Below are 144,179 nucleotides of genomic sequence, written 5' to 3'. Positions count from 1 at the left end.
CTTTTACAGAACTGAATGCAGTACGTCGTTTCAAAATTCAGGGAGAATCACTTAATAATCATTTGGAAAATGCCATTCGCCAACTCTTCTGATGCTTTATTTTTAATGGGATGTCTTAACATATGCCCCACCATTTTCTCCCTTCTTCAAGTTACTGTTCTCGAGACATCCCTTTCCACTCTGATTCTGTCGAGAACCTCCTCATCTTTAGCAGCCCACCTAATTTTAAGCATATTTCTGTAACAGCCAACTCAAATGCTTGGATTCTCTTCTTTCCCCGTTCCACCACAACCAATGTCCCACTGTCGTACGACGCCTATGCCTATGTCTGATACTAGAAGGCTTTTTTTTTGCGAGGAATGCTAACTTTGCAAGAGGTCGTCTTCTTTGTATGTCCTTGCTTCTTCCATCATGCGTTGTTTCGTTTCCAAGATAGCAGAATTTCTTCGCTTCGTCTACTATGCAATCCTCAATTTTAATATTAAGTTTGTCGCTCATCTCATTTATGCTCCTCTTCAACACCTTCGTCTCTCTTTGGTTTACTCTCACGCCATATTCTGTGTTTAGTAGATTACTCACTCGATTCTTCAGATCTTGTAACTCTTTCTCTCTTTCACAGAGAACAGCAATGTCAGCATGCTCAATTTTAATCGTCACATTGAATCTTTCTTTGTTTTTTATTGAGTATACAGTTGAACATCACACACAGACGCTGTCTCGCTCAGAATCATTCTTTTCGCAGATGTCTCATGCATAATAACGTCCCCTGACTTTTCTTAAAATCTAAAACTTTTTTTTGCTTTTGGAAACTATACTTGGATCCACCCATCAAGTAACAACGAGGAATTGTGTTGTGCTTCCTCGAAGTATTACTGCCTGAATGACTAAATAACGGAAACCACTGAACATCCTCCTCGTCGATGGCAGGTGTACGTTGCTGTGATAATGTCTCGCCCATTTCCGGATTCCGGACGTTGTGTGTGACGTCCAAAGTAAGCAACAGACCAGAAACCTTTATTAGATGTTCAGATGAGTTCATGATTCTATTTTTGAAGACAATATGTCGACCATTGAACTACTCTGAAGAATGAAGAAGATTAGGGCTTTTCGGCCCTTCGGTAACGATGTCATTAGAGACGGAGTAGAAGCTTTCATCGGCAAGGATGGGATAGGAAGTCGGTCGTCTACTTTTTTAAAGAGGCCATCCAGCCGTAGCAGAAACCTTGGGAAAACATCTTCTAAAAGGTAGTCGAGTGCCTTATCTATTATGTTCTCCCTCTCGGCGAGACTAATCATTTTTGTCATCTGCTGCCAAAATGAGGATCAACGCTCCATAGACGAGAAGGTCTTGAGGGACATAGATTAAGATCGGATTGCAGAAGGATGGGGAAGGAAAGCGGCCGTGTCCTTTTCAAAAGTATCGTCCTGGCATTTACCTTAAGGAATTTATGGAAACCACAGAAACTTATATCTAGATGGCAAAACGAAGAATCTCTGTTCTTCCAAATGCAAATACTGTGTCTTTACCGCTGCGCTAGATTACCCCGTCACATAGGCCTACTGCCAGTGAAGATGGTCGTTGATGTAATCGCTGCCTGGACTCGAATCATAGAGTGAACACGCCAAACAATAAGATCACCGCTCGTAGTACATGACGAAGAAGATTCTGTCAATCGTCGAAATGATGTGCATAAAACTGCCATAGCCAGTTTGAGTGGATTCATGAAAATGTAACATCAGGCATTAACGCCAAGATAGTCTCATAAATCACTATAGTCCAAAATGATTTTGCAGTACGTTCCAAAACAGTTACAACACTCATCCTATAGGTGGTCTATGAACTTAATTACTCGCCAGTGAAGAAGAAAACTCAAGGGCAGGAAGTCATTACATCATTACCAGTCTATTGTTACGTATTCTTTGACCGAAATCTCGAGCTTGCAAAAGCAAAAAAAAAGCTTTAAAAATTGCTCATTAATCTCGTTATGCGCAATTTTATGTTGAAATAAAAGAACGGTCACTTGAAAAGTGCAGCATGTCATCGCTGAACTGTCCCGCTCACCCGTCAACGTCTTCAGCGCAGAGCGCTTGTCAATACCATTTTAAAGCGCTTTTGGTGAGCGCTGGTAGCACCTTACAGCACCAGACGGATGACGATTGCAGTCTGCGTGTTCACACTAAGAGCACTGCGGGGAACTAGTTTAGTACTAGAGCGCGTTCTCTAATTTTCGTCACTCACTCATCGATTGTGAGAAAAGTTGCTACTTGAAATTTTTCACGTGAACTTTGCTTTTTTGATCAGAGTTTTACGTCCATCATCTGCTCATTTCTCTCAACGATGAGGGGTACAACTGTCAGTGTGTTTATTTGAAATCAACCATCTTAGCTACCAGCAGGCCAGTTAGCACAATAGCTGTGTGCAGGGAGTCTTCATAAGCCACACGTTTCATCGGTCTTTACAACGCTCGACGCGCTGTAAAGACCGATGCCCCTGGAGAGTGGATGACTGGAAACGAGTGTTTCGTAGTGATGAATCACGATGTACGCTGCGGCATCCGATGGAACGGTTTGGATTTTGTGAATGCTTGGAGAACGTTACCTGGCGTCAAGAGCAGCGCCAACATTTAGGTACGGTGGAAGTGTTGCCACGGTATGAGGATGTTTTTCGCAGTCAGGATAAGATCCCCTTATTGCATTTAAGACAGCATTAGATGCGGAAGGATCGGAACCCATTTTGAAGCTTTGTGTACTACGAACAGTAGAGAAACAGTTTAGAGACGATGACTGTTTATATGGGCATGACACTGCACCTGCGAGTCAATATTTGTGAACAGTAACGTTCCCGAAATGGACAGGCCTGCCCAGAGTCCCACCCTGAACTGAATGGAATACCTTCAGGATGACATAGAACGTCGACTGCGCTACAAAAGCCAGCGTCCAACATCTCTAATTTCGACCCCAGCGGAGTTCAAGCCGTCGTAAAGCCAAAGGGTAGATACACCCCGTATTAATGAACGCTAAAGATGTCCAGATACTTTTCTGTGTGTGAATTCGTATGGGACCAAACTGCTGAGGTCATCGGTCCCTAGATTTACACACTACTTAAACTAACTTATGCTAAAAACAACACACACACACCCATGCCCGACGGAGGACTCAAACCTCTGGCGGGAGAGACCGCGCAATCAGTGACATGACGCCTCTAACCGCGAGGCCCAGATACTTCTGATCAGATAATGTAGATGGAGTTTTCGTATCAAAATTTATCAGATTTCTGCACCTAAAGAATTTATTTTCCCTCCCCAAACTGACACCCATTGAATTTGTGCTGATATCCTTGAAAGTTAGAAAACATGCAGCTCTGCTGTTTTGAACAACCAAGTGCTCCGGTATTACGGAGCGTCGCCTTCTGCGTAACTAGACGGCTGTGTTGACGCAGCTTCTTTCGGTGAATTTACCAAAGTAGCTGTACTTTCGTCTCTTATAAATGGGTCTAACATCGAAACTTCGTTCAGTTTCTTGTGGTTTTATGGTCAGGGTCAAGTCTTTCAACGCAACGCCGCTTCGGCGACTTGCGTGTCCCCAGTCCACCCCAGTTATCCAACCGAAAAAATGGGACGTACTGTTTAACGTGGAATCGGAACCACGTGTCGTTCCTGGTGACGCCCCACATCGCTGAGAAGTGAAGATTAAAAGTAGACCGAAAATTTCCGTGTTCCGTTCGCGATGTGATCCCTCAATCTGTCGATTTCCAGGAGCACGCTTACCACTAGACCACCACGCCCCACAAACTTCGCTTCAAACCGTTGACGGGAACGTGGGTAACTGCGCGAAAACAGCAAATTTTGACGACAGAACGGCAAAATAGTTGTTTTTACGACGTATTGCGAAGCTGGGGGTCTACGTTGTTTACAAAAGGCTGCGAAGTTTATCCTTTGTAGTAATGTGACAGTCATTACTAGGCAAATCATGTGTTGATTTTTTTTTTTTTTTTTTTTTTTTTTTTTTTTATCTTCAATTTAGCCCCGATAGAAGTTATCAAACCCATTGGCATTATGTGTGCGGCTAGACTGATAATGGTAGAAATAACCAGGCAAAAATTCGTGATCCAAATATTTATTTCTGAAAATAACAGCATTCGACCAACAACAGAAGTCGACTGCGATCTAGTTCCGATTAATGATCGATACAAAAGTGGCATGGTCAGTTGACACTACGCGGGACTTCTGAGTCAGAACGGAACTTCAACAATAATTATCCTCTCTTGTAACTTAAGTAGTGGTGCTTACACTCAAAGGTACAGAGAAACGTTAATGTGATCGAGCATTCGCGGGGTGAACATTTTAACGTTTATTTGGATAGTCGTGTTACCCTACTGTTCAGTCAGGCCTCTTTCTCAACTATGCTAATTTCGCTGTTCGTTTATTTGCGTCGCTGCCATGCCACTAACGCATTTGAAAGTCGTTTTGGTTACTTTTGTAGAAGATTATTGTTATTTCGTCAATATTCACGGAGCCGTGGCGAGGGGGTGGCGAGATAGGCTCCCGCTAAGGGAGCAGACACAGAGCGGGCGCAAAAACAGATGAACGAAGTCTAAGAATTAAGTCTAAGAGGTGTGTAAGTCCCCCCCCCCCCCCAAAAAAAAAAAAAAAAATCCTCTCCTGCCATCCACCTGCGAGTAGCCTTTCCATTGACTTACTACTGTAAACGCACGATGTTATCATCTTAACAGCGTTATTTCGTCCACGTAGCATCTTAAAGAAACGCCTGCTACCGAACAGAAACCTTGCTCAACACATTTTATGTGGGAACGCTGCATTCAGTTGGCGCAGCTGCCACCTGCACAGTTCGCTCACGTTCAGCGACGGAATTCTTGCTGCTACTTCGCTACGGTGTTATACGATCTCAAGGATCGACAAGCAGGTACTGAAGCAAATGTGCTGTTTGACCGAAGGCTTCCGATTGCTGCCGATACCTTCGACAGAGGGTTGGAACGAGACGTGACGGTGATGGAAGCAAACAAAAAAACTAGAGGGCCGCAAGGGATACCGTACATCACTTATTTGGCCATCCATCCAGTCAGTACTTTTGCTGATCTCATGTTTCAGTTGGTGCGATCTGCTGTGCAGGTAAAAGGGAATTCAAGAATAAGCCTTCTGTGACTCATTAATAAATTTACGCGAGTTTTTCGGTGTTGTGCCTATAGACAAGTTTATTCTGTTTATAGAAGTCGAACCGTGTGCACACAAACGAGTACTCTCCCATTGGTCATCCGCTGCATTCCTCAAGCATGTGGTGATTTAACGCTGCTAGAAGCATATCTTACTTATGTACTAAGCTTTTTGTTGTTATTCAGTTGCTTAACTTGACTTCAGTGATATAATCAATGAGTTTTCTTTGTTTAAAACAAGGAAGTAAAGGCAAAACGATAACAAAAACATAATTCCTTCAAAGGGATATTTTCTCCACTCTAAATAACAGGCTTTTCAAATTAATAGTTTACGCACTATTAATAATTCATGAGGAGCAAATAAAATCTGTGCTCTTGTGTTAGATCATACTAAAACAATGCAAAGCAGCTGCCATAAACAATGAGATATAAATATTGTTTTACTTTCAATTTGTTTAGACTTTGTACGATTTATAATTTATTTACTGCAATGATACATTTTATTTGTTGTGTGCAATAATAGTCATCATGACAGTTCATTTTCAATAATGTAAAATTTTTATTGAATCTGATTACAAAATTATAACGTTTTACAATCTGTGTAGATAAAATTGCATAAAGGAGAGGTGACGCAACGTTGAAAGTTCTGCCAGGGACACAGCATCCAACTTGTTATGGCCCTATCCTATTATTCTTCCTTCTCGTTTGCTAACAACGGTGTCTTACGAACTTATCCTCAGCAGTTTGATTCATATCGAGAAGATGTGTAGGGAACGACTACGACAACACAAGTAAGTAGGAAGACGCAACTCTCAACCATTTCGAGAAAATCGAGAGTTGAACATTTTACTTGTGCTTACATACTTCATTTGGTCGTTAGCAATGAAGGATTCTGCAGCGCCTTAACGGCTTACCTTCACGCATAGGAGATCCTTGCCTGCACTTCTTTTATTCGTTCCCACGTAATTATTATGACTTTGCAAACTATCATTATTGAATGAATAATTTATTATATTCAAATCCCTATCCTGAAATAAGGAGAAAAAAGCATAACAGGCTTGGTTTACATTCGTAAAGGGTACTCGGTCATGACACAATTACGACGTGTACCACGCATATCTGTTGTGAGTGGGAATGAAAAAAAATCTGTGAGTGAGATTTGATCCACAGACCTCACGATTGTGAAACTAATGAGTGCTTACTAGATCGGCGGCGGAACGCTTGATTTCTAGCGACCAAACGAAGTAACGTGTGCAGCGCAGCTAGCGCGGCTGATTGCTGACCGAAGGCGCCCGGATTCGATTCGTGACGAGGTGGGAGATTTTCTTCGCTTGGGGACTGGATGTTGCGTTGTCCTTGCGTTCGTATCGTCATACTTGACTTTCCACTATTGAGATGGCTGAATGGGCACGTCCCGAAAGGCAATAAATTAAAACGAAGAAATAAAACAAAACAAAACAGTATTTAAGCACATGTAAAGTGTTAACATTCTGTTTTCTCGAAAACTGTTGACAGTTGCTGCTTCTTATTTACATGTACTGAAGTCCAAGTCGTGCCCTAGACAACCTATCAATAGGAATCATATCGTTGAGGGGAAGTTCGTATGGCCTGCCTTTAAGCCAAAAATGTACACTACTGGCCATTGAAATTGCTACACTAAGAAGAAATGTAGACGATAAACGGGTATTCATTGGACAAATACATTATACTAGAACTGACATTTTCACGCAATGCATAGATCCTGAGAAATCAGTACCCAGAACAACACCCTCTGGCCGTAATAACGGTCTTGACACGCCTGGGCATTGAGTCAAAAAGAGCTTGGATGGCGTCTACAGGTACAGCTGCCCATGCAGCTTCAACATGATACCACAGTTCATCAAGAGGAGTGACTGGCGTATTGTGACGAGCCAGTTGCTCGGCCACCATTGACCAGATGTTTTCAATTTGTGAGAGATCCGGAGAATGTGCTGGCCAGGGCAGCAGTCGCAGATTTTCTGTATCCAGAAAGGCCCATACAGGACATGCAACATGCGGTCGTGCATTATCCTGCTGAAATGTAGGGTTTCGCAGGTATCGAATGAAGGGTAGAGCCATGGGTCGTAACACATCTGAAATGTAACGTCCACTGTTCAAATTGCCGCCAATGCGAACAAGAGGTGACTGAGATGTGTAACCAGTGGCATCCCATACCATCGCGCCGGGTAATACGCCAGTATGGGCATGACGAATACACGCTTCCAAAGTGCGTTCACCGCGATGTCGCCAAACACGGATGCGGCCATCATGATGCTGTAAACAGAACCTGGATTCATCCGAAAAAATGACGTTCTGGCATTTGTGCACCCAGGTTCGTCGTTGAGTACACCATAGCAGGCGCTCCTGTCTGTGATGCAGCATCAATGGTAACCGCAACCATGGTATCCGAGCTGATAGTCCACGCTGCTGCAAACGTCATCGAACTGTTCGTGCAGATGGTTGTTGTCTTGCAAACTTTCCCATCTGTTGATCAGGGATCGAGACGTGGCTGCACGATCCGTTACAGCCATGCGGATAAGATGCCTGTCATCTCTACTGCTAGTGATACGAGGCCGTTGGGACCCAGCACGGCGTTCCGTATTACCCTCCTGAACCCACCAATTCTATATTCTGCTGACAGTCATTGGAGCTCGAACAACGCGAGCAGCAATGTCATGATACGATAAACCGCAATCGCGATAGGCTACAATCCGACCTTTATCAAAGTCGGAAACGTGATGGTACGTATTTCTCCTCTTTACACGAGGCATCACAACAACGTTTCACCAGGCAACGCCGGTCAACTGCTGTTTTGTATGAGAAATCGGCTGGATACTTTCCTCATGTCAGCACGTTGTAGGTGTCGCCTCCGGCGCCAACCTTGTGTGAATGCTCTGAAAAGCTTATCATTTGCATATCACAGCATGTTCTTCCTGTCGGTTAAATTTCACGTCTGTAGCACGCCATCCTCGTGGTGTAGCAATTTTAATGGCCAGTAGTGTATAATGATATTGAAACATGAGGACTCAGAAATATGACTGAAAGCACCGTAACTGGTCTTGAAACAAAATGAATTTGCCGTTCGTTACAGCTTTGATGTGTGCGGGGATGCTAGGTATGCATGTGTCCACGTACCCACAGGTGGCAGCAGTGTTGGTGTTGGCGGCGCTGGCGTCGGCGAGCGCGTATCCGCGCTTCCTGGCCATCCCCCTGGACGGAGAGGCAGACATCGCGCTGCTGGAGGAGGCGGGAGCGGCGGCCAGAGCTGCCCGAGCCGCCCCCGCACTGCCGGAAGAGGCGGCGCGCGTCGAGCGCGGAGCGCACCACCACCTGGGAGGCGGCGGCGGAGACGGCGGCCACCACCACGGCGACTACGTCGACTTCGGCGCGCACACCGGCCACCACGGCGCCTTCGGCTGGTACGCCGACTTCCCCGTCATCACCCACGGCCACTAGTCCCCCTTAATGTACCCTGCTTGCTGTTACGTTTTTAGAATAAACTTTGTTACGTTTGTAGAAGCAACAGCATTCTTACTTAAGCTACGGCCTAAACGAAACCTATTCCCGTCCCTTAACATACTTCATAGATCTGGAAAAAGGAAAAAGAAATGCCACACGTATAAAATTATGCATACCCTTGATAATTTATGGATCTTCTCCTAAAGTATAGTGTGCTGACTTCCAAAACTGTGACGTACATCATAAGCCGGATGAGCAATTAAATTAGCAAGTATTCCAACAAATGTCAGACTGCTACTGTTCATTGTGAACAGTTCTGACTTGGACACACGACATACGAGGGGGGACCCAAAAATAATTTCTTTCTAGGAATCATATACTTTATTGTTTTCAAATACAACCTTAATCTCCTACGAAGTACTCTCCATTAGCATTAATACACTTGTCCAAGCGTTCATTCCAGTGTTCGAAGCATCTTTTAAATTCGTCCTCCTTGATACCTGCTAGCACTATCATGACATTGCGTTTTACGTCTTCCGCATCTGCAAAACGCTTCCCTCTCCGGTCTCTTTTCATCCTCGGGAATAGGCAGAAGTCTGAGGGTGCTAAGTCCGGCTAATAGGGAGCGTGGGTCAAGGTAGTCGTCTTTGTTAAGGCGAAAAACTGGCGAATGCTCAGAGCCGTGTGCGCGGGAGCGTTGTCGTGATGCAGGAACCACACGCCAGAATCCCACAAAGCCGAACGTGTTCGCGGCAAACTTCTGCGAAGCCGTTCCATAACCTCCAAATAGAATTGTTGGTTTACTGTCTCGTTTTCAGGGACAAATTCAGATTGTACGATCGCTTTGATGTAAAAAAAAAAAAAAAAAAAAAAAAAAAACAGATCAACATCGTGTTCACATTCAATTTCACTTGTCGAACTTTTTTTGGTCGAAGTGAGCCAGGTGACTTCCATTGTGATGACTGTTGTTTACTTTCTGGATCGTACCCATAGCACCATGACTCATCACCTGTAATGATTTTGTTGAAAAAATGTGGATCATCTTTGAACGCATCCTTCAATTTCGAGACAGGCTTGAACGCAACGATCCCTTTGATCTCCAGTAAGAAGCTTCGGCACGAATTTTGCTGCCACTCTTCGCATCCCCAAATTGATGATCAAGATGCGCTGAATTGAGCTCCAGGGCAACCCGGACAAGTTCTCGAATTGGTCTATTGTCCTGCATCGATATTCACTGATGAGATCACGGATTTTGTCGATGTTGTCTTCACTTCGAGCAGTTGAAGGTCGACTAGAACGGCGCTGATCTTCAACCACCATTTCTCCCTTTTTAAACTAAGAAAACCATTCGTACACTTGCGTTTTACTAAGAGCATGGTCTTTGTAGGCTGTCTGAATCACCGCAACAGTTTCTGCTGCGTTCTTGCAGAGCAAGAAACAAAACGTCACTGCAACACGTTGTATGTAAGAACTAGCCATTTCCTCGTGTCATGTCTGCACTGTGGGCACACTCAAAGAACTGGCAGAGGAACCACACTTCTCACTGTTGGGTGACTCCGCGTGGCAGAATGACTCAGCAGAGCTCCTACTACAACCTACTGGCGGCGCAACCTGCTACTACAAGTACACGATGTGCAGCATTACGATTCCGGTTACTTTTGGGTTCTCCCTGGTATGTCATATCCTCCTCCCACCTTTCATGTTAAGTTCGTGTCATTGTGACATAACAACTGTAATGATTGCTAAATCCAAAAACATAAAAACATGAGGAGAGCCAAACAAACAGATGGAGAAAGAATTGTTAAATCAAACATTGCAAATGCTTGAGAAAGAAAACAAAAATCTAATTCCTACTCAGTCCCCCCCCCCTCCCTCCCCCTTTTTTTTTTTTACAAATGTATAACCAATTTGAATGACTTATGCATCATCACATCTACAAATGGAGAACAAACAGTGAGGATACAATGAGATAATGAACACTATTTAACACATGAACATTTAACATTGTCGAACATATGCCACGTTAATTACTTAAAATGCCTAGCTACAAGTAACAATAACAGTGTGAAATGCAGTATCAAAGCAGTCAACTAAGGGTTGGGAGACTTTCACAACCTTACAGTGCACACAGAAGCCATGCACACTTTTGCAGTTACAAAATATAACAATGAAATGAGAGCATTTAAATGAGTTTTACATGTTTGTAGAGTTAGAAATTGTGACATCTGTAAAATCATATCTATGTCCTGGGAGATATTCTTTTCCATGTACAAAGAATGGAAAAAGTCAAAATTAGTGCTTGATGAATATGCAAGGAAGACTGGGGCAAGTGACAATGTTAGAGTTTACACATTTCACATTTTTAACAAATTCATTTGGCAGATTTTTTTTTTTAAAAATATAGCCTCTTATTGTATTATACTGTACTTAGTTCTATAAATTTTTATTTAAATACAATCACAATTAATTAAAAATATTAAAAGCTAATAAGAGTACTTTGAGCAGGGGGCAAGACAATGATATCAATGCAAGACGAATAAATTTTTATTCTTATAATGTGTAAAACAGCACATTAATTATTTAACATGTGTGTGTGTTTGTGTGTGTGTGTGTGTGTGTGTGTGTGTGTGTGTGTGTGTGTGTGTGTTTACTCAATAGTATTTAATCAGAGGATAATTGTTTTGGTTGATCCACATCGCATGCTTCAATAATGTTTTGGCTTAATGGAGGCAGCATTTGTTGATGGCCTTGGTTCTTCACTATATTCTGCATGAAGTTCATCAGGCAAATAATTTGGGAGTTTTTGTGGGATGGCCTTCAGGTGCTACAGACTCAGCAGGGGCAGTTTCTGAATGGTCTGTGATAAGAGCAAAGTCTGTGGTTTTCCCACAGAAAAGTCGTGCTCATTAAACAAAAGGGGATCATAAGCTTCAATCCTATTTTCTCTGAACCCTTGCCTTCATTACTGGGTGGAGCTGCTTTGAAATAAGCAGTGCCCAGTAGATGGCAAAGTCATCAGCTTGCCCCAGTCAGCTATAATAAAAGTTTTTGATATTTGAAGTAAGATTAACAAGAATAAGACATGATTAAATTGTGATTGGGACATACATACTCTCTGTTTAGTCATCTGTAGTAAATATAACCAAATAGGTTACCATTTAAGCTTATGTTAAATGTTTGGTGATTATAACTCATTATGAAAAGTATACAGCAGTTGTTTCACATCAGACTAATGTGGCGGTAGTGGCCTCAGCTTGCAAACTTTTAGTTCCTCTCTGAGTGAAGCATTAGTAGTAACTATACGATGCCACTAAGACTAAGTGATCAGTCATCTTACTCCTTGATCAACTTGCCCCGGGTTTCCCCTTCTATGTTACAGAAATATAAAGATACCAGGTTGGTATCTTTCCGAGTAAATACATGTACTGTCTTTTCACATCTGATGATTGTGCATAAAAACAAGTCATGTGTTAATAAACATACTTTGTGTTCAAGATAGAAATAAATTTTTGTGGTATTAACACTTCCCTCACCCCAGTGAGGATCCATACCATTTTAGATTTCATAACATTTTAGCAGTGATTTTACTATCAATCAGAGAGTAGCTGTAGAACTAGATGACAGTCTACATCTAGGAATGGTGAAAATGAAAGTTTTGTGAGATAAACTTTTGGACATAGGACTGAGTACTGGCCCGTCTGACCAGTTAGCCTCTTAGTTTTCAATAAATAATGCTCAAACAATAACTCCTTTGCTGGAATGACGACGACTTTATTCGTTCATAGATCAAGTTATACATAATGTCATTCAGATGCAGCATATGCCTAAACAAATTTGAGAGATGATGAATAACACTCTTGTTGACACGTTACTAAAGGCTACGCCCAATCACAGAACTCATCATAGAATATCAACATATAAATTGGTATAAACTAAGAGTACACAGCATGGAGTTTATAGACAAAATACAGTCCTTCTGACAGCTGTTGCAGAACTAATTTGACAGCATAAAACTAAATACTGATGCCCCAACACACGAATGAAATACCCACGCACTACACTGTACAGAACTGCTGCCCATGCTTGCTACAAGCTTGAGCATAATCAGATATTGAGTACAACAGATCATGATCTTGGTGGTATCACTAAAGAGGTGATAGAGCCTATAGTTGATCCAAACATGACAAAAGTTTATTGAAAGACACGGTTAGTTCCATTGTAACTTAAAACATAGAAAATAAAGTGATATTACAAATTTAAGACAGATTATATACAGCTTATAAAAAATTTGTTACAAATTACCTTTCACTGGAACATCTGTGTTAGTTACCCTATCATACACCCACAAAATTCTATACATTCTCATCACTGGAAATCAGATACAAAGGGACTACCTTCCACAGATTCTCAGGAAGTAATGAGGAGTGTGATGTGGATCTGTCAACATATTTGAAAAGTTTGTTATAAGCTGATTTCAGAAAAACGTTTGACTCTATTATATATTCTTCAGCTTGTTGTGTTCAACGTAAGTTCTCTGTTTGCACAATGTTTGCTTTTCACTTTACTGTACATCAGCTGAACAAGTAGATGAATGAATTCTGCACATTGACTTTACTTGATTCCAGTTGTAAATAGATTCACATATTATACAGGATAAGCTCAACTGACATTCAGTTGAATAAAATATCTTATGTAACACAGTTAACAACATGGCATATTGTTATAGTAAGTGTTTAATACAAAAGGATTTATGAAGATGTGGTCATATACTGTAAATTATTTTCAGTGTGGTTTTACTTTCAGTTAAATGAAATTTTTCTAAGCTCTACAAAAAGAATCGAAATGTGCTGTTGTTAGGAAATTATTGAATAGTGTGCAATTATAGACTTGTGTGGACACCATGAGAGATGATCCTTTCTGACCATCAACTGCATCTTCACTAAGAAGGTTTTTGGAAGGTAGATTTAGTTCACTCTGTGTCTGTCAAGCAAAGTGACATGTTCTGTATAAATACTGTATCAAATCTAAAGTGTGTTATGACCAGCATTGTGTAGCTATCGTCACCCTTATCTTAGAGTGTCATGAATGATGCATGACAACTGCATATGGATAATTTTTGGACTTATACATCAACAAAGCAGCCATTTTGCAACTGCTGTACATCACAGTTCTGATGGTAGAACAGTGATTTCAATATGTAAGTGTACAGAGTTTTACGGCTAACTCCACGACAATGCATATTCATCAAAAATAAACATGACCTTCATCAGTGCAGTGCTACAGGAATGGACGATGATACTGAATAATGGATTCCTACAGACAATTCACTAGGCAATTTCATTCTGGACTCTACTCTACACACAGGCCCTACAAATACTGAGCATCAGCTGATTGAATGGCCACATTAATGAATGTTCACCACTGTTTATGTTTCTGCCTCACAATGTTCATTCCCTTTCATCCCGTTTGTGCTGCACCATATGGCCCAGCCTGCCAACAATTTTCAGATGTGCTCACTGCACCTCCAACTGTGTCAAGTACTCATCCATTTTGAGTCTCCCTATTTTGTCTTGCTCATCGATATGACCATTCACCAATAACACCACCACACTTTGTAGGGGTCAACCAGATCCATCTGGTTTGCAATTGTCAAGAGCATGCTCATTACATATGATAGATCAAGTGACAGTGTGAAATTCATTGTGTTACTTAGCCACATCATTGACATCATTATTTCACTCACATCTGATAATAAATACCTTGCTATGACTCCACTATTCTCCAACGCCTCTCCCGGATGTTAGAGTAACAGTTGCAACAAGCTATGTATGATGAACAATGGGGGATGGGACACATTTGCAGCTTTGGCACTGGTTACATATATTACTGGATGTCAGTCTGATGACAGACCACATGCTCTGTACCCTGTTGGTTGCCGAAGTCCAGTCTCAACTTTAACTTGCAATGATTTTGTATGACATGAATCATCGGATTGTAAGTTAAAATTGGCGGACAGAATCTTTAGAATTTTACTGCATCAATACTGTATACATACTGTAGACAAAAATGCCTCCGAACATAGCTCACAACAACCTTGCTGTGTCCGATGCCTCGCTACAGCTGAGTCAGATCAAGTTCACCTGACTGCCACCAAACATGATGTCATCTCTGCTGCATAGGACAGTGGACTTCACACAACCAAAAGAAACATCTCCACAACTTGCTGCCACAACCTGCATGCTAACACACCACTACAGGGTCAGTTTTAATGGTTCAATACGTAGTTTGACAACAATGCACAGAGCTGCTGACAGCTATACTAGTATCCAAAAGTGGTGCGCAGTCCACAATAGATGCACGGGACTGCAAATGCCATTCGAGTTTCCTTACTTCACATTGCATCACTGAAACGTCTTCCAAATCGCTGTCACCAAATGGTAGCAGATTCTGCACCTTTAACCACATCAATCAACAATATTTCTCATCAACAAGGGTTCAGATTTGAGTACCTAGCCTTCTGCATTGAGTGCTGTTTACACCAAACAGCTCTGTGCAGTGAATGACTCTTCCATCATCATCCACGGGGCCAAATATCATAACCTATATCTCAGTCTTGGGGAACTCTTTACATGGAATCTCCTGAATTCAGATGTCAGTGATGAAGTGTTCAGCACCAACTTCCTTCATCATTTTACCGAACCTCACCCATGGTACTCATCGTGACAGCAGCTGCCCCATTACTACCATCATCAGTTGTGCCTCCCCAATGCCATGGCATGCTTCTGCCACCTCCCTACCAGACAACAATCAGTGTCATGGCCTGAGTGCCACACATCAGTAATACCTACAAGAATGTATCACATTACTCATAGAACAGTACCAACTTCAACTGCATTATCTCAACACGAGACTCGATTCATTAAATCTACCAAACAAAAACTACGCTATCCCTCATGCAATCCACCAGGTGTGAGAGGAACTCAGAACAAAGGGAAATTACCTAAATGGGTCTCAGATGTGACATTACCTTGCATCTGTTCCAGAGGACTCATTCATACCATCTCCAGTCGATCTCAGCAAAATAATAGCGTCCTCTGCAGCAGTATCCAAGTCCACACAGCCTCCATGCCTGCCCAAGATTGGTAAAGCACTTCCTGTGCTCCTGCTGCTCCCTGCAATTTCGACTGTTCCTTTGTGCAACCCTTGGGGTTATTTATGCAATGTGCTGTTTGCAGCAGAACATTTCACAAAATTACCATCACCCCAGGCCCTCCTGTCCACTGCAGGCCATGCAGATTATCACTGGAGAAGCTCCATGTCACCAAAGTTGCAGTCAATGAACTTTTACAGGCTAGGATCATGATACCTCCCAATAATTTGTAGGCTTCGCATGCAAGTCATGACATTGGCAGACCCATATCCACATGTTTAACTCACGATTGCTTATGGTATGAGTGGGCAGTGTATGAAATTTTTCATCGATTTAGAGCTGATGTGGTAGTCAGACCTCTTGTCATCTACACTGACCATTGACATTTGGCAGACTTGAAGAATATGTGCCCTCGATGATCTCGCCATCTTGATTATACAGCACAGTTCACAACCAATGTTAAACATCTGCAAGGTGCAGGAAACATTGTTGTGGGCTATCTGTCATGCATGTACACCCTCTGTGCACAGATTGATTGTGGCAAATTTGAAGAGGCAGAGGTAAAAGATCAACAATTCATGGATTTACTCCATAATACCATGACCACATTTCAGTTGGAATGATGCCAAGTTCTGAGCACAGATAAACACTTCTTATGCGATGTTTCACAAAATACCACTTGTTCATATGTACCTAAGTCACTGTGGGAGCTTATCTTCGAACAACTTTCACTTAACTTGTGCACACTGGCATCCAGTTGACAACATGATTCATCATGGATCACTTTGTGTGGCTTAAATAAAAAAAGCATTCAAGAGAATGGATATGTGTGTGTGTGTGTGTGTGTGTGTGTGTGTGTGTGTGTGTGTGTGTGTGTGTGTGGAGGGGGAGGGGGGGAGAGGGTTATCAACAAAGCAAAGTCAGATATCATGCACAGCAGCCACTTGCTCGGTTTGAGATACTGAAAGAGTGATACACCTCAACTTGGTGGGGACACTACCTGACTCTGAATGCTACAGATACATAATCTTGGTCATTGACTACATCACATGGTGAGTGGAGATCATACCCCTTAGAGACATCACAGCAGAATTGATGGCCAGGACTTTCATCAATACTTGGATCTCCTGTTTCAGTTGCCCAGCCTTCATAACACTAATCAATGTCGGCTGTTTGCATTAGCATTGTTCAATGAACTTTATAAACTCTGCAGAATTTGTCAGTACCGCACCACCACAAACCAACCATAAAATGATAGCCTCATCAAATGCAAGGACTGAACTTTGAAAACTGCCTTCCTGTGTCACAAGGGTGAGTGAACCATGGAACTCCTGTGGGTACTGTTGGGCATTCGCTCTGCACACTAGGACAATCTTGGTATCTTACTTGTAGAGGTTTTGTATGGTGTAGCACTCGCTCTACTGGCAGACTTCATGCTCCAGTCATCGTCGATATTGGCTATAGTCATGTCCACCCACACTGCACGTATCAGACAGCATGTAGCATACGGTACCTTTGGATGCCCCCTCCACAGCCACACAGCATCTGAAAACTTCATCCACAAGGTGCTGGCCCTGTGATTTTGTCAAGCTCTGCAATGATACCATTTGGCTTGCAGTCCAGGCATGGCATGGCATGGGGGCCACACACTTGACATCTTGTTTCATGGCAATCCTATTACAGTCAAGATCAATCGGCTCAGCCAGTATGGACCTTATGCGACAATACTTTGAACGGCAATCCACCATGTGCTTCAACCCGTGCAGTCACACCTGGACACAGCTGGATGCCATGGCTGCCAGTACCTTCACATATGATGCCTTGATGTCCAAGACTTTCTGTCAGATGATCTACACATCAATCTAGTTGATAACTTCCTGCTGGTTGTGGGGTGTCATGCCAAATGACAAATTAAGAATAGATTCATTACCCATCGATTCTCACCACTTACAACCTACCTAATGATGTGGACCCATCTGCCATCAAGTCACACTTACCACCCAAAGAGTTCCCTACTATAACATCTCATAGGAAACCATGTGAGATCACCTCTACTCAGATGAATCCTGATGCCTCCACTTCACCGAGGGCTCATATCAGGCTCAGTCTGACACTCGACATATATGGTAATTACCTTTACTGCCACTCCTGTCGCTCCTCACACTGCCTCCTGGACTACCACCTCTCTCACATGACATGGGGAAGGAATCCTCACGACTGATCACAGCACCTTCCCCTCAAGTGCTCTGCACTACCAGGAAGGGGGGGGGGGGGGGGGGAGGAGAGGGGCCTCTGTGGGGATGCCATGAGAGAGGAACATCTCTGACAATTGACTGTGTTCTCACTAAGGAGATCTCTGGAAGTTGGACTTAATTTGTTCTTTGGATGCTAAACAGCACGGAGTGCTTTTTATGTATGCCTAATTGAAACTAAAGTATATTATAATCATTATTAGTGGTCACCCTTATCTTATCTCGAGATGAGATTATATGGACTAGAGGCTTCAACCTAAGTTTAGCCTCACTGAACATCTTTGCAGTGAACTGCAATTTTGGTTGTCTCTAAAACCAATTTCCCTGTCATGTTGGTAACAACATTATACCATGATTCAGCACGAACAGAACCAAAGCATGCCATGTCATTAACCCATATAGTAGAGCTTCCTGTCATCAGGAACTGAGCACATGCACCTTTACTGTATGGCTTAGAGATGATTCCATCCGCTTAAGGAAAATATTCTAAAAATAAAATAATACCAGTTTGGATCTCCAGGCAAGGGCTTCTCTGGAGGATGTTAGCAGGAGAGACAAATCTTATGGAAATGAAATGCATGCATGAAAGGAACAGCTCTAAAATATTTACTTGACTGATTCCTGAGTACTCTTCATCTGTCTGCAGACACTTATCATGTTTGATTAATTAAAGCAGGAGAGAGAAGATTCAATAACCAGCACTGCATTTTTTTTTCTTTTTTTTTACGTGACCATTTAGTTGCCATGAGAACCTTATGTTATGGAGATGCTCAGCAAATTACAGAAGTAGACACTACAAGAGAGGTATTGTGCATTACCAAGAGGTTTGCTGTGGAAATTCTGAGAGCATATACTGCAACAATAGTTGTCCAAAATACTTCTTTCTCTCACACACATCTCACAAAAGGGTCAAAATGAAAAAAAAGTCTGAGAAATTAGAGTTCATACAGTGATTTACTGATAGTCACTCCTCAGATGTAACATTTGTGAGTGGAACAAGGAAGGGGGAAAAGATAATGGTACCAAAACCATCATACCATCCTGGAAGGCACCTTGCAGAGTGAAGGTGCAACAATGGCTTCTATCCAGCTGTGTATTGAGTACAACTGAGCTCGGATGATGAATCTGGGTACATTATTCCATGTTGCTTCAGCTCTGTGCTAGAAGTCAACAGTGGTACTGGCTGATGAGTGGTGGCTTGCCAGTCTCTTGGCAACCCATGAACAGACATTTCCAGTGCATAGGAAGCCCAGGATTACAGAAGTTCTCTTAAAACATGATTTTGGCATCATTAGCTTGCCAAGTTTTTGCTTCTGGATTTTAGTATAATATTCTACATGCTGTCCCCTGATCTGGCTATGTAGTTTATATTGTACCATCACTTTAGTGAAAATTAAGATAGCTTCAGGTCCAACAAATAGAGTTGTTGCCCTGCCCTGGACAGCCTACCAGGTTGTTCATTACTGCTAATTCCTGTATGACAAAGGAACCACAGCAACCTTACCCTTTGTTTCCTCTAGCCTCGCAGTGGATTCATGGCACCATGTGACTTTCTTTCATCTTGTTGTAGGGGCAGGTACAGATTTCAGAGTACTTTGGCTGCCTGAATCAATGTAGATCCTTGTTGCACCTATATGCAATATCCTCTGTGCACACAATGAGTGTGAATATGTCCACCTGGAATACCACAATCAGCTATCCTACAGAGATTGTGCTCTCTAGTGTAGGCTGTGCCCAATATACCCTATCTCCACCACCTTCATCTGTTTTTGATCTGCCAGTAAATGAGGCTACATCTTCTGAACAGTATTGTGCTACTTTCTTCCATTGCTCCCTTCTTGTCAGGCAGTAGTAGCCAACTGAGACACGCAGCAACAGTGAAGTAACCAATTTTGTGAATTTACGACTTCCTAACCAGGAGCGAATTTTATAATATCATCTGTGTGCTTTCATAGTTTAGTTTCTTGAGCTTCTGCGTGTAAATTTAATACCTAATAGCCACACTTCTTGTGTTTCCGTTTGTGTCGGAAAGTAAACCGATTTTGTGATGTCTTACAAGTACCAAATTAGGGGCGAATTATTTAGTTTCACCTGAGTGCTTCGGTAGTTAGGTTTTTGAATATTTACGTATTATTAGACACACTTCCTGCATTTGCATCAGGGTCTACAGTAGAGTTGCGCAGCACATGCTGATAGTCCGTTTGCTGATAGTCAGTTTATCGGCATAGTTTAGTTTTCCACGGTCTTTAGTATGGACAGGGACTACGATTGTTGTGTGCAGATGCCAGCCGAATTGGTGACACTTTGCTCTCTGCTTCAGGCTGTGATAGCTTCGTTTACACAGCTTGACACTGCAGTGGATGGGCACCACTGTTGTGGGCCAGTCGTGGAGATCCAACAGACGTCCAGCACGTCCAAGTCCTCCGATTGGTCCTCACTGGTGGCCAGCCAGTTACTGCTCGCAGTGAGGCTGACCCTTCACCCATGGTCGACTGGGAGGTCACCCCGGGGTGAAGCAGGCACCGAAAGACTTCCCAGGTGACCACATGAAAGGCCTCCCCGGACTGTCTGACACACAGGTTCCAGGTGCTGTATGTGGCTGACAATGTGAGCCAGATGCTGTCGCCTGTCCTGTTTCAGAGGAAACCACCCAGACTGCACGATCCAGGCAATCACAGAGGGTGGGATTATTGGTAGCTGGGAGCTCCAAAGTTAGGCGCATTATGTGGCCCCTTAGGGACTTAGCTGACAAGAAGGGAAAGAAAACCAATGTGCTCTCCATGTGCATACCAGGTGGAGTCATTCCAGATGTGGAAAGGGTCCTCCCGGATGCCATGAAGAGTGCAGGGTGCAGCTATCTTCAGGTGGTTGCTCACATTGGTACCAATGATGTGTGTCACTTTGGATCACAAGAGATTCTCTCTGATTTTGGGCAGCTAACGGAAGTGGTAATGGCTGCCAGTCTTGCTTGCAAGATGAAAGCAGAGCTGACCATTTGCAGCATAGTTGACAGGACCGATTCCACACCTCTAGTACAGAGCCGAGTGGAGGGTATGAATGAGGGACTCAGACGGTTCTGCGACTGTGTATGCTGCAGATTCCTTGACTTGCGCCAAAGGGTGGTTGGGTTTCGGATTCTGCTGAATAGGTCAGGTGTCCATTATACGCAGGAGGCGGCTACATGGGCTGCAAGGACTGTGTGGCGTGGACTGGGCGGTTTTTTTTTTAGGTTAGAAGGTCTCAGGAAAGGGCTTCAGTCACAAAGAGTGCAGTCTGAACACAGGAACAACGTAGATACAGGAACCATTGGTATAACAGTTGTAAATTGTCGTAGCTGTGTTGGGAAAGTATCAGAGCTCGAGGCGCTAATAGAAAGCACTGATGCTCAAATCGTTATAGACACTGAAAGCTGGCTAAAGCCGGATACAAGCTCAGTTGAAATTTTTGCGAAGAACCTAATGGTGTTCCGAAAGGATAGGCTAAGCACGGTTGGCAGTGGCGCGTTTGTTGCTGTTAGAAGTAGTTTAACTTGTCGGTCGCGAAATTGAAGTAGTTACTTCCTGTGAGGTAGTATGGTCAGAGGTCATTGTTGGCAACTGGAATAAAAAAATTGTATCCTTTTACCGACCTCCCAATTCAGATGATACAGTTTCTGAAAGGTTCAAAGAAAACTTGAGTTTCATTTCAAACATGTACCCAACTCATACGATTATAGTTGGTGGTGACTTTAATTTAGCCGCGATATGTTGGCTAAAACACATGTTTAATTCGGGAGGTACGCATAAAACATCTTCCGAAATTGTGCTAAACGCATTCTCTGAAAATTATTTCGAGCAGTTATATCATGGGCCCACGCGAATAGTAAACGGTTGTGAAAACAAACTTGACCTCTTAGCAACAAATAATCCTGAGTTAATAACGAGCATCAAAACCGATTCAGGGATCAGTGAACACAGGGCTGTCGTAGCAATTCCCAAATCCTCGAAAAATAAGCGAAAAATATACCTATTCAAAAAAGCAGATAAAAATTCACTTGACGCACCTTCGTGAGAGACAATCTCCACTCATTCCAAATTAATAATACAAGTGTAGACCAGATGTGGCTTGAATTAAAAGAAATAGTATTGGCACAATTGAGAGATTTATACCACATAAATTAACAAACGACGGAGCTGATCTTCCTTGGTACACAAAACGGGTTAGAACACTGTTGCAGAAACAACGAAACAGACGCAAAATCCCCAAGAGTCGCGATCTTTTACAGAAGCTCGAAATTTTGCGCGGACTTCAGTGCGAGATGCTTGTAACAGTTTCCACAACGAAACTGTCTCGAAACCTGGCATAAAATCCAAAGATATTCTGATCGTGTGTGAAGTAAGATAGCGACAAGAAACAATCAATGCCTTCTCTGCGCGACAGCAATGGAGATAGTATCGAAGACAAAGTTGCCAAAGCACAGTTACTAAACACAGCCTTCCGAAATGCCTGCACAAAAGAAGATGAAGTAAATATTCCGTAATTCGAATCGAGAACAGCTGCCAACATGAGTAACGTAGAAGTAAGTATTCTCGGAGTAGTGAAGCAACTTGAATCACTTAATAAAAGCAAATCTTCTGGTCCAGACTGTATACTAATTAGGAATGCTGATGCATTTAACTCCATACTTAACAATCATATACAACCATTCGCTCGACGAAAGATTCGTACCCAAAGACTGGAAAGTTCCACAGGTCACACCAATATTCCACTAAATTACAGGCCGATGTCGTTAACGTCGATATGCAACAGGATTTTGGAACATATATTGTGTTCAAACATTATGAATTAGGCATACCTCGAAGAAAACTGTCTATTGACACACAGTCAACATGAGTTTATTCACATGAAATGTTGAGTGCTATTGGCAGGGGATCTCACATCGATTCCGTATTTCTGGATTTCCGAAAGTCTTTTGACACTATACCACACACTTATCGACTAATAAAGTCATCAGAAGATCAGAACAAATTGTAAAACGATTTAGAAAAGATATCTGAATGGTGTGAAAATTGGCAGTTGTCCCTAAATAACGAAAAGTGTGAGGTCATCCACATGCGTGCCAAAAGGGGTGCATTAAACTTCAGCTACACTATAAATCAGTCTAATACAAAAGGCGTAAATTCAACTAAATACCTAGGTAATACAATTACGAACAACTTAAATTGGAAGGAACTCATAGAAAGTGTTGTGGGGAAGGGTAACCAAAGACTGCGTTTTATTGGCAGGACACTTAGAAAATGTAACAGATCTACTAAGGAGACTGCCTACACTACGCTTGTCCGTCCTGTTTTAGACTATTGCCGTGTGGTGTGGGATCGTTACTAGATAGGACTGATGGAGTACATTGAAAAAGTTCAAAGAAGGGCAGCACATTTTGTATTATCGCGAAATATGGGAGACAGTGTCACAGAAAGGATACAGGATTTGGGTTGGACATAATTAAAAGAAATGTGTTTTTTGTTGCGATGGAATCTTTTCACGAAATTCCAATCGCCAACTTTCTCCTCCAAATGCAAAAATATTTTGTTGACACCGACCTACTTAGGGAGAAACGATCGCCACAATAAAATAAGGGAATTCAGAGCTAATATGGAAAGATATAGGTGTTCGTTCTTTCCGCACACTATACTAGACTGGAATAATGAAGTATTGTAAAGGTGGTTCGATGAACCCTCTGTCAGGCACTTAAATGTGATTTGCAGAGTATCCATGTAGATGCTGAAGGGTTTATCGAAGCAGCTGGGAGACAGTGTATAGTCAGTCAGCATTTCCCCAACCATTCCTATATTTACCACATTATGTTAGTGTGGGATTCTGGATGTATGGCTTAGCAGTCTATTCTCTGCACTTTCCTATGCAAATTGGAGAGAGACTTATACCTTTAAGTAACCGTAAAATTACCAAAGTATTACAAGCACAAAAACTTTTAGCCACTTACTAAAATCACATCCTGCAGTGGAGATACTTAAAACAATCGTGCCAAAGGCGTTGTCAATAGTTAAAATATCACCTCCATTTGCACAGCATAATTATGAATAGGAGGTCGATTCGAACACGGCATATTATCAACGTGAGGGAAGGAGGGTGTGGAAGCCCTGGGGCACACAGTTTCACCGAGAGAGGGCACTAGTGTAATGCGTGAGAATCTCGTGTAACTTGAGACTAGGACACCTACTACACTAGCGAAAATGAACAAAACGTGTAGTAAATCGAAACCATCTGCCGTCGTGAATAATAATAAAAAAAACATAACAGCATCATTTAAACCACATATACACATCGAAAACCGCGAACAGCAAACATCAAAATTACGTAAAATCCCAACAAGTCAGGAAAGGAGCATCTCACCAGTATCAACAGACAAGAAAACTAACTTCCAGTCAGCCAGACTATATTACGTTAGAGCAAGGAGGGGTTTGAAACTATCCAAAAAAAATTTTGTTTCTAAGCTGCACCTGTTCGTTAAGAATAAAACCATCTTCTTGAGACAGATTCTTGAAAATCTCTAATTCCTCGAACAGGTCCAGTCTGTAACCTGACTCACTTCGTGTAGCAATTCGACGTCATCCTGTTTACGTGGTATTTGCTGTAAGAGCAATAGATGTTCAGCAAACGTGGAAGTCTACACATTTTCCCCATTTTTACCTAGCATGTATTCTTTATATCTTACTTTAATGGGTCTGCCTGTCTGTTCAATGTAATCGTTGGGGCAGTCGTTACAAGTAATTTTGTAAACTCCGGATTTAGTGCCAAGTTCTTCCTGTGCCTCAATAGTATGAATCACTCTTTGTTTCAAGCTATTATTTACGGAAAAGGCAACTCGGTAACCGTATTGCTTCTGTAGAAGTCTCATTTTCTTGTATGATACGTTCCCGAAAAATGGAACAGAAATAAAGTTATTACCCTCACTCTTTTTCGCCCTTTTGTCTCCTAAGTTTGAACATTTATCAACTGTTTTTTTCCTAACAATTTGATCAATTAACTTAGGGTCATATCCATTGTTGGTAGCTATAGATTTTACGAAATATATTTCTTTTTCTAAACAATCTTGTTCTAAGGTGTGTTCACAGCATGATGAACTGCAGAATGAAAGAGGGCAATTTTGTGAGCTTGTGGACGACAAGAATCTGCTGGGTAATATTATCAGAAAAAGTATTTTTACGGAAAATGTCAAAGCTAATTGTGTTGTAAGATAACTTAAACTTTAAAGCAAGAAAATTGAGTTCTCTCTCATCGTTTTGCATCTCTTTTGTGAAATTCATTTTCTCGTGAAACCTGTTAAAAACATGAAACATTAGTTACAGATCTTGGTCACTCCCTTGAAATATTATGAGTATGTCATCAACATAACAAGCATAGAAAGAAATCATATTACCCAACACAGGATTATTTTTGAAAAAAATTTCTTCATATACAAAGATGTCGGCTAAGATACCAACTAATGGGCAACCCATGGCTGAGCCGAATGGTGGATCCTACATTTTGATATTAAACTGAAAGTAATTAAAATCGAATTTCTCAGCATTAGGAAGGACTCCTGCTGAACTGACTAAACAGTCTGCATAGTAATCAAGTTGGTCCATCTCCTGCTTGTTGCAATAGAGACAAAGATTCCATCAGCATCGGGTGACTTGAATGGCTGAAATGTTCCCACTGCCAACTTGATTTTTCTTTGAAATCAGCACGTTCTTTGACAGATTTCCCAGTTCTGTCTTGGGTTACCTTTAAAGCAGGGGCTGGCTCTTGATCTGTTTCATCTGCCAGAATGGACTGAGTGAAGCAAGTCTTGAGGAGCACATTCAGCATCTCACGAGGTGTCCATGTAGACTCACACCATTGTCCTTCCCTAGTGTCAAGACTTCCTGGTCCTGCATCATTACTTTCTCAAACAGAGTCCTTGGAGAAACATCCTTAACTAATTTTAGAGCACCCTGATTATACTCGTATCTTCATGGTCTTTAAGATTTTCTCTGTTGTCTTGACCACCAGCTTTACTTCTGTCCACAGAGATATCGTAGGTACCATCTACTTCAGCCAATCTATTATTCCCGTTCCCCTCACAGACAAAGACTGCAGCACGTTTGTCCGGACTGACCTACCTGAATGTGGGGCGTGGATGTGGATCTTCCCCATTCTATTCAAAGAGAGTCATCTGAATTAGCTCGTCCTGCTGTGATGTGACGTTGACAATTGGATATCCTTGTTGGATTACCACCATCCTAAAAACTGATATGGCAGTATTATAGGTCTGTTTCCCTGTTTCCTGCCTTGGCTTTATCTGAACCCAGTTATTCTGAGAAGTGGGAGTAACAACTCCTGCTTCATTCTCTTACTCCCTGTTTGGAAGTGGGAGTGGTCTGTTTATCCCCTTCAATTTCATACAGCCTTTTCTTGGAGGTTGTAAGTTCAAGATCATTTAATTGCCTTTCTTCGTTCTTTGGAAGTCATTCTTTGCCTTACTTTTTTCTCAAATCTCTTAGAAGTTTCCTCCTCTGTGCCCTAGACAAGACTTTGATTGCAATCTAGTCCATCTTCTCAGTGAAATTTTGCTCATCTTGGACTGGTATGTCACATGACGCAGCTGTGGAAATAGTTTCCACTGATTCAACACATGATGTTTGGTTTGAAGTGGTTTCATCAGGTCCCTCAGTTTTTAAACTGATTTCTATATTCTCCAATTTTGTTCCACAATAATTGTGAATATATTAGGTCGACAGCAGCATAGTCCCACACAGATGTAGGGCTAATTGCTCAGAGAGGTCGCCCAGTATCTCTGAGGCTCTGTTCATGACACATCATCCCATGTGTCATGTGCCCCTGATCACAGTTTGCATCACACCTTGGGTTGCGCACCTAGGGTGTTGGGGAAAGGACAGTGAAAAAGAAGAGATGGGAAGAAATGGGATATTGTGGGACACAGTTTGTCAGGTTCATCCACTGAGATCTGTCCAGCTTAAGAGACCCTGCCAATAGATATGCCACCACTGGCATAGTCCCCTGTTTCACACAAACGACCAAATTTCTCCATGTGTGCAGTCAGTGCTAGGATAAGACAGTGTCCCCTGGAGAGGGTCCATTTGGATACTTGTCATGCTACAAACAAGCCTTTCTCGTGATTCAAAGTATGTGGTATGGTATGATTGTGTGTGGTCAAGTGAATAGCATATCTTGTTTTCTCTGACACTTGTCACTTGGTGCTAGTGAGGTCCAACAAGGCATTTAGTACGGCCTTCCTGTAGCCATCATTTTTGCAGTCATGACAGTCTGGAATCCTAGCCAATGTGAGCAGCAATAATGCAGAACAACAAACTGCACTCTTGATAGATGTTGAATCTGCCTCCAACTAATTGGGGCATTTGCTGGTATATGTTTCTCCTCCTCACACAAATCATAGCACCATGGTCTGGGAAACAACTAACATTCAAAAGAGTTTTCTGAATGATAAGCCCAGTGTTCTTTTTCCTTACATACAGAATGTCGATGTTGTTAGTCTTACATAATTGGCATGGTTGCACTGAAATGCTAATGCCTATCCAACAACGTAGCGTGTATTATACCACTCTGAAGTTTATTGCATGCTGCCTTCGTGGCATTAATACCAGTAGTATACATAATAAATCAGACTCATATCAACTCAAATACATATGACAACAGTACAAAGTATAGAAACAATTTTGTTATGGATCCTGCATCCCTATGGGGACAGGGTTTGGGTGGAGATGCGGGGGGGGGGGGGGGGGGGGGGGGATGAAAGGGAGAAACAGTGAATGCACAGCATTTAAATAGCAGTTCAGTATTATTTAATTATATTTGGCATGCTGAAGACATAATTTTTATTTGGTACAAGCTGTCAGTATATGTACAGACACAGAAAATTTCACAGATTTTTGCACTAAGGTTGCCACGTAATCATGACTTACATGGCTTCATAATTGAGAATAGGTCTTTCACACAAATATGTCAGCTGAAATACTGGGGCACTTTTGCAACCTCATTATCGAGACATGGAAACTCCTAGCAACATAGGCATCCTGGACAGTTTTAACATAAAAGGATTTGTCATTAAAATGGGAAATACCTTGCAGGCCAATCAGATACGTCTGCACATGCACTTGCACATGCACATGCACATGCACATGCACATGCTAAAGGTCTTGAAAACAGCTCAAAAATAAATGTAACATTGCCAATGTCTTCAAGATGTCTAGGGAACTATGCTTGTAATTTGTTCAAGCTCACAATGAATTCTTCAAACGACACGTTTTTTTCGACCCCATTTTATGATGCTATTTTCTTTTTAAATGCTTACCCATCACATCAGGAAGAATTTGTTTCTCGTCCTGCAATGTCTAACAGTGGACTGTGTGTAGTCAAGTCCACTTAAAATGTGAGGTCTGCAATCCATTCCTGATGTTCTAATTTCATTCCTACACTGTTTGTCCTTCATAAATTAAATAATAGTGAATTATAGATCAAAAAATCATTCCAGCCATGCCCCTTGAATTAACCAACACACTTTGTAGTAACATATATAAGTCTCCATACCCATCCTTCAGTTCCATTGAAAACTGTTGCAACTGACAGTGGAATAATGCATGAAACTTCAGAAATGCTGCTACTCATACCACCAATTTCTCTACATGCTGCTTGTCTACAAATTTAGCACTTATTGATGCACAGAACAATGAATCCCATCTGTTGATCATTGTAACTTTTTGCTCTTTCATTATCAATTAAATCTTTCAATTCTTTCAGTGTAGTATTGTAATATCATTTCATTGCAAATTTGGAGCAACCATAGCTTATATAATTTCATATATGCTGTCATTCCCATGTGAAAAATAGATCACTAGACTGCCTTTATTTGTGTAAACAGCCACTGGTGCTATAAATGTACTTCATATCACAAAAAAGAAAATAATTAAATAAATAAATAAGTAAGTAAGTAAATAAATAGGGAAGGAAACAGTGTTGACGACATAATTCCATTGAATTGAAGAGAGTTGTGCTAACAAAAAAAATCCCACACAACAATACTAAATTGCTGTTAGCACAATGTTAATGTTGTTTTAAAGTGGAACCACTGTTTTTCTTTTGGTTTGTGTTAACTACTGCTTTTTGGATGCCTTCCCCCCACTCCCCTCTTTCTTCTTTTTAAATCCCATGTGCATTATCATCACCAATATTAAGGTTCCTTTCATGCATCAAACAAAACACACTACAAGAGTGTAATGTACCACCATCACTCTGCTTGCCATATCCTCCAAACATTGATTGTAATGAATTTCACATGAGCATCTGCAACTGCTTGGAGTATGATTGAATAAAAATGTGATGAAACGGACATTTTAGACAAATATGTTTCTGTCAACAGCACTGAGTGCATTTCAGAACTTCCATACATTGTAGAATTCATTTGTAGTCTTTAGAAATTCCTGATCAGGAGGTAGTCTCTTGTGGAGTGATTGGAGCAGTCCTACAACACTCTGGTAGCTGACTGCACAACCTGACTGTAAATTCTAATTTGAATGTCAGAGCCATGTCTCGATAATTTCTCCAGTTGTTAGGAGTCTGTAAGAATGTACTATTAATTTTAAATAAAAATATTGAGTAGTGGCAATAATATAAGTTTGTCACCATAACCTTCAATATTAATTAATAAAAAAATAAAAAAAAGAAGACAGAGGAATGAGTGTCAGAGAACAACAGATTAGAGAGAGCATCATGTATTTACAAGAGTGGTGGCAGCTCTATTAAGCTCTAAGTGGCCATTTTTCAACAGTCTTAACTTTTTGACAGTCAGTTCACACAACAAGGGAATGAAGACAACTTGTGATCAAATAAACACAATTACATGGAACTTGTTGAGGCAATGCTAGTTTGTATACAATATTTTTTGGAAGATTTAATCTTTTTCAGCAAATCCTTTTTTCCCCTTTCATATAGTTATAAAGCTGCATGCAAGTCAGGCTGTAGTTAAATTGGTACTGTAAGATTGATTCCACAGTCGTTGGCATCAGTCGAATTCTTTCATCAGTCTACTGGGCTGACATCAGAGAAAATACTGTTTCCACAATGGCATTTTGTGTGGGAATAGAAAACAAATACAGTTTTAGTAGTTGGCATTTGCATCCAGGATTTTCAGCTTCCTTCAGAAAGTAAATCCACCTTCCTTCCACAGAGTGTTTAGATTTCCATTCTTCTGAGTCATGCTTTGTCTCTAAAAAGCTATTCAGATACAAATACTCCTGAGTACAATAGTCGCATGAAATCTTCACACCATTGTTAGGTAGATAATAGTCTTTTCAGTCATTTCCCAATCTGGAGTTTCAGATAGCATTATCCAAACAAATATTTAATACTTATTAAAAGAAATAGCCTATTTGTCTAAGTAATCAAATCCTATGGTATGGATTTCAATTCTCTCTTCCTCAGATTCCAAAATTAAATCAATTATTTCTTGGTTAGGGTGCTCATTCTTTAATTTATTCATATTCATTTTGATTGCATGCCAATAAAATTGGGAGTCTCCCTCTCATTCAGAGACCTTTGAGTGTCAATTAATACAGTTCTTATTTCAGTTACTGAGACTTAATTCTTATCCCCCATTTTTTATATATTTTTCCAAACACAGCCAAGTTTGACTGTAGAAACATGAAGTAACAATATTAGGAAAAGGATAGTTGCTACTCAGCATATAGCGGAAATGCTGAGTCACAGATGGCACAATAAAAAAAAAACTGTTGGTCTTTTTGCTGTCTGTAATATTGTTACATTCCATCCTGGTTTTTCCGTTATTTGAAACATGGAGTAAATTTCACTGATTGGACTACTGAAAAAATATGAAATTATTTAAGGTGGCCATTCTTCAACATCAAAAATTTGTTTTAATGGAATTCAAAACTTAAGAATTCTCTCAACTGCAAGCATTAATGACAACCATCTTGTTTTCGAGTGAGGTAGGAGAGTCTGATGATTTACATCAATGTATAAGCAGAACTCTTTCATATTCTCTGTCCTTACTGCATATATTGAAAAATAATTAAATATTTTCATGACGATCATTACTATGTTGACAGGTAAGACTCCAACAGTATAGCTGATATAGTATTGTGGTGAATATAGGCAGTGCATCTAATTCCTTCTATATTTTTTTCCTAGTTCTTTTTAATATGGTGAAACCCATTCAGCTGGCTGCGTCAAGGAAGTCCTCTGAAGTTGGTATTGGTACTGGTATTGTCTCCACAAAAGTGATTAATTTATCTAATGGAATTTGAATTTTTCTTAAAGTGTCTATACAAAACTTTGCAGTTGTCTCTGATGTTTGATTATTCAGTGAATCAAACTTCAACAGTCTCTGTTTCATTGTCGGTTTCAGTCAAGTATTGAACAAGTAAATGAAACATTTTTTTCAGCCTTACGGTTTGATGCAGCGTTGCCTATGTCATAAAATAAAACTCTTTGCAATTGTTTTATGCTCTCAGGCACGGAACATGGTGCCAGAATATTTTTAACAGTTGCTGTAGCTTTTATCCTGGCTGTAAACTGCTTTATAGTGACTTTGAAGTCAGGATACATTGTGGTATTCTGTTTTACACAACAGTTAAGACAACTGAAAGATTGACGATGCTTGACGACTTTATAAGCCATTGTTAGTTCTGCATCAGCAATGAGAAATTCTCCCTGGGTATCTTTTTTAATAATGAATTTAGAAATAGACTTTAATGTCAATGTTGTGGTCTTCAGTCCTGAGACTGGTTTGATGCAGCTCTCCATGCTAATCTATCCCATGCAAGCTCCTTCATCTCCCAGTACCTACTGCAACCTACATCCTTCTGAATCTGCTTATTGTATTCCTCTATTGGTCTCCCTCTATGATTTTTACCCTCCACGCTGCCCTCCAATGCTAAATTTGTGATCCCTTGATGCCTGAGAACATGTCCTACCAACTGATCCCTTCTTCTAGTCAAGTTGTGCCACAAACTTCTCTACTCCCCAATCCTGTTCAATACCTCATTAGTTATATGATCTACCCATCTAATCTTCAGCATTCTTCTGTAGCACCACATTCCAAAAGCTTCTATTCTCTTCTTGTCCAAACTATTTATTGTTCATGATTCACTTCCATACATGGCTACACTCCGTACAAATACTTTCAGAAACGACTTCCTGACCCTTAAATCTATACTCGATATTAACAAATTTCTCGTCTTCTGAAATTGCCATTGCCAGTCTACATTTTATATCCTCTCTACTTCGACCATCATCAGTTATTTTGCTCCCCAAATAGCAAAACTCCTTTACTACTTTAAGTGTCTCATTTCCTAATCTAATTCCCTCAGCATGACCCGACTTAATTCGACTACATTCCATTATCCTTGGTTTGCTTTTGTTGATGTTCATCTTATATCCTCCTTTCAAGACACAGTCCATTCCGTTCAACTGCTCTTCCAAGTCCTTTGCTGTCTCTGACAGAATTACAATGTCATCGGCAAACCTCAAAGTTTTTATTTCGTCTCCATGAATTTTAATACCTACTCCGAATTTTTCTTTTGTTTCCTTTACTGCTTGCTCAATATACAGATTGAATAACATCGGGGATAGGCTACAACCCTGTCTCACTCCCTTCCCAACCACTGCTTCACTGCTTCCCTTTCATGCTCCTCAACTCTTATAACTGCCATCTGGTTTCTGTACAAATTGTAAATAGCCTTTCGCTCTCTGTATTTTACCCCTGTCACCTTTAGAATTTGGAAGAGAGTATTCCAGTCAACATTATCAAAAGCTTTCTCTAAGTCTACAAATGCTAGAAATGTAGGTTTACCTTTCCTTAATCTGTTTTCTAAGACAAGTCGTAGGGTCAGTATTGCCTCACGTGTTCCAATATTTCTACGGAACCCAAACTGACCTTCGCCGAGGTCGGGTTCTACCAGTTTTTCCATTCGTCTCTAAAGAATTCGCGCTAGTATTTTGCAGCTGTGACTTATTAAACTGATAGTTCGGTAATTTTCACATCTGTCAACACCTGCTTTCTTTGGGATTGGAATTATTATATTCTTCTTGTAGTCTGAGGGTATTTCGCCTGTCTCATACAACTTGCTCACCAGATGGTAGAGTTTTGTCATGACTGGCTCTCCCAAGGCCGTCAGTAGTTCTAATGGGATGTTGTCTACTCCTGGGGCCTCGTTTCGACTCAGGTCTTTCAGTGCTCTGTCAAACTCTTCACGCAGTATCATATCTCCCATTTCATCTTCATCTACATCCTTTTCCATTTCCATAATATTGTCCTCAAGTACATCGCCCTCGTATAGACCCTCTATATACTCCTTCCACCTTTATGCTTTCCCCTATTTGCTTAGAACTGGGTTTCCATCTGAGGTCTTGATATTCATACAAGTAGCTCTTTTCTCCAAAGGTCTCTTTAATTTTCCTGTAGGCTGTATCTATCTTACCCCTAGTGAGATAAGCATCTACATCCTTACATTTGTCCTCTAACCATGCCTGCTTAGCCATTTTGCACTTCCTGTCAATCTCATTTTTGAGACGTCTGTATTCCTTATTGCCTGCTTCATTTACTGCATTTTTATATTTTCTCCTTTCATCAATTAAATTCAGTATTTCTTCTGTTACCCAATTTTGATTTCTACTAGCCCTCCTCTTTTTACCTACTTGATCCTCTGCTGCCTTCACTACTTCATCCCTCAGAGCTACCCATTCGTCTTCTACTGTATTTCTTTCCCCCATTCCTGTCAATTGTTCCCTTATGCTGTCCCTGAAACTCTGTACAGCCTCTGGTTTAGTCAGTTTATCCAGGTACCACCTCCTTAAATTCCCATCTTTTTGCAATTTCTTCAGTTTTAATCTACAGTTCATAGCCAGTGGATTGTGGTCAGAGTCCGTATCTGCCCCTGGAAATGTCCTACAATTTAAAACCTGGTTCCTAAATCTCTGTCTTACCATTATATAATCTATCTGATACCTTTTGTATCTCCAGGATTTTTCCATGTATACAACCTTCTTTTATGATTCTTGAACCAACTGTTAGCTATGATTAAGTTGTGCTCTGTGCAAAATTCTAACATACGGCTTCCTCGTTCATTTCTTAGCCCCAATCCACATTCACCTACTACGGTTCCTTCTCTCCCTTTTCCTACTGTCGAATTCCAGACACCCATGACTATTAAATTTTTGTTTCCCTTCACTACCTCAATAATTTCTTTTATCTCGTCATACATTTCTTCAATTTCTTCGTCATCTGCAGAGCTAGTTGGCATACAAACTTGTACTACTGTAGTTGGCATGGGCTTCGTGTCTATCTTGGCCACTATGATGCGTTCACTATGCTGTTTGTAGTAGCTCACCCGCACTCCTATTTTTTTATTCATTATTAAACCTACTCCCGCATTACCCCTATTTGATTTTGTATTTATAACCCTGTATTCACCCTACCAGAAGTCTTGTTCCTCCTGCCACCGAACTTCACTAATTCCCACTATATCTAACTTTAACCTATCCATTTCCCTTTTTAAATTTTCTAACCTTCCTACCCAATTAAAGGATCTGACATCCCACGCAGATCCATAGAATGCCAGTTTTCTTTCTCCTGGTAATGATGTCCTCTTGAGTAGTCCCCGCCCGGAGATCCGAATGGGGGACTATTTTACCTCCGGAATATTTTACCCAAGAGGACGCCATCATCATTTAACCATACAGTGAAGCTGCATGCCCTCGGGAAAAATTACTGCTGTAGTTTCCCCTTGCTTTCAGCCGTTCACAGTACCACAACAGCAAGGCCGTTTTGGTTAATGTTACAAGGCCAGATCAGTCAATCATCCAGACTGTTGCCCCTGCAACTACTGAAAAGGCTGCTGCCCCTCTTCAGGAACCACACGTTTGTCTGGCCTCTCAACAGATACCCCTCCCTTGTGGTTGCACCTACGGCACGGCTATCTATATCCCAGAGACACGCAAGCCTCCCCACCAATGGCAAGGTCCATGGTTCATGGGGGGGGGGGGGGGGGGGGGGGGGTTAATGTCAATGGTACCATGAAATGTGATGCCTCACATCTGCCTTACCTCCATGAGTTACTGAGATGAAACAGCCACAAATCTCATAAAATGCTTCCTGATCCATATGTCATTTCTTGAGAAAAGACCACTCTTTTGTATAATCATCAACTTGCCATCCATAGGCATTTTTGTAAGCTGTAATAAGTTTATTAGATGGTAAACAGTTGACAATACCACTTTAGTCATTGAAGTACACATCACTATATACTTCATGTCCTGTGTACCCACAGTAAACACTTCAAACATTACTAATTTGAATTCACTGTTTGTATTACATTTAGAAAGAATTGTCTTATCAGATCGCTATTCAAAGGGTAACTGCCCAATTCTTCAGTGTGGCACCACTTAAATAGTTCCACCCCCATACTACTGGAGAAGTCTAGTATTTTCTCAAATGAGGGCGCTGGACCAAGTCGGTACTTACATCGTAAGTACAGGATACACAACATGCAATGCCATCTGTGAGATGCAACATAAACGTATTGTCATAAATAAAAATAGTTGAGACTGGATTTACAGGCTGCACTAACAGATGGCATTACTTCGATACTGGAGCCAGGCTTGTAACAGTATTTTGCAAAATTGGGACAAAACTGGATCTTATTGGGATATTGGGAAAAGAGGGCCATAACAATGAGGGTCCCAATATATCAAAACAGATGGCAACCCTAGGAACACTACTATGGATGACGTGGGTGGGATTTTAGTTTGGATATATCTCATCTCAGAGCATGATGAAAGATAGCCAAAGTCCTGGTGAAGGATGCGGTTGAGCTTTTCAAGACCAAGGTGATACTGAGTGATTAGAAGAGCACTTCTGGTGGCTAGTTAACAAGATTACTGATGTCAGAGGAGGAGATGACATGGAAGATCTATTCATGGATGAACTGGATAGGACATTGTCTGTCAACAAACAAATTTCCTCCAGCAGCAGAAATAGCAACAGGAAGCATTTATTGCTATTCTTTGACTGAATTAGAGCTGTACCAGTCTGTAGGCAATCTCTTACTATGAGTATTAGTTTTGTTTGACTTCATAATTAGTAGCTCCAGTAGCTTAGAGTTGTGCATTACATCAAAATTGAAATTCTGTGCCTATTTGATTAAAAGTGTCTTAAACATATTGAATTCTTGTCAACGTTTATTTAACAGTGTAACTGTTTATTTGAAAGGAGGATCATGGATTATGATAATATCGAAGGGTAAATATTTTAAAATGGAGTGTGACCAGGAACCACATTTGAGGTTTCTAGTGAAGGTGAACCATCTGTGTCCACACAAATAAGGGGGATGGGCCCATTCACTGAAATTCTTAAGCACTTGAAACTGTTAGCTATCAGACAGTCACAGATGCTGAAGGCTCAAGCTGAGATGTCGAACATGGTATCAAATATAGAATTGAGACAGTTGCATCTGTCGACCACAGTATCAAATATTGAGTCAAACAAACCCAAATCATCCCTAAAAGTTGAGAATATGGTTACAGAACAAGACTTAGAAGCAGTGACTGCTCAGGTTTTGGATATAGCTAAAAGCAGGAAGGATTTTAGAATGAGCTTGCGTAACTGCGCCTTACTCACGAAAATTTTTCTAGCGAAATTTCAAATGTTACTCAAGAATTTCAAGACCTGAGGACCAGGCAGGATAATCAAATAAGTAATGTTATTGGTACAATTTCTTCAGGAGCCACATTGCTCAGTAGGTTGAAAATGTGTTGCAAGACTCAAAAGAGATCTGAAGGGTGACTGAAGGCTGATAAAGAATGCTTGCTGTGCTATCCCAGCTGATGAATTACTGCACACCTCAGGCACTGACTCTGACCACAATAATGCTCGAGCATATGAAACATTTACAAAACAAGATCCTGAGTTAGCACAGGGTGTTCTCTCTCCAACAAGCACACAACAGTTTCTGCCATTCTCATCAGATAAAAGAGCAATAATCCCCCATTGTTTTTATAAGAGGTTTCAGATGAGTACTGCCAAGAGTGTGGACCAGGCACCAAAAATTTAGTTATGTTGCAGGCTACTTCAAAGGCAATGCCTCTTTGTGTGCCACCGACATGACGGATACATGCAAAATGTACACAGTAATCAAGTGCGCATTTCTTGCAAATTATTGGTAATGAAGTGTATAGGAGAGATTAAAAAAGGTGGTGGTTAATCCTGAGCCATTCTCATACCAAAATGGTAACTTCAGGGAGTATTTTGAAAGTTATATGAACAGAGCACAATTTTGGGAAGAACCAATTATTCACAGAGATCTATTAAGGCTATTGAAAGCCAGATTAACATAGGAAGTCAGGGAGAAGCTTATACATATGAATGAAGAAAGTGGAGAAGACTTTATGTCCACACTTGATTTCATAGACTTAATCTAAGAAGATTTTAAGTCTAAAGATGCACAAAATAATGGAAATCACCAGGTCCAAGCACTTTGGATGAATGAGCATGTAAACAGAATCAGGTGCACAATTCACATGGAAATTGACAACAGCATCACTCATATAATAATAACTGTTACAAAGGGAATAGACCAAATGGTTATAAAAATAATAAACAGAATAGCAATGGATTAAGCCTCCAACCAAATCAAGAGAGAAACATTAAATTAGAGGGAAGGTTTAACGCATTTTATGATAACAATGCAAACCAGAATTAACAAAATTGGAAACGATCCAATAATTCAGAGCCACAACCCCAGAATAGTGACAAGAATTGGTGGGGTCGACAACTGTGATTACTGAGGTAACAGACGAACATGCTCCACAGCAGGGACCTATCTCATTAAACTAAGGCCGACCATTAGGTGCTCTGGAGGAACAGTCAGTGGTAATACGAGGAGCTTCAACAAAAGGACAATTTCTTCCAGTACAAAGATGGGTAAAGATTGTTGACATCTATATCTACATAGATACTCTGCAAATCATACGTAAGTGCCTGGCAGAGGGTTCATTGAACCACCTTCACAATTATCCTCTACTATTCCAATCTCAAACTGCTCATGGAAAAAATGAACACCTATATATTTCTGTGTGAGCTCTGATTTCCATTATTCTTTTAGGATCATCATTTCTCTCTATGTATTGTATTGTACTGTGTGGTAACTGGGGACCTAGAAACGTTGGAGAGGCTCCGTTCTCGCCGCAGCCACAGTGGTCCACAAACCCACGACACTGCAGGGAACATCTCACACCAGATGAGTGTAACCTCTATGTTTGTATGGCAGAGTAATGGTGAAGTACGCATACAAGGAGAACTGGTTTGCGTAGCTGTCGCCGGCTTAGTGTAGCTGAGGCGGAATAAGGGGAACCAGCCAGCATTCGCTGAGGCAGATGCAAAACCGTCTAAAAACCATCCACAGTCTGGCCGGCTCACCGGACCATGATGCAAGTCCACCGGGCGGGTTTGTGTCGAGCACCAGGCGCTCCTTCCCAGTCCGGAAAGCCGTGCGTTACACTGAACAGCTAACTGTGCAGGCTCTCTCTATGTAGGTTGGTGTCAACAAAATATTTTTGCATTCAGAGGAGAAAGTTACTGACTGAAATTTCATGAGAAGATTCCACTGCAACGATAAACATCTTTGGTTTAATGATGTCCATCCCAAATCCTATATCATGTCAGTGACACTCTCCCCCCTATTTCACAATAATACAGAATGTGCTGCTCCTCTTTGAACTTGCTCTATTTACTCTGTTATTCCTAGTTGGTAAGGATCCCATACTGTGAAGCAGTACTCCAAAAGAGGAAGACAAGTGCAGTGTGGGCCACCTCTTTAGCAGATCTGTTACATTTCTAAATGTTCTGCCAATAACATGCAATCTTTGGTTCATCTCCCCACAAAATACTCTCTTTTCATTTTAAGTTCTTAATAATTGTAATTCCTAGGTATTTAGTTGAATTTATGGCCTTTATATTTCACTGATTTATCAAGTAATCAAAATTTAATGGAATCCTTGTAGCACTCACATGGATGACCTCACACTTTCCATTATTTAGGACCAATTGCCAACTTTTGCACCATACAGATATCTTTTATAAATCATTTTGCAATTTGTTTTGATCTTCTGATGACTTTACAAGATAAGTGAGAGCATCTTCTGCAAACAACCTAAGACAGCTGCTCAAATTGTCTCCTAAATTGACCTTGGGGAATGCCAGACATTGCTTCTATTTTACTTTATGACTTTCTTTTAATTACTATGAACCGTGACACTGACAGGAAATTATGAATCCAGTCACATAAATGAGACAATATTCCATAAGCATGCATTTTGACTACAAGCCACTTGTGGGGTACAATGTCAAAAGCCTTCTGGAAATCTAGAAGTACAGAACCAATTTGAAATCCCTTTCCAATATCACTCAACACTTTGTGTGAGTAAATAGATAGTTATGGTTTGCAATAACATGTTTTCTAAATCTGTGTTGATTGTGTGTCAATAGCCTATTCTCTTCAAGGTGATTCAGAATGGCTGAACACAATATTCTGCTGCATATCAATGTTAATGATATGGGCCTGTAATTTAGTGGATTACTCCTACTGCCTTTCTTGAATATTGGTGTGATCTGTGCAACTTTCTAGTCTTTGTGTACGGATCTTTCATCAAGGGAGTGGTTGTATGAGCATTGCCCAGAAAGTAATCACACTGCATTTTTTTCTTCAACAGTTCTTTATTGAAAATAATGAGAATTAATCACATGAAAGAACAGTGTTTTATCTAGATACCCTGTTTCTCCATGTAATCTCCATCCAGTTCTATGGCTTTCCTCCAGTGCAAAATAAGGGCATGTATGCCCTATCGGAAACAATACTTGTCCTGGTGGTGGAGAGCCAGTGCTTCACTGTGTGAATCAAATCATCATCATTCTCAAAATGTCTTCTCGAGTCATAATTCATCTGTCCTCGTGAATGACAACATCAGTTCACAGCAGTATGTCAAGTGTGACACTTGTGGATGGTCTCCCCGACCACTAAAATCATGGAGCTCCACTGAACTGCCTTCTGAGGACCTCACCCTCCCTGCCCAGCAAATAACTTCTGTCGACAGCAAATGCTCCTTAGACTTTGCACAAGCATTTGTGAATATTCCTCAGAGCGTCTCTCTCTGCTGAGAGAAATTCTATGATGGTATGTTGCTTGTAACATACATCACCGACAAACACCATTTTGAAACTGTACTGCAGTTACGCTATCTATCAGAAGTAATGGAAACTTGGCGTGCTCACTCAGGAGACTTCAAATAATACATACAAAACATTTCACATTCGTAGCATGGTTTTTGGCTGTGAAAAAAAAATGAGCTACTGCATCAGTGCACTAGGAAAGGAACCTAACTGGTAATACGGTCTGGACTGGAAGACTTGCTTTTGTTAAATGATCTAGGTTGCTTCACTATTCCAAGGATGCAACAAGGTACATACAATGGCACTGATTTCTGTGGTTAAGGCTATGGTAGAAGAAATTGCCATCACTCTGATGGTTGATACCGGAGTGTCAATAAATTTGAGGCCAGGAAGTTTCTTTAATAAACTATTGCAAATGAAGACTTTGCCAACACATTCAGTTAGCAACTGCCAGGTAGTTGGTGCAGTGGGCAGTTGCTCCCAGGTAGTAAAATTACAGATGATGACTGTCAGATTGGGAAATGTAGCTTTTAACTGTACATTCCTAATAATAAGCAACCTCATCGTCAGTTATATATTGGGACTGAATGAGATTCATAGGAGGGACTGTAAACCAGACTTCTCAGTGGAAAAACTAAATAAGTAGATGACATACAAATAGACCTCTTATGCACGGAAGAAAAATGTGAGTGATACTGCCAAGGGGCATCGATCCTGTTAATTATGTAAAACAGTACCAACAAAATCCAAAGAAAAAGGAACCAGCAGCTGACAGAATCTGAAGGAAAAGGAACCAGTGGATAGGGACTATGCCATACATGGAAGCAGAAACAAGCTGTGGACAACGAGAGAAACTGAATGATACAGTGAGGCATAACTGAGCCACTGAACAGCCCATACTGCAGTCCGCTCCTTGTAGTACCAAAACCTAATGGGAAGGTTCAACTAGTCCATGATGTTTATCAGTATTATAATAGTTCCATTTAGGATGTAATGAGAAAACCCTGACGAACTCACCCATACATATCTAGCATTGATATATACATTTCCTACTGGCAAGTGAACCTGGGACAGTATTCACAAAAATACACCACCTTCTTATCTGCCAGATGTGCTCATCAATTTAAAGTTCTGCCTTTTAGACTTAGGTGAGTTCAGGCATTTTTATTTCAGCATTACAATATGTTCTTGGCCCAACACTATGAAGTTCTTTGACACTGTTTGTTGACGATCTTTTAATTGCCACATCAACATGAGTAGAATATCTGTCACTTAAAAGCAGGGTGCTAGATATATTTTAAGAAACTGGAGTCACGCTACTCTGCAGAGTACTCATTTTGGGCTTGGAAAGTATTAAATTTCTTGGACATATGATTGACTCAAAAGGTTTTTTACATGATGCAGAAAGAGAGAGAGAGAGAGAGAGAGAGAGAGAGAGAGAGAGAGAGAGAGAGAGAGAGAGAGAGAGAGAGAGAGAGAGAGAGAGAGAGAGGGGGGGGGGGGGGGGCGGGGGAGAGTTGGATTTCAAGGATATGAAGAGATACTTTGTCATCCAGACACATTTCTTGAATCTGGACTCTTAACAAATGCATCATCAATCAGAATGGGCCATGAATTTTCAGACAATGGTAATCAATGGTACGCCCACATTCAATCTGACTGCATTTGCCAGTAGGACCTTAACGTCATGCAAAAGATCATACATCAGGACTGAGTCATAGGCACTGGCTGGAGTATGGGATTTCGATAAATTTAGTTACTATTTATACGGATTCCAGACTTGTGTATTGTTACCATCAAGCATTAATGTTTCTGCAGACATGTAAACTCCTGCACAAATGACAAGCTCAACAGGCACTGTCACTTCAGGAGCACAATTTTAAAATCAAATAGTTCACAGCCAGGAGAATGTTATTGCTGACACTCCATCAAGTTTGCCAGAGGGTTTTAATCAAGAAACAAGTTCAGAAGATTGAACAGAGAAGTTCCCTATTTTGCTTATGCAAGGTCAGACCAATAGAAAATACTGTCTTGAGTTATTCAGAAATACGTCTGTGCTACAAGAGCAAGATCCACGCTGGTCGACAGAAACTAGAACCTGGACCAGAATTGAGATCCTAAACTTCACCATTTCTTCAAAATTAGTAAGAATGTTCTGCTCCATGGAAAAGCAGAGAATTGGTGTGTGTGCATTCCACTAGATTATGAACAAAAACTCAGCCAGTGCACATATTTTTCATAGGGACATTTGGGATATTTAAGACTACCGATAAGAGCATGCTGGTATTTCCCCAGCAATAGGAGAAAAATGCAAAATGAAATTACGACTTGTCAGATATGTCAAAAGAACAAACCAAACAACCATGGTAGCAAAGGACCATGACAATCTGTCATTCTGGACAAGCCTTTATTGCTTGTGTCAATGCTTATGGTCCTATACTGAGAGCACGAGGCAGCTGCAAATATATTATTCCATTTTTAAGTATGTAAAACTATATCCATTGAAATCTGCAACTTGTTCACCTATTCTGAAGAATCTATTTAACGACTTTGTTCTGTGCATTGGGAAACCACAAGCAGTGTTATCTAGCAATGCAACCAAATTTACATCCTTCTTGTGGGGGAATGTCTTACCACGTTATATGATTTGTTGAATCCTTATGTCCTGATACCATCCCAAAAGTAATCCTGTCTGGAGAATGTTCTGGAAACTCAACAGATTTATGAGGACTTACTGCCAAGCAAAACAAATGAAATGGATTGATTATCTAGCAAAGTTTGATGAGAACATCAACAATCTGCTGCATACTACAACACACTTTATGCCTGTGGAACTAATGTGAAAGACAAAAGAACAAAACAAGTGGATAAATAAGATCCCAAAAGTTCCTATCAAGGAGAGTGCCTGGGAAGAGAAAGTAAGAACTGTACATGTAAACCCCAAAGAAAGACCTGTCACAGAAAACAATTGTAGATAATAAAAGACTGAGAGTACAAATCTTTAATCGTGGAGGAAGTGCATCCCAGATCCTCAGTGTTGTCTAAAAATAGTAGCTGGCAGCTTCTGTGGGTACGGCCTTGACAAAGGATAGGGTCCCTGTCTTCATTCCCTCACAACCTCAACACCTTCTCTCCCAGCCCTTCACCTTGCCTCCTCAATCCAGCATGACAATATCCAGAACTTTGATCCTGTCCTCTCTGATGCCTCCATCCACACCTCTGTCCACACTAAAACTATCAATAGTACCTGCAGTTTGACAGCTGCCATCTCCTCCACACCAAAAAATACTTCCTACACCTCCTGGCCACCTAGGGACTGTATATCTGCAGTGACAAATTCCTTGCTCGGTATGGTGAGGTTCTCACCAAGGCCTTCACAGACAGACACTATCCCCCAGACCTGGTCTGCAAACAGAACTTCAGTGCCTTTTCCCTTCACACCTCCAATCCTTCCATCACCCCATAGAAAAGCAACAAAAGAGCGCTCCCTTTGTCAGCCAGCACCACCCCAAACTGGAACAACTGAGCCACATACTTCATGAGGACTTTTACCCTGAAAACAAGAACACCCTACCAAAGATCCTTCCCACCCCTCTAAAGTGGTGTTTCATTGTCCATCCAACCTTCACAGCATCCCTGCCCATCCCTTTGCCACTTCCAATCCCAGCCCCTTGCCATAGGCTTCATACCACTGTGAAAGACCAGGTGCAAGACCTGTCCAATCCACCCATCCAGCATTTCCTATTACAGCCTGTCACAGGCTTACCCTACCCCACTTGCGAAAACGATATGGAAGACAGTTTGTTTTCTGATGATGCTGTGGTGTATGGGAAGGTGCTTGAAGTTGAGTAAATGTAGGAGGATACAAAATGAATAGACAAAATTTATAGTTGGTATGATGAATGGCAACTAATATACAGACACAGCATTAATAGTGTAGTAGTGTCTTGCTTGACAAAGCCACACCATTAAAATTCCTGCGTGTAACATTGCAAAGTGATATGAAGGAATATGCATGTGAGGCTTTTGGTAGGGGAGGCGAATTGTCGACTTCAGTTTATTGGGAGAATTTTAGGAACATGTGTTTCATTTGTAATGGAGGTTGCATCTAGGATGTTAGTGCCACCTATTCTTTAGTACTGCCCGACTGTTTGGGACCAGCACTAAGGCAGATTAAAGGTACACATCAAAGCATTTCAAAGGTGGGCTGCTAGATTTGTTACCAGTAGGTTTGAAGAACGTGCAAGGGTTATGGAGATGCTTTGGGAACTAAAATGGGAATCCATGGAGGAAAGGTTATGTTCTTTTGAAGGAACACTATTGAGAAAAATTTAGAGAAGGGCATTTGAAGCTGACTGAGGAGTGATCCAACTGTTGCCAACACACATTTTGCGTAAAGACAACAAAGTTAAGTTACAAGAAATTAGGGCTCATTCGGAGCCATATGGATAGTCATCTTTCCCTTGGTCTACCTGTGATGGGACAGGAAGGGAAACGACTAGCAACGGTACAGGGTACTTTCCACCCTGCGTATTATGGTGATTTGTGATGTATGTATGTAGACGTAGATGCAGATTTTCTAATGTTCCTTTCACTGATAAATCTTATGTTTTATGTATCTGTGTGTACTATTGATTACCTATTGATGATAAGTTCATAAATGTCCAAGATCGTCATCAGGTGTTATTAAGCAATTTTATGAATACCATCTTAAGTAACTTTCATATTACATAGTGTTAAGTTTTATTTCTTTTCCTAAGTGATGATGTTCACAGGAGAATTTCTGTGAAATTTGGAAGGTAGGAGACATTGTAATGGCAGAAATAAAGCTATGAGGACAGGTCGTAGCCTGGGTAGCTAAGTCAGTAGAGCATTTGCCAGCGAAAGGCAAAAGACCCCAAGTTGGAGTCTCAGTCCAGCTTGCACGTAGTTTTAATCGGCCTGGTATTTCATATCAGCACACATTCATCTGCAGAGTGAAAATTTCATTCTGAAAAGATGTTCTACTTTATTAGGCAGAGAAAGAGATTCACTTGAGCATTTAAGTTTTCTTAACAATATGAAAGTATTAATGAAATTCAACAATATGATAAAGATCTGATGCTATTGCAAAGGCAAGGTATTTCATCTCCCTTCTCGAGAGGTGTAAAAGAGTATGTACATGCCTGTAGGATGGTAAAAACTAGTGCAGGTGGCATTTAGTTGGAGAGTAGTAGTAGGTATCTTGTGCTGTAGATTTATTCACTGAAGGAGCACTTCACTTATGTTTTCAAGTACAAACACCATTATCCTAATTATTTCGTGTTGCTAAACTGAATTTTTCTGATTTGGAAGGTGTGATCTTTTATTTAATTATTATGTAAGATGTGACTAATGAATAGTAAGAATGATTGAGTAAATAATAGCACCCAAAGCACTTCAAGGCTCTGAACAATCAAACAAACTGATTAAAGGTTGTTACACAAAAATTTGAAGGAGTCCAGTACCTGTGGATGATCTATGGCTGTGACAATTATAAAGTGTTTTGTTGCTGATAAGTTGGAATTAGAATGTCATACAGCTTAACTGTTGTGTGACAAATATTTTGTGTGTGATTGGAATCATTCTGAGTACAATCAGTGACTATGGGACAATTCATCTCTATTTCACTGATTCATATCTAATGTCTCTGATGGTTGATAAGAGTAAAGGGCATATCTTCAGATGAAACTGTAGGAATCCTGAGGTAAAGTACAACTTTCGAATTTGAGAGTTCAGACTGGAAACAAAGAATTTCTCGATGTGGACTAATTCCTCCTTTCTCTCATGAACCTAACCATTAATTATTACTGATAAATGTTTTTGACTGATCCACATAACAAGTGCACCTTGTCCTCCCTTGAATATCTGTTGCTTTCCTTACACACCACATGGTTATATAGCTGTGAAGGGAATCTCTATAATACTCCATCCGAAAGTGAAGATCAAGAAATTTGCATCTGGTATTGTCGCAGAATTGTCTGGGCCTCTGGTTTACACCTTCTACGCTACTCCAAAACAGAGGGCCATGATTTACCCTAAGTATGATGCTATAAATAGTGAGCTTAGCCAGCACCCTGTGTGCAATACTAGTTGCCCTCACTAAATCAGACATCTGGCTAGAGGAACCTCAGACTACACATGGCAGGAGTAATTTGTCATTACATACCCCACTATTTGCAGCTGGTTGCGCCCACTGTGCTTGACAGCCGCCAGCAAAGCCTCCTCCACCTCTGACAAATGCACACACAACATAATGAGTTCGCCCTGGCATTCTTTCCTACCCTACATTGTATTTCCCTAAGAGGCTCAATTACCTGCCAAATATTGGAGCTCCCAGTGACTAGCATATCCAGCCTCAGCACCTTCCAGACTGGGCAGGAAAATTGGCTGCTGGCCCAACATGAGAGGCATCCTGTGCTGGCTCAGAAGTGTTTTCGACAGTGAGTAGCACCTCATACATGTCGCTAAAGTGTAAGGAGCCAGCTCTGCAGCCTGCTCCTTGTTTTGTCTTCCACCTTATGAAGCATAAACCCATGTATATCAGAAGATGCAGCGTCAACGAGGTCACCAGGGATTCCAATGGCACCAATGGTGTTGCAGATCTCGCCACTGGCATCCTGATGTCACTGCAGATTTTAGCGGTAGCCAGTAGCCTGTCGACTGTGGCCAACACAGCTTGCAGCAGTTCACACACAGCAGCCCATTCCCCTTGAGTTTGCTCATAATAAGCACAGATCATACCGAAATCGTACTGTGTAAAAGAATTAATACGAGAAAGAAAGGGGGGGGGGGGAAGGGCAGCAGTCAGGAGTAACTCAGAAGGTACAAACAGATCTCCTACTAATGAGAAAATTACTAGACTTGCTACCGAGATTGGAATACACATAAATTGGACCACAAGATATCACTGATAAAGGAGCAATTACAATTTTGCACAAATTATGCTTTATAAATCTGTGTTGATCTGTCTATGTATGGTTTTCTCCCACAAGGAAATTTAATATACTTGAACTCTGAATATGCTTAGGAATCCTGCAGCAAACTGATATTAAGGATACTGGTTCGTAAATTTGCAGGTCCATTCTTTTACATTTGTTAATCTCACACGAGAGTTGTTTGTGAACATATTTCAAGTAAATTAAAATTTTCACAAAGACAAATTCGAACCTAGGTCTGCCACTCACTTGGCAGATGCACTAACTACAGCCCACCCTGCCACTGCATTTAACGTAGCTGCATGGATTACCCTCCCTAATACAAACTGTAATTCACACCTCAGCCCATCTTCATGTTCCCCATCTTAATTCATATCAGTATTGCAGAGACTCTCCAACACTGGAATAGCGCCTTAGCACTGAATGAAATGGGGACAATCACACCAGCACCTTAGATAACGTTGAGACTTAATACGACTCTGGAACATCCAATGGAAATAGATACTTTGTTAAATCTTACTAAGGAACAAGAGTGGCAGGACGTTTATAGTGCCGATAATACAGATGCCAAATATAATGATTTCCTTAACACATTTTTCATGCTCTTTTACAGTTGATTTCCATTTGAACATTCTAAACATGGTAATAGCAGTAAAAGGCAGCCTGAGTGGCTGACGATTGGGATGAGGATATCAAAGTGGGAATTACATCAACATGTTAGAAGTGTTCACAATCAGCTACAGTATCCCATTACAAACAGTATTGAAGGGTGCTTGAGAATGTTATTAGGAAGGCAAAGAGTACATAGTGCCACAACTATAACAGCTAATTCACAGGATAAAATTACAGCCATGTGGTCAGTTGTGAAGGAAGTGTGGTCAGCAGCACAAGGTCGATAATATAATCAGTTCATAGTAAAAATATTTGTTAGTATTTAACATCATTTTCTGAGCATTGCTGGTAAATTAAATAAAATCTTAGTTTCTACAGGGTATCATATAACACTCTTGGAAATTCAAACAATGGAAAATCCAGGATGGAATGTAACAATCTTGTGAGAAGGAAAGTTGCAACTAATCACATACAGGAGACACTCAGTTGGAGATAGGCACAATAAAAAGACTCTCATAATTATAGCTTTTAGCCATTAAGGGCTTCATCAACAATAGACAGACATACGCATGTGCGTGGGCCCGCGCACGCACCCACACCCACACCCACACGGTGGATATGTGGTTTCAGTTGCCTGGCCTTTATGGCCGAAAGCTATAATTGTCAGTGTCTTTTTGTTGTCCCTATCTGCAACTCAGCATCTCTTGGCAATTGCCTTTTTGAGATTGATGTCCGAAATACTCCTCTGTGGTACCGACAATGGGGAGATTGAGTCTACAATTAAATCACTGAAGTCTAAGGACTCTCATGGATATGATTAGAGTGCCTAGCACTATATTAAAGTACTGTGCTGCACATGTTAGCACTATACTTAGCCATATTTGTAATTTCTCCTTTAAGAGTGGTCCGTTTCCTGAATGATTACAGTACTCAGTAGTAAAGCCACTTTATAAAAAGGGAGAAAGGGATAATGCAGACAATTTTTGACCTATTTCTTTGTCATCAATGTTTGCTAAAGTTATTGAGAAGGCTGCATATGTAAGAATAATTGATCATTTTATTTCACATAATTCGCTATCAAATGTACCGTCCGGTTTTAGAAGTGGTTTAACAACTGAAAATTATATTCTCTTTTCTCTGTGAGGCACTGGATGGATTAAACAAAAGTTTTCAAATGCTAGTCATCTTTTTTGAATTAACTGAGGGGTGTGTGTGTGTGTGTGTGTGTGTGTGTGTGTGTGTGTGTGTGTGTGTGTGTGTGTGTGTGTCAAAAAATATTGCTCCAGAAGTTGTTGAGTTGTTGGATCATTATGGAATATGGGGAGTAGCTTACAATTGATTCACCTTTTGCTTTAACAACAGACATCAAAAGAGCATTATTCAGTGTTGTGGGGGTCTGAGTGAGGTACGGTCAAATGGGGGTTGCCCAGGGATCAGTGCTGGGGCCACTCCTGTTGCTTATTTATATAAATGATATGCTATCTAGTATAACAGGTAAACACAGAATAATTCTGTTTGCTGATGACACAAGCTTGGGAGTAAAGGATGTTTGCAACATCGGCTCCATTTCAAAAAGTGCGGTTCATGACTTAAGTTCATGGCTTGTAGAAAATAAATTAATGCTTATCACTGTAAGACTCAGTTTTTACAGTTTCTAATACATAATTCAACATAACCCGACACTTTAATTTCAGCAAATGGGCAGATGGTTAGTGAAACTGAACAGTTCAAATTTCTAGGTGTTCAGGTAGACAGTAAACTGTCGTGGAAAGCCCATGTTCAGTATCTTGTTCAAAGACTTAATGCTGCCATTTTTACTACTCAAACAGGATCTGAAGTAAGCGATAGTTTGACATGAAAAGTAATCTACTTTGCTTATTTTCTATTCGCTTTTGTAGTATGGTATTATATTTTGTGGCAACTTCCCATTCTCAAAGGATACATTTGGCTCTCAAACGGGCAATAAGTGGTTTAAGTTCGCAAACCTCTTGTGGAAACCTGTTCACTAGTTTGGGTATTCTGACACTGGCCTTCAATATGTACATATTCTGTCGTTTTTTGTTAACAATAACAGCTTATTCTCAAGAATTAGCACCTTTCACTCAGTTAAACTAAGCATACATCCAATCTGCATTTGGATTGCACTTCCTTGACTCTTGTGCAGAAAGGTGTGAAGTATACTGCTGCATCCATTTTAATAAGCAGCAATCCACATGCTTTCAAATTGAAACTGAAGAGTTTCCTCATGGATCGCAACTTCTATTCTGTCGATGAGTTCCTTGAAAAATTAAGCTGATTCCTATCTTACATTGTTGACTGTCATTGTTGGGGTTAATGAACATTTCATTTTATCTGTTTTTCTTTTATGTTGTAATTTCATGTACTGACATGTACCATGATCTTGGAGATTTGCTCCTCAATTTGGTCCTACGGAATTAGATGTGTAAAATAAAATAAAACATATAATTCATCATTCAATTACATTAATACTTGTTCCATATATCATGAACGTATCTTAAAATTCATCTATTGAGTAGGAGGAGTTGCCATTCAGAAATTCTTTTAATTTGTTTTTAAATGTTGGTTGGCTATCTGTCAGACTTTTAATGCTATTTGGCAAATGATTAAAGATTTTTGTGGCAGCATAATTCACCCCTTCCATGCCAAAGTTAGATTTAACCCACAATAGTGAAGATCATCCTTTCTTCTAGTGTTTTAGCAATGCACATCACTGTTATTTTTGAACTGGGCTGGCTTATCAGTAACAAATTTCAAACTTATATGTATTGTGAAGGAACTGTGAATATACAGAGTTCCTTAAAGAAATGTCTTCTATGTGATCTTGGGTGGACTCCAGCTATTATTCTGATTACACGCTTTTGTGCAATGAATACTTTTCCCTTTAATGGTGAATTACCCAAAATTTGATGCCATATAAAAGCAGTGAATGAAGCAGGCATAGTGGGATAATTTACTTATATGTTTATCACCAAAATTTGCAATAACCTTAATAGCATAAGTAGCTGAACCTAACCTTTTCTTGCACTTCAATTTCTCATCAGTGCACACACTCAGATATTTTGAATATTCTTTAGCAACAGCTGTTCAGTTTATATTTATCAATGGTGTCATGCCATCTACTGTATATACTGTGTTTTCTCAAAATTTAGTGAGAGTCCAGTTGTAGAGAACCACTTAATAATTTTCTGGAAGACATTATTTACAATTTCCTTGTCTAATTCTTGCTTGTTAGGCATGAATACAACACTTGTATCATCAGCAAAAAGAAATAGTTTTGCATCTTCATCATATAGAGTGGTACGTCATTAATATATATTAAGATCAAAAAGGGACCCAAGACTGAACTCAGTGGGACATCATTTTTGGTACCTCCCAATTAGAGATTCTGCTGCTTTTTGCAGATTGCCTGTGCTGTTAATTTCAAACTTCTGCATTCTTCCAGTTAAACATGAATTAAACCATTTCTGCACTACCCCACTCATACCACAATACTTCAGCTTATCTGATTAATTTCAGACAGATGACACTCATCCACTATGGACCACACAATACAGTCAACTACATCTGCAAAAAGATCATGTTCAAGATCAACTGAATAGTTATTATTTCAAGCTATTATACAAATCAATTTTCACCACCATCTTCAATTAAAATGCATATACTGCAGTTTGGTTTCAAACTTTGAGGTAGAGCACAGTCATAATCATATAAGTCAGAACAGTTTGTGTGTGCGTGTGGGAAAAAAGTTTTGTATCACCCTAGTTCCCAGAACTCCTGAAAATAGATGTCAACTGTGGACATTGTATCACAGACAGTCCGACTATTCAGAGGTGTCACTAAATCTGCCCAAAGATGTAAAAACCATACATGAGCAGCGTCTATTAGACAGAGGGGGTCCAACAGCTGACCAGTTCCTGTCATTCAACCAGGAAGGAGGTACAGGGCTCGTGTTGACCATAGTGCAACTATGCTTAGATGGTCAATACTGCATTTTGATCACGTCTGCATTGTTATTTTGGGCCAGGAAGGGCTCTCAACAAGAGAAGTGCCTCCTTTGCATGGATATATCCCGTCCTCATACTCAAGACAGCAGGGGGAGTGGAACACTACTTCTCTTCATTGAATTTTATTCCACAAATGTCGAGTGTGAGAGATTGTATCGAGAAACAAGGCTGTTCATGAGAAGAGATCTGACCAGGAGTACACAAATGCTTTTCACAGTATGCACTCACAGCATTGAGATCACTTTTAGCGTAATTTCATACAAGGAGAGGTTACGATTGGACGTTTTTTCCTGGAGAAGGGGAAAGGGGGGGAATGTGGATACATAAGGCCCTGAAGTGTAATATGATGCTTTTTAGGGGATATTTACATTTGCTCAAGGGTGTTGTCACAGATGTCCTCTAGTAAATTGCCCCATGACTGTATTCCCTTTCTGTATCCACATCTTACGTGACAGAACTATACAGTCATTCTCTCACTGAAAGACAATTTTGGTCTGTACCAGAATTTCCAATGTTTGTAAATCCACTGTACTTGTGAGAAGGGTGTAAGGAGATATTTGAACTGCTTTCCACTTGGTGCATACATGTGCACTGTAGAATAAGTAATGCAATTTCTCTTAGGAGGAGATTAATGAGAAGGGATGCAACAATATAGTGAATAATCACATAACATATTAAAACACTATTTATAAAGTCCTGTGCAAGAAATGAAAAGATTGCCTGCTTAATATCTTTGCATGCTAAAATAATTATTGAAGACTTTGTATGACCAAATACGATGGGCAGAAAATGTAACTAGACACAAATTAATGGTGTTCTACCAAACAGAAAAATTCTAAAATATGATTAAATTCACTATATGTGTGTGAAAGTTTGTGACATTATGACCTTCATATGTTACAGTTTTAACACTGAAGGTAAAACTGGCTGTTCAATATTCATAAAACATTTTATTTTACATCTGCATGTAACTTTACACATACTGTATACAAAATTATAGCTGACAACTTTCTACCACAATAAATCTGGATGTTCAAAACATATTATAAAATTTGTGAGACTGCACTTAAATAAACTGGGAATAAAACATATCACGTTATGCTGATAAATACTACACATGTGATCATGCAAAATAATTATGCATTACTTCCCACTAGTCCTACTACCTGAAACACCACTCTCTCCATTTGTCAGACCTGCATCATCCTCCTCCTCATTATAATGAAGGGAAATTTCTGAATCACGACGTACTTTTTTTATCAAAGGTACATTGTCACTATCATTACTGCTGTCATCATTTGAACATGTTCTTTTCCTGGATGATGGGGAGTCTCTGCCATCCCTCGACTGCTCTTTTATGACATCACTACGATCTGCAGTCCTATCTGCACTAATGGGCACACTCCTGTCTCTCTCATTCACACTGTTACCCACTTTGTTGGTTTCAGCTCCAGCATCAGAACTCTGGGGATCCAAATCATCATCAGCGATGTCTTCAGATTCAATCTTAAGTATTAATTCACTTGAGTCACTAGAAGAATCATCTTGCTCAACAATAACTTTTTGCCAGTTCCTCTCACTATTCTGAGACGTCCTAGGGGGGATGCCGGAATGTACATTCGTTGAATCATTCGATTCCTCATACTGACTATGAGGTCTACGCTGAGGGGACAGACGGGTATCTCCTGGGGACCTAGCATCACAAGACACACTGTCTTCCTCAGGAGGTGGCTGCTGTGGTGGATGAGACCCATCTCGGCCTGCCGGATGGTCTGCTGCATTTTCAGTACCTGGTGACTGGGATGAGGATGTGTCCCTGGTTGGTGGCCTTTCTGACCCTTGAGTCCGCTCATCCCAACCTCTAGAGTCATCCTCCCCTTTCTCCCTTATCCCATTATGACACAAAGGCGTCCGTGGCCTTGATTCCCTTCCCACCTCACTTGTCCGTAAACCAGTATTATGCTCTGTTGTTGTCACTCCACCAGATTTCAAAGCAGAATTCTCTTGCTGTAGGGCAGCATTTGATTCCTTTGCTTTACGCAGTTCCTGTTGTAAAAAATATATTGTACCCTGCATTCCTTCCACATCTTCATCCAAATCTTGAAGAAATTCATCTAGTTCTGGAAAAATGCAAAAAAGAGAACATTAGGAACAACAAAAATCGGGAAAAATGTGGAAGTGGGTAAATTGGTTGGAGAAAAAATAAACAATAAAACATCAACTGGCATGAACACTAATTAAGCTGTATGTTTGGTGGTACAGTAGCAATTAAGCTAGTTTGAAACACTAAAATGAACACAACTGAAAGGATAGCCCTGCATATCTCACAAATCCACAAGGTTTCTGTTGCAGATAAAACATTCATCTGACTCTGTTCAGCTAATATACTCCACACATCATAGTGCTCTTTCAAAAGAATCAGCACACTTACAAAAGTGAACTGTGAAAAACTAGTCATTATACACACACTTTTCCCTATGTACTGTTCTTTGCAAAAAATAATTATCTCACTATTAAGAAAAACATTCCTAATATTACATAATACTTCCACACACAATCACATTTGAATGTAAAAATATTAATTAGTCACAATGGCCTTTTACATAAAGAAATAATAATATACAATAAACCACCCAAGACAGTTGAAAGGTAACAAACAGATTACATTTATCAAAGCAACTAAAAGACAGTTCAATAATGGTTGCAAGATCTAATACAGTATGTATCCGAGTTTCCGAGAGTAAGATGAACCTGAATATAACATGACCCTCTCCCCTTTTTTAAGAGGCTCCTTGAGAAAAATTAGTTTTAACATATTCTGATTAATCAGAATTACAAATTTTTATTGACATATCCAACTAAAAAGTTAACAATGCATCTACTCTAAGCTTATACCTTTATTCACTGTCTAAATTTTGATAATACAAGGAGAAATAAAATAAAAAGAAATAGTTTACATTATCTTCACTGCCTTTTTTTTTGTTTACTGTCATCTGTCGTATCATTATTTTTAATCATAACCAATGTCATCCCAACACGACAGCTGTGAAACATTATCTCCATTGTCACAAATATTTGACCATTTCTTCCAAATATGTTGCTATTTCTGAGGTTATGGTTATGGTTGGACCTGAGGAAACAACACTTTTTTTTCTGAACATACAGTAGATTTCGCTTCTATAATCATTTGAGAATGTTACTCTGTCCCTTGTTCCCAAACATACCATCTGCCAGCTGCTGCCTCATTAGCTGTGTATAACCAGTAGCTGACATACCGCCATTGTTCTCGTCATACCTAATGGCGAGTGCTGATAACATTACTACATAAAATACGCAAGCGCGCCACTGCACCCAATCTAGACTTTTAGCATCTCCTGTAGAAAAGTACGCTATTGTTGACTATTTGTCGAATTTTACAGTCAATTTGATTCCAAGTACAAAGGGATTCAGACAAACTAAAGTTTAAATCTGGTAGATGTTCGTAAAAAGCTGAAGTAAACAATATAGATTCCCATGGTTGGCAGCACGATGAAATTTGCTGCCCGTTCATCACTCCGCTACCCACGCTCATTACAGTTCTCAGCCAAGCTGGTGTCACTGTTCCCCTTCCAACCATTCCATAGTACAATGCTTGAACAATAGTGAAATGTGCAGGTCTTACACAACAATAGCAACTAGTACATACGCAAAAGATCGCAATCATGATTCAGTCCAATTTAACTTCGCTCAGCCTGCGATCTAGTGACGTCTGTTGGTACTACCTCCACAACATGACTTTCCACTGTAATTTATTCTTCCGATAACAACTGTAGTCAGTTCAATGGGATTTATTTCATTTGTTTGCAGTCAATTCTGGATTTTTTTTTCCTTGTTTCATCTGAATGTCACCATCTTGTTCTAAAGATGATTAAAAGCTGGTGACATTTTTCCCCAGTTTCTACTATATGAACAACGGCAGAATTTGTCACTTGCAACCCACATGCAAAATCATTACATTTTCTCATACCCAAATAAACTACTGACTTGGGTTCAGAATCAAGTAATGGTTTTTGGAGAACAAGATTTTCCCCTTTGAATGTTGCCTTTACTTAAAATCCAGCATAAATGTATGTATATGGTAGCCACACAAGTATGAGGACCTTTATTGTAAAACTGTTCAAAGTGGCTAGTTCATAGTTTCATGTGTATCCTTTGTCCTACCACTGCAAGTCAAGTGTCACGCGATTATCTGAGTGAGGTCGATACTGTATCGAACACTTCTGCATATTGAAAAATCTCAAGCCTATTGAACAAAAGCATTGTTTGCTTGAGAATTCTTCAAAATAAATTTGTATGAAACCTCAGTAGACAAAACTTCAATTGTAAATATAAGATGCCCCTTAATCTATTGCACAATAAAAAAAATCTGATCTCAGCAGCCATAATTTAATCTGAAAACGTAAGACCACCCCGTATTTTTCGAATGACAAATTTGGGAAAAAACCTCATCTTATAATTAGGCAAAAAACAATGTACCAACAAAAAGAATCAATTTTTGAAAATATAATATAACTGTACTGACAAGAAAGAGAAAATTCTTTATCTATTCAGTTACATTATATTTTAATAATGGTTAGCAGGACTATTTCAGTAATTTGAAGTAGAGGTTAAATTAAAAACGATTGAAATCAAAAATGAATAACAAAATACATTTTTTTGTTCTGAGGCACATTTATACATCTTAATCCTATCTTTGTCCATGATGATATCAACATTTTTATCTCATGATGTATAAAATCTTCACTATGAAGGAATGCAGACTCAGTTTTAACAGGCAAATGAGAAGACGCATTAGATTTGCACGTGAACACATTGTGGTGTCACAGATACCAGTTTCTCATTAGTGGAGTTACTGTTTCTTCCTTTATTAAGCTCTCGTCAAAAATACATTATTTGATAAATGTATTTTCATTTAGCATCATACATGTCGCTACTAAATGCTGATGAACATACAGGGTGAAGAAAAATTCATACACTCTGACTTCTTAGCGCAATTTCTCACATCCTACCAATACAAAAATGTTTTCCTCAAATTTTGCCCTGCATATATCTCGAGAAGTAAATCTTTAGATTGGCGATCTGACAACACTGTAATCACAGGTACAGTAGCTATCACTGTCAGCATATAGCAGCAGTGCTGTGCAATTGGTTTAGTGGCTAGTGTTTTGGGTTGGCATGCAGGAGGTCAAGGGTTCGATTCTGAGTTGAGGCGTATTTGTTTTTATTTGGTAAATAATGTCTGCATGCTAGAGTATCTGGCATCTTCATCATTGTACAGTGATTACAGCATGTCTTTTACAAAATATTTGCAGTTGCGTACTATGAACACAGAAATTGGAAATACAATTGTTTTCATTGGCAGCTTTTAAAGAAACCTTTAGTATGTTGTAGACACAAATTGTTTCACACCCGTGCATCTACTAGATTCCAAACTTGTTTTGTGTGTACCCTCCCCCAATGGTCCTATTGATTAATACCAACTATTTGTTGTTCCATGTTCAGACCCATTACATTTCATTAAAGCCTTACGTCATCAAGAGGGCTAGCAAAGTGCTTTGCACATAATTTTGATGGGACCATTTGGGGGAAGGTACACAGAAAACAGGTTTGGAATCTAGTAGATGCAGTGGTGCGAAACAATTTGTGTCCATGACATGCAAAAGGCATGTTTTAAAAGCTGATAAATGAAAACAATTGTACTTTAATTTCTGTGTATGTAGTATGTAACTGCGAATGTTTTGTAGAAGACCCACTGGTCATCACTGTATGATGACTAAGGCACCAGATACTGTACCACGCAGACCATTTTTAGCAAATAAAAACAAATATGCCTCGACCCAGAACTGAACCTTCGACCTCCTCCATGCTAAACCACTGCACAGCACTGCTCTATATGCTGACAAAAGTAGTGACTATACATGCGATTACAGTGTAGCCAAATTGCCAGCCGTTAATGTCCATTTACTGGCCAAAATATGCACATGGTGAAATTTGGTGAGACATTTTTGTTTTGTCAGTATGTGAAGAATTGCACTGCAAAGTTCAAGTGTATGAATTTTTCTTCATTCTATATAGCTACATATTCATTGATATTTTTCTGATCTTGACTCATGGTCAAGAACTCCTCCGCATCTTGCAACAGCTAAACTCACTTTTCTCACTGCAAATTCACCTGGATCTTACTGAAACCTGAAGCCACCTTCCTCGATATTGACTTCCAGCTTACTGAAGCTCACACCATGCCAATAAGCAACAATACTTCCACTTTTGACAGCAACCATCCTTCCACATTACATTCTCCCTGCCTTACAGCCTAGACATCCATGGTGAATTACTCTGCTCCGCCACTGAATATCTGAACAACTACATTAATCACCTCAACCAGGCTTTCCTTTCACACAAGTGCACAAACCACCTCTTGCCCTAAAACTTGTAAAAAGTCTTAGAAGCAGCCACCTTGTCACTCAGTACCACTAAGACATCAATAATCTACTTCGACAAGTCTATGATTTTCTCAAATCAAGCTCTGACATTAGATTCTCTCTTCTTGATATATTCCCCACATTACCCATTGTCGCCTTCTGTCACCCCATCTGATATTCCCAGATCTTTATTCCTACCCCAGGAACTAAAATGTGGGACAAGACAATCAACTTATTCACAAAGTTCAAGAGAAATGAATCATCAGTCAACTACAAGAGACAAAGACGTGAAAATAGAATGAAAAATGAAAGACAGCTGATGATAACTTTACAAGAAAATTACCACATAATCAAAACAAAGATATAAAAGAAAAACTACTAAAAGATCAAGCGAATATGACGAAGTACTCAATGCAAACACCAACACAATACATAACTGATAAACATCCTACTAAATGATCACAAATAACATTTCTCTCATAAGCATATAATTAAAAAGAAATGTGCATATCTCTCTCTCTCTATCACACACACACACACACACACACACACACACACACACACACACACACACAAAAGAATCAGGAAAGTTGGCAACACTTACAAAAGCAAATGACAGACATCAAAAATGTATTGAAATGTTGTTATAAAAACCATGGTGACTAAACAAAAAAGTGGAGGCTTTCAATTAGTTTCATACATGAAGAGAAATTGCATAGTTTTTAAATAATGAATTATGACATTTTTACTGTAGGTACTTCTCTAGTTTATTATAAAGAAAGTGCCATGAACTGGTTTTAAATGTATATCCAATAAGTGACAAAAAATCCCACATAGTACTTCAGGGCACACAATGAAGATGCCTTGTGAAAAAACCCAAAAATAGCTGGGTGGATAAATAAAACAAAAAAGTAATTAGCACCAGGCAAACAGAGTTTTTCTTGTAAATACTGTAATTTATACACAGCTGCTGTGAATAATGAGCACCACAAGACACTCAGAATATGAAATACTTTCTGGAACATATCACTAACTTTGCTCCTCAGGATTACAAACTGGCATTACCACCCACCATTGCTTCTGTAATAATTTTTAAGCATTTCACTCTGGTTTTAAAATTAGTAGTATTTATAATGTCAACACTAATAAAGAGAAGAAAGTAAGGAAGATAAGGGTTTAACATCCCACTGATGTAGAGGTCATCAGAGACAAAGCACAAGCTGAGGACGTGGAAGGATGACAAAGCAAATCATATGCTTCTTTCTCAAATGAAAACATTTTCGTATCTGCCTTGAACAAATTATGAAAATGAGAGAAAAACTGAATGGATGGCTGGATTGGGATTTAAGCTGCTGTGCTTCTAAATGTTATTCCATTGTCTTACCACACTGCCACAGTTGCATAGGGAAGTACCAGTACGACCTAGTAGCTTGGAACACCAGTATCTGGATGATCAACAATACTAGCACAACAAAAGGAATTTGCGACCTACAACACTAGAAGTTAGAAACGGGGAAAAAATTAATAAGGGCTCTTGTCTGGCTGTGTTGAAGTGAAGGCTATTTCTGTTTAACAACTGTCAGATCATGCAAAACACAACACTGTATTATAAAGAGACACAAACTACATCACAATTCAATGACAAAAAGTTGCAAATGAGTTGCTAATTTTACTGGTTAGTGTAAACTGTTCTAAGAACTGACAAAATTTTAGAACAACTTAGCAACACTTTCAAGTGCACTACATTAGCGACAAATAAGAGTAATGAAACAAAGACACGCTAATAAAAATCCAATAGGGAAAACCAAGCGCAAGAGGCCTGCTGTCTGATAAAATGCTGTGCAGCTAGTCTGTATATCACAGAGCAAACAAACACACACACACACACACACACAGAAAAACATGAAACAGGGAAACATTGGTATCATACATTCTTGGGCATATCTATTGACAGACACTACACATGCCTGTAGTTCAAGTGAGCAATTGAAACCACAGTGTATGTAAAATTAGCATTCTGAATTTTTGGAGAAATGAAATAATGACTATTTTAGCCAAGGTAATGTTGAAATGTGAAACTAGTCACATCACAATCATGCCACAGGAAGCAATATGTGAATTGTTGAAATCAATACTACTTCAGACAAAGATTGAGTAATCTAATAAGCCAATATGATAAAGAAAACTTGTCCTTTCTAAGAAACATCTGGCAAAAAAGTCAAACTCTCACCAAACACAGAGAAAAAACTATCATCATGCCTATCTCAAGAAACTATTTTTTAAACTAAATAAACAAATAATTTTTGCCTAATGAGCTTCGAATACACAATGAACAATTCAATGATCAGAAAAGTCTTATTGTGTCTGAATATCGCATAAAACTTGAGTTTATCACAAAACCTACATGCTGATGCACAAAACAGCCATGGAGAGGTAGGTAGGTAAGTAAATTCATGCTCATAAATTAAGAATAATGCTGATACATGGTGCATTTGACCTGACATCATCGCACGGTGGTAATGGCACCAGTCCACATACGGAGAGGTGTCTTGGTGTACGTCAGAGTACGGTGCAGTGAGTGTGCAGACATTTTCAGATGTGCTAATGGTGACTGTGTGTTGAAAATGGCTCAAAGAACACATGTTGATGATGTTATGAAGGGTAGACTGGAGGCTGGTCAAACTCAGCATGTCGTAGCACGGGCCCTCCGTGTGCCACAAAGTGTGATCTGAAGATTATGCCAACAATTCCAGCAGACAGGAAATGAGTCCTGGCGCTACACAGCCCACAGTGTACGACACCACAAGAAGACCGATATTTCACCATCAGTGCCCTCAGACGGCCACGGAGTATGGCAGGTAGCCTTGCTTGGGACCTTACCCCAGCCACTGGAACAGTTGTCTCCAGACACACAGTAAAATGGACGAGTCCAGGTATAGTGTGAACAGTGATTCTTGCCGGGTTTTCACCTGACATGAACCAGATACCAATACCGTAAGGTCCTTGAAAGGGACCTGTATGGAGGTCGTGGTTTGATGGTGTGTGTGTGTGTGGGGGGGGGGGGGGGGGGGGTTATGATTAGAGAGGAACTGTAACAGGTCAGGTGTATCAGGACATCATTTTTCACCAGTATGTCCGCCTTTCCAGGGGTGCAGTGGGTCCCACCTTCCTCCTGATGGATGATAATGCACGGCCCCACGGAGCCGTCATCGTGGAGGAGTACCTTGAAACAGAAGATATCAGGTGAATGGAGTGGTCTGCCTGTTCTCTAGACCTAGACCCCTTGGAGCACGTCTGGGATACTCTCGGTCAATGTATCACTACACGTCTTCAAACCCCTACAACACTTCAGGAGCTCTGACAGGCACTGGTGCAGGAATGGGAGGCTATGCCCCAGCAGCTGCTCGACCACCTGATCCAGAGTATGCCAATCCGTTGTGCAGCCTGTGTACGTGTGAATGGTGATCAAATCCCATATTGACGTCAGGGTACATGCGCAGGAAACATTGGCGTTTTGTAGCACATGTTTCGGGACAGTTTTCTCAACTTATCACCAATACTGTGGAATTTCAGATCTGTGTCGTGTGTTACCTTTACCACTACACATTTAAAGATACATAGGAATATTATTATTTTTCAACTGCTGACAGTTTCAGGTAATGATAACAATATACCTGCTCTTCTAAACAATACACATACATTACGTTATTTTATCTCTCATTAAGACAAATGAGAAAAATCTAAGGCTTGATCATAAACTATGATCTGATACACAGCACATGGTGTTTGTTGTCAACATATGCTGTCACAATCACTTTCTTGTGTATTCATTTTGATCTTATGGCTTTGTCAGTAAACCATTAGCACTTGGAAATGGAAGATCAAGATCACATCAGCAATGACTTTATTAGGGATGGAACAGCAGCTTGGTTTAAAGAGAAATGGAACAGGAATCTATGTGGTCTTGCAAATTAACCATACCAGCATGAGCTTGCTAAATTTAAAAAACAATGGAAAACCTAAATCTGGATAGATGCTTGGAAATTGTAAGCCAGTCTAACATCCTTAAAAAAATAAGACATCTCAATCAGTACGTAGTGTATTGCAACAATAAACATTTTTTTAATTCTACCTCAAGAGGAGCTTACCCACAGATAATGTAGAAGAGAGGTTTTAACTAGCTATGAGGGTGCATATGGAAGAAAAATGTATTTCCAAGGATGTGTTTGCAGCTAGTAAATACTTAGGGGAAGTGTGCTGTTCTCAGTTATACTGAATGATCAAAAAGTCAGTATAAATTCGAAAATTGAATGAATCATAGAATAATGTGGATAGAGAGGTACAAATTGACACACATGCTTGGAATGACATGGAGTTTTATTAGAACCACAAAAATACAAATGTTCAAAAAGTGTCCAACAGATGGCGCTTCATCTGATCAGAATAGCAATAATTAGCATAACAAATTAAGACAAAGCAAAGATGATATTCTTTACAGGAAATGCTCAATATGTTCACCATCATTCCTCAACAACAGCTGTAGTCGAGGAATAATGTTGTGAACAGCACTGTAAAGCATGTCCAGAGTTATGGTGAGGCATTGGCGTTAGATGTTGTCTTTCGGCATCTCTAGAGATGTCTGTCGATCACGATACACTTGCGACTTCAGGGAACCCCAAAGCCAATAATCGCACGGACTGAGGTCTGGGGACCTGAGAGGACAAGCATGACGAAAGTGGCGGCTGAGCACACGATCATTGCCAAACGACGTGCGCAAGAGATCTTTCACGCGTCTAGCAATACTCCCCCCTTCCCCCCACCCAATAAAACCCCATGTCATTCCAAGCTTGTGTGTCAATTTTTACCCCTCTATCTACATTATTCAGTGGTTTATTAAGATTTCAAATTTATATATCACCCGGTATATTTGAATCTACGGAAATTCATATGCTCAACATTCTTCTGAATGTTAAAAGTAACCTAAAAACAAACATCCACTAATTCTCAGCACAATTCTAGTTATGTAAAAAACTTCAACATGTTGACTCATTTCTCCAGAAATAGTAAGTCTTGCAAGGTATGCAGGAGAACTTCTCACAAGTTTGAAAGTTAGGAGAGATACTAGCAGAAGTAAAGCTGTGAAGGTGGGTTGAGTTGCACTTTGACAGCTCTGTTGGAGGGTATTTGCCCATGAAAGGCATAGATCCCACATTCAAGTCCTGGACCAGCACACAGTTTCAATCTGTCAGAAAGTTGCAACACGTTGATGTCTGAGACATAGAAAGAAAGCAGGCTTTTGTTGACCCTTAGTTTTAAATTTTTTGACACTGAAAGGGGTGCTTCAAAACCAGAAACAGTTTTCCTCTGTGTGTGTGTGTGTGTGTGTGTGTGTGTGTGTTTTGTGGAATGGGCGTATTGTGTGTTTTAAACTTCTTTGTTCACAAGAAATATATAGGTGTCGAACAACACTTTAACAGGGTGTAATGATGTAAATTTTCATATCAAATGTAAGTAATGTCTAAATGAGTGGCTTTTCTTTATTGAAAGAACTTATACTAATTACGCATACCACCACCACCACCAACTATATTAATGTTATAAGAAACATTCTGCAGTCAATTTCATTTCAGGAAATTAAAAATACTTACCAGACTGGGATTTTTTCACTTCTTCACTAAAGCTTTTTTGCAGCGCTAAATCTCCCTCTAGTTTTGCAAGTCTGCCACTAGAAATCATACGTCCCAGTTCTTCATTCTCTTGATAAAGAAGCCTGCATTTGGCCATTAGCCTTTTACCAGTATTGCTAGAACCAATAATATAGATAATTAACTAAAAAAAATCTGGTTTAAAAGTATGGTATACATTGTTATAGACTAAATTTTAAAACTTTCCCTTATGCACTCTGGTCATTAGTATATGTTCGATCACACACACAGATAGTTCACAAACAAGATTTAAGATATAGGTATTAAACAATGTCATATATGAGTCCAAGACAGTTGTAATATGCTTTAAAGGAAAGCAGATGGATTTGCTGGACTGGACAGTCCAAAATGAAGACTTGAACCCCCATCTAATAGCTTTAAAACAAATTAGAGCACAAACGGGTTGTCACATCAATTTCACTGAGAATCTAGCAACTATTTACAAAGTTTCAGGGTGAATGGAAATAAATTACTCCACAACTTCCTTTGAAATTCGAACCATCTAACACCAGCAAAATAAGAACCTGCCTGGAATACACAGGACAAAGTGAAATGAATGAATGTAAACTGTTCTGCAGACTGTGTATGCTGTGATCTATTCTTTATCGTAAGTATCTCATTTGCCAATAATTCTATGGGGACTCTAATATGTAGTGAATTAAATACATTTTATGACTACAGGAATCTACACGGAAGTGCCAAAAAACTGGTACAGGCAAGAACTTGCCAATACAGAGAGATTTGAACAGGCAGAATACGGTGACGTAGTTGGCAACACCTATGAGGACAACAAGTGTGGCACAGTTGTTAGACCGGTTACTGCTTCTACAATGGCAAGTTATCAAGATTTAAGTGAGTCTGAACTTGGTGTTATAGTTGGCACATGAGCTATGGGAGACAGCATCTCCGAGGTAGTCATGAAGGGGGATTTTTACCGTATAACCATTTTACAAGTGCATAGTGAATATTGGGAATCTGGCGAAACATCAAATCTCTGACATGGCAGTGGCTGGAAAAAGATCCTGCAAGAATGGGACCAATGACAACTAAAGAGAATTGTTTAATGTTACAGAAGTGCAACCCTTCCACAAATTGCAATGCTGAAACACCAAGTGTCAGCATGCAAACCATTCAATGAAACATCATCAATATAGGCTTTTGGAGCCGAAGGGCCATTCGGTACCCTGATGACTGCACAACACAAAGCTTTACGCTTCATCGGGGCCTGTCAACACTAACATTGGACTGTTGATGACTGAAAACATGTTGCCTGGTCAGGCGAGTCTCATTTCAAATTGTATCGAGCGGATGGACCTGTATGGGTATGGGTATGGAGACAACCTTATGAATACAGGGACCCTTCATGTCAGCAGGGTACTGTTCAAGCTGGGGCAGGCTCTCTAATTATCTGAGGCATGTGCAGTTGGAGTGATATGGCACCTCTGATATGTCTAGATATGACTGACAGGTGACACACATATAAGCATCCTGTATGATCATATGCATCCATTCATGTCAATTGTGCATTTTGATGGACTAGGGCAATTTCAGCAAGACAATGTGACACCCCAAACATCCAGGATTGCTACAGAGTGGCTCCTGGAACACTCTTCCGAGATTAAACATTTCCACTAGGCACCAAACTCCCCGGACGTGAACATTATTGAGCACATCTGGGATGCCTTGCAATGTGCTGTTCAGAACAGATCTCCACCCATCGTAATCTTATGGATTGATGGACAGCCCTGCAGGACTCATGGTATCAATTCCTTCTAGTACTACTTCAGACATTCTTCTAGTACATGCCACGTCATGCACTTCTGCGTGCTCACAGGGGTCCTACACAATATTAGGCAGATGTACTAGTTTCTTTGGCTCTTTAGTGTCAATTTCATGTGGGATGATTATGGAGCAAGAAGTCAATGTATTTTAAATTATTTGAGCTCAGTGTTTTTCTGTCATTTCCTTATCAAGCTGAGAGACGTTTATAAATGATGATGGCAACTATCTTTAACATTCTGATAAAATGTCGACAATTTCATTTTGTTCAAGATATTTGATATTTTGTTAATACTTATTTGTATCAGAAAATGTAATTATATTGAATGTATCTGGAAGGTAATACACTATAAAGGTCTAATAAAGAGCTTTTGTATAGAGTATGTCTGTAGCAAAGCTAACCTGTCTGGTGTGAACTTCCAAGCACTGAGCTCATTCTGTGTCTCTTCCAAGCGTGCCCTTGTGGACAGCAGTTCCTGGCGCAGCCGCTGAAGTAGCAGATTCACTGAAGGATCAAGAAGTGCAGTGCGCAGAGCTGTTGCTCCTGGAGCTTGGGCAGCTTTCAGCTCTGCAATCTGATTCTGGAAGATATTATTATTATTATTATTATTATTATTATTATTATTATTATTATTATTTAAACTGATGGTATAATTATCATGCACTTGTAAAACGAGAATGCTCATTGATTTTTATAGTTTTTTCTTGCTAAGCATGAATACACTACACAATTTCTAAGAGATACTCGAAGTTGTTACTAATTAAAAAGCAAAGCAGACAGGTCTTCAAGAACCTTACAGCTGCTTATGCGATTTTCTCGAATATATTGTTTTAAGCAAAATCAAGTGGACTGGCATGTACTTATTATAGATGATACTTCAATATCATTAAAAAATACTTAAGACGTTTTAAATCAACTGTCTGAAATAAAAAAAAGGTATATACTGTTATATCATCAGGATGGAACCTCAGTTCCATTCCTTAGTGGCAATAAGATTAGTTACAATTTCTGAGTTTTGTCAAAACCCTAAAGAAATCAATTATTTCACAAGTTATGATTACAACCGTAAATCAAATAAAAATTTGTGACTTTGTTTACAATCTCTACAGCTTAAATGTATGGTTCACTTCAGTATGAGGAATTCTACAGGTTCTTTACATATATAAGTATCAACTAATGAGCCATTTGTGTGCACATCCACTCCAGTTACACAGCTAGCAGAAATTTACACAGTGTCAAACGGTGGCAACTTTACTTATTCTGTTATACTCAATTAATTAGGTCTCATGGTGTAGCAACAGGATGCACTCCTGGTTGCACATTCAATCGTAAAATCACAGTGTCACATGTGAGTACAGCGATATGGCCAATTGCATGGCATCAGAATAGAGGAGGGTAGTTGTTTTGATGCGCAGCTTGAGTGGCACGGAAATTAAGATCAGGGAGATAGCCCTGGACAGAGTCGAGCAACAATATGAACTATGGTACAGTACGCAACAATACGGACTTGGATACAGTAACTGAAGATCCAAAAGTTATGAACAGAGGGCAGAACAAACACGATACACATTAGAATATAAGGACAATCCAGAGAAAACTGATTTTCGGCCACAAGGGAAAATAATATGAGTAGAAGGACCCTGTAGATACAGTCAACATAGGAATTGGGAGAATGTATCTTAAGATATGATTGGTTCAGTACCATGGGAGACTGATGGAGTATTAACTTCTGGTTGAACCTGAGCAGAAGTCTACACAAAAGAGTCAGTGATCCTTGTTAAAACAAATGCAAATGGGATTCTAACTAGTGTAGCAGGACGAAACTGCCTATCTCAGCATCATTTTTTGGGAGTTTGTTGCCAAACTACCAGGTATTGTGGAACAGTGGACTCTGAGTACTCTTTTTTTTTTTTTTTTTTTTTTTTTTTTTTTTTTTTTTTTTTGGGGGGGGGGGGGGCGTAAGACAAAGTCTGACTTTATCCAAGGACAAATAAATGGTTTGAGGTTAGGTGATTGCAATCTTGTGATCAAATTATTGAAACCCACTACTGGACATGAGCTGCAACATAAGCAGGTAGATTACAGGTGGTATGGACCCCATCACAGATGTGCGCCATTTCAGAATAAAGTACCACTATGGATTCATAAGGTAATTGAGACAAAATTAGTAGTGACACCATCTGGATGCCCAATACAGAGACGACTTAAAGAAATTACTTAGTATTTTGAGGTCTTTGAGAAGAGACCAGGTTTCTGCAATAATTTTTTGTGGCTAAAATCATGTTGTACGTATGTTTGTGTATGTATTCATACCACTTTTATTTAGTTATGTTTAGGCTGTGTTTCTAAGTGTTTTTTTTTTCATATTCACTATTTTGATATTTATTTCTGTGTATTACATTAGTTTTTAACACTGAATATATCAGAAATTGTACTAGTACCTGCAGCCACAGAAGTTGTTACCTGAATGTTAACACATTACCTCTCATCCTGTCCCTATCTCTAGATAGTGTTTCCCACATACTCCTTTCCTATACAATTTTGCTGTGGATGTCCTCATTCTTAACTTCATTTTCAGCATTGGCCCAGAGGACCACATGTCAAACACTTAAGTCTCTTCTTTTACAGTTTTCCCACAGTCCTTGTTTCACTTCCATACAATGCTGTAATCCAGACACACATTCTCAGATATTTCTTTCTCAAATTAAGGACTATGTTTGATATTAGTTGACACTCTCTGATGAAAATGCTTCCTCTGGCTGTGCTAGTCTAGTCCTTATGTCCTTGCTTCATCTGTAATTCATTATTCTGCTCCCAAAGAAGAAGAATTCCTCCAATTCATTGCTATGTTATCTCCAATTTGTAGGTTAAGTTTATCGCTACTCTTATTTTCTTAATTGCTTCTACAAAATACATGTTGAGGAACAGGGGAGAAGGACTGCATCCTTGCTTTACGACCTTTAATCTCTATTAGTGCCCTGTTCCTATTGTTGGTTGGCTGGTTGGAGGTATAAAGGGACCAAACTATTGGGCCATCAGTCCCTTTTTCCTGATGCAAGCAAGGCTTAAGGTACAAAAACAATCAAAGTACATTTGAGAAAATAAAAGGGGGAAAAGGAATGGGGAACCACATCTAAAAATAAAATGAATGGAACGAACAAAAAAACGGGGAAAACATACACCACAAGGAAAAGTAGAAGAAGGTATTAAAAACATAGATCAGATGGTCTGGGCTGGCTGATCCCAATAATAGACGATGAGACAGTCACTCTGAATCACATTAAAATGCCCACCCCAAGGAGAGATGAACATATGACGGGAAAAGGAGACCACCAAGACAAACAAATGCAAACAAAATGTGACAGAGTTAAAGTGGAGGAAGGGTGGCAGCTTCTGAGAGAAGGCTAAATGCCCACCCTTCGATGGTACAATAAATACCCCCTCATGAATAAAACATAAAACTAAAGCTGCTGTTGAGGCATTGTTGCCCAACACCGAAGGTATGGTGTTGGAAAAGTTAAAAGTCTGCCGCATAGCGGCTAAAAGTGGGCAGTCCAGCAAGATGTGGACGACAGTCGTATGTGAGCCACAGTGGCTCTGAGGTGGGTCCTCACAATGGAGGACGTACCAATGTATTAGGCACTTATGGCAGAGAACCACATAGTCCCTGCGAGAGGCCTGCGTGGAGAGCTTCCATACATTCGTTGTCCCCTTAATGGCACACAATTTGTTGTGTGTACTAAGATTATACCATTCCATCTCCCAAAGCTGAAAAAACTTGCGGCATAATAATGATTGCACGTCAGTTATGGGGATGACAATCTCCAGAAATGGTTTCCGTGTAGCCTGTCGGCAAGTTTATTTCCTGGTATTCCGACGTAGCCTGGGGCCACAAAAACACCACGGAACAACTGGAATGTTCCAGGGCATAGGTGGACTCCTGGATGGTCACTACCAAAGGATGGTGGGGGTAGCACTAGTCGATAGCTTGTAGACTGCTCAAGGGGTCAGTACAGAGAAGAAACAGCTCGCCAGGGCATGAGCGGATGCGCTCAACAGCACGAGAAATGGCCACCAGCTCTGCAGTGAAATGACTGCAGCTATCTGGCAAGAAGTGCCGTTCAATATGTTTCTATGAACATACGCGAAGCCAATGTGACCATCAGCCATCAAGCCATCAATGTAAGCCACTTCATGGTCCAGGCATATGTCAAGAATCGAGAGGAAGTGACAGAGGAAAGCTGCTGGGGTTAACTGAGTCCTTAGAAACATTTGGAAGGTCAAGGCAAAGCTTCGGGCTTGGTGTACATCACGGAGGTGTACATGAATGGACCTCGAGTATAGATGGGAAAACCAAGGACTCCATTTCAGACACAAGAGATCGGACACCAACCACAATCATTAGCCCTCACCTGGGCAGGAGATGAACTGCCATAAGTGAGAAAAGGAGACGGTGAAACGGATGCTTAGGAGAACTACAAATGTGTGCAACGTAACTGGCGAGCAGTTGTGCACACCTAACCTTCAATGGAGGGACTCTGGCCTCCACCACGACGCTGATCACCGAACTCGTCCTAAAAGCTCCCGTTGCCAGTGGTGCACTGGGTCAAGTAAATGCAAAGCTGAGGGTGCCGCCGACCCATAAACCAGTCTCTCATAGTCAAGGCAGGATTGAACAAGGGTTCTGTAGAGCTGCAGCAGCATAGAGCTATCTGCACCCCAGTTGGTGTTGCTCAGGCAGTGCAGGGCATTGAGGTGCTGCCAGCACTTTCGCTTCAGCTGACGAAGATGAGGAAGCCATGTCAATCGGGCATTGAAAACCAGTCATAAGGATCAATATGTCTCCACTATAGTGAGTGGATCCTCATTAAGGTAAAGTTCTGGTTCCAGATGAACGGTACGATGCCAACAAAAGTGCTGAAAACTGGAAGCCGTGGGCTAGAGCCCAAGACTGCACTTTGTGGATGGCTCCCCAGAGGCGCCGCTCAACAACATTCAGTACTGGTGGAGCAGTACGGAATGCAGAAGTCATCTGCATACAGGGAAGGTAAGACAGAATGCCAGACAGCTGCTCTTAGACCCTTAATGGCCACCCACCTACACACACACACACACACACACACACACACACACACACACACACACACACACACACAAAGAGAGAGAGAGAGAGAGAGAGAGAGAGAGAGAGAGAGAGAGAGAGAGAGAGAGAGATACACTCAATACAGAGCCCAGTGGGACCCCATTCTCCAGGATATGGAGGGAACTATGGGAGGCACCAACTTGGACACGTAAAGTACAGAGCGATAGGAAATTTTCGGTAAAAATCTGAAGTGAACCCCGGAGACCCCACTCATAAAATGTGGCAAGGATATGTCACCAGGTTGCGTCATCAGCTTTTTGTAATTCAAAAAAGACAGCAACCAGGTGTTGGCATCTGGAAAAGGCTGTTTGGATGGCAGACTCGAGGGAAACTAGATTATCAGTGGTAGAGCGACTGGCAGAAACCACCCTGGCATAGAGCCAGCAGGCCACATGACTCCAAGACCCAACATAACTGCTGACTTACCGTATGTCCTAACAGCTTACAAAGAACGTTGGTGAGGCTGATGGGTCAATAGCTATCCACATCAAGTGGGTATCTGCCAGTTTTGAGCACTGGAATGATGGTGCTCTCTCGTCAATGCGATGGAAAGATGCCATCACACCAGATCTGGTTGTAGATGACGAGGAGTCTGAAGAGAGATTTTTAATTATCTGACTGTGGATCCGATCTGGCCCAGGAGCTGTGTCGGGGCAATGTGCAAGGACGCTGAGGAGCTCCCACTCTGAAAATGGAGCATTTGAGGGTGCGAAATGCTGGGGGATAATTCTTCGACGAGGAGGCTCGAGCATAGTGCTCAACAAAGTGCTCGGCAACTGCATGTGCATCAGTAGATAACACACCATTGATGTTAATGCCAGTGACACCTGTCGGGATCTGGTACCCACGAACATGTATGATCTCTGTCCAGACATGGGAAGGTGACGTATGGCACCCATGGTTGAGACGTACCTCTCACAACATTCCTGTTTCTGTCTTTTTATAAGCTGACGAACGCGGGAACAGAGCTGTTTAAAAGCTATTAGGTGCTCTAGGAAGAGTGATGCTTATACCGCTTATGACACTCTTTAATGGACTCAGCAGATCTTTGTGCAATGCTATACCACAGCGATTTCCAGCGACCAACCAAGGTACTCACTTTCGCCGCGGGCACCCTAAAGAACAAGGGATCCTGTTTTCCACCGCAGAAACGATCATTCTAGTGACCCACTCAACTACCACATTGTTGGTACAGTGTGGGGGAGAGTAAACAGTCTGCCTTGCTTAAAGCTCATCTTGGTAGACGACTGGGGGAATGGCCCTTGGGGGGCGACAGGAAGATGGGAAAGTGGTCACTACCACACAAGTCATCGTGGGCTCTGCAGTGGAGTGATGGGAGAAGTCCTGTGCTGTAGAGGGATAAATTAATGGCCGAGTAAGTGCCATGAGCTACACCGAAATGTGTGGGGGCCCCAGCATTTAAGAGGCAGAGGTCAAGTTGAGACAGGAAAGTTTCGACATCTCTACCTCTGCCAGTAAGCAAGGTGCCACCCCACAAGGGGTTATGGGCATTAAAATCTCCCAAGGTAGGAAAGGTTTAGGGAGGTGATGAATCAGTGCAGCCAATGCGTTCAGGGGTACTGCACCATCTGGAGGAAGTTATACGTTGCAGACAGTTATTTCCTGAGTTGCCCTTACCCTGACAGCCACAGCTTCAAGAGGGGTTCGAAGGGGCACAGGTTCACTGCATACTGAGTTCAGGACATAGGCACAAACTCCACCTGACACACTATTATAGTCACTACGGTTCTTGTAATATCCCCTACAGCTGTGGAGGGCAGGGGGTCCGCATTGTCAGGACCAGGTTTCTGGGAGGGCAATGCAGAAAGCAGGTATAAAGTTTAACAGTTGCCGTGGCTCAGCCAGGTGGTGGAAAAAACCGCAGCAATTCCACTAGAGGATGACATTATCTAGAGGTTGGAAAGGCATGAAGCACGCAAGGCAGCAGGTTATGCCTCAGGGTCACCTGCTGCCACCGACTGAGTATTTGCGTCCATTCCTATAGTGGACGAGGCATCAGTGAGCTCCAGGTCCTCAGGGGATGCTAAGATCTCCACCTTATCCTCAGGTGCAGAACTGGTAGGGAGTGGTAGTGTTGGGGCCACCAAAGGGTCCTTTTTCTTAGCAGACTTCTTTGTTTGCTTGCTTGCTTAAGGCGTAGCGCCGTATACCGATCCTGTCTTGGAGGCAGTTAAGTGGGAGATGTGTCTCAGAGCTGGATAGCGACAGATGGTGATGTGAGACTGGACACACACGTAGTTTATGTATCAGCCGAGAGAGGACAGTATTGGATAGGGGACTGTGATTTAGTTTCGATTATGCCCACTAGAGTGCACTAAAGTAATAGAATGTTTTTCATAAACTGTTCTAGTATTTTCATAAAGTGTTATGTCTTTTTGTGTATGTAAAATGATATAAATGTGTTTTAGCAGTATGAATGATGTGTGAGTATGGTTTAAGGTTAATATGAAGATAGTTGTTTAACGAGTTATGTAGTGGGATTTAGTGTGGGAACATTTCGAAGTAGTATGGATGTGAACAAAGGGGATTTTTGTAGAATAGATTTGTTTAGTAAGTTTATGGTAAAGGAAAAGTTAATTCACGTATAAATAACAATAGTAAATAACTTTATGCATAAACAAAACTTTAGCATATTAGATAATTACACTGGTAAAAAGTGCAGTCGTTAGGTTTACTATTTTGTGATTGGTTACTGATGAAAAGCACGGACTGACACGCGAGAATGTTGTTTTGATATTGGCTCTTGAATAAACTGACCAATGGCGAAGCAATATTCTTCCCGCTCCTTTCTCTGCTGGTAGAGAAGACTTAGAGTATTCTAGAGAGGAGTCGGAGCCTAGCCATGAAACAGTTCGGACGTGTGTAGTAGTAGTAGTTCCGATGGAAATGATAATTTGCCGTATCTAGTAGTGTTTCAAAAATCAAAAGTGTTGTAAAGTGACAGCATAATTATTCCAATGGGTTGTAGAAATTTCGGAATTTTTAAGTGAATTTTGTGATGAGAAAAACAAATTCCATCAGTCGTGGCTAAAAACTGTGATTGCATTATGTACTGACAAACTTAATATTTGTCCAGCATTCTCAATCGAAAACAATCCGTATTTTGTAGCTATTAAGTTTTCAGCAAATGCAACACCATAAATTTGCTAACGTGAGTGAAAGGGATTGGGAGTGACTGTGTTAAGACTAGTAGGGGCATGGCAGTGATACTTGTTCACCTAAGTTTCAGAATATATTAATTAAGGACAAAATTTCCAACCTTTCATTTCACGTGAAAACTTTCTACCGAAACATAGATTAGCGACTAATTGCAGCCTGGTTCACGTCGAAGTACAGTAGGTTTCGCTTGGTTTTCCTACTGATTATCTGCTGAGGCAATGTTCACAGGTAGGTGCAGGTTCATCATAAAGGGACAGAGGGAACCACACTGCCACATGTGGTGCATCGGCTGAGAAACACTAAAGCTGTAGTATTTTGAATCCCCAGTTGAAAGAAAGATTTTGATGGACCAAACAGTGAATATCAGTGAAAGAATTTAGTGAACCGGTACTAGCAGAAGTTTGAATGGAACCTGTTTCGAGTTGCTGGAGCTGTAAGAAAGAGGAGGATCCGCAACGGCTGCAGTAGCGACAGGAGTGCAGCGAAGCAGCAGATGGCATCTTAGTGGTGGCGGCGGGCAGTACAACGGGGCAGCGCGGCCAACCTACACATGAGAGGGGGCCGGAAACTGTTACGGGAGCCGCAGGGGATCGTACTCACAGTTTCAACACGCTGAGGCTGCAGGATTCGACAAAAGATAAGTTAACTTTGTTACATCTGTGTGCTGAAAGACTGAGAAACATGGCAAGTGATAAAGATTTTGTGAATACGGTGAAGGAGGAAGATATTTCTTTCAGTGCGACTGCTTCACACACCAGCACGCCTGAACAGAGAGAAGGAGTAGATGTTAAAATAAAAGGGGATGTTTTTGATGATATTTCTATGTTATTTACCAACAGTGGAATCGAGTCTGCTTCAACTATGTCTGTTAATGTAACTAGTGGGGATAATACTAATCGCAAAAGTGACATTAAGCATGAACTCAGTAATGATCAGTTTTGTGATGATAGTGTGTGTGATGATAGTGTTAGTAATGTTACTGAATCAAATGTGGATACCAAATTTGGTATAGTTCTGGTGGAACAAGATAAACAAGAAACAGTGATGCCAAAAATGGAACTTGGAAGTATCCAGGAAATGTTTGCAGCTTTAATGGGCTCTATACAAGGAAAAACTAATTTGGCTGAAAAAGTTAATAGTAAACTTGAAAAACTTGACAGTGGTTTTACTGAAAAAATTAGTAAACTTGAAAATGGTTTTAATGAAAAAATTAGTATACTTAATAGTGGGTTTAAAGAAAAACTTGAAAAGCAGACTGCTGTTTTAAAAGAAATGAGGGAAAATGAATTGAAGTCATTAGAAAATGAAGTAGTTGACAAAATTTCTCGAGTTGAGAATAATTGCAAAAGATCTGTCAGCACTGTAAAAAGTGAATTAACAGAGGCTCTGAAAACAGTTGCTGTTGGAAACAAACAAAGAGTAGATGAAATTAAAGAAGGTATACAAAAAGTACAGGTTAAAATAGTGGCTGTAGAACCTGTATGTGAAACTGATCACAAAGTAAAATCAGTTCTGTATCTGACAAATGTATGAATGAAGTAAAAACTGTGAACGAGTGGATGAGTCTGATAAAAATGTTCTTCAGCTAATTAACCAAGTAGAAGATGTGGAAAGTAGGTTGGATGAGCATGACAGACTATGCCAAGTTGAAACTAACCTCAAACAGGGAATTAATAGTAGTGGGTGTAGTTTTGTGGTAGAATCATCTGGAATTTCATATGTCACTAACAGACAGGGAAGGAAGTCAGCCATGTCCTTTTCAAAGGCACCATCCTGGCATTTGCCTGAAGCAATTTAGTGAAACCAGGGAAAACCTAAATCAGGATGGCTGGACGTGGGTTTGAACCACTATTCTCGTGAATGCGAGTCCAGTCTATTATCCACTGCATCACCTTGATTGGTCCACACTTGGGATTGCAGCCAGTTGTCACTGAAAGTTACTTATGACTCTGATGTACCATAATTCCTCTACATAAATTTTGAAGATACATACTTCTTAAATAGGATGACTCGGCAGTTAACAAAGTTGCAAAATATAGTACTAGAACAATGTACAGAATATAATTTACCAATAGCTGCCAGTTGTATTTAACACATAGTTTGGAAGAAACCATCAGTATAGTACAACCTGTTATTTTCAAATAACTTACAGCATATTCCTGCATTTCCTGTTCCTTGGTGGCAAGTCGCCGCACCAAAACTTTCTCCCTGTGCGAGGATTCAATATGTTGCTGTCTTATACGATCCTCCGATTCTCGCAGATTATTCAATTCGGCTGAAACCAAAAATTGGAAATTCTTATTCAGTCATGGGAAATACATCACATTACATTATAGGGTGTCTTAAAATAACTGAAAATCTTTTTATTTTCTCTCTTCCTCTCCAACCACAAAACAGATTCTGGCACCAACTTTACTGGGCATTATCGAATGAATGTTTTTTTGTCTTTGTGCTTTTGCTGCTATATCTTTCCTTTTTAGATTGTAAAATACACTCTGTAGTGAACAGAAAATAACAATGCGATTACTCTTTGCAATGTAAAGGCACATTCAGTACAGTCATAAATAAGCATTAAATACATATTCATAACTTGAATGCATTTATAGATGAAACGCATTTCATGGTTCCTACATTCCTTGTCATTTATTCATGGATTTAGCACTTATTTCCTACTTTGTAATACCTTCCTACATCCTACACATCGTATTACCTAAATGAGGAACCCATATTTTTCAACTATTGTTCCTATAATTAACAAGAGAACCAGACTTTCTCAAATACTGGGGAATGACTTTCTCAAATACTGGGGAATAATAGTTGATGTGGTTATGTCTCACTGCTAAATGCACTGTCAGTTTAAAAATTGACTAAGGCATCTTTAAAATCTGGAAGGTAATTTCAACTTATAATTTATCTGAAACAGACATTAACAGAACTTTTCTGACTTAACTGTATGATTCTGCTGGATACAAATATGAAACCACAAAAGTAGCTGAAGTAAAGGATTACAAAAGTAGCTTCTAGCTGAACATAATATGTTTACAAGGGTATTTCAATCAGAAGGACGAAGTGCATACGTGTGAAGTACAGGTCACAAAACTCCTCAAGACACTGGCTACTAACACCAGTCTGCATGAGAATAGATAGAATGAAGACATGAAGATATTGATAAATTTACAAATAAAAACTTACAATGACATTTATTAGAAACTGTTCTAATTTTTTTCCTTAAAGGATTTGACTTACATATATAGTGTCATAGTAACAACTAAGATATATTATTCATATTTTTTAATATAGAGCTAGGTTCTTTTGCAAATAAATAATTTAGGAATGACATATAGAACCACTAACATAATGACAGGAAAGCTAGGCATAAACTTTCAAACTTTTTTTGTTTTATATCACCAAGCACAGATAAAGGAACTAATACAACACGAATACTTTTAATCAGATAGTCAACGCTGTTTCCTGCCCTACATGAACTTGGGATAAATATGCTGAAATTACAATAAAAATAGTTTTTATAGCCTTTACCAAAAAAAAAAAGGTTTCTCCTATGACACTCAAAATGTTCTGCAGCTCCACTGAATTGCTCAATAACCTACTGCACTACTTGAATAGCCAATCCTTACATTAGAATTGCAACTTACTTCATTTATGTGTATGGTAATGTTTCACTTCCCAGCCACACAACTGCCTTCGTGGAACTGCATGCACCATGTGTGCACCAATACACATAAATGTACAATAAGACTGAAGTATGACGGCTTCCAGCTCACAGAGGATGAAATTTTCTAAGCAGGCACAGCAATCTCGAAGCCTTCATGATGTTTCAGCTTTGCACATGCACCCATATCTTGCACTGTACACCATCTATGTAGGTATCACTTAAATGCCACTTGAAAACTATATTCAATGCACTTTCACCTCTGCATTTTACCCCCGACAGTAGAACAAACAAGCACCACACTTTTGTCACAACACAAACCAATGCAGCATAACAGCAAGAGACAATGTGTTCTTCCATTTCTTGTATTTCATACACATAAAAGTTTTGCAAGACACAATAGATCAATGTAATGTAAAATTTAAAATTATATACATATTAAACAAATGTTCAGATATATTAAATGAGTTTCTTCACTACTTATTGTATTAAATGTTCTTTGACACGCAATGAACATGTCAAAAAGGGAAGGTTTGTGAGTAATTTTGCAAATAATACACTGAAATCCATTTCCATGTTCTCTTCAGCACAAAATGCAAGTCACACTATATATCTTGATTATAACGATCATACATGTAACAAAAGGTGGAAAGTAAAAGGAATACTTGGCTCAAATGGCTCTGAGCACTATGGGACTCAACATCTGAGGTCATCAGTCCCCTAGAACTTAGAACTACTTAAACCTAACTAACCTAAGGACATCACACACATCCATGCCCGAGGCAGGATTCGAACCTGCGACCGTAGCGGTCGCGCGGTTCCGAACTGTAGCACCTAGAACCACTTGGCAACACCAGCTGGCAGGGAATACTTATTTAGTTATCAACAGTACAATGTATTGTTTGCAAAGTGCTGCAATCAACCAACTGATTAACCATAATTTTAAAAAAGCACGGGTTCTCAGGGGAGCAAAAGTTGCTACTTCCAGGGAGAAAATGTGTACAAAATCCAGGCATCCTAAAAATAAGTAACTTTTTCTCTATTCATATATAGATCAACACAAAACTATTTCTGAAGTATGTACTCCGAAACATTTTGTTTATCAGATCACCTGAGGATGGCAGTGTCAGAATCTCAGTGGTCCCTTTTCATACACTGCACACAGTTTGTTCCGAAGAAATATTGAAATGGAAGAGACATGATTCTAGGAATTTGAAAAATATGCGAATACTTTTTTACTATTGTAATTTCCTATTAAGAATAGGTATGCAAAAGAAATCTCATACTCGAAGATGAGGTACAACAAGGATACTGTGATTTGGCCTATGTAAATTCCTCGAGTGCCATTTTTCCTCGTTTTCAAGTCATGCATTGCTGACAATAGGAACACTGAATTAAAGGAGCACTTTCCCCAAATGAGTATGATTCCTGGTTAGGAACACAGGTTACAAAATAAACATTTTCACAAATGCTGAACATGAAAACTGAAAACTATTGTAAGTATACTGACGATGTGCTGCAAGCAGTTGAGTTACAATTGTCAAAGTCTCAGAGGAGTTGCATTGTTTCATGACCACCTGGTACCAATACACAAATTTTTAGTCACTTGTGACTTTCTCTTCTAGTTACAAAATTTCACAAATCCATTATTTATAATTTCGTTCAACATTAACAAGCACCAATTTCAATACTATTAAAGAAGAAAAAGAATGCTGCAGTTTCAATTATGTGCATTATTAAACATTAGTGCAAGTGAAGCTGTCTTGCTTTCTTTCAAATATACCAATGAACACAATTAGAACCTGGGCCGCTATAAAACAACATAAGAGGGGAAATGCCAGGTTGAAACTTTCAATTGGGGTGTGAACACGTACACCTCTTGTTCACATCACACTTTAGGAGACTTTAAAATTTTAATTACAAAGTAATCTATGTTCTTGAAAAATAACATGGTGCACTAACAGCATTGTTTCCCCAGAGGAAGCACATGTCTTAAAGTTTTAACTACATATGTCAGAACGTTTAAAGCGGAATCTGTGTCATTGTCAAAGGCTGGTTTGAAGTCTACAATCTTTCAACACATTATATCATCAAGTAGAATGTAGCATTGCACTATCAACAAAATAAAAAATAATAATATTGTTATTAACTATAATAGGCAGACAATCTTCATAATGCATAGTAAGTAAGCTCTAAGTAGACATAATACCTTTTTCAATCAATTTGGTACAAGTGATGACAAAGGAAGATGAAACCGAGGAACTTTTTAAATATGTAGGGTTACCGGTCTACTAGTGAACTAACTGATAATGCTGGTAATATTATGTGCTTGCTTCAATATTTTGTTTTGAGAGAAGTTGAAGATGCTGAGAAGGAAAGGCCCAGAAAATATCTGTGGTCTTCCAGTAATTATTAATGCAGATATACTGAAACACCTAAGCCAGTTGCAGGCTTCACTTTACACACACATTATCTCGACTCATTTATCTGCCTTAGACACCGAGCAATTTAACTGATGTCAACAAAAACTGCCTTACAGAAATGACTAGGAGGAGGAGATTAGTGGTTAATGTCCTGTCAACAATGAAGTCATTGGAGATGGAACAAAAGCTCAGATTAGGAAAGGCTGGGGAAGGAAACAGGCAATGCTCTCTATCAAAGCAGCCACCTGGCAGTTGCCTGAAGTGATTTAGGGAAATCACAGAAAGCCATAAAACTGGAGCTCATAGAAGCAAACAGCCACCATCACAAAAATATTATCAACAGCATGTAATGCACTGTATATGCTTCTTTGGACATCTGTCACACACAAAGATAGTCTACTAATAGAAACAAAGTGATAGATGAACAACTGAACCAGCCTCATGCCATTCAAACATTAACAGTTCACATTGCTCAACACCATACCTCATTCTAAAGCAGGACTGAAGGTGATCAAAGTTTGGTAATTGCTGTCTGTATACAAGAACTGGGTGGTTATAATTAAAGAGCAGCTACTCATGAAGGTTCGGTGTGGACTGTAATTATCATATGGCAGCGAATCTTTGTAGATATGCTAATGCATTAATGTGGAATTGATTTATGCTGTAAAAAAAGTTACAATTTGGCCACCAGGTGCAAATTTGGGACTGTACAGCATCTCGTCAACACCACTGGTGGTCATATTGAACAAACTGTATAGGTGGTGGTTAATAACAAAAATTAACATTATGCCTTTCTACTCGTTTGACCTTTTCTGCCCATATCCCATTCCTAAACCATTACATATGAAAATATTTCTATACATCTTTCTTGCATTCACAATGCCAGACTTGCATCTAGTGGCCAAAATTGGAACTAACTTTTTTTCCAGCATAAATCTGTTCCCATTAACGATTTATACCAAGTTTCACTGCCATATGATAATTGCAGCCCACACTGGACCTCTATGAGTAGCTGCACTTAGTCTGTGTACCTACTTACTACACCTAATCAAGCTAAAAAAAAAGTATCCTCAGAGTCTGACATTTGGTCAACCACAAAGACAGAAAAATAATACAGAACCTGTTGTGCAGCAGATAACTTCACAGCAATACCACAGCACAACCCTACAACACGAACAATCAGTTTTACTATATCAAAAACTTGGGGGAGTTTCCCTGGACATATATTTCTGTTATGTAGATAACCATTTGCAGTGGAATAAAAAAAAAAAAAAAAAAAAAAGTCTTTAGTTCTGGTACCATATATATGATGAACTATGTGTGTGATGAAAGCTGTATAAAAGCTTGCCTACAACATATGATATGGAACCTTCAAAGTTATTTTAATCATCCAAGTACATACAATTTTGTCAATATGCATAAGCATTCAGAAACTGAGGGCAAAGCAGCTCATGAGGGGTCAGTTACAGACTCACTACTAATTAGATCATGGGTGGTCTGCAGACACAAAAAGATGTGTCTTTAATGACGTTCTTTTGGTATTGCAACAAAAAAGTTTCTTGTGATAGACCGGCGAACATGACACACTATATCAATCCCAAAGGCTTCACCTAAAATCGAACATTTGTTCTATGAATACCATTAACTACCCAAAACTCTAAAAATTATATCATGGTTACATTCTACAATATAGTAGCATGGAGAGCTGCATCAAACCAGTCTGAGGACTGAAGACCACAACAACAACATTCCACAAACCCAAACTGTTAGTAAGAAGTAGTACCTATAAATAATTAAAGTTAAAAATGGAACTGACATCAAGTTTCTGACACCATGTAGCCAGCAAAACCTCTGCATCAACAGAAGCCTTCAAAATACTGCTTTGTCAACACTTAGTCAAATCACCATTCAACATAACATATACGCTGGGCTATGCTATGGAACAGTATGTCACCACAACAAAGATTTCGTATCGGCATACACTGGCTTCGCCAACTCAAAACAAAATGAGCTTAAACTTCAACAGGAGAAAATCTTAAAAATCTTTTAATCCAATGCACACATTGAACTATAATACAGATCAATCCATTACAACAACCCACATTCCAAAAATAATGTAGATGCAAAATTGCTGTCAGAGTTCTGTTTTCTTTCTGTTTGTGCTTGTGTGGCATTGCACGATACATTATTACACCCCAGCAGTAAAAGACATAGGGTACCCTTAGGTGCAACTGACACCATTCATCAATGTAACATACAATAAATTTAACAAGATGATTTGTTTATTATATGTGATCCAGAAGCTTATAAACAAATATGTTGTTTCCATTTACTACTATTCTTACTCTTTGTGCTGCCTGTTCCAAAGTAAAAATCTTTGTGCAATGCTATACCACAGGGGGGGAGGGGGGGGGGGTATAAAAACATGTGGTCTTAGTAAGAATTTAATGAAATGGGATTTATGATTTATTAGCTGAGAATGAGGATATTTTCAGGATGTATCAGGATACTTCACAAAAATATAATGAACATATACCAACACTGTCAAGCTAACAAATCCTTATTGGTGGTGATAGATTATGCAATACAACTCCATATGGTGTACTCATTAGGAGCTCAAATCCTATGTAAATCATCTACATCTACACCTTGGAAGCAAAAGATAGTGAGACCAAATACTGCTTGGACCATGAAATATTCCAATCTGCCTTCAATCTAGTCCTCACCTTTCAATGACGTGAAGATTTACCAAGAACATGACATGGTTCTGAACTGTCAGTCCCTTATCCCAGTATGAGTATGGAGTAGAGTAGGAAGCACACAAATTACCAAAGTGGCACCCAATTTAAAGGCTTGCACTGGGTTGTTTAACCACACTGAATCACCACCACCACTACCACCACCATCTACACTCTACAAGCTACCTTCCTGTGTGCTCAAAAGATTCTTCTGGCACCACTATCAACCATGAATCAAGAAGAATGACTGGTGATAAGTTTTTGTTCAGTTTCTAATTTCTCTGATTCTTACATCATGAATACTTGGCGAGCTGTGGGAAGATGTAATATGTTGCCTGGCTTCTGGGAATTTTAACAGTAAATCTGTCTGTGAGAAAAGAAAATTGTCTCGTGCACTGCCTGCCACTAGAGTTACCCTCCATGATGCTATCAAGCTTACTACACAAATCAGCGATGAAATGTGTCTCTTCTTCAGATCTTCGCTACTAACGCTGCCTAGTAAGGGTCCAAAATTGATAAGCAAAACAGAAAAATAAGTCAAACAAGGTTATTATAAACCACATCTGTCAAAGGTTAATAACATTACATTAAGATTCTTTAAACAAACTTCAGCCAGGCAATGGCTTTTCCTACAACTGGTTTCATGTGGTCATTCCACTTTGGATCACTAAGGGCAGTAACTCTCAGATATTTTACTATTGCTACTGTTTCCAGTGATTTATCACCAATAATGTAATAAAATGATAATCCACATTTCTGTGTATTTATGTGCAATACGTAATAATTACACTGATCAGCCACAACATTATGACCACTGACCTACTATCGATATAAACCCATGCAGGTGATAGCAGCATCACCTGGTGATGAACCACTGTTAGTCAGACACACACATGGTGCATGTAGTATCAGTGAGCATGTTTGTGTGTGTAGAATGGGGAAGATCTGCGATCTGACTGAGTTTGACTGAGGGCAGATTGTGATGGCCTGGAGGTTTGGCACAAGCATTTCAGGAACTGCAGGATTAGTTGGATGTTCGAGGAGTGCTGTGGTTAATGTCTAACACATGACAAAACCAAGGCAAAAGCGCGTCTAGACATCATGGTGTTGGGCAGCCTCCCCTCATGACAACTGTCGCACATCAGGCTGGGCAGAATGGTAAAACAGGACAGGCAGTGAACTGTGGTGGAACTAACATCAGACTATAATGTTGGGCGAGTACAAGTGTGTGTGAACACACAGTGCACCAAACACTCCTAATGATGGGACTCCATAGCTGACGACCCACGCTTGTGCCAATGTTCATACATATTGACAACTATGCTGAAATGGCCACATGACCATCGCCACTGGATGTTGGCACAGTGGCAAAGTGCTGCAGGACCTGATTAATCCCGATACCTTCTTCATCATGCTAATGGGAGGGCTCGAATCCATTGTCTTCCAGAGGAACAGCTCCTCGACACCTGTACTGAGGGATGAAGACAAGCCAGTGACAACTCCATTATGCTCTGGAGAACATCATGTGTGGGTTCAGTGGAGTTTGTGTGGGGTAACATGAAAGCTGAAGAGTATTGCACACTGGCTGCAGACAATGTACAACACTTCATGCAATAGTGTTTCCTGAAAGCAGTGGCAATTTTCAACAACATAATGCACAATGTTACAAGGCCAAGAGTGTGATGGAATGGTTGGAGAAAAACAGTGGCGAGTTCCAATTGATGTGCTGGGCCCATAAATTTCCAGATCTGAAAGTGATTGAACACATCTGGGATGTGATTAAATGTGGCGTCTGAGCTCATTGCCCCTCCCCCCCCCCCCCCCCCCGAATTTATGAGAACTAGGCAACTTGTGTATGCAGGCATTGTGCCAAATCCCTCCAGTGACCTACCAAGGTCTCATTGCTTCCATACCATGATGTGTTACCACTGTTGTAAATGCCAAAGGTGGACATACTGGCTATTTGGTAGATGGTCACAATGTTCTGCCTGATCAGTGTATTCATGTTGAGAGCCAACTTTCTGTCCCTCTGCCAAGCTTTGATCTTCTGCAGGTCTTTCATTACCTAAGTGCAATTTCCTGGCAATTCAGCTTTCTCACCAACAACAACATTATCTGCCATCAGCTGATGCTCCACCCAATGGCGTCATTCTGTAGTGTTTGGCAACAGCAGGCACTTCAGTGTGTGTGTGTGTGGGGGGGGGGGGGGGGGGGCATTTATTATTGTATCTTGTAGTAGGGTAGGTGTGGTGAGGGGCTAAGTATGTTCATTATGATGACATAAGGCAAACATGGCAGTATTAGCTAAAGAGGCGACAGTGACAGTTTCTGGAACATATAAATTCTACTAGGAGTAATCACAAGAAGAAATAGTTTGCACAGTGTATAGCACACGGCAGCACTGCCAGTTATCAGGGTAGGCAACAGCTGTACCTTGTGATACGAGAAAAAGATTAGTGATCCTGCAGAGTATTCTCAGTCTCTCTCTGTACAGAAGACATCACATAGTTGTCTTCTAACATGTACACCTCTATGACAATGGAAAAGCAGGACAAATCAGTTCCACTGCCTTAGACACTAATTCTCCACCATGAAGGAAAAAGTCAAGTAGCTGAAGTGTTTGTTCTGGCCTAAGGAGAAATCAATCAAAACAGCTGTAGGAAGCATCTTTACATTGGCCTGAAGTTGGTTAGGCAAGCTGAATATCAACAGTGTAGTGCCAAAGAAACTGGTATAGACATGCGTATTCAAATACCAAGATATGTAAAATGGCAGAATATGATGCTGCAACTGGCAACACCTATATAAGACAGCAAGTGTCAGGTGCAGTAGTTAGATTGGTTACTGCTGCTACAATGCCAGGTTACCAAGATTTAAGTGAGTTTCAACATGGTGTTGTAGTTGCCACACGAGCAATTGGATACAGCAAATTACTGAGAAAGCGATGAAGCGGGCATCTTCCCATATGACCATTTCACGCTTGTACTGTGAATATCAGGAATCCAGTAAAACATCAAATCTCCATCACTGCGGCTGGAAAAAGATTCTGCAAGAATGGGACCAACGAAAACTGAAGAGAATTGCTCAGCTTGACAGACGTGCAACCCTTCCCCAAATTGCTACAGATTTCAATCCTGGGCCACCAACCATTCAACGAAACATCATTCATATGGGCTTTTGGAGCCGAAGGCCCACTCATGTACCCTTGATGACTGCACAACACAAAGCTTTATCTCTTGCGTGGGCCCGCCAACACCGACATTGGACTATTGATGACTGGAAACATGTTGCCTTGGTCAGATGAATCTCATTTCAAATTGTATCGAGTGGATAGATGTGTACGCATATGGAAACCACCTCATGAATCCATGGACCCTGCATATCCGCAGGGGACTGTTCAAACCGACGGAGGCTCTGTAATGGTGGGGTTGTGTGCAGTTGGAGTGATACGGGACTCCTGGTATGTTTAGATATGACCTTTGACAGGAGACATGCACATAACCACCCTATCTGGTCACTTGCATGCATTCATGTCCTTTGTGCATTCCGATGGACTTGAGCAAATCCAGCAATTCCACACTTCAAGAATTGCTAAGTGTGGCTCCATGAACACTAGTGAGTTTAAACACTTCTGCTGGCCACCAAACTCCCCAGACATGAACATTACTGATCATAACTGGGATGCCTGGCAACATGCTGTTCAGAAGAGATCTCTGCCCCCTTGTATTCTTATGGATTTATGGACAGCCCTGCAGGATTCATGGTGTCAGTTCTCCCCAGCACTACTTCTGACATTAGTCAAGTCCATGCTACGTTGTGTTGTGACACTTCTGTGTGCTCGCAGAGACCGGACACGATATCAGGCAGGCATGTCAGTTTCTTTGGCTCTTAAGCATAACTTATCCTAGCAGACAGACAGGAAACCTAACCCAATTCTTCCTAAAAATGAAGCAAGGTTAAATTTACATTGACATCTACATCATCTGCATCTACCGATACTCTGAAAGCCACCACACGGCGTGTGGTGGAGGGTACCCTATACAATTTCTAGTCATTTCCTTTCCTGTTCCACTTGCAAATAGAGCAAGGGAAAAATGAGGTCTACATGCCTCTATATGAGCCCAATTTCTTGTATCACCTTTGTGGTCCTTATGTGCATTGTATGTTGGCAGCAGTAGAATCATCTGGCAGTCAGCTTCAAATGCCAGTTTTCTTATTTTTTTCAGTAGTGTTTTTCGAAAAGAATGTCACCCTCTCTTGATAGATCCCCATTTGGGTTTCTGAAGCATATCCATAACGCTTACGTGTTGTTTGAAGCTACCAATAACAAATCTAGCAGCCCGCTCTGAATTGCTTTGATGTCTTCTTTCAATTGGACCTGGTACAGATCCCAAACACTCAAGCAGTACTCAAGAATAGGTCACACCAGAAACCTATATGCAGTCTCCTTTATGGTTGACCCACTCTTGTCTCAAATTCTCCCAATAACCTGAAATCAACCATTCGCCTTCCCTACCACTGTTCTCATACGCTCGTTACATTTCAAATCACTTTGAAACTTTACAATCAGATACTTTAACAACTTGTCTGTGTCAAGCATGGTACTAGTAATACTGTATCTGAACATTATAGGTTTGTCCTTCCTACTCATCTACATTGACGTAGATTTTTTTCCACATTTAGGGCTAGTTGCCATTCATCACACCAACTAGAAATGTTGTCTAAGTTGTCTTGTATGTTCCTACAGTAACTCAACTTCAAAACCTTATCATACACCACAGCATCAGCAGCAAACAACTGCAGATCGCTGCCCACTCTGCTTGCAAATCATTTATGTATATTGAGAACAGTGATCCTATCACACTCCACTGGGGCACTCCTGAAGAGACCCTTGTCTCTGATGAACACTGGCCTCAAGGACAACATACTGGGTTCAATTACTTAAGAAACCAGTCACGAATCTGCAAACTCATTCCGTATGCTCGTACCTTTGTTAACAGGCTGTAATGGTGCACTGGGTCAAATGCTTTCTGGAACTGATGGTTTTTCCAACTCACAACCAAACTGCCACCTTCCAACCTAACCTACACCTTGGGCTACAGAAGCTATTAAAATTACTTCACTGGTCAGAGTCAACTTGTACCAAATATTTCTCTTCATCTCCAATTGTGTTTGCAATCACTGCCCCAGGCTTAGAGACATTTCTCCTCGGCTAAAAAGTCTTACCATTTGTGGATCAAGATGACACAATTCACATATGTACAAACAGGATTATATGAAGCCTCTGGCAATGTTCGAAAATTCTCATCCAAACTGTCACCTTTCAATCGAACTTAGACCTTGGGTGGTAACACTGCAAAATAAGATCCTGTCCACAAACTCACAACCTATTTGTCATCTTTGAATGTAACCTATACTTCAGGCTACAGATGAGTCTTTTACAACTTACATTCTAAAAAAAAAAAAAAAAAAAAAAAAAAAACAATAGACTCAAAACAATATTGTCAGTTTTCTGTTCTCCTTCTGTCTGCACACATATGACTTCACATGCCCACAACAACAGTGTCATGGGATAAAGATGACATCTGGTATCAGTAGCCTCAGTTGATCCATAAACATATTGTTTACTATTAGCAGCTACATCAAACAATATTAAATGGAGTCAGACCCAAAATCTTGAAAGTAAGTGAATTGCAACTGAAGGATTTTAGAAGGTCTGTACACAAAATTACATGTCTACCCTAGGGTACAATGCAATGCATCTTGCTCTACCAAGAAGAGATCTGCCTTTGATTTAAAACTGCAGCTTTTACCTTAGGACAAATTCATGAAGCCCACAAGCATCTTGCAACTGTAACTCTGTCATCCCTGTACATACTCTCTCAAATTATTGTTTTTTGATAGTGCCTCAATGAAAAGGGAACCATACGACAAATTCAGTTACAATTAAGAACACTAAAGTTTTGCATTACAATAACATGTCTTACAAAACTGTACAATAATGAATACAATAAACTACACTTTCTGTTTTCAATCAGTTTTAAGTAAAATGGAAATGTGAGAGTGATGATCAACAGATTTGAAAGGTTCGTTTCTTATGGTACAGTACTTTAAGGATGTTCACTGTAAAGTGCTACCTATGATACAATCTGCAAACTAAATATAAGAGCAATCACAGCAGAGAAATGGTGCAACCCCCACTACTCTCAGTTACACACAGGATTTTGTAAATCAGCCAAGGTCCTCTGTACTTGTTCTTTTCCAGTAGTGTTCATCTTGTGATGAGGGAACATCTACAGACAAGTGTTCGACACATAGTGGAACACTGAGTGATACTTAATTTGGGGTATGCCAGGAGGCATGCTTGGACAGTCTAATGGTCAACAACTGTTCACAAATTTCAGGAAACCAAAGTTCAATTTGGGGCCGTGACACGAATCTTAAATTGATTTTAACCAGTTACAAAATTCACCTAAACAAAGGAGTTTCTCACTGAACTAGTTCAGTGTGTTATAGTAAATTAAGCTAAAAAATTACACCTGCTTGCATGAATTTTTCCATATCCCTGAGATCACTCTCCATGGGAGCCATGAAAAGAAACTAATGTAAAGTAATTTACAAGTTATAGGAACTGCTATCACCACTCTTTTTAAAATTAGGATGTGAAATTAATTACAGTAATGGCTGTCAACATATTATTCCACTAGCATTACAGTTTAAAACATCTCTTGGTGATGGGTATACTTCGAATTTATGTATTTGTCATGATCAATTAATATCAAAGGAACATGTCACTGGTTTTAACTACTAGGCCAATATTCCTTAGGCAAATAACTGTGTCATTTTCAACAATGAGCATAACATTTATTTAACACGAAAGCAGAATAGATGGAAACCTTTCTAATAATTTAGAATAACTTACATGTACTAGTTCATGATGGATGACAATGTACGAATCTGTACCCTCCACGTAAGTTAATACTGTAATTTTATTATTTTCAAAATATCCCAGTTCTCATATATCTGAGCCTAAAACTAATTTGGTACCAGTACTGCTATCATCCTGCTTGTTTCTAAACAGCTGTTACTGTATCAGAAACATAATTGTCTATGCAACTTTAAGACAAGCAGGAAAAACACAGTTTCTTTAGCTGAATATGTCAAACTAATGTGGTAGGAAAATGTCACTCAAGATACACATACAGTGGATGACAGTTCAGCTGTCAAACTGCTCCTTGTTTTGTTTTGTTTCCGAAATTCTGAGTTCCACATTAATCTTCAATGGATCAGTGACCACGAAAGTTCATCATATAAGACTAATTAAGTGAACACACCACTGTGAACCCATTACAATCAATATATTTCTACATTGATCACTGTCATAAGCAGTCCAACTGAAATCCAATACATACAGGTACAAAGAAATATAAATTTACACTGACAGCTGAAATTGTGAAGGAGACTTTACATCCTGCACAGGATGGCGAACTTTTCTTTTAAAGCAATTACCTTCACAATAAATGCCAACTCTTACATTCAAAATATTTAGCAGTAACACAAAGGGTGAATAAGGCAGTCATCTGCCACATGATTAATAACGTCAGTTCACTCAAATCACGACAAAAGCTAATTCCCGACAAACTTCAAGTAAAAAAAAAAAAATCAGTTTCAGACTATGCATCTACCTTCCTGGTTTGCTACTTGAGATTCAAGTACATCGACGTACGAGTCCAGTTCTCTCCAATTTCTTACGAGTTCTTCCCGTGTTATTGATTCCAACTGCTGATCACTTAATTTTATTCTTCGACTGTGGCGCCCATGAACTCCAGACGCTGGAGAGGTTAGAATAACGCCTCCTTCGTCTGCCATTATGGATAACCTGCGTGAAATGGCGAAATTAGTTCATGAGCACTAAATAATTTGTTGGGTAGAAAAGCATTCTTTATTACGATCATTATATATTTGCCGTGGCATTAGCAGATAATGAAATATAGGGTCTGTATTTGAACACCCACACTCTCAACACAGCAGAATCACTTTTATGCTGCTAAACTGCAGATTTTATCCATCACTGGTGCATCACGTCAGCTCTTCGATAACTTTATTCGTAGTTATAATATACACGATACACACAATCAAACACACCAATCATTAAACTATATCCATTTTCTTCCCTCTTTTCCAGTCCAAAGTAAAAAACACTACATTTGGATAGTCAAAGATCAAACAATATTGAAAACATAGGCAAAGATAAAAAACGGAAGAAATCTTGAGCAATATTTGAGCTGAGTCATTCATATGTTCTTTCCAATACATTGGCGCAGCCAATATTAACTTATAATAGATAATCATAAATATTTTGGAAAATCTGCTGTAGTCGATAGTAAATCCTTGGCTGTCCCTAGTGTATATCTTTACCGTTGCACTCTTTCGTAATCGGTCAAGTGACTGTCGAACGAAAGTCTGAGTGCGGAGACCGGAGGGATAGAGTGGGGGAAGGTGTAAGATCGAAGGTGGTAGGATTTTATTGTTGAGATTGAAGGAAGCTTTTGCTTTTGTACTACAGTGATACTGATTTAGCTTGAATATTAAAAATGTTGGCATGTCGGCGGTCTGCCTTAACATTCCTAAGGTAAGACGTACTGGAAACTGCAGAATTGCGTAATACAGCGGTTAATTTTTTTCTGTGGGTGCCAGTGTTTGATGTGTCGAAAATATAATCACTATTAAATCAATAGTTCCACAACACTTAGAATGATGAGTCCCTGATTTTTTTTAAGTGTTGCAACATTCCTATTAAATCCATCGTAGGGAAATATACATGAAGAACGTAGGCTATATATCGAGAAGTTACATCTGATGCTTGGTTTCGTGCCGGTGGCAATGCAGTGTAGGACCGTATTTCACTCAATAGAGAAATGGCAATCTGTGCGTCATGTCAAACATTTTGTCAATAGGCAGGGGGACGCACTCTGCGAGACAGAATTTCATTAAACCTGAACGCCTACTATGACTACTGAAAATGGTAATAAGTTCGAGATTCATAGTTCACGGTTGGCCAAAGGGCGAGGTCCCAACTTGAGCAAGAAACCTATTGATTAAAGACCTTCTGTATTTAAGTATTTAGTTTGATGCGTAATGTTTCATAGTTCGGTGGTGTCTCTGGAAACTGATTCCTTGCACTAAAAGCTTCTGTATTACCTAATATAAACATTTACTAATCTGGGACAAAGAATTTCTCATTTCTGACTTAAGAGACGAGCAGCTTGTGCTTCTCTCAAGGTTCAGCCAAGAACTGAGAAATTGGCCATTTAGACAATTACATGGAATTGTGTGTTAGATGGGCTGTATTGCAATAAATATTCAGGGGAGGTATGAGAAATCTTAGGTGATCACTCTACTACAGTGCATGTAAAACAAATTGAAGCATCACATTGTAGTGGTACCATCTTCTTGCAACACACAAACACTGCCTGTCTTCTTGCACATGATTAGTAAATACACCCAAGAGAAGCTAGCAGAGCCTGTTAGTTGCACTGTTTGTTCGGTTAGTATATCTTATTTTTGTACTTTGAGAGAAGTGTTGTTAAAACACACGAACTGGTTAGGTAAAATTCAAGGCGAAGGTTCAAAATATATTTTGTGATGACTATCAGTTCAGCCTCCACCCCTTTCCAACCCTTCTTCCTGAAGAAAAACGTAACTAGGACCCATTATGACTTACGGAGTTCACAGTTATATTATTTTGAACATTGTGAAACTCTGGACTGAATATGGCTGAGGAAGATTAGATATTTTATAGCATAATAATTTGGTTCAGCAACATCTGGTCACACTACTTTAACACTCTAACAGCCACACCAGTGTGAAATCTCTCTCTCTCTCTCTCTCTCTCTCTCTCTCTCTCTCTCTCTCTCTCTCTCTCCCTCTCTCCCTCCCCCCCCCCCCCCCCCCACTGCCCCCCTCTCTTTTGCGGAAATGTCATTATGGGTCTCTGTCAATGAAACCCAGAAGTGGTAATCTCGTCTGTGTAGTTATTTAACTCCTAGGTGCTTTGCAAGAAGCCCAAAACAGTTGTCAACACTGAATCAGTGTGTTGAAGATTATATCATGCACTCTGTACCAACCTCCTTGGTGCCAGCTGGAGCTTCCTCTCTCCCTCCCCCTCCCCTCCCCTCTTTCCCCCTCTTTAAATACAGCACAGAAAATTGCCATACACAGTGTCTGAAGGGAAGGTTTAGATACTGCAAAGTGGAATGCTTCATATTTCCTGTACCGTATTTTGAACTAAAGCGTTAAAAACAATGCAGCAACCAAGCTTTACTAATTCTTCTGCTACACCATTGAAATGTGTATATCTGAAACAAACACTCATTGGGGGCAGTTCAGGTAAATGTACATGCATGTACTCTATAATGGTTCCTATGTCTTCAACAATTCCCAGACAAATAAATGCAACACTGAGACAATCACAAAGCATATAACACAAAAATGTCCCATTGAAAAGAGGCATTTCATTTAAGGAGAAAGCTTGCAAGAAAATACTGGTATAGGTATAAAGTGGCTGGATAAAGAAAAAATATTGGCCAAGATCAATCTGTCACTACAATCAGGTTTTTTGCTTTCACGTTAGTTCACTTCACCAATTAATAAGCAAACCGTGAACATGTGTACCAAAATGTGATTTCACAGCAGTCATTAACATTGTCACTGATCAACGGCAGTGACTCGTACCAAATATTTCTCTTGGCCTGTGTGGCTGTAGTGTATCTTTTGGATACTATCACACTTTTCTATGTTGTAGACAAAGTTTCAGAAGTAGATATTTGTGAGTAAGAGCTGAGAGGTCGTCTTACCACTCCCAGCAGTAGACATTGCACCCAACCATGGCAAAGACAAAAGACAATAGGAAGATTTTTGATTCACTTTATCATAGTGACTTTTTTTTCTGGGGTTATGTTACAAGCATCCTATCTAATTTTTGTACTAAGGTTGATGTTTTATCCCCTTTCCATCCAATACTAATTCTTCAGGATACAATAGACATACAATTTTGATTCATTCTGCAGTCATTTGTATATAAACCAGCTGTCCACCCTCATACAGAGTGGTTAAATATCCAATGTGAATAAAGTCCCAAGATCCATTGCCAGTTGAGTGAAACACACATATACTAAGATATGGTTACCTATGGCACTAAACTCGTTGGAACAGAAGCATCAGTGTAGTGTCATACGTCAAGTAATACAAACGTAACTGTGTTAAACACAAAATACATCTGGTACACTTAAGCAAGTGATACAAAAGTTATTAATAAAATACATTTGGTACAGAAGGTATTACTTGCTCTGTCCAAATCATCAGCTGTTAGCATGGAGGGAGCAAGTAACACCTTGTGTGCCCCAAATGTATTTTGTTAGTGACTTTTGTGTTTACCACAGTTATGTATTTATACTGGTACTTGACACTAGACTGGTGCGTCTGTTCCAGCGAGTTTAGTGCCTATATGTTCATGACTAGATGAGTGCACTACATAGTGGCACAATGTTTGATGCATCTTGATGAACTGAAGATAGCAATTAAAATTTATTGAAACTAGAAGTCCATACATGTAGTTGCTGTGATCTGGGCAACTAAAACTTCTCTACTTAGATGGCATGCACATACACCTCATTTGGCGTTGGAGTAGTCTCCAGCTAACTGCGAGAAAAGCTTAAGGCAATTTTGTAGGTACTGGGTTATGACCCATACTCAAAACAATGATTTTACATTAATACTTTTGTTGTTTTATAACGAGAAGTAGTAATGTAATTTTAACATGTTAACACATACCTTAACAAAGAAATTCACGAGACAGTATGCGAGTTGAAAAGTTATATTATTTTCACTTCCAGTTTCACCAATTCAATACGCACTTCTCAAAAATGATCAGTATTGACATATGTTTCTAGATGTCATGAATTCTCAAGTGCTTCTTTCAAAGACTTGACTGCAGATGGCATATGAAATTGCCAAAACTTGTAGCAAAAATAAAATAAAATAACTTCTTAAAAGTGGCTGTTTGGCTAATTTCTTTGTTAAGCAATTGACCGGCTGCTGTCCCATGTTCACAATGGATCAACAGAGACTATTTGCACAGAGGTTGAACCAGATGTAATTCTTGACTGTGCAACCACTTCCATAATTGTGTCTTAAGGATTTTTCCTCCTGATGAATGTACTGTATTTGATACTGACTTCTGTTGGATGATGACCCATTTCTCAATATAGAAGATGAGGTGGCTGATAGTGGCGAAAGAGGCTTGTAAGAAGCAGACTGGGGCTTATGTGCTGTCCATCAGCATTTAGTTACCTTGCTGTGTACTGTTATTTGTCAATCAGATAATATATTTCCTTGAGAGGGATAATAAACTGAAGACTATAAGAAGATAATGAGTTACATTCATTCAGCCATCAAGAAGACTGAGTCCTTCTGATCAAGAAGATGGAGTCCTTCTGATGCAGATTCGTGTTTACTTATCACTGATGTTTGTTTTTCTTATCAGGCTGGATTGTTTGAGTATGTATGATGCACCTCTCCCTCTCCCTCTCTCTCTCTCTCTCTCTCTCTCTCTCTCTCTCTCTCTCTCTCTCTCTCTCTCTCTCTCTCAATTTAACAGAGCTGCTATTCTGGGTCATCCAAAGTGTTCAGTACGAGGTGTCTGCTTTGACCCTTGACATAATGACACTGTGGTATGTGGCATCATATAGGAGCATTGTACTTGAAAGTTGGTGTTGAGAAGAGAGTCTTCTGTAGATGGTGATTACTTGAGGTGATACTGTCTTAAGGTGAATGTCAGGGATGTTGTGTGAACTGGTGTTTGTGAAAGGTGATTGGGTATATCATTTGTGTGATTGATCTAACAATAAATTATTGAGACATTTCTTTGACGGCAGGGATGACTGATATGACATGCCGAAATATAGTGTATTGGTGCACTATGTTAAATGTCAAAAACGTGGAAAACCTATGGAAGTGGTTAAAATTACTCCTCATAGTTGTAATGGTTTTAGGTGACGGTGTCAGGAGCACAATATGTGAAGATGGACACAGGGCAGATTGGTTGTAATTTAATCTGACCCCCAAAACCACCTGTAGCTCTCTCTCTCTCTCTCTCTCTCTCTCTCTCTCTCTCTCTCTCTTTTTTTAAAGACAGATAGCTCAGTAAATCAACTATATGTCATTATGAAAATTTAATTAATGTACAATGTGTTGCTTAATTAGTCTTACACAAATTAAAAAAGAGCTATCACATTAAGTTTTCTTGCGATATAAGAAACACAATTAACACAACTTTTTGGAAGCATGTGCAAATTTATATAGATCTTCACTAATTTTGTTGGTCTTTTCTCTCCAAAATTATTTGGGGTATTCCAGTGTCATGGATGGGATAGTTATGTTTTTCAGCAGTCAACAGCGTAAATAACAAAAAGTAAAAACAGAAATAAAGTAAAGATTGATTGATTGATCGATCATATGAATCGTTGTCTTACCTTGCCTTTAAAGCTTTGCCACAGGTGAGGCAGCTAATAGACACAGCATTGGATGGCCATCGCCACTTTGCAGAAACTCTGCAAATTATATCCTCATTTTCATTATAAAACATTGAATTCACACTATTAAAACAATTCTCAATGTGATGAAATATCATTAAATGTAGTATTATTAATATTTACTTACAAAAATTGCAATTGAAGACCATCTTGTGTGGGGCAAGGAATTGTCAGGGGTGGAACTTGTAAAGTAGAATCTTTTCTTACTAATTAAAATTATATTAATTTATAGATTAATCAGAAGATGTAGTATTTAGGTGTCACTTCCTATTTAAGTAGTCTTGTAGGAAACCTTTGCTATCTGTAAATATGGTAAGTTTCAGTACAGTATTACTATAAAGTCCAGAGTGCTTACATATTTTAATTAAAAAAAACTTTGCAGATTACTACTCTTCCACTTTGCAAATTGTATAGATTTCCTGAAAATTCATAATATAAGGAACTCCACAGATGTTTGATGCACAGATTTAGGGAAATAGCAAGAAGTTGTTCAAACCTGACGTGGGATACATCCACCTCGTTAACTTTAAACACCTTCACTGATTCCCCTACATACCTCATACATATAATCTGTATTGGAAAATCCAGGATGGGATGTGACAGTGTTATGAAAAGGATAGTTGATAATCAGCATATAACTGAGATGCGCACGCACACACACACACACACACACACACACACACACACACACACACACACACACACACACACACACACACACACACACACACACACACCTTCTCAGGTTGTGAATCTGAATATTATACTGATGTTTGGACCATTCTTCTTTTCTGTTCATGGAATTCTTTTATTTCCTCTTTGGACAAAAGAATGAGGGCAGTGGATTTGTAAGATTTCACGACTCTCATAAAATCCTCAGCATTCTGAATCACAGCTGTATTTGGTCTGGAAAGATTGTTTTGTAGCATGATGCTTCAGTAGGCCGCCTCACAAGGCCCCATCCCATGACCAGTAGCACTGTATACCCCGTCAGTTGGCTCAAGCGACTTACTCAATTCAGACAGCTGGTAACGATTTTTAAAATGATTATGAACACCATCAGATATAATGGTGATCTTCACTGCCCCTATTTGCAGTTGAAGAATTGGGCATTGCTAGCAAAGTGTGTGCCGAGTCATATCCTGTCTCATCACTTATACTTGTGGTCTTGGTTTGAAACTATGTCACTCCTGTAAAAATTGAAACTGGGTCATTACTCCAATGATACCCTTGTACATCTTGTGGGAGAATTACAGGCTAGTTCTCAGCAAAATCATAATTCTTGAGCCTGTACATACCCTTTTACTTCTGCAATGTGTTATAGTTGCAATTTCTTCAGATGCTGGTGTGTTACTGCTTTTACTGACCATTTACTAAGTTCATCAATGAAACTGTCAAAGGCAACAGTTTTCTTAATTAGTTTATTTTCCTCCCGTGTCACACATGTAATTTCTGCAAAGTTATCTGCCACTTCTTCACTTTCCAGAGAATCACCACATTTTTTAAACAAACGAGTCTCGCCCTTTATGTCATTTGTTACATGCTCCAGTAAGTTCTTCAAACTTTACCACACAAAGTTCAAATTTGTGCTGTACACACATAAACAGATATCTCTAGGTGGGTGTGGAACTACCCACTTAGGTTTTAGTGCATAAAATTTTGATCTTCCAACATTTGAAGTTGTATAGTTGCTCTTATAAACTGCAAAAGTTTCTTTAATACTGTGAGCCATATAGGTCTTCACTGTCACTACTTTTTGACCTTCAACTGTTACAGTTATAGTGTCTTTCTTGTTATCACTCTGGCGGGAACAGTCCCATTTATCTTCCAAATAAAATGACTGCACTATTTGAACTTGAGCTGCTTTCACAGGATGACCATAATGGGGATCTGGTCTTCCAAAGACTCCTTTGACAGACCTCACATTTCTTGATTTGTCTACCATGTACTTTGATACTTATGGAACGTGATTCAGAATTGTTTCCTTTGAAAGTGTCTCTGGAACAATAGTTAAAACTTGAACTTTTCCACTGTAGTATGCACAATATTAAACAGCTGAATTGATATTTGTGAAAAATACCTTGCAAGAGTGCTTTGGTTCATTTTCTTCTGAAGATGGAATTTCTACTTCGAAGAGCGTGGTCAGTTTTGCTATAGTGTATTCATCCATAGCTTTAGTAATTTCTCTGCACTTTCTTGAACCATAGAGCTTATGATTCGATTTCACTGACCACGGTTTCTTAACAGGACTAAAACCTGCCCCTGTAGTTGAATGATTCAGGATATTTCATTCTTCCTATATTGATGCAAAATTTGCACCATGCAAGGCTTCACCTTGTTCAGATACTATCATTGTTGTTGTTCTGTCAAAACATTTAGAACACAAAAAGTCATCATTGGAAACATCTTCACTTTGGAACAGAGTCTTCAAATGAGAACACTTATTCCCAACCTAAACAATGTCTGTTTGTTTGTCTTATATATCACTCTTTTATGGATATGCAAATAGTCAGCACACTTCACTCTCCTGTGGCCCCAGTCAGAAGACATTTCAAAAAATCCTTTTCACAAAACACACTGCAACTGTGTCAGCTGGCAAATTCCTCAGAACTCACTGGATGGTCTCAGATTTCTTAGAAGCCTCTACAGTTGTCGACAACATGGCGGTTAACGCAGTGCGCCTGTGCAAAATACGTGATAAAAAGTGTTTGTGTCATTGCAAAAAAGAAGAAAAGCCAGGAAAAAACAAGGAGAGGAGAAAGCCTGCTGCAGCATCCTAACTGCTGTCGAGATTGTACTACTGTAGTAACTGAAGCTCCATGTAATTTGCCAGCTGAAGATGGGTGCAAACCTGAAATGCATATTGGCGTAAATAAAAAAACGCATTAAAAAGTGGCTGGTTGCCGTATTTTTTCAGTGAAATACATGGTACTAATCGACAGAAAAAAAATCAAACTTTTCTGGATTGTCATTTCTAAAAACAAGTTTTCTGTAAATTATTAAAAAATTCAAAAGGTGACAATAAAAGAAGTTTGACAGATATGTCCAAATGGGGGATACCATTGTAATCATAAAGCAATTATCTTTCAAATAAAAAGAAAACTGTGACAAAATATCGAGAATTATTACAGAGCTAAAACATTTTAGAAAAGTTTCCGAAGTTCATATCTCCAAAATGGTGTTCTGAGTGTCATCTTTGGAGGTCGGTATCTCGAGACAGGAATAGTTTTGGAGAAAATAAAAAATACTTGTTTCTTACTTACTCCTGAATTGTAACATATGCTAAGTTCAGTAACATCTGAGACTATGAAGGTAACCCCACCTCCTGCCTAGAGTGATACAGGTTATGCCAGTACTGTTCTTGCTACATCTCCCTTCACGAAGGACATGACCAAGCAGCCATGCGACCTCAGATTCAGCATCGTGATTGTAAAATCACCCAATGTCGTGGCAGCATCCTCGTCTCCTCCTCCAGCTGTGAAACTTGCCACCAAACTTTCACGTCATGGAGTGAAGTCACCAGCTACACAACTGGCAGCCCAGAAAGGACAGAAGAAATACTTCCATGAAGACTTCCTTCATCACTCCAACCAACCAACATCTGAGCCTTCTTCTGCCAACCGTAAAGGCTTTAAGAAGTCAAACAAAGACAAACGGTCTTCTCCTTCACTGACTGTGATATCCTGATTGATGGTGTTGCCATGTGATACCCTCGCCCAGCTGACCTCCATGTCGCCGGTGCGCACCACCAACCATTTTACTGTCCTGAACCCCAGAGACCGGCAGAAGGAGAATGCAGACACCTCTGCCGATCTCATGGAGCTGGATCCTTCAGCCTCTGCCCCCTGTACCAATGAGTTTTCGAAGGCTGGCACTCGACAGCCACTGAGGTGACACCCCTTCATTTTTTCCCACTCCCTTTTTTTTGTCATGACTCTCCTCCAATTGAACGTTCAGGCCTTTGATCCAACAAAGAGGTCTTACAGCTGCCCTTGGAATCACAGCGTCCACTTATCCTCTGTGTCCAGAGAGCGAAATTGTGGCCTCACAACCGGTTTGAGCTCTTGCATTTCTTCCTGGCTGCTTTGACCTCCCTCCCCTCGCCTGCCCTCTCCATGGATAGTATTCCGTCCCATGGGGGAGTCATGCTGCTCATCTGGGCTGATGTTCGTAGTCAACCCATCTCCCTGACTATCAAACTGTTGCAGTCTGCATTTTCTTTCCTCACTTGCCCTTTTCCCTTCGTATCGTTCACAACCTTCCGTCATTTGGAGTCAACGGGGCAAACTTCCTCCAGCTTATTGGCAACTCTCTTGTCCCATTGTGCTGCTGAGGGACTTTAATGCGTTCACCTAAACTTCATCCCCTTAACGGGCAGCATATATGTTCCTTTCAGACTCCATGCACACCTATTCCTGTTTGGACCTCTCATTCTACACTACCCAGCTTGCCCATTGTTTCAAGTGGTCTGTTCTCTCAGACACATACTTGAGTGACCATTTCCCATGTAGTTTCCATTTGCTGACTCCTATCCCACCTACATGCACACTCAAGTGACAGCTTACTAAGGTCAACTGGGTGCTTTACCCATCCCTGGGGACCAACAAACATTTCCCCAGTTGTGATGATAAGGTAGAATAACTTACGAATGTTATCCTTAGCACCACAAAACATTCCGTTCGTCGCATTTCTTCTTTACTGTGCCATGTCCTGTCCTCTTGGTGGACTGAGACGTGCCACTACACAAGTCACCCGTGGAGACATGCTCTCCACATTTTTAACTGTCATCCTGCAATGGCAAACTGCATTCATGATAAACAGTTGTGTGCACAGTGTCATCGCATTCTTCAGTATAGCAGAAAAGGTAGCTGGATTTCCTTTACTAATGATTATAAAGCGGATAGCACTAATTACTTTGACCTCTGTCGGTCAGTAGATAATAAGGGTGATGTAAGCGATGTTGTACGTCCTTTCACACATGCATATTAAGCCCATTACATTATTTGACCTTTCACGTCAACAGCTATTAGAACATAAAGGTAGTTTGTCTGTTCCATGCTGGCATTCACAGACCTCACTTGATCAAGCCTCATGATTCAGTACCTCAAGTACCTGATTTTAAGAAACTAGTTTAGCTTTAGGTTCTTTTTACACTGTTTTGGTTCATATGCCATAACACTATTCAAAATTACCTCTGTCGGTCATTAGATATTAAGGACGATGAAGGCGACGTTGTGCGTCCTTTCACGCAATTACATTAAGCCTGTCATACTGATTTTGCCCTCTTCTGGTCAGTAGCGCTTAGAATTTAAGATAGTAACTTTACACGCTTATCCAAGCGTAGTCATCAAATACTATCACCAACCCTAAGTAATTGAAAAATGGGTTATTCATCCCCCATATATTTAGGGTGCTTCTAGCTGATGGTATTTTGTCTATCCTGTGTGCATGCATTTTGACCATCCGTGGAATTTGCTATCCCACATATATAGTTTAAGCCTATCCATGTTCTATAGTTCTATAAAATTGTCCTCGAGCTAGGACATTATACATACACACGCATAAACTTCCTGCGCCTTTGACCCGGTCATCGGATCACTTTCGTAACACATTTTATGCCAATCACATGGAAGAGGACGATTTCTCAGTTTGCACATGCACGTTCCTTTCTGACATTCTCACAGCCTAGCTGCCGGGTCCACTTCAGTTTACTAGAGAGCCCGTGGCCCACCGAATGTTGGCTGGGGTGAGGAAGTACACTTTTGACATTTGAGCTAAGTACAGCTATTTACATGGTACACACGTACCATCCATTTTACATTTTATGAGAGTCTTTTGCCCTTTTGGGCATTCTGTATTAATGTTGGACCATGCCTTTTTAGGCAGTTTGTGGTTTTAGTGTGTTCCAAAGAAGGCATGGTTATCCATGCCGAAACCTAGGTCAACATCCGGTTTCTATTTGCAATGTAGGCAGATTCTTTATAATCATTAAATTATTCATCATTGCTGATGTGCTTCTCCTTTACTAATTCTTTTAACTGTTCTACTCCCTCTTCGATCTTGTGGGCCAACCTCTGATGGCTCTCTGGGACCAAGATCCATTCCCCAAATTCCAGTCTGGCAGTAGCAGATGATGTCATAGTAGACCCTTTTGCTATCTCCAATATCTTGGCAGAGATTTGAAGCACCACCCACTATCACCCAGGCTTGCTGAATCAGAAACGAGTGGAGGTGGCTCGGGCGATACCCTTCTCTTCTCAGAACCATGAGTGCTACAGTGCCGCCTTTACTATGAGGGAGTTAGATCATGCTATCACTTAACAATGAACTTCCGCCCAAGGGCCAGGTGATGTTCACATTCAGATGTTGCAGAACCTTTCTCTAGCGTGCAAGCACTTTCTGCTTTATACGTACAACCACATCTGGGCAGAGGGCACATTTCCCAGATGCTGGCGTGAAGCCACTGTCATACCCATACCTAAACCAGGTAAGGACAGACACTTTCCTTCTAGTTATCACACCATCTCTCTCACCAGATGTGTTTGCAAGGTGATGAAACATCTGATTCATCCCTGGCTGGTATGGTGGCTTGAGTCTTGCAATTTACTAACCACTTCACAGTGTGGATTTCTAGCCTGCTGTTCTGCAGTTGACCATCTCGTCACTTTTTCCACCCATATCATGAATGGTTTTCTGTGGAAGTACCAGACTGTGACTGTGTTTTTCGATTTGGAGAAAGCCTACAACACCTGCTGGTGGACTGGTATCCTCCATACTCTCTACACGTGGAGCCCAAGAGGCTGCATGCCCAATTTCCTTCAGAAATTTTTATATGACAGAGTTTTCATGGTATATGTGGGTTTTGCCTTGTTGGACACCTGTATACAGAAAAACGGCGTGCCTCAGGGTTCTGTCCTGAACATCATGCTCTTTACTATTACTGTTAACCCTATTATGGCATGTCTCCAGCTGGGCGTTTCCGGCTCCCTTTTCATTGACGATTTTGCGACCTCTTGTAGTTCTCCATGGACTTGTCTCCTTGAGCAGCAGCTTCAGTGACATCTCGATTGTCTTTACTCATGGAGCAATGACAATGGATTTCGCTTTTCCAATGACAAAACCATTTTTATCAATTTCTGGTGGTGCAGTTGGTTTCTTCCACCATCTTCACATCTTGGTCTGGTTGCTCTTTGTTTATTGACACTACAAAATTCCTGGGGCTCATGCTTAATAGGAAACTCTCTTGGACTTCCCACGTGTGTTACCTGGCAGCCCGCTGTATACAGTTCCTCAGTGTCCTACGTGCACTCAGCAGTACCTCCTGCATAGTGCATTGGACCACCCACCTCTATTTGTACTGGTCCCTTGTCCGTTTGAAACTTGACTGTGGGTGCTTATGCGGAAGCTGCCGAACTACTGCTGTCATAATGCCGTGACTTTCTCGTCAGCAGGTAGGCATGATGTTTGACTGCCATGCATGGCCACCCATCCTATGCTTTCTTCTTCTTCTTCTTCTTCTTCTTCTTCTTCTTCTTCTTCGATGATTCCTTTGATCGCCAGTATTGGGTGCATCCCTCTTCTGTGTTACTTCCTGGAGTCCGCTTTCGGCACCTGCTACGGTGGCTTAACTTCACACTACGTGCAACTTTCCCAGTTGGTGTGAACCCTTCACCACCTTGGCTTTGTGAAGCTGCCCATGTTAACCTTGGCCTTCATTCGCTTCTGAAGGACACTAATCCAGCCTCAGTCTATCGCCTTCAGTTTGACGGCCTTCACATGGAACTTCACAATGGTACCTACGTATACACTGATGGCGCCCGGACTGACATGACGTCGGGTGTGCCTTCATCATTGGCATGCGTGTTTTTCTATATCATCTTCTGGCCCACTGCTCCGTATTTACAGTTGAGCCCTTCACTCTGTATCAAGCCTTGGAGTACAGCCAGTAACATAGCCTTTTCAATTGTATACTCTGCTCAGACTCACTCAGCACCCTTCAAAGTCTTTGTGCCCTAAAGCAAAACTAAACCAAAATCTAGTCCATTCGAAACTAGATTACAGGTGTTTCGTTTATGCCTTTGCATGTCTGTCCCTCTTATGCTGTCTGAGTACTTTCCACCATCATGGGATTCGTTTGGCCACTGGTGCCTTTACATTAGTTTGATTGAGAGTCCGTATTCAGAAGGTGCCGAACTACTATTGTCATCCCGTCGTGACGGCCACCCATCCTATGCATCTTCTGATGAATCCTTTGGTCGCCAGTATGGTGCATGTCCCTCTTGTCTGTTACCTCCAGGAGTTCACTTTTGGCTCTAGCTTCGGCAGTTTAACTTCACACTACCTGCCTCTTGATGGGTGTGAACCCTTCACCACCTTGCCTTCTTAAGGTGGTCCAAGCTCACTTTGGCCTCCTTAGCTGTACTCCTAACCTCTCTCAATCACCATAAGTTCCACGACCTTCACATGGAACCTCAACGATAGTACCTTTGTGTACTTTTATAGTTCTTGGAATGACCATGGTGTCGGGTATGTGTTTTTCATATATGCAGATTATTTTCAGTATTGGCTTCTGGAATGTTGCAGAGTATTTACAGCAGAGCTCTTTGCCTTGTATCACGCCACGCACTACATCCAGTGACACAGGCTTTTCAATTGTGTCATCCGCTCTGACTCTCTTTGTGCCCTTAAGAGCCTCTGTGTGCTGTACACCATCCACCCTTTAGTGCAATGAGTCCAGGAAAGCTGTCACTTGCTCAGTCTTGATGGAGCCACTGTGATGTATATGTGGGTTCCTGGTTATGTTGGTCTGATGGGAAATAAGGCCGCTGACACTGCTGCCAAGACTGCAGTCCTCGTACCTCGGCCCACTAGTTCTTCCATTCCCTCTGATGACCTTCAGGTTGCCATCTGTCAGCAGGTGGTGTCACTTTAGCATCACCACTGGTCCTCCCTTCATAGCAACAAGCTCTGGGGAATTAAGCCTCTCCCAGCAGCTTCCTCTCGGCTCTCTCTCTGTGAGAAGATAATTTTAGCTAGGTTGCATATTGGGCTCAGACTTCTTAGGCATCGCCATTTGTTAAGTGGTGCTCCACCACGACTACATGCTCATTCCCTCAACCTTTGGCAGTTTGCCATTTCCTGATGCAATGCCAGTTTTTTAACCACTTATATTCTCATTTATGTTTGCTGTCCGAGTTATCGACTGTATTAATGAGCGATGTTCGGGCTGCCGACTGCGTTTTGCCTTTCATCCATCATAGCAATATGGCGAAGGACATTTAATCTTTAGTTCAGGAAACTTGTTTCTTTGTGGCGTATTTTATGGACCTTTCTCGTAGTATCTGTTTTTAGCTGCCATTCCTTCCATCAATTGTGTGTGATGCATACACACACACACACACACACACACACACACACACACACTCACTTGCACACTCAAACACAACTCTTACCTTCTGCTTGCTTCCTAAATTCCATAAACCCAACCACTCGGGACATCCCCTCACGACTGGTTACTGTGCCACAATATCTGATTTCATAGCCCAACACCTTCAGCCTAGTTCCCACAACCCACCCTCCTATATAAAAGATACCAACTACACTCCTGGAAATTGAAATAAGAACACCGTGAATTCATTGTCCCAGGAAGTGGAAACTTTATTGACACATTCCTGGGTTCAGATACATCACATGATCACACTGACAGAACCACAGGCACATAGACACAGGCAACAGAGCATGCACAGTGTCGGCACTAGTACAGTGTATATCCACCTTTAGCAGCAATGCAGGCTGCTGTTCTCCCATGGAGACGATCATAGAGATGCTGGATTTAGTCCTGTGGAACGGCTTGCCATGCCATTTCCACCTGGCGCCTCAGTTGGACCAGCGTTCGTGCTGGACGTGCAGACCGCGTGAGACGACGCTTCATCCAATCCCAAACATGCTCAATGGGGGACAGATCCGGAGATCTTGCTGGCCAGGGTAGTTGACTTACACCTTCTAGAGCACGTTGGGTGGCACAGGATACATGCGGACGTGCATTGTCCTGTTGGAACAGCAAGTTCCCTTGCCGGTCTAGGAATGGTAGAACGATGGGTTCGATGACGGTTTGGATGTACCGTGCACTATTCAGTGTCCCCTCGACGATCACCAGAGGTGTACGGCCAGTGTAGGAGATCGCTCCCCACACCATGATGCCAGGTGTTGGCCCTGTGTGCCTCGGTCGTATGCAGTCCTGATTGTGGCGCTCACCTGCATGGCGCCAAACACGCATACGACCATCATTGGCACCAAGGCAGAAGCGACTCTCATCGCTGAAGACGACACGTCTCCATTCGTCCCTCCATTCACACCTGTCGCGACACCACTGGAGGCTGGCTGCACTATGTTGGGGCGTGAGCGGAAGACGACCTAACGGTGTGTGGGACCGTAGCCCAGCTTCATGGAGACGGTTGCGAATGGTCCTCGCCGATACCCCAGGAGCAACAGTGTCCCTAATTTGCTGGGAAGTGGCGGTGCAGTCCCCTACAGCACTGCGTAGGATCCTACGGTCTTGGCGTGCATCCGTGCGTCGCTGCGGTCCGGTCCCAGGTCGACGGGCACGTGCACCTTCCGCCGACCACTGGCGACAACATCGATGTACTGTGGAGACCTCACACCCCACGTGTTGAGCAATTCGGCGGTACGTCCACCCGGCCTCCCCCATGCCCACTATACGCCCTCGCTCAAAGTCCGTCAACTGCACATACGGTTCACGTCCACGCTGTCGCGGCATGCTACCAGTGTTAAAGACTGCGATTGAGCTCCGTATGCCACGGCAAACTGGCTGACACTGACGGCGGTTGTGCACAAATGCTGCGCAGCTAGCGCCATTCGACGGCCAACACCGCGGTTCCTGGTGTGTCCGCTGTGCCGTGCGTGTGATCATTGCTTGTACAGCCCTCTCGCAGTGTCCGGAGCAAGTATGGTGGGTCTGACACACCGGTGTCAATGTGTTCTTTTTTCTATTTCCAGTAGTGTATTTCCTCTGCAGACACTCCTCAGTTCCTTTTTCTTTACCATATGGTGCCCTGCTTATCACTATTGATGCCACCTCCATTTACATTAATATCTCTAATACCATGGCCTTACCACTGTACAACACTACATTTCCCAGTTTTCACAATATTCCAAACCTTCAGCCACCTTCATAGTCGCCATGACACTGTATCTTCACCCACACTTACTTTTCCTTTGAAGGCATCACCTACAAACAAATATGGGTTACAGCTGCATGGCAGCATCCTATACCAACATATTCATGGACCATCTAGAGGAATCCTTCTTAGATGCTCAGAATCCCAAACCTCTCACCTGTTGCAGATTCATTGATGACATCCTCGTGATTTGAATTGAGGTTGATGACAACCTATCTACATTCCTTCAGAACCTTAACACATTCTTCCCCATTTGCTACACCTGGCCCCACTCAACCTCAGAGATGGCCACATAAGTATCTCCATCAATATCAAACCTACTAACTACCATCAATACATCCACTTTGATAGCTGCCACCCATTATATACGAAGAAGTCCCGTCCATATAGCCTGGCTACCAGTGGCTGTTGCAATTGTAGTGATGAATGGTCCCCTCGAGATATACTACGTGTCTCACTGAGGCTTTCACAAACTGTAATTACCACCCCCCCCCCCCCCCCCCCCTCCCCATCCAACATTGATCAAAAACAAATCCTACGCCTTCTCTCCAGTCACCGACAAACTCTCAAAGTCCCACCATCGGGCCACAGAGGAGCATCCCCCTCATGACTCAGTACCACTCAGGACTGGAACAGCTGAATAGCATTCTTCACCAGGGTTTGACTATCTCTCATTGTGCCCTGAAATGAGGAGTATTCGAACCACGATCCTTCCCACCCCTCCCACAGTGGTATTCCACCGCCCACTGAACCTACACAATATCCTCGTCCATCCCTATACAACCCCTGCTCGCAACTGTTTGCCTCATGGCTCATGCCTGTAGCAGACCTAGAGGCAAGACCTGTCCCATACATCCTCCCACCACCACCACCTCCTCCAGTCCAGTTACAAGCATCACCTATCCCATCAAAGACAGGGTTACCTGTGAAACCAGTCATGTGATCTACAAGCTAAGCTGCCGCCATTCTGCTGTGTTCTACATGGGCATGACAATCAACAAACTTTCTGTACGCATCAATGGCTACCGACAAACTGTGGCCAAGAAACAGCTGGGGCACCATGTTGCTGAGCACGGTGCCCATCTTGACGTCTTTGTTTCAGTGACTGCTTCACAGCCTGAGGCATCTGGATCCTTCCCACCCACCAGCTTTTCTGAACTGTGCAAGTGGGAATTCTCGCTGCAATATATCCAATGTTCCTGTAACCCTCATTTCCCCCATCTTACCCGTTCCCTGTTACCATTCCAATACAACACAGCCCTCTGTTCCACCAACACACCCATTATCCTTTCACTTCTCTCCTTTTCTGTTACTACCCCCCCCCCCCCCCCCCCCCACCCACTCTGCCACCCATCTAACAACCCTGCCCTCCTCCCTAGCCTAGCTGCCCTACCCTTTATCCACTTTGTCCCTAGGTGCTTCTGCAAGCAGCACTTTACTAACCCCCCACCCTTACCCTGCTGTCCCTCCCCCTCCTTGCCCAACCTCCTCCTTACCCCACCACCCGATTGCTCCTCCCATCATGTACTCCTGCCTGCAGTCTGACCTCAGCAGCCAGAGACTATGGTCATGTGTGTGTGAGTTGCATTTGTGTGATCATACACTGTGAGATCAGTAGTATCTGGACACCCCTAAAACATACATTTTTCACATTAGGTGCATTGTGCTGTCACCTACAGCCAGGTACTCGCTTCAGCAACCTCAATAGTCATTAGACATCGTGAGAGAGCAGAATGGGGCATTTTGCGGAACTCGTGGACTTCGAACGAGGTCAGGTGATTGGGTGTCACTTGTGTCATATGCGTTTAAATGAGATTTATACGCCCCTAAACATCCCTAGGTTTAATTTCCGATGTGATAGTGAAGTGGGAACATGAAGGGACACATACAGCACAAAAGCATATAGGCCGACCTCATCTGTTGCCTGGCAGAGACCATGGATAGTTGAAGAGGGTTGTAATGTATAATAGGCAGACATCTGTCCAGGCAATCTCACAGGAATTCCAAACTGCATCAGGATCCACTGCAAGTAATATGACAGTTGGGTGGGAGGTGAGAAAACTTGGATTTCATGGTCGAGTGGCTGTTCATAAGCCACACATCATGCTGGTAAATGCCAAATGACGCCTCGCTTGGTGTAAGGAGTGTAAACATTGGGCAATTGAACTGTGGAATAATGTTGTGTGGCGTGACAAATCACGGTACACAATGTGGCGATTCGTTGGCAGGGTGTGAGTATGGAGAACGCCCAGTAAACGTCATCTGCCAGTGTGTGTAGTGCCAATAGTAAAATTCGGAGGCAATGGTGTTATCGTGTGGGCGTGTTTTTCATGGAGGGGGCATGCACCCCTTGTTGTTTTGCATGGCACTATCACAGCAGAGGCCTACACTGATGTTTTAAGCACTTTCTAGCTTCCCACTGTTGAAGAGCTATTCAGGGTTGGCGATTGCATCTTTCAACATGATTGGACACCTGATTGAGATGCACGGCCTGTGGTGGAGTGGTTACATGATAACAACATCCCTGCAATGGACTAACCTGCACAGAGTCCTGACTTGAATCCTATAGAACAACTTTGGGATGTTCTGGAACGCTGACTTCATGCCAGGCCTCACCGACTGACATCGATACGTCTCCTCAGTGCAGCACTTTGTGAAGAATGGGCTGCCGTTCCCCAGGGAACCTTCCAGCACCTGATTGAACATGTGCCTGCGAGAGTGGAAGCTGTCATAAAGGCTAAGGGTGGGCCAACACCTTATTCAATTCCGGCATTACCAATGGAGGGTGCCACGAGCTTGTAAGTCATTTTCAGGTGTCCGGATACTTTTGAGCACATAATGTATGTGTGTGGTGCCTATTTCTGATGAAGACTTTGTTGGTCGAAAGCTTACTTTCTGACAATTTTTTTGTTGTACCTTCCTGCAACTCAATATGTTTGCTATATGGTGAGTGGCTGTTACTCTTTTCATTATATTGTCACATTATCTGTATTTCTCAGTTTTCTTCAAGAGTCCTCTGTGCAGTTGCACCCTACCTGTACTTGGCTGATATCTTGCATTTTGATACTCCAACAAAAAGTTCTTGGCATGATCTTGTAGATATGGGCTTCTGACCTGTAATATCTCCAAGATAATTTGTCTACAATTCTTCTAATTATGATTGTTCATCACTCATCTCAGAATATGTATAGAGGAGTGAGTATACTCCAGGTGTAATTTGAAAAACTTGATTTCAATTCGTGGATATTTGTACTTAAAAAAAGAAAATCTTCCTTTACTTCATATTCATGTAATGTTTCTGCAAGCTATTTTGCTAGTTGCTGGGCCTATATAATAGACTTGGTAGCCTTCATACAAGGTAACAAAATCACTTGTGAAAAAGTTTTGTATTCTGAGTAGATTAATACCTGTAAGTTTACCTGATTTGGTGTGGCCTGTTATGAATTCCTCTCCTGTGCCATCCTCTTCATCTCAGAGTAGGACTTGGATGCAGTGTACTCTATTATTTGTTGGATGTATTCTCCTACAATCTTTATCCTGTAAAACTACCACTAGTACCATGGAAGCTTGCCACTGATGTTGTAACATCTCCTGTCATTCTGCATCATGTTCTTCAGTGTTTTTCTCATGTTGTTCCCATTGTTGATTTTGTGGAAAACCTCATTTATCAGTTCACCTAATTTTCAGTATCTTTCTGTAGCATCCACCACATCCCAAATGCAGAAACTTCTTTATTTTTCTGTAGTCCATGATTCATTTCCATATAAAGCTGCATTCCAAACACACATCCTCAGAAATTTCTTCCTCAAATTAAGGCTGTTATTTGATTGTACTAGGCGTCTTCTGTCCAGTAATGCCTTCTTCGCCTGGCTAGTCCATTTCTTGTGTTGTCCCTGCTTTGCCTGTCATGATATTTTGCTTCCAAGGTATCAAATTTCAAATTTCTTGGTCCCCAATTTCGATAGTAAGTTTCTGCTATTCCTCATTATTTCATCTATCTTCGTAACACACACAGTCCGCAGTGGATGCTCGGTGACTATTCATTCCATTCAACAGATCCTGTAATTCTTCTTCACTTAAGCAATTTCGTTAGCAAGTCTTGACGTTGATATCCTTTCCACCTGAATTTTAATATCAATCCTGGCCTTTTTTACCATTTCTTCTTCAGTGTAGAGAACGAATAGTGGGGAGACAGACTGCATCCAGTCTTACTCTGGTTTAAATGTGAGCATTTTGTTCTTGGTATTCCGTCCTTGTTATCCTTCTTGGTTCTTATACATATTGTGTATTACCAGTCTTTCCCTATAGCTTACTCCATTTTTTCTGAGAAATTTGAACATCTTGCTCTATTTTACATTGTCGATTCCTTTTTCTAGTTCGAGAAATCGTATGAAAATTTCTTTTAGTTCTCTCAAGTATTGCTTCCACTTTAAAGCATGATGACAGAACTGCCGCTGTGGTGGTTATTGCATCTTTCCTAAGGCAAAATAGACCATCCTAATTTTCTTTTCCTCTCTGCTGTACATTATTCTTGCTAGCAATGTGGATGCATGAGCTGTTAAGCTGGTAGCTCTATGGTTCTTGCAGTTAACTGTCCTCGCTGTATTATGGGTGGCAGGAATAATTTTACATCCTAACTCACAGATTCTTCACATCAACTTCAGTAGTCATTTGGTTGCTACTTTCCCCAGTGACTCTAGAAATTCCAAAAGAATATTCTATGCTTTCTTCCTTATTTGATCCCAGCTCTGTTAAACTGTGACTATAATATTGGATCCTTCTGTATCCACTCCCATTAAATCTTCTATCACATCATCAGTCAAGGCATTCCACTCAGAGGCCTCCTGTGTACACTTTTTATTTAGTTGCTCACTCCTCTGTTTAACAGTGGAATTTATCTTGCATTACAGATGATAAAAGCCTTTGCTTTTAACATCACTGGCGACTTTCTTTTTTTGGTTTCTTTGCATGTTGTCTGCTGTCAAAATTTTCACCTTGGCTTCCCTACTTTTCCTGTTTATTTCATTTGTAATTGACAAATATTATTTTATTTCTGTCCTGAATGAAGATGAATATGCAATACTAGTAGTTGCCTTCGACCAGTGACATTAGAAATGTGCAACAAATATTGTGAAATATATGGCAGCTGCAACATGATATAATTACCGATTCCCTCCCCATCTCTCCACCTTTCTCCCCCAAGGTGCTAAGCTTACAGACCAGTCTGTCACCACACCAGGTTTTCTGCTTTCACATTTTTTGGCTCTGACAGCTAACAACCGAACTGTGAAAACACACACTAAAAGCTAATGTCACAGCACCTATTAACATTATGTCACAGGTCAAAGCCACTGACTAGTATCGAATATTTCTCTTGCTCTCCTTTCTTTCCATAAACATTTTTGTATTTCCATCTCTCATCAATTAGTTGAAGTTTTTCTTTTACTTCTCTTGTGCCTATATATGCCATCTGTCCATTGATTTATTGGTTGCCATTTTGGTTTTGGAGGAGCTGCTTGTGTCTGTCATTTTGCTGTGGGTCAAAGCCAATACCCAATAGAGAATGTTTCGGTATTTGTCACTCTAACCAGGACTTAAATTTACATTGTTACCTAATAACAGGAATTTTTATTTATAAATTTAATTAATGTGTTTGAGTTTTGCTTAATTTTTGTAATTAACATTTCTTGGCTTAAATATGTTGAGTTTGTTAGAGTAAGCAATAACTGGGAAACAAATGAAGGGTTGAGGTGAGATTTCAGGATGTTAGGTCATTGTAATCACAGTTGGAAAATAGTTCCTATTATTACATGTGACAAAAGTCTAAAACAAACTTGATGTAGACATTTGTATTTCTGGTGTAACAGAAATGTAACTGGACTCTTATTTTTCAGATGCAATGCAAATGTGATGTCTGCTGAGAAACGTGAGAAGCATACTTTACCAGATTTGCCATATGATTACAATGCATTGGAGCCAGTCATCAGTGCAGAAATCATGAAACTTCATCATTCCAAACACCATGCAACATATGTAAATAATTTAAATGTTGCAGAAGAGAAACTTCAGGAAGCGAAGGCAAAAAGTTTGTTGACTTACTGCAGAAGTGAAGTAATATTCCAAAATAAATAAATGTAGAATCAAACTTAGTTTGTTCGTTTCAGATGATATTAGTACAATAATAAGCTTAGCCCCAGCACTGAAATTTAATGGTGGTGGCCACATCAATCACACAATATTTTGGCAAAATCTGTCTCCATGTGGTGGCAGTGCAGAAGGTGAGTTCATTACACACTTTATAATAGTATTACCCCTGCTATGAGTACCTGCATCTTGTGTGTGATAGCATTTCTGCCTTGTGACTAACATATGCAGTGTATGATGCAACTAAATCACACTTCAGTATTTCATGATAAGTGGACAGTATAGAATAAATTTTTCTGCCCGTGCTGTGTGGTAAGTCACTGTACTATGGTGTAATTGGGTTCAAATCTGCATCTGTCCATTCAGCCATTGGTTTCTGTAGTTTTCTTAAAGCGCTTCAGCATATGCTGGAATAATTTCTTTTGAAAGGTCGTGGTCAATTTCTTTCCAATTCTTGTTTGACTGAGCAAGGGCTGTTATACCTAAACTTAACCAATTTCCGTTTTGTTGTTTTTGCCATTGTAGAGTTTCAGAAAATATATATGATGAGAGGATATGCTTGTGGCCTATTGTAATAAATACTTTTAATTTCTTAAGATTATTTAAAGATAAGTGATCTTACTTACCTTCATTCAGTTGTACAAGCATTTTATGGTGTGAGAAGACTCTGTGCTGATAGTAAGTGGATCTTTTACAGAAGCCAGAAGCTATCCTGAAGAGATTCTTTGCAGTTACCTGTTTGTTTTTTAAGGTTTAAGATGTGCCAGAGGAACTTACTAGATTAGGTATTAGATTAGAAGTGATGGGTACTTTGGTGTCTCCATTGCATCTGCCAGAAGAATCACTACTTGTATGTTGGTTATGCTCAGCTTGAAGTGACATGCAGGAGCTACATTTATTGATAAATACAGCTGTTTCTCTTATTAAATTTCAAAATGAAAGAACTGAAGATGTTTTTCATTGAGAACACTTGTATACTGTGCACACTGTCTCAAAGTGGTACCCCGCCTGTTGTGGTTTACAAGTGCCGATGAATGAAATAGTGATACCATAGATGAGTGACTGTATGGAGACAGCTGAAGTGTGTTGGAATGATTATACTGAATGGCTGTGGAGTTTAGATTGAAATATTCATTGTCATAAGATAAAGCAATTGAGCATTAAGGACTGCTTTACTGAAGATTGAGGCTGTGTGCAGAAGAATTGCATATTAATGCAATGTAGTTTTAGAATGAATTGGTATGCTGTTAGCTTGTTTTAAGTAGTATTATATTTAAACTGGAGGTGAAGATGCAATTTTCCTGAATTATTTTAGCAGAAGCTACCACCTTGAGAGTAAATGTATCAGTGTTTTTTAATTCAGTCATGGGAGAAGGTACATGGATCAATGTTGTTAATAATAATGACATGTTCGATACATTAATAAACATTGATCCACCTACTTTCCCCCATCATTTGATTAAAAAACATTGATCCACTTACTCAGTGTACTCATGTCAATTGCATAGCAACACAGATCAGAGAAATGCTTCATTGCTTTTTTGAATGTGTTGTGAGTTGCAAAGCTGTCTTTGGTTTGCTGATACTATCACAGTTTAAATATCTGTGACGCAAACATGGAGCAATCAAATTTATAATTCTTGTTTCCAGCAATATTTCACTCTTTCTTCCAAATGTATTACTTCAAAGCGTGTCTGCTACTTGCTGTTCTCTCATTGGGTGCATAACACAAACAGCTGACACATCTTCTTTTGTTCCCATCGTACATGACGGGCAAGTGCTGACAGTGCAAACTAATGTGTTAGGAATGGAGTAGCACTTACAGCCATCTAACAAGGCATAAGAATACTGTTTGTAAAAGGCTCTTAACTGACAGAGAGCAGAGACAGTTGTCACAACTTGTCAATAGCAATGGTTTCAAACATGACAGGAAATGGACATTTAGAGGTTGATACCTTATAACAGGCTCTTCCTCATGATGGCACATCTTCAGTTGGCTAAACAACACACAAATTCAGCAGCAACTGAATTGAGGCGTGTAGTGTGGCATATGAGTTACGTTTTTGTCTCTTTCGAAGTCGTGCAAGATATCAGGAACACCAACAGCCCAAAGATTTGTTTGACCTGCAAAGAGTGGAGGGTGTAGTTCAGACTTATTGACCCACACATTCAGGTTACTTTGAATGTGAACCAGGATGTTTCTCAACATTTTGGTGACCAAGTACTGGCCTTTCTTCTACATCTTCATGATGAGTATGCTGTCAACATTCCCATCTTCCAAGAGGACAACAGCCTTGTTCACAGGCTTCTGCTGTTACATTCTCAGTTTGACCAACACTCGGGCATCCCATTGCACAATGTTCGGCACATCAAATAACTTGATCTGAATCCAACAGAAAATGTTGCAATTGTCATCCTCACAATTAAGTTCATATCATTCATTGTGAGCTGAAGCTACAAGAAATATGTCTAAGATGTATATCCAATTGTTTAAAAGCTGAAATTCCATGTATATGCATGGAAAGATCTGTTGCACTGATATGAGATGAGATGGACTATTAGCATTTTTTAGTATATAGTTGAAAGAGGTAAAAGTCAAATACAGAGATAGGGTCAGAGCACAGACTGCTGCCACAGCATGTTTCCAAAATGTAAACTGCTAATACAAAGATTTTGAGGCAGTCAGAATGACTCTACTGGGAATGCAAAGAACCTGTCTGAAGAGCATCACATAAACAGATAAGAACCATGACTATTGAGGCATTTATATTTATCTAGAAGAATGTCAATAGGACCAAAATTCATTGTTTTCTGATTATCATTATTTTTTAATCAAGATTATCACTTTTCTGAGCAAGCATTAGTTATTGCATTCAACGGAGATCTGCTTTGCATAAAATAATGTCCTTTGTGATAGTCTCAGAATATAACTGTTAGTTACCTGCAGTGTCTAAAGTTTCATTGTATATTTAGGTTTTCAAGCTTTTGTGGCCATTGTCAAAAACAGTGAAGTCTTCTCAGTTGTTATACTGTTTTCTTCTTCTAAAAATAGTAAATATAATATACATACTTATGGGATTGCCATAACTTCTCTTCAGGAGGTGCAACTCAAAACACAAAAAAATGGATATTAACTAACTTTCCTAGCTTTTTGAGATAAGAGTTCCTTCTTCGTAGAGGAAAGAGGAACTAATTGTGTTGTGGTAGATTCACGCAATGCCTCGTTTTTTCATGTGGTAGTGCAGACACTTTTGATAATGGGTTTGTCTAACTAAGCTAGATACTGATATATGTAATGCAATTATAAGACTGGCGATAATGTTTTATTACATAGAAACTGATTAGTCATTATCAATTTGCACTACTAAACTTGTGTTTATGAACAAAACATATGTGGTCTGCCACTTTGTGTTTTCAAGGTGCAACAACTGTGCCATTAAATTTTGGGTCTCGGTTTCACATCTGGATCTTTGGCAGTGGTGCGCAAGTTGCACAACTGAAGTATCAAGTTTGCATTGTGATCTCTGCCACTTAATAATTAGCTGTGTGGTTAATAGTTTTAGTTTCCTTTTTCTTTTTATCAGTTTGTAACATTTGCGATCGGTAATAAAGAATTCTGTATGTTCTGGAACTATGTGCTGTAATTTATGTGGATGATTTATGAAGCCACATAACTGATGATCCCAGTTAAAAGTTTTCATTCTGTTCAGCAGACAGCGTAAATAGTGAGCAGCTAGGTTATGAATGAGATACTGAGAAAAGATGGCTAGCACCTCTACACTGTTGCTGAGGAAATTAGTAGGCTACATAATGTAGTAAAAGCTTTGGAACTTGTCATTCAGACAAATACAAGCATGAAACCTATGTAGGACAACAAAGACAGTGTGAATTCAATGAGACACATGTATTGCAACACGGCAGATACCTTTGACAGAGTTCAGGATGATGATAAGCAAGACTAGTATCTGCAGGCTCAGGTAATACATATAACTTCATGACCAGCTGTAATGGTGACTGCTATAGCAGAGACAAGGTTACAGTGTGAATTCATCAGTTTCAGCATTTATCCCATGCAGCACTTGCAACTCTGGCTGCTACCACTCACACCTTCTCAATAACATGCATAGTTTGTGGCGAGGGAAAACATATTCTGATAACAGGAGTTGACCAGTGACCACAAGCAATTCACCTTGGTGAAAAGCAACTTAAACAACTTAAACAACGTAAACCAGCAAACCACAACATTAACATTGTAGTGCATCCACTGGCATACTGGCAGGGACCTTACAGCAAGCTGAAAGAACAACTAATATCCTGCCGCACAAAATCTATTGAGCTCAGAGTCAGACAGGTGCTATATCAGGAAAAGCAAGATGAAAGAACACAGTTGGTTTCCTGGTGACACCTGCTTAACTTGTTAGACAGCTATGCAGTTTCAGACAGTTATTTGTTACATGTTCGGCTGTAACTACTTCTGGCTCCAAAGCAGAGTGCATTGGCAGTATATGAAGAAATTACTGCAGGCTGCAAATAGAGCATGTTGCACTCAAGTCAACTTAGTTACATTGTCGGATGTGTCAAATGAAATCAACTGCAGTCAGTCAAACTCAACTGAAACTAAAACACTGGACTGTGTTCAATATCACTACTATTCCCATGAAATGTTTCAGATAAGACCAGGGTCTTAAGAACCACAATGGAGGCACTGATAAGGCATTTATTCTTGCATCAGCAATGACAATTCTCAAATTACAGAAATAGAGATCAGTTCCAACAAGCAATGTTGACCCCCTCCCCCAGGTGGCTTGCTTCTAATTGGCAGGTTTGTACTTGGCTACCTTGAGGCCCCAGCCTTTGCAGCATCTTTTCCCTTCCATGCTGCATGTCTGTCTATTTGCTGTTCTTTTTCCCCTTCCTGGGGAACATGTCTGGGATGTTTTTGGAAATGTATCCTGTCGGCGTTTGATGTTCCTCTTTTCATTCTTCCTCCCAGTGCACTCCTGAAGGCTGGCCCATGTGTTTGACGCTTAAGAGGTGACTGCATAATGCGTACTTCCCAGCCCTGGGTCGACAGGTAGAGTTCGCACGTTCCCCCTGGCACAGGCCAGGTCTAGAGAGGGGTGACTGCCCGAGTTCCTACCTTCCCAAATTGCTGATTGGTCCCTTTGTCAGGTGTTCGGCAGTGTGACCTGAGGTCTGAACAATCACCTAAGGTGGGTGCAACCCCTTCTGAAGGGGCCCCCCAGTTGGAAGGAGTATGCCATCGGACACACTGGGAATTGTGGGGAATTTTTTCACAATGAGCCAATCATCTTCACAGTCAGTGACTACAAAATGTAAACAAAATAGGGCTATCGATTCAAAGACCCTCTGACCTGCACCACGGGTCATTGTGGATTCATGTACTTAAGACAGTCAGCCTTTTACTGTGGTAAAACTGTTTATTATTCAATTGCTGGCCCTGTAAAATCCTGCTCTTATTTACGCAATGGCACTTTGCCTTTGGAGACCACTTCTGATTCTCAAGCACAACTGCTTGCAGCTTCACACCTCCATGGCTGTCCTGTTTGTGTCAAGGCCCATTGAATGCTCAGTTCTTCCCATGATGTTACACTAGACTGTTTGATGCTCTGACCATGGAAGAAATCCAAACATACTTCTCTGATCAGGGTGTCATTGCAGTACATCGGGTGATGAAAAAAGTAGATGCCTCCTTAGTGCCCCCCCCCCCCCTCTCTCTCTCTCTCTCTCTCTCTCTCTCTCTCTCTCTCTCTCTCTCTCTCTCTCTCTCTCTCTCATACACACACACTTGGTTATGAAGTTATCGCAGTCAGACAGTATATTCTGAACCCTATGTGCTGCTACCAGTGTCATCCTTACAACTGCACTCTAGATTCTTTTCAACAACCAGCCAAATGTGTAACATTTGGTGGGATGAGGGATGCCCATGTAGGCGATTGTTCGATCTCCTTTCACCCACTGCACCAACTGCAATGGCGACTGTGCTGCCTCCTCCCACGATTGTCCCATGTATCTTGATCAGCTGGCTGTCCGGGAGATCCCGAGTGAAGGAAAAAGTGCCTTACCTGGTCGCTCACAAGTTGTTGGCTAGTTTGAAACCCAATTCTACCATGTGGCACCTACAGTACTGTCCTTACTACATCTCACTCCACGGAGGACATGGCCACGCAGACATGTCACCTCAAATTTAGCATTGCAGTTGAGAAACCTCCCTGCACCATGGCAGCATCCCTGTCTCCTCATCCAGCTGTGCATCTAGCCACCAATTTTTTGCCTCATGGAGCAAAGTCACCAGCTACACAACTGGCAGGGCAGAAAGGACAGAAGGAATACTCGCGTGAATACTTCGTACATTCCTCCAGCCAACCGACATCTGAGTCTTCCTCTGCCAGCCGGAAAGGCTCTAAGAAGTCAAACAAAGGCTGATGGTCTTCTCCTTCGGTGACTCGAAGATAATCTTCAACGGTGTCGCCACTAGATATCCTCACCTGGCCGACCTCCGTGTCACCAGTGCGCACCACCAACCATTTTTCTGCCTGTGCTCCACAGGCCAACTGAAGAATGCTGGACACTTGTGTAGACCTCACAGAGCAAGATCCTCCTGCCTCTGTGTCCTGTAGCAGCGAGTCTTCGAAGGCTGGTACTCGGCAGCATCTACCTCTTGCCTTCAGGAAACAAAATTGTGTCCTCAGGACTGCTTTGAGCTCTCGCATTTCTTCCCAGTCCGTTTTACCTTCTCCCCGAGGATGGCGATCCATCTCATGGGGGAGTCATGCTGCTCAAATCGGATGATGTTCATAGTCAACCCATCTCCCTGATTTATCTGCCTTCAAGCTGTTGCAGTATGCCATTTCCTTCCTCACTTCACCTTTTCCCATTGTACCATTTACATCCCTCCATCATTTGATGTCACTAGGTTTCCTCAGAAACTGTCAGAGAGGTTTCCTCTTGACCAACCTTCTCAATCAACTTAACCTCCTCTGCCTTACACAGGAGCACCCACGTTCCTTTCAGACTCCACGTACACCAATTCCCGTTTGGTCGTATTGGACTATCCTTCGCACTGCCCAGCTTGCCCATCGTCTCAAGTGGTCTGTTATCTGACAGGTACTCGAGCAACCATTTCCCGTGTGCTGTCCATTTACTAACCCCTATCCCACCTACGTGCACACCCATGTGGCAGCTTACTAAGGCCAATGGAGGCTTAGTCCTCCCTGGGGACCTTCGATGAACATCATTTCCTCAGTTTTGATGACCAGATAGAATATATTACAAACATTATCCTTTCCACTGCAAAATATTCCATTCTTTGCACTTCCTTGTTACCACACCGTGTTCCGGTCCCTTGGAGGACTGAGATGTGCTGTGACACAATTCGTGCGTGAACACATACTCTCGACATTTTTAACTGTCATCCTATGATGGCAAACTGCATTCATTGCAAACATTTGCGTGCAGTGTCCTCGCATTCTTTGCTATAATGAAAAAGCTAGCTGGATTTCAATTGCTAATTCATTTAACAGTTCCACTCCCTCTTCTGTCATGTGGGCCAACCTCCGACAGCTCTCTGGGACCAAGATCTGTTTCCCAATGTGTGGCTTGACAGTAGCAGACATCATTGTGGACCCTACTGATATCTCAAACACCTTGGGCCGCCATTTTGCGGAGACTTCGAGCTCCTGCCACTAGTACCCTGCCTTCCTCTATTGGAAACAAGTGGAGGAAGTTCTGGTGATAGCCTTCCTTTCTCAGTATCACAAGTGCTGCCTTTACTCTAAAGGAGCTCAATCAGGTTCTCAATTTATCCCGATTCTCTGCCCCAGGGCCAGATGATGTTCACATTCAGATGTTGCAGCACCTTTCTCTTGTGGACAAGCACTGTCTGCTTTATACGTACAACGGCATCTGGGCAGAGGGCATGTTTCCCAGATGTTGATGTGAAGCCACTGTCATACCTATATGTAAGCCTGGTAAGGACAGACACTTTCCTTCCAGCTACCACCCCATTTCTTTCATCAGCTGTATTTGCAAGAAGATGGAATGTATGATTCTTGACCAGCTGGCATGGTGGCTTGAGTATAGATATTTACTAACCACTGCACAGTGTGGATTTCAAATGCGCTGTTCTGCAGTTTAGCATCTCATCACTTTGTCTGCCCAAACCGTGAATGGTTTTCTGCGGAAATTCCAGACTGTGGCCATGTTTTTAGATTTGGAGAAAGCGTACACCACCTGCTGAAGGACTGGCATCCTCCATACCCTCTACACATGAGGCTTCCAGGGCCATAAGCCTCGTTTCCTTCAGTAATTTTTAAATGATAGTTTTTTTAAGGTATGTGTGGGTTTTGCCTTATCAGACACCTATATCCAGGAAAACAGTGTGCGTAAGTGTTCAGTCCTGAGTGACGTCCTCTTTATCACCATTAACCCTATAATGGCCTGTCTCCCGCCGGGCATCTCCAGCTCCCTTTTTGTTGACAAATTTGCCATCTATTGTAGTTTTCCACGGGCTTGTCTCAGTGAGTGGTGTCTTCAGTGGTGTCTTGATTGTCTTTACTCATTGCGTTGAGAATGACTTGTTTTTCGACTAACAAAACTGTATGGATTTCTTGTGGCGCAATAGGTTTCTTCCAACGTCTTTACATCTTGGTTCTGTTGCTCTTCTGTTCGTAGAAACTTAGAAATTCCTGCTGTTCATGCTCGATAGGAAACTTCCTTGATCCTCCCACATGTTACCTTGCAGACTGCTGTATGCGGTCCTTCAGTGTCCTGTGTGTCCTCAGTGGTACTTCCTGGGGAGCAGGAAGATTATGGGTGTTTCGTTTGTGAATCTGCCCGACCGTCCGTCTTATGCCTTCTTAATATTATCCACCATCGTAGCATCTGTTTGGCCAATGGTGCCTTATGCACTATCGCGACTTTCTCGTCATCAGATAGGCATGCCATTTGATTGCCATGCATGGCTGCCCATCTTTTGCATCCTTCTTCGATGACTCCTTTGATCACCAGTATGGGGTGCATCCCCCTTCTGTTACTTCCTGGAGTTTGCTTTTGGCTCTTGCTCCTGCTACGTGAACTTGGTGGGTTTGAACTCTTCACCACCTTGGCATGTCAGTCCATGTTCACTATGGCCTTCATTTGATCTGAAGGACACTACTCCAGCCTTGCTCTATCGCCTTCAGTTTCACAACCTTCGTGAAGAACTTTGCGATAGTATCTCTGTGTACACTGATGGTCCTCGGACTGACTGTGGTGTTGGGTGTGACTTCGTCATTGGCACTGATGTTTTTCAGTGTTGGCTTCAGGAACACTGCTCAATATTTTCAGCCAACAGACATCTTTGCCCTGTATTAGGCCATGGAGTACACCCAATGACACAGGCTTTTCAATTGCGTCATCTGCTCAGATTCTTAGTGCCCTTCAAAGCCTCTGTGTGCCATACACCATCCATCCCTTAGGACAATGGGTCCAAGAATGCTGTCACTTGCTAGCTCTTGATGGAGCCACTGTTTGGATTCCTGCTCGCTTGGTCTGACAGGAAACAAGACTGCTAACACTGCTGCCAAGGCTGCAGTCTTCGTATCTCTGCCCACAAGTTCTTACATTCCCTCCAATGATCTCTGTGTTGCCGTCTGTCAACAGGTGGCATCACTTTGGCATCACCACTGGTCCTTCATTCATGGTAACAAGTTCCAGATTATTAAGAGTCTCCCAGCAGCTTGGGCGACCTCCTCTTGGCCCTCTTGCCGCGAGGAGATCATTTTAACTAGGTTGCATATTGAACACTGTCTTTTTAGCCGTCGCCACTTTTTAAGTGGTGCTCCCCCATCAATTTGTGCACATTGCACTCAACTTTTGACAGTCCGCCATGTCCTCATGAAACGCCCATTTTTTAATTGCTTACATTCTCGTTTGTGTTTGTTGACTGAGTTATCAGCCGTTTTAGCAAACAACGCGCAGGATGTGGACCACATTTTACTAGTTATCCGTCTTAGCAGTATCACGAAGGCCATTTAATTTTTAGTTGTAAACCTCCGTTTCTATATGACGTATTTTATAGACCTTTCTCAACGTCCCTGTTTTTGGCTGTCTTCTCTTCTGTCGGTGGGATTGATGTATAGTCGTTTTTAACTCCTCTCTTTGTCTTCATGTTCTGCAGTTTTAACATGGACATTTATGACCCTAGTTGTTTTTGCACCATAAATATAACAACAACAAGCAATGTTGAAATACGAAACATGAGACCTGCGGTAAGACTTGCGTGAAGTGTGCTGGTATCGTGAGTGTTGTGGCCAAGATGCCACTAAATGCACATCAGCATGTGTGTACCTAAAGGACAAAGGATCTGCAGCAACAGTGCCGTGTCTACATGCCATTGACAACACCCACCCTTGCATGCATATTCTACCATGTTGAAATGTGTATGCATCAGACAAACATAGCAGTATGAGGTTCTCTGTAGACACTGGCTCCGACATCAGAAGACTCCCTGTCAGTCATGCATCTCAGAACAAATAATATGTTCAACCATGGTTGAGTGCGGTTAATAATTCATTAATCAGCACCTGTGAACAAAAGGCGTGCGCTATCGCTGTGGTTTCTCCAGTCACTTCATGTGGTCTTTTGTTATTGCTAATATCTCAGAACCTATATTAGGCACAGACTTCTGAACACATTTTGTGCTAGCATTTGACAGAAGGGGGTATGATTGTTTCACTTAATGGTCAACACTGCAGTGTCAGGAAGTTAAAGATCAATTGACTTACGCAGTGTTACGCAGTGTTACAGAGAACCATTGAAGGAATGTAAATAGCTGAAACATAGAACCCGTCAGACGAGTGCACAGCAGAATCAGCAAACATGTTGCAAGAACAGATTCACTCTAAGGAAATCAAACACAATACAAGACAATACATCTATACGACACGAGGATAGTCCATCTCACCACATGCACACAGAATCATGCCTGAAAGGCACGAAGGTGGTTCGTGGAGTCTAGGTGGGGAGTATTGGGCATAAAAAGAAAGAACAATCCTGACAGGTACCTGGTACCCAACAAAGACTTAAAGTGTGCACTGGGTGGTGCAGAAGTTTTTTGAATTCTTGACTGTAAAATATCATATAATCAGTACCAGTAGCTGATAATGACATTCTGAAAATGGTGGTGATTACACCATTCAGTTTATTCAGATTTTTATTTATGAAGTATAGTGTGGGATGGGGGGGGGGGGGGGGGGGGGGGGGGAGGGGGGGGGGGAGTATAGTGCTTCAAACTCAACAAAACATCAATTAATACAAATGCATCTTACAAATAGGGTGATAACAGTTGTCTGTTTTCAGGTAAATAACACACTAGATTCCTTTTAAGTATGAAACATTATGTGCTTTGACTCGCAGGTCTCACTTTCAAAAAACACACACACACCAAGGGCATGTGTTTGTTGTACTTTTGATAGTTTCAGGTGCATTTGAAAAATAAAAGACCATTTGAATGAGTGAGAGATACAGCTTTTATCGCAGTTCCTTTTTCCTAGCTGAATAAACAATGTGGAGGCTAGGGTGCCTGTTACCTATTTGTGTGTTTCTGTCGGCCATGTTGGATATTGGCTCCTGAAAGCAAGTAATGGTCAACTCATCTGACTCTGTGAATTTAACTATTTTGTAAATGCCATTCTCCTTAGAGTCAATGCTTGAATCCTCGTGCTGAGTATTCTTCAGAAATTATTCAGCTGACTCGTTCTTTTGTGTTTGAAAGCTGCTTTATTTTTGTAGAGAAAGTATGTTAAACTTTGTCTCAGTGCTGTGTTTCCAGTAGGTAGATATATTTTTCTCCGTGTGTTGTGAGATAGCTGCATGTTGTATAACATCCTGACTGCTGTCTTTATCCTGTCACATTTTCTTTCCACCATTTCGGTTTTTCAGGTATGGGTATGTACTGAAGCATGTAATAAGTGTCATAATTATTGTAATAGTAATAAATAACTGTAACATTCTGTCTTTCATGCTTAAAGGTGAGCTGTTAGAAGCAATAAAAAGAGACTTTGGATCACTGGAAAACATGAAGGCAAAGTTATCTGCTGCTGCTGTTGGAGTACAGGGTTCAGGTTGGGGTTGGCTGGGCTACAATAAAGAAACACAGAGATTGCAGCTGGCTGCATGTGCAAACCAAGACCCTCTACAAGCTACTACTGGTAGGTCTTGGCTAATAAGTTGTTAAAGTAGAATGTGGTAATTTGTTCTGAGTTAGTGGCATTCAACTTATTTAGGAGATAGCCTTAACAAAGTTTCAGAAGTTTCACACTCTGTGTGTTTTTAAGTAGCATATGTTAACTTGTGAAAATATTAATTTTTATGTATACTGCTGGAGATTGTAATGAGCCGATGAACTAGTTGAGTAATTAATAGTGAAAATATCATTCAGTTACAGTGAGAAAGCACTTTTGAAATATTGTTTGTACCTGGTTCTAATTGCTGTTTACTGATTTCTTCTCAGGTCTGATACCTCTGTTTGGTATTGATGTTTGGGAACATGCATATTATTTGCAATACAAGAATGTTAGAGCAGATTATGTAAAGGCTATTTTTGATGTAGTCAACTGGAAGGATGTATCTGAAAGGTATGCAAAGGCGAAGTGTAGCTAAGACTGTCTATGGGCATGTAAGAATTGCCATAGTATTATTCTATATGTTTCTCATCATCAACTGAACTGATGTTGCTATATGCATTTTGTTATTTTTGTCTTACCTATATACACAGTCATCAATAAAATGTGAACACATTTGATTTTTATATTGAGAGAGTAGTGTATGTTGGTAACGTTGTGTAAGATGATACACACATGCCGAAGGCTCTGTACAGTGTAAAATAAAATTTACCTTCAAGCGAAAATAAATTTTCATGGGATATTTAAAAATATGTTGTTCAATGTTTTTCTTTTTTTTATCATTACTTCCCTTACGTGGTATCATACCAATTCATCCAAATGTGTATTATAAGTCTCACTAAGAAACATTTATATTCAGTCTGCTGCGAGTCCTCTCTCAATTGAAGCAATCCTTTAAATCAAACTTCCAGCTTACATTCCGTGTGTGTAGGGAGAAGGGCACCTACAGGCAGAGGTGAAAAAACAGCTTCTGAGCAGGCAGCCAGACAGTAGCCTATGGGATTTTAGATCTGGGCTGATTGCCAGCAGATGATTGGGCAGACTGCACATGTATGGGCAGTCAACACTTTGCACAGAACAATACTGGCTTTGGAGTTAACTAACACTGAATAAATTAATACATTTATAAAGTGACATGTTTAACAGAAAAATTCAACCTAAGTAAAAATACTAGCATTTTATTGTATTTGTGAAACATGATATTTCTTTTTACTTGCAAGTTACAATTCACAAAATACTTCAAATCACACCTTTCTGCAGTTATATACTTTATCGAAAATGATGTTGGGGAAATTCTTCTTTGTGAATGTCGTCGTACCATTGTAACAAATTCATGTAGCCATGATACCTGTGTTTGAGCACAGTGCAATTTTGTAAACCAATTGTTTCTAATTGGATTTCCAAAGACACAGCATTTGGTCTAATAAAAATTAAGAGCTAAGTAATTTCAGTGCATCTTGTAGGCTACACAGGTCCTAAAACGTGCCTCAGGATTGACAGAACTGCATATTGTTTTGCATTGTTTTTTTGACAAACAACAAAACATGCCTGGAGGTAAGGAAATGCATTCAACAAAATTGAAGTTCTATACAACAAGCTACTTTTCAAATAGATGATTTTTTCCATGAATGTATTAAATTTTTGCATACATTAATAATCAGTACAACCTTCCCTTTAAGTCTCATTACATCGGAGAACCTCCCGATGAGTCATGGACCTTGGCGTTGGTAGGGAGGCTTGCATGTCTCAGTGATATAGATAGCCATACCGTACATGCAACCTCAATGGAGGGGTATCTGTTGAGAGGCCAGACAAATGTGTGGCTACTGAACAGGGGCAGCAGTCTTTTGAGTTGTTGCAGGGACAACAATCTGGATGACTGACTGAACTGGCCTTGTAGCATCAGCCAAAATGGCCTCGCTGTCCTGGTACTGTGAATGTCTGAAAGAAAGGGAAACTACAGTTGTAATTTTTCACGAGGGCATGCAGCTCTACTGCGTAGTCAAATGATGATGACATCCTCGTTCGTAAAATATTCCAGAGATAAAATAGTCCCTCATTCAGATCTCTGCCTGGGGACTACTCAGGAGGACATCATTATCAGGAGAAACAAAACTGGTGTAATACGGATCAGTGTGTGGATCCCTTAATTGGGGGTTAGAAAATTTAAAAAGGGAACTGGATAGGTAAAAGTTAGATACAATGGGAATTTGTGAAGTTCGGTGGTAGTAAGTCCAGGATTTCTGATCATGTGAATACTAAGTTAAGGATACAAAATCAAATAGTGGTAATGCGGAGGGGGCCTAATAAAAGTAAATAAATAAACAGGAACATGGATAAGCTACTATGAACAACATAATGAACACATTATTGTATCCAAGATAGACACGAAGCCCATACCCACCACAGTAGTAAAAGTTTATATGCCTACTAGCTTCGCAGGTGAGGAGAAGATTGAGGAAATGTATGAGGAGGTAAAAGAAATTGTTCAAGAAAATTTATTAGTCATAGGGGACTGGAATTCGATAGCAGGAAAAGGAAGAGAAGAAAAAGTAGATGATGAATATGGACTGAGGCAAAGGAAGAAAAAAGGAAGAGGCCTGAAGAAGACACAAGAAGGTTTCAGATTAATTATATTATGGTAAGACAGAAGTTTTGGAATCAGGTTTTAAATTGTAAGACATTTCCAGATGCAGATGTGGAGTCTAGCCACAATTTATTGGTAACATCAGCAAGCAGCTCCTCGCACATTTCAGCATGGGTCTATTTCTGATCTTCAGTCAACAAGCGTACGAATTATTCACTGACACAATGCATCTCAAGCTTTTCACTCAAAATTTGATGGCACAATGCTATGCTGATGCCCACTTCCTCAGCAACTTCCCAAACAGTTACATGACAAGTTCTGTTAATCGAAGCACAAGTCCTATCCACATGGCCATCATCTGTTGATGTGGAAGGACGTTCAGACTTGGAAACCTCACAGACTGATATTCTTCTCTGTTGAAAACTTGTAAACTACTCTGAGCACTAAATGCAACTCATACAGTCCGTCTCTCTCTCTCTCTCTCTCTCTCTCTCTCTCTCTCTCTCTCTCTCTCTCTCTCTCTCTCTCTCTCTCTCTCTCCCCCCCCCCCCCCCCCCCCCCACCCCCCGACGAGCGGGCTGTACATATGCTTACTTCAGCGGCTGTGGTTCGCTTGCTAATTGCATCTAAAATGGCTGCTAGGTGCACTCAGTAGCTGCAACACGCTCTCTCCGCTAGTTGGGATGCTATTTATTTTTGAACACACCTTGTATATCACTAGGGGTAAGATGGATGGTGCCTACAGAAAAATTAGAGATACTGTTGGAGAAAAGAGAACCACTAGTATGAATATCAAGAGCTCAGATAGAAAACCAGTCCTAAGTGAAGAAAGGAAAGGTGGAAGGAGTATATAGAGTGTCTATATGAGGGAGATGCACTTCAGGGCAATATCATGGAAATGGAAGAGGACGTAGAAGAAGGTGGAGACGGGAGATATAATACTGCGTGAAGAATTTGACAAAGCACTGAAAGACAAGTCAGAACAAGGACCCGGGAATAGACAACATTCTGTTAAAGCTACTGATAGCCTTGCAAGAGTGAGCCATGACAAAACCCTTCCATCTGGTGAGCAAGATGCAAAAACAGATGAAATACTCTCAGACTTCAAGAAGAATATAACAATTCCAAAGACAGCAAATCCTGACAAGTCTGAAAATTACGGAACTATCAGTTTAATAAGTCATGGCTGAAAAATACTAACATTACAGAAGAATGGAAAGACTAGTAAAAGCCGACTTCGGGGACAATCGGTTTGGAATTCCAGAGAAAGGTAGGAACATGTGAGGCAATACTGACCCTATGACTTCTCATAGAAGACATGTTAAGGGGAGGCAAACCTACATTTATAGCATTCATAGACTTAGAGAATGCTTTCGACAGTGTTGACTGGAGTACTCTCTTTCAAATTCCAAAAGTGGCAGGAGTAAAATGCTATTTACAATATGTACAGAAAACAGATGGCACTTGTAAAGAGTTGAGGGGCATGAAAGGGAAGCAGCGGTTGGGAAGGGAGTGAGACAGGGTTGTAGCGTATCCCCAATGTTATTCAGTTTGTATATTGAGCAACCAGTAAAAGAAACCAAAGAAAAATTTGGAGTAGGAATTTAAGTTCAGGGAGAAATAAAATCTTTGAGGTTTGCTGATGACATTGTAATTCTGCCAGAGACAGCAAATGACGGAAGAGCACTTGAATGGAATGGACAGTGTCTGGAAAAGAGGATATAAGATGAACATAAAAAAGCAAACCAAGGATAGTGGAATGTAGTCGAATTAAATCGGGTGATGCCGAAGGAATTAGATTAGGAAATGAGACACTTAAAGTAGTAGATGAGTTTTGTTATTTGGAAAGCAAAATATCTGATGATGGTTGGTTTTATTAGAGAGGATATAAAATGCAGTCTCGCAATGGCAAGAAAAGTGTTTCTGAATAAGGGAAATTTGTTAACATCGAGTATAGATTTAAGTACTTTCTGAAAGTATTTGTATGGAGTGTAGCCATGTATGGAAGTGAAATGTGGACGATTAACAGTTTAGACAAGAAGAGGATAGAAGCTTTCAAAATGTGGTGTTACAGAAGAGTGCTGCATATTAGATGGGTAGATCATGTAACTAATGAGGAGGTACTGAATAGAACTGGGGAAAACAGAAATTTGTGGTACAACCTGACTAAAAGAAGGGATCAGTTGGTAGGACACATTCTGAGGTGTCACAGGACCACCAATTTAGTACTGGAGGGAAGTGTGGAGATAAAAATCGTAGGAGACTAAGGTGTGACTACAGTAAGCAGATTAAGAAGGATGTAGGTTGCAGTAGTTTCTTCGAGATGAAGAGGCTTTCGCAGCATGGAGAGCTCCATCAAACCCGTCTTTGGATTGAAGACCACAACAATAACACGTCAGAGAGAGAGAGAGAGAGAGAGAGAGAGAGAGAGAGAGAGAGAGGGGCAGCCTTTTAGAAAATATGGGTAAGCATGTAGAAATTGGATCATCAATATTGCATAGAAAAAACTGTATTTAAAATAATGTAAACGGAAAATAATTTTGTGAAAGCTGTGCAAATTGTACAGAACATGCTTTGGCAATCAGATTACTCTAGCTTAGTTTTTGGCTTTAGTTCCCTTTCTAGTGCCAAACGCCTAACTTTTTTCTGTATGTATCTCCCTTGGCCAACTGGTGGTGGGTTCTGACACAGATGATATTAAGTTGTGATTCCTCAGTTGTGTCATTTTCCTGCCACTTATCACCCTTACTTTACTTTACCTGGACCTGTAGAGTTTTAGTAAAGTTCTCTTCAAGTCTTACTTCTTTAGTGTGTACAAACCATTCAGGACGCACAGTGCAGTAAAATGCCATTTACCATCTGCACATGTAACTTCGGCGCAAGTTTTCATATGAAAATAGTGTGGCTAAGTAGTGACCTGGTGATTATCTCACACTATTAGGCAACAGTCTATGTCAAGGATTCTCGTGAGGCAAAAATTTGAGAACAAAATATAACAGTAATGACATATGCATCATAAAAAAATCACAAGACTCTGGAAGGACCTCGAAAGGGTGAGAAAGGATCTATAAGCCACAATATGGGATGCCCCTGGATCTGTGAAACAGACTACGATGAGAACATGCTGAAAACAACCAGGTCACATCATCCTGCATAACAATGAGATATACCCATACATAGTGTTAATAAATAAGAACACAAAGAATCTTTTGCAAAAGTGGTCTGCATATGTCTTCAGTCGTGTGTTATAATCAGCCTGAACATAGATTTATATCCGGGTTATCCACGTGTATGCTTCCTCCAGCAGCTGAGGAGAGGGGGAAGTTGAACAGCTATATGAAGACATTACCAAAGCGAAAACACAGAAAGATACATTTTATAACAATCATGATAGATGTCCAAAAATGGAATAGCAAAAAGATAGATACCCCAAAGGCTCAGTCAGCAAGCAGGTTGCCAACCATAGTTGCCTGTGGTCAAATAAAGCGCAGACATGTCTCTGATCAAGATATCTGAATGGTGCTTGTTGGAGAGAGTCGGCTGCTCTGCAGCAACATGAATAGTAGTTCCAATGATGACAAACAGTTGCTTTTAATTGCAGTCTTCATAAGAGAATGAAGAAAGTTGTTGAACCATATTAATAATAGACTAGCAGACCATGGAAAATTTTTCTGTATTTGCAAGGAAATGTGCACTTGTTAAGACAGTTTCTTAAGTTATTTTTGTAATTTCACCAATAATTTGAAATGTGACAGAAGCTCATCAGACTAATTCCTCATCAGCTGTGCATCATTAACCATCTAGTCCAAAGATGGGAAGAGAGGATAAGACATTTCATAATTTTATTTAATAATCCTCCAAAATAGCATTGTGTTATTGCTATGTTCAAGCCTAGTCTCCGCAAAGGATGAGTTATGACATACAATTGCTGTCTTTGAGAGTGCAAGCATATTATCAATTGAACTATATGTTACACAATATATTATGCAAGGATGTATTTATTTGTAAGTAAATTAATAGCTGTTTGATTCAGACTTGCACCTATTTCCTTTCATGTTGTGCACTTTTCTATGCTTTTTATATTTAGTGTAATGTGTATCATAAAAAAATGTTTTTCACATTCAAATCAATTAGTCTTTCAGTTTCTTCTGACATTTCTCACACTTGCCTGCTATGCTCTCTGTGGAAAATCACGAACTGCCAGCTATTTTCCATAGGCAAGAGCAGTCTAGTGTGAGCACCCATCTTATGTTTGATGCTGTAGTGTGGAACAGAGAGACCATGGCGGACTGCAGCCACTACATATTTTTGACAATGCCTTGAAAACATAGTATAGACTTAATCCTAACAGAAAGGAATATTATAAAGATATTTACTGAACAGGTTTAACACTGGTAGTGATCAGACTAATTCAGCCAGTTTTCACCTTCAACCTCAACTAAGTGGGTTCAGGATTAGCAAAGAAGGAAATTTCATTTCTGACCTAATGTGAGTGACAAGTGACATATGCATCATTCCTTAAAGCTCTTTTTGGAAGCTTGACTGAATGGAAAATCAGACATTATTAGAATTCGATGAACTGCCAGAAAGAATAACTGTATATTCAGGAGATGGCATAGCTGAACTTTTCTCAGAAACAAAACTACAACAGTTGGCTTCCCATTGGCACCCTCCGACTCACTGAAGAGACAATTTAGAGAGAAATGCAGCTAAGTATAAAGCTATCAAAAACACAAACAGGAATGAAATAAAGAAGAATGAGAGAGAAATTTTACCACCATCAAATCATACAAACTATAGAAGATTATTTAATTCTTTTACTCTTTACTTCATTGAGTTCGAGAGATCCAATCAAGGAGGAGAATTTTCTGGGTTGTCTAAAGAATCAGGGTATATGGCAACAAAAGACAAATACATCATTGAAACATAATTTGTGAAATGAATGTAGAATTTCCAAATCCCTTGAAACGGCCTCTGCAGAAGTAAGATTATGTGGTATTATTACTACCCGTTTCTTCTGAACACTTTATTTACTTTAGGTGGACTGCTCCAGAAACAAACCGAAGTACAAATTTTGCAATCCAGAATGGAAACCAGAAGATTTAACCTTCTGTCGGGCGCGGTGTTTGTCTCAGCGAGATCGGGCGCGGTGTATCAAATTGATCACACCGTTTATTCATGTGATCATCTATTAAATTCTGTTCACAAAACATATTATAAGTGCCAAATATATTTAAAGAAAGACAAAGATGACGTACGAGCACAACTGCAGTAGAAATATTCATCATTCAGATTTCTTATCGTCAATGTTGGGCTTTAGTAACAAATGATAAAAACGTCGCTTTTTCATTTGCTTCTCTATTATATTTCACTAATAAAACACATTACATATGGCAATTATCTTTACAGAAAGGCTATTATGAGTCTGGAGCAGAACAACAATGATATTACAACTCATTTATTTGTTTCATCGTCACTTTTTGATTGTGGTAACAAATGCGGAATTTTTCCACATTCAGAACAAGAAGGTTCAATGTGTATCAAACAGATAGGCTTCTGACAAATTTTGCAACAATATTTTGTCACTCTTTTTTTTCTGTGCAGGTATTACACCTTTTCCTCTTGATCCCAGTCCCTTGTTATTCGTTTCTGCTTCTGTCTTCTACTTCTTCTTCACACGTTGGCCTATCTTGTTGTAACCGCAGTTGAAGATCTCTGTGAATTCCTGAGGTGTCCAAGCATCTACGAACCAAGTGAGGTAGAACTAACGTATGTGAGAGTTGCTTCAAGAATCCTTTTCTGTGGATAAAATTCTCGTTGTTGCCATAGTAAATTACTTGTGAATTGATTTCACTCATATTGATCATTGCAAAAAAATATGATCATGGGCCAACGGCACACATTTCTTGCTACATTGTATGAAGCGGTCAACTTATCTGTAGTGTCGACTCCACCTTTGGTGCTATTGTAAAATGTTACAATGGATGGCTTCTGTTTATCTCCAGTGTCAGCATCTACTGAATTATCTTCATGAAAACTTCCCCTTTTTAGGAACGTAGGAAACGAGAGTACAGCCTTTCTTGAAGCCAAAAAGTGAACTATGGACAGCCCTGCCTTTACTGGTGGCAAACTCCAGAGGAATCTCATGCTTGTTTTTCTTCATCGTCCCAACAAAAGAAAGATTTTTTCTTCTTAGCTCTTCTATCAAACCAATACTAGTAAACCAATTGTCTGCTGTCACATTTCGACCTGACTGCTAAATTGGTTCACATAGTCGCAGAACATCATCTGAAGGTTTATTGCTAATGTGGTACAATCCTTCTGGCTGCAGGCCAGCGTACATTTCCAGATTATAGAGATAAAATTCTTGGGAATCCACAAGAGCATATATCTTAATTCCATATTTGTTTGGTTTGCTAGGTATGTATTGGCAAAAACTGCACTTTCCACAGAATCCTTCAAGTTTCTCATCTACTGTAATGTTTTCTCCGAGGGTGTAGGATTTCTGGCAATTCTGTACAAACAGAGAGAATATTTCCCGAATCGCTGTTATCTTGTCTAGTCTTCTCCTTTCATTGTGAGTCACACGATTGTCAAATCTAAGGCACTACATGATGAATTTGAAACGTTTTATGTTCATAACGAGACGAAATTTTTCAATTCCATCCCCCATCACTTCCCCACCGATCTTCTAAGCTTTGTCTGTTAGTTTTGTTAACACCAGCGAGAAACAGAATACCAATGAAAGCTTTTAATTCAATGATATCTATAGGTTTTATGTCTCTCTCTCGCTGAAAAGAAGCTTTTGATGCTCTCAATACACTGATTGGTATACAGAACGATAATCGACAAAATGTCATCTATGAGGCAATTCCAACATTCCAAAGGTGTTCTCAATGCTTTCGCCGCACCTATAGGACCAGGTAACTTTCGAATAATATTGTAGACCCTGAAACGTACTCTCTGTGATGGTGGAACTTTATTCCATTTTGTCTCTTTGTCCCTTCCAGTATAATAATGCTGGCTTTCTTCAAGTACTTCCTCATCGTTTTCACTGTCGTTTTCCTCTGTTTCTGAATCTTCCTGCTGAACTTCAACTGCGTCATCACAATCTGTGTCTACTTCATCTTCAAAATCCTCCTGAACTTCATCATTATCCTCTTCGAACAACATTTTTTGTATTTCTGCAACATGATTTGGGTCAGGGAGGTTGTACGTCTTACTGTAGCCTGCCATGATCAAGTGTCTCACACCTAAAATGATAAAATTCCTATAAAATAACATAGTCAGGCGCAGTGTATCAATTTGATACCTGATACTCAAACATTTTTAACTGATGATTAAACAGTCCAAAAAGAAAATAAGTGCATTACACATTGTATATTAACATTGTACTACTTACTAAGTTATGTTGATAACCAAAGAAATGAATTGTCGAAATGCAACACGAACGGGCGCAGTTTATCAAACTGATCAATCAGCACATATATCGACAACGGAGCAGTCGTATTGCCACTGAAGCACACAACAATGACAAGTGTTCGGAAAAGGCTAGCTACTAGCGAGTAGGCGTCAGTGCTGCCACTCGTTGACAAATAATTTACAGTACTTCGAGGTGTATCAATTTTAACAGCCGTGCCTGACGGTAGGTTAAAGTAATAAGTTAAGAACAAGAAAGGACAAGTCTGTCACAGCCAAGCAAGATATTACTTTCACTGTGATTCTACTGCACATTTCAGCTATTGGTGCACCATACGAACACCACCACCACACACTCAGAAAGGTAGATAATATTTGTTAAATGTGGAAAACAAGAGGGCTCCAGGTGTGCATCAGGTTACAAGTGAAATGATAAACCTAGGAGGAAAAGATGTGTCAGAAGCTATAACAATATTCATAAATAAATGTATTAAATCTGAGAGCAAACCAAATACGTGGAAAAATGCTATAGTAGTAGAAGAGGATGGAGAAAATCTTAATTTATCACCCAGTAAGTCTTCTAACACATCTTTACAAGCTTCTGGCTGAAGCTATAACCACCTGACTCACCAAGCAACTGCAGTTCTACCAACCATTCGAACAAGAAAAGTTTCACCAATTTTTTTCAATAATTTACCCCATTTGGACCGTTTGACTTCCCCTCAAAAAAGTACATTCGACACAGGAGCAATATAAATGTAGCATTCATTAACAGCCAAAACACATTTGATTGGAGGGATATGTTGACAATCATGATAACTCTTGAGAGTGCCAATATCAGTCAGAAGTATAGATTATTCTTTGATCACATTTACATAGAAATGATAATTACTATCAGAATAGGTAAATACCTCACAATTGACAGTACTTCAGTAGATAACAGAGTTTTCCTGGGGATGCACAATAACTTCAATGTTGGTTAGCCCAGCTGTGGAAGATGTATTGAGAAGCATGGACTTGGGTAGTGAGAGAGATTAATATTGATGAGCAGTATCTGAAACACACATAATTTTTTGAAGTTAGTGTGCTTATAAGGCCTGGCAGAACTAAAAACAGTGATTCAAGATCTGAAAGTTGCCACTGTGACAATGAGTCTGCAGATGAAATAGGAAAAACTCCAGTTCTAAGTCCAGGCACCTACACAGTTAAAATTGGCCATGAAGCTATTGAAGCTCTTTCTGAATACATTCATAGTGGCATTAAAATTTAGTTATGGAAAGCCAACCAAACTGCAGAAATTCTATGAAGAATGAGTCTCAGTGCTTCAGAAAGCTTCAGTTAATTCTGATGAATAGGGATGTTCAGAGAAACACAATAACAAAAAGTCTATGTGTCTAAATAATTCAGGAGTAAAGGAGACCACACCCCAAATAGCAGGAGCAGCGAGTGTGCCCCTATAGCATGTCAACTGGACCCACCTGTGCTCTACCAGTTATTGGCCATCTAGAAACATTGGCTCCTACTAACAAGAGAATTCATTAATTCCAGTGTGCTCAATGCAGAGGTGCATGCTGGTCATTGTCTTTCTTCCTTCAGTGAGTTGAAGGATGCTGGAGGAAAGCCTGCTCATTTTGTTTTGCAGATGAGATTGTCTTTACTGTCTCCTTACTCTTCAAATTCATTCTCTCTCTCTCTCTCTCTCTCTCTCTCTCTATCTATCTATCTATCTCTTTCCCCCTCTCATCCTCATCCTCACCCTTTCTCTTTTTTGTTTCTAGATAGTTTGTTGAAAACAAAAGCAGCACTGGAAGGTGTTAGAAGACATGACTTAGTGAACATGACCCGGATATAATTAACTGAAGTGGAAAAGTGTGGAAGAGGCCTTCATTCAGCTGTGGGTAGATAATCCCTAAATAAAGAAGCTACTATTGTAGCTGAGATAACTGTTCACTAACCATTGAGTACTATTGTAGGTATTGATGTCAGTACATCTTAAAAACTAAAAAGCAGATTCTATGCAATATTTGCTTACAGAAAAAAAATACTATACTAAAACTCAAAACAATAGTTTTTAAACTAAGGTCAGAAGAAAGAAAAACTTCCAGAATAAAAGTTTAGCAGGACAATGTGGGGAAACAGATTATCATGCTGTCTTTTTGAAGATTGCATTTAAAATTACTGAGTAGCCAAGATTTTTCTGAGAGTGGAGTTATGGAAACTAGTCAAAAATTAAAAGAACCTACAAGGTATCAAGTGGCAAAAAAAGGTAGCTGCAAAGAAACTAAATACACCTAGAAATGCTGAATTGGGAAAGTGTGGGTATCACGGATTACATGTCTGTCATGCAGCAAGCCAGCTTTATTGCCATACCTACGCACTACTTCGATACAAGGAACTACGGTGAGGGGAATTAATAGAGTATGTCTGACAATTAGCATATTTATTTGTAGTAAATCAGTACATGACCAATTGACAATAAGTTCTGTTTGTAATGTCTGTGCCCTGTTTGTCATAGTAAATGGTACTTGCACAGCTAATTCAACTCGAACACTTATCCTCATGGGTACACACTCCTCAGTGATACAAGTGTTTTGCTGGATTGTGTGACTACATAAAAATATGAGCACATCTTCAAAACAAACAGCTTTGCACTCAACCCATGGGGTGCCATATCTTTTGTGGGCACAAGAAAGACAAAATGAAATGGACATCATCAAATTAACTTTCATAAGTTTTGGTGGGGAGCTCGCATTAAGCTCAACCTATCTTGCTTGCAGCCACAATATTCTGACTCAAGAACACCCGTCTGCACAGTACTATTCGTCAGCTCACATTGCTTTGTTTGCCTCACTCCCTTGCACACCACACTGTTGTCAGAGTATGGTCTAACAGTAAATCTATGCACCAGTAATTGCTGGTTGCCACTGGCTTTAGGCTTGTTGTAACTGTAATTCTGCCATTCACACGTTTCTGTGACACAGCTGGCACACAGATCTACCCTTAGTGATCAGAGAAAGCGCAGGCAATCAGGCTGTGCTGTCATATGTTTATGATCAGCCTGCGGCTAGCATATGTTTAGGATTTGTGCACTTTGTGGTGATTGGGCAGCAGCCTGTGACATCAGTATGCAGGGTTGCTGAGTGCACTGTGGGCGTGTCCTCGCACAGCTAGCTAATGACAAGCAGCACTTATTGCAAAATGTCCATAGTAGTATGAGGCTGTGAGGCCTCCGAGAACACCAATACAAAAACAAGAGTCTGGCTGACAGTTAAGTATTCAAGAATTACACTGTTTGCAACACAAAACAACATGAATGTTCAAGTTTTTATGAGCTGCAATGTTCAGAGTTCACTGACGCACTCTGTGGCAAAGTATGACACAGGCCTTGATACCTGATAAAGCTGTTGTGTCTATACTATATGAAGTGTCGATACTCACATGAGTACAGTCTCATTCCTATTGAAACACAGATACTAGAAGTGTGATGGTCAAGCCTGGTTCATAGAGGATGATGTCCAGAGATCAGTGGAAAAGTGAACACAAAAATTGGCATGGAAGTTAATCCAGTGTCATAGCCCTATGCAGTGGAGGCACAGGGGTGCAAATGTGGGTCCAGAAGCTGCAACAGACAAGAAGCTAGTGAAGTGTGAGGTGATGTATGGAGCTCTACTGGAGACAATTTGCTGATAACACAGCACACTGGAGGCAGAGTCCCTAGGGAAGGCACAGTTGGAGCATCAGATTCTAGCTTGTTTGCTGGCTGGGGTGCATGTGGGCTGTGTTATATGGTGGGCCATTGTTATGATGCAGCTAGGGCGTTTCAAGTGGATGTGGCGGCCAATGTGAATGACATAGTGCACCAACAGATGTGGTGTGGTTGCCTAGGTGCTGGTCTGGGCAGCTGTACTGGCTGACTGGGTGAGGTGGGTGAGGATGAGGTGCTCGTGGCTCCATGGTGACAGTTTGTGGCATCCATGTGTCAGTGTCAGCTTTGGGTGTGGGCTTATCCTCAGCAATGGCAAAAGAAGCATTGTTCATTGACAGATCTTGAGGAGTGGCTGGAGCGATAAAGATGTAAACTGGCTTGACTTGGTCTATTGAGACTGAAGTCAGCCTGCTATTGTATTTGACACTGAGCACTCTTTCACTGTGGGTGATCACATGGCACAGTCCCAAGTACAGTGGATAAAGTGATTGCTGTACCACTTCGGTGCTTCAATGTGCAACCTGGTGTATGTGCAGCTGTGGAGATCAGCATGTACATACACTCTGCCAGTGCCATGCCATGATGCTGAGGCATATGAGACAGTGGAACTTCCTCAATATATTACAAGAAATGGCATCCGTAAATGAGGTCGCCAGGTGAAGCGCTGATCTTTTCCTTTGGTGTTACAGGGTGAGGAGTACTAGCAGCAGTGCTTCAGTCCAGGCAGTGTTGTGGCCAGTTATGGAAGTTTTCAGCGCGGTTCCGGACTGAAGCGCCTGGAACTGCTCGGCCACAGTGGCCAGCTGGTGACATCTTTTCCTTGCCCCATTGTATGAGTGGGGTCTCTGGGACCCACTCCCGATTTTTATCCAAAACTTCCTGTTGCTCCATACTTTCCAAGTCCAAATTGGTGCCTCCCATAGTTCCCCACATATTCAGGAGAATGGCGTTCTGCAGAGCTCCATATTGAGTGTCTCTCTTTTTGTAGTGGCTATTAATGGTTTAGCAGCAGCTGTAGGGCCGTTGGTCTCACATTCTCTGTATGCGGATGACTTCTGCATTTCATAGTGCTCCTCCATCACTGGTGTTGCTGAGCAGCACCTCCAGGGAGTCATTCACAAGGTGCAGTCATGGGCTCTAGCCCACGGCTTCCGGTTTTCAACCGCAAAGTTGTGTGTCATGCACTACTGTCGGCATTGTATTATTCATCTGGAACCAGAACTTTACCTTAATGATGATCCACTCATTGTAGTGAAGACATATCGATTCTTAGGACTGGTTTTCGATGCCCAATTGACTTGGCTACCTCACCTTCATCAACTTAAAAGGAAGTGCTGGCAGCACCTCAATGCCCTCCGCTGCCTGAGCAACACCAATTGGGATGCAGATCGCTCTACACTGCTGCAGCTTTACAGAGCCCTTGTTCAATCCCACCTTGTGGTTCAGCGGTGCCCTCAGCATTGCATTTACTCAATCCAGTGCACCTCTACGGCGTTTGCCTAGCAATGGGAGCTTTTAGAATGAGTCCAGCGACCAGTGTCCTTGTGGAGGCCTGAGTCCCTCCATTGCAGATCCAATGTGCACAACTGCTCACCAGTTATGTTGCACACATTCATAGTTCTCCTGAGCATCCAAATTACCATCTCTATTTCCCATCCACGGCACTCCATCTCACGCATCGGTGGCCCAGGTCAGGGCTAATGATTGTGGTTCGCATGCAATCCCTTCTGTCTGAACTGGAGTCCTTTCCTTTACCACCCCTACTTGAGGCCCATTCATGTACACCTCCATTGTGTACATCTCGATTCTTGATGTGTTTCGGGGCTCTGAAGTTGTTTACACCAAAGGCTTTATGGCTGATGGTAATGTTGGCTTTTCCTATGTCCACAGAGGTCATATTGAACAGCATTCCTTGCCCGGTGGCCGCAGTGTATTCACTGCAGAGCTTGAGGCCATATCTTGTGCACTTCAGTGCATCTGTTCCTGTTCTAGTGAGTCGTTTCTTCTCTGTTCTGGCTCCCTGAGCAGCTTACAAGCTATTGACCAGTGCTACTCCCGCCATCCTTTGGTAGTGAACATCCAGGAATCCATCTCTGCCCTGGAACGGTCCAGTCGTTCAGTGGTGTTTGTGTGGACCCCAGGACACATCGGAATCCCAGGCAACAAACTTGCTGACAGGCTGGCCAAACAGGTTACGCATAAACCGCTTCTGGAGATGGGCATCTCTGAAACTAACCTGCATTCTGTCTTAAGCTGCAAGGTTTTTCAGTTTTGGGAGACAGAGTGGCATAACAGTATGAACAACAAATTGCATGTCATTAAGGAGACTGCGAATGTGTGGAAGTCTTCCCTGTGGGCTTCTGGCAGAGAATGAATTGTCCTTTGTTGGCTCCTTATTGGCCATACGTGGCTAACACATGGCTACCTCCTCTCTCACAAGGACCCACCTCAGTGTCACTGTGGCTCACAAATGACAGTTGCCCACCTCTTGCTGGACTGCCCATTTTTAGCCTCTCTCCAGCAGACTTTTAACTTTCCCAGCACCCTACCTTCGGTGTTGGATGATAATGCTTCAACAGCAGCTTTAGTTCTATGTTTTATTTGTGAGGGTGGGTTTTATCATTTGATCTAAGTTTCAGAACATGTCCTTTATCTCTCTGTGTCCTTCCTCCACCCCACCCCCCCCCCCTAATGTTTTTAGTGTGGAGGTTTTAATGTGTTGCAGAGTGGCTGGCTTCCCCTTTTTATTCTCACGGTCAGCCAGCCATGGTAATCTGCTTTCTTGTTTTAATATCTTCTTCCTCTTTCTTTCATCTCTCTCTCGTTTTCTTGTCCTCTTTTGTTCTTTGTAGTGTTTGTTGCCTTTCTGTCATTCTTGCTGTATTTCCCTCCTTTCGGCATTGTGCTCTATGTCTCGTTTGTTTTCTTCTTTTCCTTGTATGATTGTTTTAACAGGAACAAGGGGCCCATGACCAAGCAGTTTGGTCCCTTCCCCCCTTTTAAACCAACCAACCAAAGCTAATCACAACAATTATGTTACTAGCCACAAGTGTAGTCTGTGACTAAATGTGGTAGCCAGCACGTGAAGTAGCAGAGTGTTGTGACAACACTGAAAATAATCATAGATGTGATCAACAGATCACTATAGTTATTGCTGTGTTAATTGCCCTGTAAAGGACTAGCTCTGTAAATAATTCTGTAATTCCGACACAAATGTGGCAAAGCACTTTGGTGATCAAAACAACCATGAGGTTCAAGATAGGTTTATGTATTTATTTTCTCTTCCTTTTTTGGCAGTTGTCAGATGCAAAAAGCTTTATCTTCTTAAATTATTCTTGTTGTTATCACTGTACAGAGCAATCCAAGAAATTGCTGCTCAAAGACATTTTGATCTGAGTACTTGTGCAGTCCAGTTTTAATATGCCTATAAATGTTAGAAAGAAAATTTGGGATTTCCTCACTTCCCAAAATTGTAAAAAGAGATTGTCACACATTGAGTTTCCAACTTATTCCAGAATTATAAGCTGATAACAAAATAATTGACAAATTTGGATCATGGATAGTCACTATGCAATTAAGTGAACATAAGTTGCATAATGATCACTTCTGATTTAGTCTCTGTAGCTCATCATTATATGACATTTGTTACTATCAACTTCCTATAATCATATACTGCATATCAATATGCAGCTAAGTTGATGTCTCACATAAAATGTTAAGCACTTTAGACTTCATCTATTATGTACTATGTAGAAATTAATTATACACTCTCTTAGACAACCTAGAAGTAAATCAGATGTTTTCAACATTTATGTAGATCCAAGCTGCTTGCAATGTTTCCTGATGTTGTTGAAGAGTGTGTAGTGAATGATTCACACTGCAAAAGCTAATGACTGAGGTGGCTCAATAAATGTTCAGTTACACTGTAAACCCTTAGTCGAGATGGGTCCCAAGTGTTGCTAACATGTGGAGATTTTGAATATCAGAGCAATATTCTTGACATGCTGATGGTGCATTTGTATTTCTCAAAGTTTCTACCCATTATCTTACTAAAAAAAAAAAAAATCTCACACTTAGCAAGGAAAAGAACCTGATAAGTGGATGGGTGAACATGTACTATGAGGATGGATTTGAAACCAGTTCAGCTGAGAGCATGTTTCCCATGGTTCACTGGTGTTATATATTGCCCCTACCATATTATGTTCTTTCAACAAATCCAGCATATAAAACAAAAAAATCCTGACTCAGAAAAGGAGACTACCATTTACCGATCAAAAACAGTCATGTTTTCATAATTTGGAGCCAATCAAAATATTTTTTACCCATCGAAGATTGTCATCAGGGGTACCTTGACTTTTAGGAACCCTATATG

The 144,179-nt window shown here is 40.6% G+C and overlaps 3 protein-coding genes across 4 annotated transcripts in view; 2 read left to right on the top strand and 1 right to left on the bottom strand.

The window, feature by feature from the left end:
- The window catches only part of LOC126334960 (uncharacterized), a 10,794-nt gene extending 2,087 nt beyond the window's left edge, over positions 1-8,707 (top strand). Inside the window, exon 2 of the mRNA XM_049997732.1 lies at positions 8,330-8,707. Coding sequence (XP_049853689.1) covers positions 8,330-8,644 — 315 coding nt within the window. The 3' untranslated portion in view covers positions 8,645-8,707. The remainder of the gene's footprint in view (positions 1-8,329) is intronic.
- Positions 8,708-52,806: 44,099 nt separating this feature from the next.
- On the bottom strand, positions 52,807-91,303 carry LOC126334958 (pre-mRNA-splicing regulator WTAP). 2 transcript variants are annotated; one of them, XM_049997728.1, is made up of 6 exons: positions 90,992-91,303; positions 90,662-90,855; positions 76,296-76,420; positions 66,224-66,402; positions 63,986-64,140; positions 52,807-53,996 (listed from the first exon to the last, which is right to left on the bottom strand). In XM_049997728.1, exons 2-6 carry the CDS (start codon positions 90,843-90,845, stop codon positions 53,020-53,022), a joined length of 1,620 nt encoding a protein of 539 aa, XP_049853685.1. In that variant the 5' UTR covers positions 90,846-90,855; positions 90,992-91,303; the 3' UTR covers positions 52,807-53,019. The 2 variants fall into 2 exon arrangements, with proteins under 2 accessions (XP_049853685.1, XP_049853686.1); XM_049997729.1 differs by having other exon boundaries at positions 77,799-90,855; positions 90,992-91,194.
- A 57-nt stretch (positions 91,304-91,360) lies between these two features.
- Positions 91,361-126,847, top strand: LOC126334959 (superoxide dismutase [Mn], mitochondrial). The gene is made up of 5 exons (XM_049997730.1): positions 91,361-91,608; positions 113,661-113,851; positions 113,931-114,044; positions 125,943-126,122; positions 126,425-126,847. The coding sequence occupies exons 1-5, from the start codon at positions 91,571-91,573 to the stop codon at positions 126,571-126,573; spliced, it is 672 nt and encodes a 223-aa protein (XP_049853687.1). The 5' UTR covers positions 91,361-91,570; the 3' UTR covers positions 126,574-126,847.
- Positions 126,848-144,179: the final 17,332 nt, after the last annotated feature.

The sequence above is a fragment of the Schistocerca gregaria genome, chromosome 2 (genome assembly GCF_023897955.1).
Source record: "Schistocerca gregaria isolate iqSchGreg1 chromosome 2, iqSchGreg1.2, whole genome shotgun sequence".
Lineage (NCBI taxonomy): Eukaryota > Metazoa > Arthropoda > Insecta > Orthoptera > Acrididae > Schistocerca > Schistocerca gregaria.
This window is presented reverse-complemented; position numbering and strand designations above follow the sequence as displayed.

What these genes read in the sequence shown, in the direction of transcription:
- LOC126334958 (XM_049997728.1), bottom strand. Translation starts at nt 90,845, where the DNA reads ATGGCAGACGAAGGAGGCGTTATTCTAACCTCTCCAGCGTCTGGAGTT. An exon ending in TCAAGTAGCAAACCAGGAAG is followed by an intron (nt 76,421 to 90,661) that starts GTAGATGCATAG and finishes TTTTGGTTTCAG; the next exon opens with CCGAATTGAATAATCTGCGA. An exon ending in TGGAAGTTCACACCAGACAG is followed by an intron (nt 64,141 to 66,223) that starts GTTAGCTTTGCT and finishes TATTGGTTCTAG; the next exon opens with CAATACTGGTAAAAGGCTAA.
- LOC126334959 (XM_049997730.1), top strand. Translation starts at nt 91,571, where the DNA reads ATGTTGGCATGTCGGCGGTCTGCCTTAACATTCCTAAG. An exon ending in TCTGCCTTAACATTCCTAAG is followed by an intron (nt 91,609 to 113,660) that starts GTAAGACGTACT and finishes CTTATTTTTCAG; the next exon opens with ATGCAATGCAAATGTGATGT. An exon ending in ATGTGGTGGCAGTGCAGAAG is followed by an intron (nt 114,045 to 125,942) that starts GTGAGTTCATTA and finishes TCATGCTTAAAG; the next exon opens with GTGAGCTGTTAGAAGCAATA.